General features: G+C 44.3%; 1 protein-coding gene across 7 annotated transcripts; it reads left to right on the forward strand.

Annotated features, from left to right (window-relative positions):
* The first annotated feature begins 237 nt into the window (after window positions 1-237).
* On the forward strand, window positions 238-75,071 carry LOC129706469 (uridine phosphorylase 1-like). Of its 7 annotated transcripts, none has more exons than XM_055650841.1 (8): window positions 238-273; window positions 19,061-19,118; window positions 32,506-32,623; window positions 32,707-32,865; window positions 39,217-39,331; window positions 50,085-50,294; window positions 66,810-66,956; window positions 74,711-75,071. In XM_055650841.1, exons 2-8 carry the CDS (start codon window positions 19,069-19,071, stop codon window positions 74,848-74,850), a joined length of 939 nt encoding a protein of 312 aa, XP_055506816.1. In that variant the 5' UTR covers window positions 238-273; window positions 19,061-19,068; the 3' UTR covers window positions 74,851-75,071. The 7 variants fall into 7 exon arrangements, with proteins under 7 accessions (XP_055506816.1, XP_055506808.1, XP_055506778.1 ...); XM_055650833.1 differs by lacking the exon at window positions 238-273 and adding an exon at window positions 393-411; XM_055650795.1 differs by lacking the exon at window positions 238-273 and adding an exon at window positions 467-910.
* The last annotated feature ends 69,108 nt before the right edge of the window (window positions 75,072-144,179 follow it).

The following is a 144,179-nucleotide window of genomic DNA, read 5'->3' on the forward strand; positions in this document are numbered from 1 at the left end:
TAAAACGCATTTGTACTCCCTGGCTTTTGACCATGCCTGAGGCTTTGCTTCTGTTTGTGGTGTTTTTGATGTTTCTTTATTTTACATGTCTTTTCCTACTATTTCTTTTGATTGTTATTTTTTGGTGTGTTTTAACTTTTTTTGTCAATGATTAGTGATGTACAGCACTTTGTTGCAGCTATGTTTGTTTTTAAAGTGCTCTATAAATAAAATTATTATTATTATTATTATTACACAGAGGGGGCAGGGGAAGCGACCGTTCGGCCCGTCGAGGTGATCCTCGCCCTTTGATCGTCGCGCGGGGGGGTGGGGCGGCTTCACGAGGCGGGCGGGCGGCCGTTAGCGTTAGCGCGGGGACGGAGGGAGCGCGGGGCGGGCGGGCGGCCTAATGTGATGGTGGCGACGCCACGGGTAAGGCAGGGGCACATTGGGGAGGGAGGAGGCCCGGCCGCCCCCCCGCGGCATCACACCGCGATCCGGCACACTCCTTTACAAATGTACTATGATCTTTGCTCCTTTATTGCCGGCGCCGCCATATTAAGGGGGTTATGAGGAGAAGGGCTGAGGGGAGAATAGGTGGATCCGCCATGACTGAATGGCGGGCTAGACTCGACGGGCCGAACGGCATAGGCTGTTCCTGAAACATACACGTGTACCTCATGCCGGCCCGCCGGCCGGTCCTTGCATCCTCTGGGGATGGATGTTGCTGACCTGGGCAATGATATAATAATCCTCTATAATCTATGGACCTGGGTCCGTCCACCTGCCGCCGCCGGCAAAACAAAACAAGGCGAGGCGAGAAGATGGCGGATGGGCCGAGACTGCATTAGGACATCTCCCTGTCCCGGTGTCCCCGCTGTCCCGGCCCCGCTGTCCCGGTCCGCTTCAGCAACGTGGCCTCGAATTGGTGGTAAATTACATCTAAATCAGAAATGAATCCTATATTGTATCGGTAGTTAGAAACAAGGGGCGATAGTAAGAGCGGGCGGAGTAAGGGACGTCCAGTGAAGCCGCCGGTAAAAGGCGGGCGGCGAGCGGAGGCGGGCGGGCGGCGGCGACCCTGCATCGGGACACCCACCTCACACCCACACAATCCACTTCAGCAACGTGGCCTCCAAACTGTGGTAAATTAAATCTAAATCTGTAAAATAATAAATTAACCCCATTGCATTCATTGTTAGAAAAAGGGGAAGGAATAGAGCGGACATCCCAGACAAAGGAATATTGTACCTCCAATCTATGACAGTCTCGGAGCTTTCACAACTGCCACTAGTCATGTTTTTTTTTTAAACATGCGCTCATGATTTGTTTATTGTGGTTAATTTCGCTCTAAATTTGCATTCATTTTGGTGCACTCCCGTTCGCACTTAGACATTTGTCTAGGATGTCTCGCCCTATCCTTTTCCCTTTCGCTAACTGTTAATGCAACGCGTTTCAATCATTTATTCATTCCCGATTTAGATTTTATTTACATTAAATTTACTGTAATTTGTAATTTCCCGCGTATAATTGCCAGAAAATGCTAATTTTGAAATCCCTTGCAAGTTTATTTTCACAAATTGTCTAGCTCTTCTCTGTTGTATTTGGTGAATATTGTTCGTTGAACGTCCACGGGATTTCTGTTGATTTTCCATTTTTTATTTTTCTTCTCACTCTTTTAAGCTTTATGATGCCATTTAGTTCTTTAGCCGTGGGTAGATGTTTAGACACCGAGCGCTCTTGGCCTTGGCAATGTGAACTACTGCTCCACCAATTTAATAAAGACACTTCTTATGGGGAGAAAATACAATCCGTTGCAGGAACTCATTGCGTCAGGCAGCATCTTTGGAGGGAAATAGACAGGCGGTTTTAAAGTCCCTTATTCGGACTTCTTGTAGGATTTGTTTAAAAAAAAAAGCTTTGCAATCTGACTTGCACCTCACACACGGATGCATGCTAGCATTTTACCAGGACGTTCACTCCACACCCAAGGACCATGACGCTATGTGGAACATTCCCTACCATACAGTCATGCGATTACAACGGCTGCCTGTCTGTCGCAACGCTGGCCACCGCTGATTCAGTCCCAAGTTGACGTGCGAGAGAGAAGCCTCCTCTGAGCCTCATAATCTCAAGTGCTAAACGGCAAGTAGCAGACCCGCTTCAGACGTCAATGTTGGACAACCCCTGGGAAATTGTGCGGGCGGGGGGGGGTGAGAGGTGATGAGATGGATGTGATAAAGGGGGTGGTTGGGGTAAATGAGAGTGAGAGGATGGGTGGCTACTGTGGTGGTGAGAAAATGTGTGGGAATGGGCAGCTGGACGAAGGAAGGGCGTATGATGGGGTAAAGGGTGAGGGAAAAGATGGGCGGAGAGGAGTAGGAGGGAGAGGTCATGTGGTGAGATGGTGGGAGTGCAAGTCTGGATGGCAAAGTGTGGGGAGATAGAATGAGGCAGACAGTGGGTGAATGGAGGGGATGGGGGAGAGAGATGGGATGGAGGTGGTGAGAAGGAGAAGGGAGAAAGGGGTTGGTTGAAGGGCAAAGGGTAGGAGGCAGTAGGGGAAGTGCATTGGAGAGAGGAAGAGGTGGGTGGAAGGGGGAGAGGGGGAGGAGACAATAGAGTGAGGGAGAGAGATAGTGAAGAGCAACTATGATCGGGGAGCAGTGAGTAGTCTGGTGGCAGTGGGATGATGGCAGTGTGATGGAGGGATGTGATTGAAGAATTGGGTGCTTATCGAGATTATTGGGCAGGTGTAGGTGGAGATAGCAAAGTGATAGTTGAGGGCTGTGAATGGGAGTGAACTTGTAGGTAGAATTTAGGGGGGGGGGAGATAGTTGTGAGAAGAACTGGGAAGAGGAAACAAAATATTTTAATGCAACCCTACCTCCCAAATATAGTGTCTGGACTCATCTCCTTTGATTAAAAGTTAGGGTAGTGCTCCTAAACGTCTCTTTCTTATTCCCCTCCCTTTCTCCCAGTCTATCTCCATCTTCTATCTCCATCTCTGCATTTTCCCTCTACAACATAGACAACTTTTTTCTTCACACCTTTGAAAATATTGGTTCTGCATTATTGTTTTACAATGTATATATAACTTGCAATTTTCATTATGGCACCATTTCTAATAAACTTTCTCTGTCAATAGCCAAAATTAAAAAAATAATAATGTTTAAGATGTTGTTAATGCCATGTTGCAAAGCTGCATTGTCAATAATGAATGTATGAACCCAATCATTGCAGTTTTTAGTTAATAAATTACAAGTGCATGTTTTTTAAAATGTCATGCCATGTTTTGCATTTTATTGTATTGACATGCAATAGACAATAGGTGCAGGAGTAGGCCATTCGGCCCTTCGAGCCAGTACCGCCATTCAATGTGATCATGGCTGATCATCCCCAATCAGTAATCCGTTCCTGCCTTCTCCCCATATCCCCTGACTGCAATTTTTAAGACCGCTATCTAGCTCTCTCTTGAAAGCATCCAGAGAACCCGCATCCACCGCATTCTGAGGCAGAGAATTCCACAGACTCACCACTCTGTGAGAAAAAGTGTTTCCTCGTCTCTGTTCTAAATGGCTTGTTCCTTATTCTTAAACTGTGGCCCTTAGTCCTGGATTCACCCAACATCAGGAACATGTTTCCTGCCTCGAGCGTGTTCAAACCCTTAACAATCTTATATGTTTCAATGAGATATCCTCTCATCCTTCTAAACTCCAGATTATACAAGCCCAGCTGCTCCATTCTCTCAGCATATGACAGTCCCGCCATCCCAGGAATTATCCTTGTAAACCTATGCCGCACACGCTCAATTGCAAGAATGTCCTTCCTCAAATTAGGGGACCAAAACTACACAATACTCCAGGTGTGGTCTCACTACGACTCTGTACAACCGCAGAAGGACCTCTTTGCTCCTATATTCGATTCCTCTTGTTATAAAGGCCAACATGCCATTTGCTTTCTTCACTGCCTGCTGTACCTGCATGCTTACTTTCATAGACTGATGTACAAGGACCCCCCAGATCCTGTTGTACTTCCCCTTTTCCCAACTTGATGCCATTTAGATAGCAATCTGCCTTCCTGTTTTTGCTACCAAAGTGGATAACCTCACATTTATCCGCATTAAACTTCATCTGCCATGCATCTGCCCACTCCCCCAACCTGTCCAAGTCACCCAGCATTCTCATAGCATCCTCCTCAAAGTTCACACTGCCACCTAGCTTTGTGTCATCTGCAAATTTCCTAATGTTACTTTGAATCCCTTCATCCAAATCATTGATGTATATTGTAAATAGCTGCGGTCCCATCATCGAGCCTTGCGGTATCCCACTAGTCACTGCCTGCCATTCTGAAAGGGACCTTTCTCCCCTTGGAATCTTTCTTCCTCCTAGGAATGAACTGATCCTGCACCTTCTCTAGTATTCCTAGAAACACCTGCCATTTTTGTTCCACTGTCATTCCTGCTAGTGTATCTCTCCAGTCAACTTTGGCCAGCTCCTCCCTCATGGCCCCTTAGTCCCCTTTATTCAACTGCAACACTGACACCTCCGATCTACCTTTCTCCCTCTCCAATTTGCTAAACAGATCATAGCAATATTCTTAAAGGCATGAAGCTCTTTTACATTTTGGCTAAAAATCTGTTTAAAGGTTGCATGTACTTATTTTCCCCCAAAAAACAACTTACATTAATCTATGCTTTTAGAAATTTGCAGGTTTGCTCAGTTTACTTTTGGGCTTTTACTAACTCGGCTTCAGCTAAAATGAAAATGTTAGGAGCTACAGGTTGAAATTCTCTAGTCCAGCACCTTTGGAATTTGACTAGTGCTGGACCACAGAAATTGTCTCGCAAGCCTCATACCAGGGCCTGACCCCAAGGCTAGTCAGTTCATTCTGCATACTTATTGTTATATCATGACAAGTAAAATATAGTTTTATTTTCTGTTTTAACCTATCAGTAATGCTGCCCAAAATGTTTTCTTTACAGTATTTTTCATTAAAAGTTAATGCTGTTGAAACAAATGCATACAAAACAAAGCCTAATATAAAAAACATAAAGAACATAAGTTTACTTTTAATGCTGCTCTGCAGTCACTTCCAATGTGTCCTGATGGTTACGCGTAGGTCAGATTACATCAAGATGGCAGATACCTGTACATCACAGGCAGATATGGAGAAGGGAAGTGGATTATCTACACTAGATTTAAGGATCATGGGAAACCGAAATATCCTGAGCAAAAAACAAAGTACTAGAAGAACTCAACAGATCAGGCAGCATCTGTGGAGGGAAATGAAAGGCAACGTTTTGGGCCAGGACCCTTCTTCAAATTATTGGAGTAAGGGGAGGGGGGGAAGCTGGAAAAGGGAGGGATGTAGGGGAATGGTTGTCAAGTTAGATGGATACAGGTGGGGGAAGGGGGGGGGGGGGGTGGAAATTCTCATCCAAGGTTCCTTAACTGTCCTTATCCTTAACTGTAGGAACATGCATACCTTGAACTCTCACTATCACACTTTAAAAAGCATCCATTTTCCAATCGTCCCAATGCCCACAAACAAAGTACTCCAATCAACTTTTGCAAGTTCCTGTTTTGAAAGTTGGCCTTTCTCCAATTTAGAAGATTAGTTTGTGGACCAGCCCTGTTCTTATTCATATATACTTTAAAGTCAATAGAACTGTTGGCGCTGGTCCCTAAGTGCTCACCCACTGACACTGCAGTCACTTGCCAAAAACTAGGCCAAGCTTTGCTCTCCCTCGTAAGGCCCTCCATATATTGTCTGAGCAAATTTCCTCAACACATTTGATAAATTCCACCCCATCCAAGCCCTTGGTACCATGACAGCTTCATTCTATCTGGGGAATGTTAAAAACCCCTACTGTGACAACCCTATTAGTCTTGCAGATGTTTGCAATCTCCTGGCATATTTGTTCCTCTAATTCATGTTACAACAGGAGACACCAGATAGAAAAAGATTCACCCCATTAAAGGCTTTGGGCTCACATTTCTACCAGTTAATATGAGCTTGCAATTGGGTGTGCCAACCACTTTGCTGCATCCAAGAATTATGATCCATTTCTTGGAATCCTTACTTCTAAATGGAGCCTCCCCAATACCCTGGGCAAGATTATTTTGTGACATGAATGCCAATATGGGACAACACACACTCATCAGAGAAATAAAATACACTTAGGTAGACACGACATGCTGGAGTGAGGCAGCATCTCTGGAGAGAAGGAACGGTCGAGATCCTTCAGACTGATGTCAGGGGAGGGGGCGGGACAGAATGTAGTCAGAGACAGTAAGACTAGTGGGAGAACTGGGAAGGGGAAGCATCTGCAGTTCTTTCTTACAAATAAAATACACTGTTCTGGAGGTCATTTTTTTGATGCCAATAACTGCAAATCTGTCAACAAATAGAAACATAGAAACATAGAAATTAGGTGCAGGAGTAGGCCATTCGGCCCTTCGAGCCTGCACCGCCATTCAATATGATCATGGCTGATCATCCAACTCAGTATCCCGTACCTGCCTTCTCTCCATACCCCCTGATCCCCTTAGCCACAAGGCCACACATCTAACTCCCTCTTAAATATAGCCAATGAACTGGCCTCAACTACCCTCTGTGGCAGAGAGTTCCAGAGATTCACCACTCTCTGCGTGAAAAAAGTTCTTCTCATCTCGGTTTTAAAGGATTTCCCCTTTATCCTTAAGCTGTGACCCCTTGTCCTGGAGTTCCCTAACATCGGGAACAATCTTCCTGCATCTAGCCTGTCCAACCCCTTAAGAATTTTGTAAGTTTCTATAAGATCCCCTCTCAATCTTCTAAATTCTAGAGAGTATAAACCAAGTCTATCCAGTCTTTCTTCATAAGACAGTCCTGACATCCCAGGAATCGGTCTGGTGAACCGTCTCTGCACTCCCTCTATGGCAATAATGTCCTTCCTCAGATTTGGAGACCAAAACTGTACGCAATACTCCAGGTGTGGTCTCACCAAGACCCTGTACAACTGCAATACAACTACAAATGTTGCTGTAGTTTCAGTTCCACCATTGTTTTTCACCACACCCATGAAATACCATGCCTATTTTTTAAACTTGTGTAGCCTTTTAAGTGAATATTCAGTCATAATTAATGTTCATCTCTTGATTCATTATTTTTGCATGCTCCTTAAGCATCCCATCTAAAATGCTCACACTGCCATTTTGTATAAGTGTAAACAACATTATAAGCTTTGTGTTCTTTCTTGTTTTCAAATTTTTCCAACACTTCCAACTTTTCTGATTTTCATTTTTGGCAAAAAAGCCTTAAAATTATGTTTCTATAAGTCATGAACTGTTGATGAGCCAATACTATATAACTCGTACCTGACCAAAGTTCCTTTATTTAATTTCTTCCATAATTCCACCTTTTCAAAAATGCATAATAATTAATACATACTTATTAGCACTGGCACAATTTCCTACACCTCTTGGCCTCTTAGAAGACGTATTGTAGAACTACAATGTAGGGAAAATATAAGTAAACCAAGAATGTATAAACAAAACTCTCAGCCACAAAATGGCTTGATGATTAATACAGATGCTTTGCAAACTAATGGTTCTAGATTCAAAATATGCTAGGTCAGGGCTGTTTCTGAACCACAGAATGCCGTCCAGATAGTTTCAATATGCACTTTACTTAATTTTAAACACAGAAATGAATTCAGTCTTTTATAATGAGTATTTCTCCACAGTTTCAGACCATAACTGCAATCCCTTTTCTCTATTCATTTGTTTTAGTGATTCTTATTTTGTTATCATTTTTCACCTGATTTTGCTACTGCTTGGATTAATTATTGAAACACTGGAGGAGAATTTTATATGTTGCCACAAACATATTTATCCCCGACACAACAACTCCAACATCTTGAAGGGGGCGCTGTTCTGGCGGCAGCCATGGCAGCAGCGCGTCAGCCTTTCAGTTTTGTTTTTTATTTTTAGTATGTTTTAAAGTGTGTATTTAGTGGGGTGTTTTGTGTTTTGTGTGGGGGGTGGTGTGGGTAGTGTAAGGGGGAAACCGCTTCGGTCGCCTCCTCCATGGAGAGGCGACTTTTTCCAGGTCGCCTCCCCCGTGGCCTACCATCAAGGATCGGCGAGGTCTTTCCCGGAGACGTGCCCGGGGCTTCAGCGGCAGGCGCAGCGTGGACTCTCGGCGTGGAGCGGGTGAGCCCTCGCTGGGGCTCGCCGGAGGGGAGCGCTCCGTTTCACTGGCCCGGGGCAGCCGGCAGCCTGAAGTCGCAGCCTGAAGCCGCGGTCTGCAGAGTTCCAGCTGCTGCGGCGTCTACAGCCCGGGATCTCTCGTGGGGGACCCGGGGGAAGAAGAAGCCGCCATTGCCGGCCCGCGGATAACTTCTACCGCGGGCCCAGCATGGACTTACCATCACCCCTGAAGGGGAGCTTCGACCGCCGGCCCTGCAGTCTACGGTGCTTCTGGCTGCGGCGGGGACTTTAAATCTCAACCGCCGGCCTGCGGCCTACACAATCTTGAAGCCGCGGTCTCCGGTGAGGAAAGACCGATCCTGGACTGGACTCTGGACTCTGGTCTTGTCCACGGGGGGGGGGGGGGGGGGAGAAATGGAGGAGGACGGCCAAAATTTTTTGTGCCTTCCACCACAGTGATGAATGCTGTGGTGGATGTTTATGTTACATGTTGTGTCCTGTTTATGCATTTTATTATTTTGTTAACCCATCTTTATGCTTTGTATGGAACTGATTTTTAAATTTTGTAAAGCACTTTGGGGTCAATGAAAATTGACTATAAATGTGCTATATAAATAAATTTATTATTATTATTATATTATTATTATTATTATTTATCGAAAGTTTATTTCCTGAAGTAAGTGTTTATTTGCAAAAGGTGATATGTAAAAAAAGGATTTCTAATCTATAATTTTACTTCGGAGTCACGTGAGTGACTACGTGAAGAACCCCGCTTACGACGCATGCGTGTCATATCGCTACACGCATTGCAACGAGTCACACAGGGGGAACGACGTTCCCCAGCGGGAGAATTTGAAAGTCGGGAACAGCAGGTAAGAGACTCTGCGTTCCTTCCACTTACCTTTTAGGTGGAGACATGGACCGGATCCATGAAGGCTGCGGAAAGCTGGCAGGGGAGAACCGCGGAGTGCGGGCGGCCGGCAGGAGCAACAACGGCACGCCAATCTTCCGGAGAGGAAACACCTGTGCCCGACTTCGCTCCCGCACCGGCAAAATTCACTTCTCGGCCGGGCGGGAAGAGAAGCAAAGACGTCCCGTATGCCAGTCTCAAGCGAGTCTGGCTTGGAGCAGTCGCTAGCGGCCAGCACCAAGACTGGAGGACAGAGAGTAACCACGAGGGACCAGTGCTGTAAGTACCGGGGGTACACAGGAGGGCTGTAGAAGCTCAGCGGGTGCAGCGGCATCTATGGAGCGAAGGAAGTGGGCGACGTTTCGGGCCGAAACCCTTCTTCAGACTGTAAGTACCGGGGTTGGTCCGAGGGGTCCCCACGAGCAGCCGGGATCGGCCAGTGCTGAGGGCATTTGAGCCGGTCTGACCGGCTGCAAAACGACCGCAGAGGGACCAGTGCCGTGAGCACCGGGGTCAGTCCCAGCGGTTTAAGATTAACAGCCGGTTTGACCGAATGCGGAACTACCGCGAGGGACCAGTGCCGTGAACACTGGGGCCGGTCCGAGCGGTTCGAACTTGACGAACAGCTGGAGCGCCCAGAATTGGAGCGGGGTTGACCGGCTGCAAACGACCGTGTGGGACCAGTACCGTGAGTACCGGGGTCGGTCCCAGCAGTCTGAGATAAACAAGCAGCCAGGAGCGGCCAGTACTGAGAGCGTTGGAGCCGGTTTGACCAGCCACACAGCTAAAATCCCGACGACTCGGGTACAACCCCACGGACCCCATTGAATTGAATGGTGGTGCGGGCTCGAGGGGCTGAATGGCCTGCTCCTGCACCTAATTTCTATGTTTTCTATGTTGCTATGACCCTTACTATAGGTATGTGGGAAAATGGTGTAGACCTAAAAATGGGGGGTTTTCATAGAATCTGTTTGTTAATCCTTTGGTTAAAGTATTAGATGGGTCTGAGGCGCTGCAAGTGCGGAGAGGGCGCATCAACGGCACTTCCGCAATGTCCTAAAAATAGCGACGAGCTGTCAGTGCCGAAGAGCACTGAGTACGAGTTGGACCCGCTAGCCCACGCTGGAGGAAGCCGGTACGAGTGGCTGCAGCATGATCACCAGCCAGCACAGGTGCCTGTGAGTACTGGGACCGTGTGGAGTGGTGGACCTACATACAGGACCGGTGCGGTCAGCGGCGGGGTGAGGAAAACCCGCAAACCAGTGCCCATGTGTACGGGGGAAGGGAACAGCGGAGGAAAAAAAAAGGAGCTCCTTCACAGTGGCAGTCACATGAATGTGGAGACTAGCCACAGTGGGCAGGAGGTAAGCCCCACATGGGTACCCCGTGCTGGACCCCTAGAGATCTCTAACTCTTTAAAAAAGAATGGGCAGGACCCTGATGGGCTAGACCCTGACCACACAGGATTACATAATCCAGAAGCTGCTGGATGGTGGAGACTGGGATCCAAGGATGGCAGCCAGTATAAATTATATGACCTGCCATCAATTACAATTTTCACAGAGACCATCTCCGAAAAGGGTGGAAGAAAGAAAGAAATCAGCACCACCATCTCCGAAAGTGCAAATCACACCAAAACAGGTGGAAGTGGAGGAGCTCCTCCATGGTGGCAGTCCCATGAATGTGGAGGCTAGCCACAGTGGGCAAGAGGTAAGCCCCACAGCGGTACTCCGTGTGGGGCCGCAGAATATCTCTTACTCCTCGGAGGAGAGTGGGCAGGACCAATTTTGGTCAGACCCTGACCAAGGCACAGGTTTACATAACTCTGAAGGAGGGGAGACATCAGCTGTGCCGGATTTAAACCCCGCGCCGGGAAAATCAAATCCTAGACCGGCCGGGAAGGCAAAGCACAAAGTACATCACTGCGAAAATGATGTGGAGAAACAGCCTCCGGATAATACTTACTGATACCGGAGTAAAGATGAGCAGCTGCAGGATATAGCGCAGCCAGCAGCGGCCACTTTCGCGGAGCTGGGAATCCGGTACAAGAGGCTGCAGCATGTTCGGCCGTCAGCGACAGGTGAACCGGGACTGCGAGGAACGGCACAATTATATGGGGCGGCCGGGAGCGATCAGTGCCCGTAGGCATGGGGACCGGCTGCGGAAAAAACCGCATGCAACTAGTGCCCGAGAGCACGTAGGTCGGCAGGAGCGGTTGTTGGAGGAACTTCTGCAGAGTGGCAGGCTCCAGGATATGGACAATAGCCACAGTGGCATAGGTGTAAGTCCCTCAGCAGATTACCATAAAGGGCTGCTTGACATTTCATCCTCCTCGGAAGAGGGTATTGAAGGGCTGCCTGTGTTAGATTCTGAACCAGAGATGGAGCCACATTCCCATATGGAGGACGAGGAAACCAAGTTGCTGGACATGGTGGGGCAATACTTTCAGCAAAAACAGACTGGCAAAGATCTAGAGGCCAGGATGGCTGCCAGCATTAAGTACATGTCTACACATCACCTGCAAGCCAATACCTTTGCTGAGGTGTTGGCAAGACATTTACCTCCGGGAACATAACAGGACAAGGTATTGAACCGAAAGAAAGTTCTAAAGTCCTATCAGCGGAATATTATCGGCCGCACTATTGGAAATAGACATGACACTAGTTCACCAGGATGCACTGGCCTTGTATGCAAACCTGGAACCTCCCTAACCACTGATATAGAATGTGGAGGTATTCATTACTTGCTCCTTAGTTCAGCATGTACATCATTCAGACAAGGGAGCAACAAATTGAAGCATTATTAAACTACGTACACACATTATAGATGTTATGGAGACATCCAATAAGAATCACAGAAACTCGTGTACTAAATATCCTTATCATAATCAGAGGTGGTGGCCACTTCATTTGGTCGTACTTATATTCTTTCAGATGGGAACTTTGTGTCAGCTTCTGTATTGATCCTAGGGTACTATCTGGCGAGCATCGTACCAAGATGGCTGGCTAGATTACCAATTAGATGTACCCACATATGTGTTAACTACAGGTCATCTGCGGTTCACTGCTAACACAGTTCACATGGCACTGACTTTGCTGGTAAATATGGTACAGCCTTAATGGAAACTGGCAGGGAACAAACTATCCATCAGACTGCTAGTAGATTGGCATAGGGACTGTGTGCCAGCCATATAATATCAGACATTTTCCAATTACTGAACGCAGTCACGCATCATTCAAACTTACTGGTTCTTTCTAGCAACATGGACAGTTACCCATGTTACTATCTATATTAACCTATTCATTGTAGAATTGAAAGCACCTCTTCTACACCTAGGACTGACGGACCATAGGCGGAATTTTTTCAGCGGGTCACAGACAGTCCACTCATTCAACAGTACTTGGTATCCTCTAGAAATAGGAAGTACGTTCATAACTATGGAACCTGGAACATCAACTCGATGACCTCTGTCTGCTCAGGGAGAGCGAGGAGGTCATAGAAAGGAGTTACAGGGAGGTGGTCACTCCAAGACCATGGGAGACAGAAAACTGGGTCACAGTTAGGAAGCGCAACAGGCAGAGGCAGGGACTGGTGAGTACCCCGTGGCTGTACACCTTGAAAATAAGTACTCATGCTTGAGTAAGGGTGGGGGAGACAGCCTACCTGGGGGCAGCGACAGCGGCCGGGCCTCTGGCACAAAGACCGGTCCGGTTGCTCAGAAGGGTAAGGAAAAGAAGGGGAGGGCAATTGTAATAGGGGACTCTATAGTCAGGGGGTCGGATAGGCGATTCTGTGGACGCAGACAGGAGTCCCGGATGGTAGTTTGCCTCCCTGGTGCCAGGGTCAGGGATGTGTCTGAACGTGTCCAAGAAATCCTGAAATGGGAGGGAGAGGAGCCTGAGGTTGTGGTGCATATAGGTACCAATGACATAGGTAAAAAAAGAGAAAAGGTCCTGAAAGAAGAATTTAGGGAGTTAGGTAGAGAGTTAAGGAGAAGGACTGGAAAGATAACAAACTCAGGATTACTGCCTGTGCCACGCGACAGTGAGAGTAGGAATGGAGTGAGCTGGAGGATAAATGCGTAGATGAGGGACTGGTGCATTGGGTATGGATTCAAGTTTCGGGATCATTGGGACCTCTTTTGGGGAAGGTGCGACCTGTACAGAAAGGACGGGTTGCACTTGAACTTGAATATCCTGGCGGGGAGATTTGCAAAGGCTAATGGAGGACTTTAAACTAGTATGGTTGGGGGGATGGAATCAAATTGGGAAAGCTAGCAGTCAGTGTCAACTATCTGCAGAGCCAAAAGAGATGGGGGAGATATTGAACAGTTTCTTTTCTTCGGTATTCACCAAGGAGAAGGATATTGAATTATGTGAGGTAAGGGAAACAAGTAGAGTAGCTATGGAAACTATGAGGATCAAAGAAGAGGAAGTACTGACACTTTTGAGAAATATAAAAGTGGATAAGTCTCCAGGTCCGGACAGGATATTCCCTAGGACATTGAGGGAAGTTAGTGTAGAAATAGCAGGGGCTATGGCAGAAATGTTTCAAATGTCATTAGAAACGGGAATAGTGCCGGAGGATTGGCGTACTGCGCATGTTGTTCCATTGTTTACAAAGGGGTCTAAGAGTAAACCTAGCAATTATAGACCTGTTAGTTTGACGTCAGTGGTGGGCAAATTAATGGAAAGAATACTTAGAGATAATATATATAAGCATCTGGATAAACTGGGTCTGATTAGGAACAGTCAACATGGATTAATGCCTGGAAGGTCATGTTTAACTAATCTTCTTGAATTTTTTGAAGATGTTACTTGGGAAATTGATGAGGGAAAACAGTGGATGTTGTGTATATGGACTTCAGTAAGGCCTTTGACAAGGTTCCTCATGGAAGGTTGGTTAAGAAGGTTCAATGGTTGGGTATTAATGGTGGAGTAGCAAGATGGATTCAACAGTGGCTGAATGGGAGATGCCAGAGAGTAATGGTGGATGGTTGTTTGTCAGGTTGGAGGCCAGTGGCGAGTGGGGTGCCACAGGGATCTGTGTTGGGTCCACTGTTGTTTGTCATGTACATCAATGATCTGGATGATGGTGTGGTAAATTGGATTAGTAAGTTTGCAGATGATACTAAGATATGTGGGGTTGCGGGTAATGAAGTAGAGTTTCAAAGTCTACAGAGAGATTTATGCCAGTTGGAAGAGTGGGCTGAAAGATGGCAGATGGAGTTTATTGCTGATAAGTGTGAGGTGCTACATCTTGGCAGGACAAATCAAAATAGGACGTACATGGTAAATGGTAGGGAATTGAAGAATGTAGGTGAACAGAGGGGTCTGGGAATAACTGTGCACAGTTCCCTGAAAGTGGAATCTCGTGTAGATAGGGTGGTAAAGAAAGCTTTTGGTGTGCTGGCCTTTATAAATCAGAGCATTGAGTATGGAAGTTGGGATGTAATGTTACAATTGTACAAGGCATTGGTGAGGCCAATTCTGGAGTATGGTGTACAATTTTGGTCGCCTAATTATAGGAAGGATGTCAACAAAATAGAGAGAGTACAGAGGAGATTTACTAGAATGTTGCCTGGGTTTCAGCAACTAAGTTGCAGAGAAAGGTTGAACAAGTTAGGGCTTTATTCTTTGGAGTGCAGAAGGTTAAGGGGGGACTTGATAGAGGTTTTTAAAATGATGAGAGGGATAGACAGAGTTGACGTGGAAAAGCTTTTCCCTCTGAGAGTAGGGAAGATTCAAACAAGGAGACATGACTTGAAAATTAAGGGACTGAAGTTTAGGGGTAACATGAGGGGGAACTTCTTTACTCAGAGAGTGGCAGCTGTGTGGAATGAGCTTCCAGTGAAGGTGGTGGAGGCAGGTTCGTTTTTATCATTTAAAAATAAATTGGATAGTTACATGGATGGGAATGGAATGGAGGGTTATGGTCTGAGCGCAGGTATATGGGACTAGGGGAGATTATGTGTTCGGCACGGACTAGAAGAGTCGAGATGGCCTGTTTCCGTGCTGTAATTGTTATATGGTTATTATCATCACCCACAGATATATGAACAGCCATCTGTTCTGGAATGCCTGGCAAGCCTCCATTACGATGAGAGGCTTTGTCATAGTACCACAATTGCGCCAGGAGTGCTCTGTCTACATACCTGTCGAAGGTACAGAGCGGCATTCTGTGGGGACACACACACTGGTAACAAAACTCATTAGGGGCATGTTAAAATTAATCCCCAAGAACTAGGTACATTCATATATGGGATGTGAGTTTTGTACTGACCAAGTTAAGAAACTGGTCTCCAGCTACAGCTCTATCATTACAGAAACTGACTTTGTAAACAGTCATGCTGATGGCCTTGGTCACGGCACAAAGAGTCCAGTCATTACAGAAACTAAGGCTGGACAACATGATGATTTCATCAGGGAATCAAACCTGTCACATTTATCATAGGGTCAAACGGAACATACAGGGGTCAGCAGGCCTAAAAACAAAGTACAGAGCCTATACGACAGATGGTCGTTGCTGTATTATAACTCATTTACTATCATACATGAAGTATGCTAGATCATCAGAGGAGGAAATGTCACGTTTATCAGCTACTAATAGCCACTCAAAACAGTGACCGTCCAGATCATCTCTAAATGGTTAAGCAAGTTCTAACAAAGGCTGGAGTGGACACTAAGGGAAACATTTAAATCTTACTCCATTAGGACTGCAACTACATTGGCAGCTATGAAGTTGGACGTACCAATGTACAAAACCCACAAGACAGTAGAATGGTCAACAGAGGAAACTATCCAATGACTTTATAACAAACCAGTTATTAAACCTGGAAGAATTGCAGAAACAATTTTAAGTCTGCATATATAATTCACTGCACTATAGGGGCAATAATTGGATTTAATATTTTACAGTTGGGTTTCAATATCGTATTATGTTTAATGATGTTAACATAATTTCTCCCCACAACCAAGGCAGTTGTGAAGCATGGACTCGTTCCACAGCATGAGGTCACAGAGCTTTGAAATCTTCACGTAGTCACTCATGTGACTCCGAAGTAAAATAGTAAGATTAAACGAGAACTTACCAGTTTGAAGTTTGATCTGTATTTTATGAGGAGGAACGTTGAGGGAATACGTGCCCTCCGCTCCCACCCTCTTATGATCATATCAAAAACTGGTATCTCTTTCATAATCTTACTATGTTAGGTCAATATAGGATATCTGTGACCTCACACCGCTGCTTTGAAGGATGACACGCATGCGTCGTAAGCGGGGTTCTTCCCGTATTCCCTCAACGTTCCTCCTCATAAAATACAGATTAAACTTCAAACTGGTAAGTTCTCGTTTAATCTTACTAATTTACCTTAAAACATTGGGTATTTCAAAAAAGAACAAAATAATTAGAAGTAATAATAGACTTTGCCTCCTTGTTTCTGCGCTACCATTCAGCATGTTTGTAAGTGATCATTTTAGTTTATTTTGTTATTGTCATGTGTACTGAGGTACAATTAAATGTTTTTTTGTTGCACGTTATCCAGTCAGTGAAAAGATTATACATGATTACAATCAAGCCGTCCACAGTGTACAGATGCAGGATAAATGGTATAATGTTTAGTGCAAGCACCATGACACGAAAATGGGTATTGTAGATACTGAAACTGGTTGTCAAAAATTGCAGAGGGATCTCGATTGGTTTTGCAGGTGGGCTGATGGAATTTAACACAGAAAAATGTGACATGGGGCATTTTGAGTGTTTAACATGGGCAGGACATAGTGAATTGACTTGAATTCCACAGATTCACCACTCTCTGTGTGAAAAATGTTTTTCTCATCTCGGTCCTCGACTTCCCCCTTATCCTCAAACTGTGACCCCTTGTTCTGGACTTCCCCAACATTGGGAACAATCTTCCTACATCTAGCCTGTCCAACCCCTTAAGAATTTTGTAAGTTTCTATATGATCCCCCCTCAATCTTCTAAATTCTAGCGAGTACAAGCCGAGTCTATCCAGTCTTTCTTCATATTAAAGTCCTGCCATCCCAGGAATCAGTCTGGTGAACCATCTCTGTACTCCCTCTATGGCAAGAATGTATTTCCTCAGATTAGGAGACCAAAACTGTACACAATACTCCAGGTTTGGCCTCACCGAGGCCCTGTACAACTGCAGTAGAACCTCCCTGCTCCTATACTCAAATCCTTTTGCTATGAATGCTAACATACCATTCGCTTTCTTCACTGCCTGATGCACCTGCATGCCTACTTTCAATGACTGGTGTACCATGACACCCAGGTCACGTTGCATCTCCCCTTTTCCTAATCGGCCACCATTCAGATAATAGTCTACTTTCCCGTTCTTGACACCAAAGTGGATAACCTCACATTTGTCCACATTATACTGCATCTGCCATGCATTTGCTCACTCACCCAACCTATCTAAGTCACCTTGCAGCCTCCTAGCACCCTCCTCACAGCTAACAGTGCCCCCCAGCTTCGTGTCATCCGCAAACTTGGAGATGTTGCATTCAATTCCCTCATCCAGATCATTAATATATATTGTAAATAGCTGGGGTCCCAGCACTGAGCCTTGCGGTACCCCACTAGTCACTGCCTGCCATTCTGAAAAGGACCCGTTTACTCCTACTCTTTGCTTCCTGTCTGCCAGACAGTTTTCTATCCACATCAATACTGAACCCCCAATACCGTGTGCGTTAAGTTTGTATACTAATCTCTTATGTGGGACCTTGTCGAAAGCCTTCTGAAAGTCCAGATATAACACATCCACTGGTTCTCCCTTATCAACTCTACTAGTTACATCCTCGAAAAATTCTATAAGATTCGTCAGACATGATTTACCTTTCATAAATCCATGCTGACTTTGTCCAATCATTTCACCACTTTCCAAATGTGCTGCTATGCCATTTTTAATAACTGACTCTAGCATTTTCCCCACTACCGATGTTAGACTAACTGCTCCGTAATTCCCCGTTTTCTCTCACCCTCCCTTTTTAAAAAGTGGGGTTACATTAGCTACCCTCCAACCCTCAGGCACTACCCCAGAATCTAAAGAGTTTTGAAAAATTATCACTAATGCATCCACAATTTCTGGGGCTACTTCCTTAAGTACACTGGAATGCAGCCTATCTGGCCCTGGGGATTTATCGGCCTTTAATCCATTCAATTTCCCTAACACCACTTCCCGACTAAACTGGATTTCACTCAGTTCCTCCATCTCATTTGACCCCCGGTCCCCTGCTATTTTGGGCAGTTTAATTATGTCTTCCTTAGTGAAAACAGAACCAAAGTAGTTATTCAATTGGTCTGCCATGTCCTTGTTCCCCATGATCAATTCACCCGTTTCTGACTGCAAGGGACCTACATTTGTTTTAGCTAATCTTTTTCTCTTCACATATTTATAACAACTATCACAGGGCCGCAGTTCCAGGCAGCGGACAAACGGGGCCTTAAACCTGGCAATGTCCCCGTCAGCTGCAGCAGAGTTGGGGACAGTTTGGTCCCTCCGCCCACCCAGAGTCACTGACCGCACTGCACTGGCACCAGACCCCAACCACACACCGGGGTGATCCGGACCCCGACCCGCACACGACACACACACACACGATTCACCCCCCCCGACCCCCACCACCACATAGGGTGATTCAACCCCCCTGACCCCGAATTAGTCTAATCACTTTTCTCTGAATGGTTCATGATAGTGTTTGTGGTTCTAAAATTGACTATTGATGATGGAGGCAGTGATGATAAAAAAGTAATTAAAGTTCTTAATGGTTCCACAATTTGGACTAAAATTAAAGGACAGCTAAAATTGTTTTACATCTGAAAGTGTAAGTGAGAATGTTATGCCATTGAATAATTACAGATTATGAATTCAGCTTGAAAGATTAATCATAACTCAAAAATAATGCGTCATCAGTCCCTGTTATTCTTTCATTAAATGATTAACGTTTTTTTTCAGACCAAGAAATGGCATGTTGCAAACAGGATCCATGTAAAAAGCAGGAGACAACAATCAAGTAAGAAATGCCACAATTATTTTGTTGCTTTAATATTTTTCATAAACTGAAATTTGGTTTCACTAATACACACCAATGGTTAGTGGTTTGAATTAAGTTCATCTCACATCCTTAAAAAAATAACAATTTTTTACAGAAAAAAAAGATATCTGTTGTTATCAGCAAAATTGCTGACATTTTCCACATAACCTACCAGGATTTCTAAGCAAATGTGGATGTATAGAGGTTGCAACAAGTATTTACAATAGTTTGGCTGACTTGTTTCCTGAATTGGAATACAAAATTTCAGAGGTTCCCCAGATCATATGCTGGAAATAACTGAGAGAACTAACAGATAATAAAAATAGCTAACTAATATATATATATTTTGAAGTCTTTTAGTTTTAATAACAAATTATGGTTAGCACTTGTTCCATATTTAACTTTAAAATATTTTCGATAGGGCAGCGCAGTGGCACAGCCTGTTGCCTCACAGCTCCAGTGATGCAGGTTCCATCTGACGTCCAATACAGCCTGTGTGGAGTTTGCACATTCTTTCTGTGACCATGTTGGTTTCCTGTCACATCTCAAAATGTGTGGGGTTCTAGATTAACAAGCCACTGTAAGTTACCCCGAGCAGTAGTGTGTAATAGAATCTGTTATGTGTGGGAGTTGATGCTACCCCATCAACCCCCACTTATAACAGATTAGGTAGGATTAGTGTCTTCTTGCGTATGGCGTGCACAGCCTAAAGTTGTAGGACAACTTGGTCTATTTGATTGTGCATGCCAGGTTGATTGCATTCATCGAAACAGGGCGGACCACGTGAAGGTTGCAATCTCCCACCACGAGGATTAGTGTAAAATGAGTACATACAGTGCATTCAGAAAGTATTCAGACCCGTTCACTTTTCCCACATTTTGTTACGTTGCAGCCTTATTCTAAAATTGATTAAATTCATAGAAACATAGAAAATAGGTGCAGGAGGAGACCATTCGGTCCTTCGAGCCAGCACCGCCATTCATTGTGATCATGACTGATCGTCCCCAATCAATTACCCGTGCCTGCCTTCTCCCCATATCCCTTGATTTCACTAGCCCCTAGAGCTCTATCTAACTCTCTCTTAAATCCATCCAGTGATTTGGCCTCCACTGCCCTCTGTGGCAGGGAACTCCACAAATCCACAACTCTCTGGGTGAAAACGTTTTTTCTCACCTCAGTCTTAAATGGCCTCCACTTTATTTTAAGACGGTGGCCCCTGGTTCTGGACTCACTTGTCCAATCCTTTTATAATTTTATATGTTTCTATAAGATCCCCCTCATCCTTCTAAATTCACTCATAATGAAAAAAGTGAAAACCAGTGTTTAGAAATTTTTGCAAAGTAATTAAAATAAATAACTGAAATATCACATTTACATAAGTATTCAGACCCTTTGCTATGACATTCAAAATTGAGCTTCGGTGCCTCCTATTTCCATTGATTATCCTTGAGATGTTTCTACAACTTGATTGGAGTCCACAAGTGGTAAATTAAATTTATTGTACATGATTTGGAAAGGCGCACACCTGTCTATATAAGGTTCCACAGTAGACAGTGCATGTCAGAGCATAAACCAAAATGAAGATGAAGGAATTATCCGTAGACCTCCGAGACAGGATTGTGTCGAGACACAGATCTGGGGAAGCGTATAAAACAATTTCTGCAGCAGTACAGGTCCCAAAGAGCACAGTGTCCTCCGTCATTCTTAAATGGAAGAATGTTGAAACCACCAGGACTGGCCGCCTGGCCAAACTGAGCAATGGGGGAGAAGGTCAGGGAGGTGACCAAGAACCCGATGGTCACTCTGACAGAACTCTAGAGTTCCTCTGTGGGGATGGGAGAAACTTCCAGAAGGATAACTATATCTGCAACACTCCACCAATCTGGCCTTTATGGTAGAGTGGCCAGATGGAAGCCACTCCTCAGTAGAAGGCACATGACAGCCCGCTTGGAGTTTGCCAAAAGGCACCTAAACAGGATTCTCTGATCTGATGAAACCAAGATTGAATTCTTTGGCCTGAATGCCAAGTATCATGTCTGGAGGATACCAGGCACCACTCATCACCTGGCCAATACCATACCTACGGTGAAGCATGGTGGTGGCAGCATCATGCTGTGGGGATGCTTTTCAACGGCAGGAACTGGGAGACTAATCAGGATCGAGGGAAAGATGAGCAGAGCAAAGTACAGAGAGATCCTTCATGAAAACCTGTTCCAGAGCATTCTTCGTCTTCTTCTTTTGTGTGGCGTGCACAATCTAAAGTTGTTGGACAACCTGTTCTATTTGATCTTCCGTTTGTGCACGTCGAGTTGATTGCATTAGTCGAAACAGGGTGGATCACGTGAAGGTTGCAATCTTGCACCCCCTCCAGAGCATTCAGGACCGCAGACTGGGGCAGAGGTTCACCTTCAAACAGGACAACGACCCTAAGCACACAGCCAAGACAACGCAGGAGTGGCTTTGTGACAAGTCTGTGAATGTCCTTGAATGGCCCAGTCAGAGCCCGGACTTGAACCTGATCGAATATCTCTGGAGAGACCTGAAAATAGCTGTGGATCGACGCTCCCCATCCAACCTGACAGAGCTTGAGAGGATCTGCAAAGAAGAATGGGAGAAATTACCCAAATACAGGTGTGCCAAGCTTGTAGTGTCATACCCAAGAAGACTTGAGGCTGTAACCGCTGCCAAAGGTGCTTCAACGAAGTGCTGAGTAAAGGCTCTGAATACTTATGTAAATGTGATATTTCAGTTATTTAATTTTAATTACGTTGCAAACATTTTTACACACCTGTTTTCGCTTTTTTATTATGAGGTGTTGTGTATAGATTGATGATTAAAAAAATGAATTTAATCCGTTTTAGAATAAGGTTGTAACGTATCAAAATGTGGAAAAGTGAAGGGGTCTGAATACTTTTTGAATGCACTGTAATGGTCAGCGTGGTTTTGTCATAGGCTGAAGGGCCTGTTTTTATGCTGTGTTTCTTTATGATCTATGTTTATGAAATATGTTTTCAGTAGTTGTATCAGTGGCCTGGCTATTTTATAAATGGGGCTTGTTCTTGTCACCCTATGTAATGGCTATATGTTGTAGAAACTCCTGCCATCATGCATTGATTTATAATTAAAGACTAGACCAAGTGCAGACCCGTTGGGTCTGTTCCCCCATCGTGCGGTTGTGGGGGGGGGGGAGGAGGTGGCATGCAGCATCACACACTAACTACCCCCCCCCCCTCCCGCACTCATGCTAATAGAGGGGAGGGGAGAGAGAAAGAGGGGGGGAGGAGAGGGGGGAGAGAGAGAGGGGGGTGGAGAGGAAGGGAGGGGGGAGAGAGGGGGGAGTGCTGAGAGGGGGGGTGAGATGAGGGCGGGGGGAGAGGTGGGGAACAGGGAGGGGGTAGGGGTGTGGGGAGGGGGGTTTAGGGGAGGGATGGTGCGGGAGGAGAGGGGGGGGGAGGAGGAGAGAGGGGGAGGAGGACAGGGGGGAGAGGAGAGGGGGGGGGGGAGAGGAGGGGGGGAAGAGGAGATGGAGGGGGGAAGAGGAGAGGAGGGGGAAAGAGGAGAGGGAGGGGGAAGAACGAGGAGGGGGAGGGAAGAGGAGAGGGAGGGGGGAAGAGGAGAGGGGGGGAAGGAGGAGAGGGAGGGGGGAGAAGAGGAGAGGGAGGAAGAGGAGAGGGAGAGGGGAAGAGGAGAGGGAGGGGGGAAGAGGAGAGGGAGGGGGGAAGAGGAGAGGGGGGGGGAAGAGGAGAGGGAGGGGGGAAGAGGAGAGGGAGGGGGGAAGAGGAGAGGGAGGGGGAAAGAGGAGAGGGAGGGGGAAGAGGAGAGGGAGGGGGGGGGGGAGGGAGGGGGGAGGAGAGGGGAGGGGGGGGGAGGGAGAGGAGAGAGAGAGAGAGAGAGAGAGAGATAGTGCATTTTTACTTCAACCCAAACCCAAACAACCATTTGCAGGCAGTGCTTTTTTACCTCTAACCATATTTTCATTTTCAAACCAAATTAAGGGTACTCACAGTGCTGTAGACATTTGTCAGTGTCATTCAAAGCTCTGATTGAGGCACACCACTTGCAGAGACTGATTGAGGCACACCACTTGCAGAAACTGATTGAGGCACACTACTTCCTGGTTTTATATTCCCTCCCTCTCCCTCCAGCGGGGGCAGCAGAGAGAATGGGGAATGTTGTAAAAACATTAATATCTCTGTCAATTTTCATCGACAGGAAAAATCCTCGGCACACATGTGGTGGAGGGGGGGGGGCTCTGAGCGAGGTGGCCAAACATGACGGCCGTAGGTGGCGGCGTACTCTCGGAAACCGCAGCACAGAAAGCCAAAACGGTCAAGAACAGAGTTTTAGTAATATAGATAGATAGATGGGGCAGCATTGAAAACGAGTGGATGTTGAACACAACTAAATAAATGTTAACCAAGTTTGCTTAGTTTAGTTTAGAGATACAGCGTGGAAACAGGCACTTCTGCCCACCGGGTCCACACCGACCAGCGATCCCTGCATATTAACACTATCCTACACACACTAAGGACAATTTTTACATTTACCAAGCCAATTAACCTCCATACCTGTACGTCTTTGGAGTGTGGGAGGACACCGAAGATCTCTGAGAAAACCCACGTAGGTCAAGGGGAGAACGTACAAACTCAGTACAGCAGCACCCGTAGTCGGGATTGAACCCGGGTCTCTGGCACTGTAAGAGCAAATCTACCGCTGTCCCATGCCACCCTAGAGCAGAATGTTCTGAGTAGAAAATTCCTCCCATTATTTGTGTGGCCTGTTGCTGATGATATTGCGGTAATGTTGATCTAATATTAATTCATTAATTCAGAACTAAGCTGTGGCTTTTTTAGGGAAATGGCAGAGGAGTTAATCTCAAAATGTTGAGATCACTGTGCTGGTTTAGTTTACTACTGAGTGCTACACAATTAATAGAACACAAAGATGATTCTGCTGCTTGACCATATAATTTGCATCCCTGCAATGGCATTGTCAGCAGATTTATTGCTTCCAACCCACCATAGCTACTAATAGATTCCTCATTATGAATGCCCATTTCAATCTTTACAGCCAAGCTTCTGTCAGATCGGTCAGTTTAAAACAGCTAAGTTAGGCAGTAATTTTGGATTGCTTTGTTGTAAATTGACTTGGTTAATTTTGTTGTGTATAGGACTAAACAATGTCAATACAGTGGTAGCAAATCTCAGAAAAATAACATTCCATTGCTAAGAACAACTAATACTATTTGTACATGACTGGGATGTAGGAAGCATATACAAGTCAAACCCAGTATTCCTGTATTGGCTAATGCAATTGTTATGTTACTGGGCCAGTAATTCAGAACTCCAGTAATTCAATACTCCAAACAAAATTAGTTAAAATTCTACATGTGGCAGTTTGAGAATTTGAATTAATTCATTAGTTTTAAAAGTCGGTTATGAAACTAAGTGAGGATGAAGTTCTTGGCTCTTGGTTTCTTGGTCCTCCAAAATATTCCAAATGGAATTTATAATGGAGGTGGTGAAGGGAGGGCTAAGTTCCTGACTTGGTATTGAAAATTCAATAAATTATTTGTACCTTTTAGAAAAGGAAACACCACATATTAATTTAATAACTCGTACCTTTGATAGCATTATATTCGTATCATAACAAATTATGGTTTGCACTTGCTCTATCATTTAAAGAAAGAATCAAAATGTATTTGCAATTATTAAATCCAACTTAATATAGTATTGAAATAAAACTTTTTTTAACGTGGAAACATTACTAGTGCTAATCAAAATATAGTGATTTAGGAACAATATCTGATGAATAGTTTGCCTGGTCGATTGTTCCGGATAACGATAAATAATAATTTACAGATGAATAATTTACAGGAGACTAAAATGCGTACAGGGTTTAAGTTGTCTCTTGAATTGCCATTTGATAACCCAAACAGTTTGAATGGTAACATTTCCCATGATTTTGGCCATTTTTAATATAAGAATCATTTTGTTGCAAATAACAATGAAAATAAAAAGGAGATAATTTTAATTAACAAAAGTAGGTGGAGGATTGAAAATAAAAATCAGAGATTTTCCTCCAACCTTTCCACTGGCAATTAAAATGGAGGTTAGTCAGGGTGGATTTCATGGGGGGGCATGGTAACTAATCAGCTCTCAGGAGGAGGAATAAACTACAATATTTTAAAGATTCTGTTTGGCCCCAACATTTGTTCTTATCTTATGTTGTCTTGATTATTCACAGCGTCAATAAATTATCTGCACAGCCCTGTGATACATTTTCCTGCCATCAGTGCTGAAACAGTTTACCACACCAACAGACAGCTGACCTGTGAATTGGGCTTGCGGTCAGAATTAGTAAGATTATAGCACAGAAGGAGGCCATTTTCCCTTCAAGTCTGCTGGCTCCAAGCAAGAGTATTCCAAATAATTCCAATTACCCCCATATCAATCAATTCTCTTCTTATAGCCCTTAAATATTTTTCCCTTTCAAGTCCTTATCCAACGTGTGTAAAGAAAAAATATATTTTCCTTGTGCATTTACCAATCACCTTCACTGTATGTCCTTTGGTTCTCAGTGATTCCAGCAATGGAACAGCTTCTTACTGCTTAGGCCCTTCATAATTTTAAATACCTTCATCAGATGCTCTCCTAATTTCCAATAACTCCAGCTTCTCCAAGTGAACTAAGTAATTGAAGTCTATAATGCTAAGAATTGTTCTCAAGAACCTTTATTTGACTCCCACTCTAAGCCATCTCATCATTTCTAAAGTGTCATGCCCAAAATTGGACATAATGTTTTGACTTAACTAATATTTTAGAAGGATGTTTCATATTCTTTATCTTTCACATGAGAATACAGGGGAAAGAAACAAGACCGGTGTAAGATACCATTTAGATCAGTGACCATACATGTTTTCTCTATGAATCAAACTTCTTGTTGATCACCGATCAGCCCTGTGTTTCATTTAGTTTCCTGGTGCCTCTATTACTTTTTACTTCACCACTGAACCTTCCATAATCAACATGTTTTTCACATGTTATTGATCTGATTCATGTGGGGTTTTTTTTAGCTTTAATGTATCTTATCTCTTTGGTCATCCAGGATATCTTGGCTTTAATTATCCTATCTTCCTCTCTGTGGGACTGAGGTAGCTGAGAGAATTTGAATCAAGTCTCCTGGTTTTTAATTTATATCCTGCCAATGTGCCTTTGTCTTGCTTGGATATCAGAAGCATTAGCAAGATCTTTGTAAATCTATATTACTAAAACTCTGACCTTGACCGCTTTTGGTCCACTGTGCTGCGATTTCCGACAGAACGCCGCCACCTACAGCCGTCATTTTTGGCCACCTCCCTCCGCCTTCCGGGACCAGAGCATTTTTCCCATCGATGAAAAATCAGAGAGATATTAATGTTTCTAAAAAATTCCCCATTCTCTCTGCTGCCCCCGCTGGCGTCAGGGGGAGGGACTATAAAACCTGGAAGTGTAGTGCCTCACTCAGTCTCTGCCAGACCCAGGAAGTGAAAGGGTCACGGCTTTCTGAGCTGCGAATAACACTGAACGCACGTTTACTCCTGGATGAGTCCCCTCAATGCGGTTCTAAAGTGGCTGCAGCCCAATTGATTGCCTCACCTTTTTTTAAATGGTTGTGTTCACAAAATGAATTTTGGTTGTCAGGTGGCTGCAGCCCAATTGTTTGCCTCGCCTTTTTAAAAAGTTTGTGTTCACAAAATGAATTTTGGTTGTCGGGTGTCTGCAGCCTAATTGTTTGTCTCGCCTTTTTAAACAAGTTTGTGTTCACAAAATGAATTTTGGTTGTCGGGTTGCTGCAGCCCAATTGTTTGCCTCGCCTTTTGTAACAAGTTTGTGTTCACAAAATGAATTTTGGTTGTCGGGTGGCTGCAGCCCAATTGCTTGCCTCGACTTTTTAACACGTTTGTGTTCACAAAAATAATTTTGGTTGTCAGTTTGCTGCAGCCCAATTGTTTGCCTCCTTTTTAACACGTTTGTGTTCACAAAATGACAAGTTTGCCTTGGCTTTTAAAATCATTGCAACAGTTGGATGCCAGCCCAATAATCCATTCGTCCCACTGTCTATACTAGCCCTCTGGAAACCAGTACCTTCGGCCCGCAACACCCATATTAGCGCAACAGAAATCCCCCCCCCCACAGGCGAGCAATATTGGAATTGGTGGAGGGGTGGAATATTGCGTTGGTGACCAGCCCTCCCGTGTGATGCTGGGACCCAACGGGTCCCACTTTGTCTAGTCTCTTATTAAAAAAACAACTCCCATAGCTTTTAAAATACAGAGTGCTGTCTCAATGTCTCTCTTTTCTTGCATATTTTTTTCTTGATGACACTACCTTGACTGTTGTAATTAGATTTTCTTTTTGTACAATGAATAGTTTGGTCTTTCTAATTATATTTTACCAAATGGTTCTTAATCCAACTTCAGCAGATTACTAATATGCTGAAAATCTGTGGGTTCAACCAATGTTAATTCTAGACAAATGCTAGAATTTTCATAGTTTTACTTTTAACCACTACTGCAATAAAATATTTGTTATCAGAAATAATTCTCATTAAAAGTTTGCTGAATATCCCATTCAATACAGCTGTAAGCTCCAAATCACTGGCAGCTTGCATGCTGAGAGCTAACTAGGAATATAAATGAGTGCTGACCATGCATGGTTGTCAGGGCTGGCGGTGTGCCATTTGAAGAAGTGCAATGGCTGCAACTGCAGTATTTCAGCTATCCTTGTGTTCAATTCAAAAGCCCTTAACATGTTCAGGTAAACCCTTCCCCCACTGCAGTGAATGTATATTAAACCTGCTTTCCATAGATAAGCTCAATATTTATAGACATTATCTGTCATTTATATTAAGTTATTTTCTAGGACCCCACAGCAATTCAGCTTAGCTATTTGTAACTATCACTGCATAAAAAATTTGTCTGAGTGCACATTTCTAATGATGCTTCAATATTAAATATTAGTGCCTCCAGTAGTCAAATTGAATTGTGATGGAAAATATACTTGAGGCATCCTTGTTTTTAATTATTGGTTTTAATGATATGTAAGAATCCATGTGATAAGCATTAACTCTGGCATAAACTAACTGCACGAGAAACCTGTTTTATATAACAACCTTCAACCTATAAGATCTGCCCAGAGCATATGGGAAAAATAAAGGATGTGAAACCAAAGATGCAGAGCTTCAGGAGGATCAAAAGCTAGATCAAAGAGATCAATTTTAAACACCTCTTTAACAAAAAGACTATTAACAGGATTAGAGAGCATACTCCAGACTGTAGAGAAGTTAAGGATGCAGTTATCAACAGAGAAACCGATGAAAGATGTGCATGAGGCCAGTTAGCGTGACCATATAGTATGTTTTAAAGAGGTTATAAAGGAGGGAAAGGTCAAGAAGCATTTTAAAAGGAAGGTTAAAAATATTAGATCTGATGCACTCGGGGACTGGGAACCAGTGTCAATCTGAGAACAAGCCTAGATGTGGGATTAGATGGTGATATTTTGGGTGAATTGTGATTTATTAAAAGTGAAAGACCAGAAAGTGGCTCGCTAAGTATTGGTCAAGCACAATGCACTCTACACACGCTTTGATAGGAAGACCACCAATGGGTCTTCGTGAGCCCCTGTAACCCACCGATGGTATTGCAACCTCAGTCACCAAGGCCGACGTCAGAAGATCCTTCAGGAGGGCGAACCCTCGGAAAGCATCTCGACCTGATCGCATTCTCAAAAACTGCATGGACCAACAGGCTGGAGTTTTTTGTGGACATCTTCAACCTCTCATTACTGAGGTCTGCGGTTCCCACCTGCTTTAAAGGGGCACCAATAATACCAGTGCCCAAGAAGCATAAGGTGACATGCCTCAATGCCCACCAAACCGATGGAAGATGCTGGCACTGACATCCATGGCTTTGCATATCAATCACCTCAGCAAGAACCTGGACCCACTACAATTTGCCTATTGCCACAATAGAGCACCGTGGGATGCAATCTCGCTGGCTCTCCACTCTTCACTGGACTAGACAACAGCTCGGTGTTCAACACCATCATCCCCTCCAAATCTGTTACCAAGCTTAGGTAACTGGTTCTCTGAACAGCCACTTGAAACTGGATCCTCAACAGAACACAATTGGTACGAATTGACACACTTCTTCCTCGATAACAATCAGTACAGGGGTACCTCAAGGTTGTGTGCTCAGTCCTCTGCTCTACTCACTCTCTACCCATGACTGTAATTGGACGCAGTTCCAACTTCATTTTTAAATTCGCTGATGGTGCCACTGTTCGACAGATTACGGATAATGATGAGTCAGAGTATAGGAGGGAGCTTGATCATCTGATTAAATGATGCCAAGATAACAAACTTGCTCTCAACGTCGGTAAAACCAAGGAACTGATCTGTCTTCATCAACAGGTCAATGGTTGAGTCAACAATTTCAGGTTCCTGGGCATATCTCTGAAGATCTGTCCTGCACATTGTTGCAATCATAAATAAAACCTGTTGTTGCCTCTAGTTCCTTAGAAGATATGTTGACGAATACTCTCCTGAATTTCTTTGGTGTACAGTAGAGAGCATATTGACTGGTTACATCACGGCCTGGTTCGGCAACTCGAAGGACCAGGAACAAATGAGTTTATGAAAAGTGGTGAATACATCCAGGTCCATCATGGGTACTAACCTCCCCACCAAGAAGAAACCACCTACTTGAGATTACGTCTTCTGTGGACAAATACTTCATCGTACAAGTTCATAACCATACCTTGGAGTTCATCTTGATAGCAAGCTTTCGTGAGGGCAACACGTGTACAACACGGTCACTAAAGCCAACCAGACACTAGGTTTCCTTAGACGAAACCTCTGGTTCTGCCCAAAGGAAGTGAAAACCACAGCATATACAACATTGGTTAGACCCTTACTGGAATACGCTTCATGCGCCTCGGACCCATACAAAACTGGTCATATCAACAAACTAGAAGGGATACAGAGGAAAGCAGAACGCTTTTGCATCGGGAACTACAATAGAGGTAGCAGTGTCACCCAGATGCTGTCCGACCTGGAGTGGGAAACGCTGGAAACAAGAAGAGCAAGGAACAGACTAGCCATGTTGCACAAGATTCAAAAGGGGATCGTGGGCATAACTGCAGATAGATACATAATATACTCAACAGAAAGGAGAACAGGAAAGAGAAATGATATGCAAATAGAAATCTAATTCGCCAGGACAGATATTTATAAGAACTCATTCTTTGTAAGAACCTTAAGGGAATGGAATAAACTAGACAACAATATAGTCAAATCACCTTCACTAGACAGTTTTAAGGGGGCACTACCAGCATGTTAGTATGCACAACATATCCAAGTTGGCGATATGCAGAGTACTGTCATGCCGACTACAAATTCAGAAAGTTCATTGAAGGGATCCATAAGAGGTGCCATCTCAAATAGGCAGTCAGCATCATCAAGGAACCACAGCACCCTGGCAATGTTCTCATTTCACTCCTGCAATCAGGAAGAAGGTATTGGAGTATGAATACTGTAATCAATCAATCAATCAACCTTTATTGTCATCTTGCAAGCAACAGTTGTACAGTGCAAAATGAAAAGACGTTTCCCAGGGAATAGCGGAGCTTCGCACATGAAATTTAAAACGTTTCACACATAATAACACTAAAAACAATCCAGTCCCTGATGGAACAGTATAAATAAATAGTTAAAGCAGGTAAAACACAATGTTAAAATACAATAAACCAATCACAAAAATGTCCGGGGCAGCTGATTTGGGTGGCCAGTGCCAGTTATTAAAGTGGCCAGTGCCAGTTATTAAAGTGTCCGTGCCAGCCGCAGAATCAAGTGACTGTGAGTACAGAGTGACTGTTTAGCAGCCTCACAGCCTGTGGTAGGAAGCTGTTTAGCAGTCTTGTAGTCCGGGCTTTGATGCTTCGATATCTCTTGCCTGATGGCAGGAGGTCCAGGTGTATGTGGAGGGGGTGCGGTTTGTCCTTAGCAATTCTCCGAGCTTTTTTCAGACAGCGGCTCTGGAACAGTTCTTGTACCGAGGGTAGGGAGACGCCAATGATCCTCTCTGCTCCCCTCACTACCCTCTGCAGAGCCTTCCTGTCCGAGCAGTTGCAGGTGGAGTACCACGTATTTATGCAGTAACATCCAGGATCAGGAATAGCTTCTTTCTAACAACCATCTGGCTATTGAACACTACGAACTCCAACTAAACTCCAAACTATGAGCTGCTTGAACTTTGTTTTTTTAACTATATTGGATTCTTCATTTCATTTTTTTCGTGTGTTTGTTGCATTATGTTTTGAGTATTGTGTTTACAAACTTGTTATGCTGCTGCTGCAAGTAAGAATTTAATTGATCTATGACAATAAAACACTATTGACTCTTGAAGCCACTCAAACTTTCTGTTAACCAAACAAGCATGTACTTAGCACCAATGTGATTTCTTGATCTTGATTTTCCTGAGTAACATCTGGTAGGGTGAAGCTTGACTGATCCTTTCTGTCAGGAATTTACAAGATGTCTCGATAATATAACACTATGACATAAAAGAGAGTTGTAATTGGGGTGGGATGGGCGGTTGTGCAGGTGGAGGAGGGTAGAATGCAGCTGGACAAGCCCAACTACAAAATGCGGGTAAACCTGACAATCGTATCATAGAAACATAGAAATTAGGTGCAGGAGTAGGACATTCGGCCCTTCGAGCCTGCACCGCCATTCAATATGATCATGGCTGATCATCCAACTCAGTATCCCATACCTGCCTTCTCTCCATACCCCCTGATCCCTTTAGCCACAAGGGCCACATCTAACTCCCTCTTAAATATAGCCAATGAACTGGCCTCAACTACCCTCTGCGGCAGAGAGTTCCAGAGATTCACCACTCTCTGTGTGAAAAAAGTTCTTCTCATCTCGGTTTTAAAGGATTTCCCCCTTATCCTTAAGCTGTGACCCCTTGTCCTGGACTTCCCCAACATCGGGAACAATCTTCCTGCATCTAGCCTGTCCAACCCCTAAGAATTTTGTAAGTTTCTATAAGATCCCCTCTCAATCTCCTAAATTCTAGAGAGTATAAACCAAGTCTATCAACTTGACAGGTGATAAAGTTTCAACAGTAGTTTGCTGATTAGATTTACTTTTAAATTTCTTATTTTTTATTTTAAGTATAATTAAATGCAGTTACAAAACATGCAAATAAGATGACAAGGGCATTTAATGACTGCTTATTTATTACATTGGAGCAGTAATTTACGTAATTGCACCATTTAGTCTGAAAATATATTGCTGTCAATAACATATCTTTTGCTTGCAGGGAAACATGTCGTTATGTATCAAATCCATATCTAGCAACAATGAAAGAAGATGTTTTATACCATTTTGATCTTGGCAGTAAAACTCATGATCTTCCTGCCATGTTTGGAGATATTAAGGTAGGCTATTGGTTTGATTATCAATATACGTGTAGTGTTTGTCGAATGATAAAAAAGTTTAAATGGCTCTTCCTTTCTGCCAGTTTGTATGTACAGGTGGAAGCTCATGGCGAATGAAATCTTTCGCTCAATACATGAATGCGCTATTGGAATTGGGAAGTGCCACAGCTGATATTCCCGATATCTGTGCCCACACTGACCGTTTTAGCATGTATAAAGTGGGGCCTGTCCTAGCAGTCAGTGTAAGTAAATAGAAACCAGAAGGAACAGAACTAATGGTTACATATTAATAGTTGGGTGTGGTGGTTATGTTACCAAAATGGTTACACAGAGGGTTGGACTAATAATCTACAGACCTGAGTCATGAACCCAATGCAGAAATTTGAAAATAAAACAGCAACAAGGTACTGCATTTTCAAAGAGTAATGCAGGAGGTCTGCTATCGTCAACCAGACTGGCATATATGTGACTCCAGATCTAGAGCAATGCGGTTGATTCTTAACTTGCTAAGTTATAAAACTGCTTTGTTAAACGAGACCAGACAATGCTTGAGGCAACAAATTTGGACATAACAAAATTGCCACGTCTATTTATTTATTTATTTATTTATTTAATTCTTTATTTCGAACAGAATAAGAATAAAAAGCAAGTGTGAAACAGCATACAAAAAACAAATCAAGAATATTTATAAAGTGTCATAAACAATATCTATAAATAAATGAAATCGTATGTGTCCGAAAAGGAGCAGAAAGAAGCCAAAGCTTATTAATTCTCACAAGCTTATTCAACTGCTTATAATTATCTTATACAAATATGGCAGCTATATGTACATCATATGTGCACCAACAGCTGTATGTACACCAAATGATTTACATTTATACACTAATCAAATATTTACAAAGCCATACAAAAAAGAGAAAAAAAGAAAAGCAAAAGAAAAGAAAAAACCCTCATACACTATACAGTATCTTAGTCATATATACAACCCATCACCCTATAATCACCCTTCCTAATACAATCAGTATAACAAATATCTTACTCACAATCACCTATCCTCATCCCAATATCCTTTAAAAAAAGTGTTTTTGTACATCTTTTCAAACTGAATTATGCTTGTGCTAAGTTTTATCTCCTGAGCCAGACCATTCCACAAATCCACACCACAGATTGCTATGCACATACTTTTAAGAGTTGTTCTGACATTGAGTTTTTTAAAATTATGTTCCCCTCTCAAATTATACCCACCCTGTCTTTCCATAAACAGTTTTTGTATATTAGTTCACTCAGCTTTGCAAAGTTCTCCTCCTAAACTTCCAACTTGGAAGTGGCTGTCTCCCAGACTAATCAAGAAACAACTGACCTTGTGTTTGCAGAACAAAATATTATAGACACTGTACAAGGACACTGTACAGACTGACCAAAGAGGTAGGTCAGTAATATACAGATGTGAGGGGAAAGCACTGGAAGCCCACATGGCTGACGCCAGACCCACAAAATCTCATGGCATCAAATATGAGCAATGAAATTTTCTCCTTGATTCCCTTTATCATATCAGATGATAAATCATTACTCTTACACAACGACTGAAAATTAGAATAATCATTGAAAGCAGCAAGGATATATTTTTGATGGTGTACCTCAGTGTGTATTACCAAGGTAGCACCACCACTGTCCAAGTCAAGAAGGACATGGCTGGCAGATTGGGTCTGCTACAGCTGAGTAAACCAACAAGAGTGGTAAACCTTCTTGATCTTTTCATCTGTGGCTGATGCATCTGTTGTGTTGGAATCGATAGAAGTGACCACTGCATAATCACAGCTTAAGGATAAGGGGGAAATCCTTTAAAACCGAGATGAGAAGAACTTTTTTCACACAGAGAGTGGTGAATCTCTGGAACTCTCTACCGCAGAGGGTAGTCGAGGCCAGTTCATTGGCTATATTTAAGAGGGAGTTAGATGTGGCCCTTGTGGCTAAGGGGATCAGAGGGTATGGAGAGAAGGCAGGTACAGGATACTGAGTAGGATGATCAGCCATGATAATATTGAATGGCGGTGCAGGCTCGAAGGGCCGAATGGCCTACTCCTGCACCTAATTTCTATGTTTCTATGTTTCTAATCCTTTGGAGGCAAAGTTCTGACTTCAAATGAGGGCACACTTTAATTATAAATAGGATAGACTAAATCAAGCCTGATCTGCTGGCAGCTCACTCACGGCTGGTGGGCTGGCAGTTGACTCATGACTATTTAAATTCCATTTAAAGCAGGGTGCAAGGCCACCAAATTCAAATCCATGTTCCTACCATTTCAAGCAGGGTGCAAGGCCACCAAATTCAAGTGCAGTTTCTTACCACTATGAGCATAGTGCAAGGCCACTGAATTCAAGTGCAGTTTCCTACCACTTCAAGCAGGGTGCAAGGCCACCGAATTCAAGTGCAGTTTCCAACCACTTCTAGCAGGGTGTAAGGCCACTGAATTCAAGTGCAGTTTCATACCACTTTCAGCAGGGTGCAAGGCCATCAAATTCAGTGCATTCATACCACTTCAAGCAGGATGCAAGGTTGCCAAATTCAAGTGCAGTTTCATTCCACTTCAAGCAGGGTATAAGGCCACCAAATTCAAATGCAGCTTCATACCATTTCATGCAGGGTGAAACCACCATAAAACCACACAAAACACCAAACTCACAGTTCAGTAGACATTTAGTGTGTTCAGTTGATTCACAGCTCAGACAGTCATGACCTCTCCCTCCCCCATCATGCAGAGACTGAGCCACACCCACACTTCCGGATTTTATAACCCCTCCCCCTCCCACCGGAAAAGGTGTGGCTTTCATGGCGTGATTGACAGGAGAGAGATTCTCAACATTTAATAAACACTAATAACACTTATTTTTCATTGATGGGAAGAATTCTCTGCACCTGCTCAGCGGAGGGGGGACTGAGTAAGGTGGCCAAAAATCACAGCCGTAAGTGGTAGCGTTTTATCTAAAACCAATATACAGTGCATACAGGAAGTAAGTGCATTTGCAGTAGTGCCTTTTAACTTCAAGCTAAAGCACCCAAGCCGCCATTTGCAATAAGTAGTGCCTTTCAACTTCAAGCCAAAGCACCCAAGCCACCATTTGCAGTAAGTAGTGCCTTTCAACTTCAAGCCAAAGCACCCAAGCCACCATTTGCAGTTAGTAGTGCCTTTAAACTTCATACCACCATTTGCAGTAAGTAGTGCCTTTCAACTTCAAGCCAAAGCACCCAAGCCACCATTTGCAGTAAGTAGTGCCTTTCAACTTCATGCCACCATTTGCAGTAAGTAGTGCCTTTCAACTTCAAACCAAAGCACCCAAGCCACCATTTGCCGTAAGTAGTGCCTTTCAACTTCAAGCCCAAGCACCCAAGCCACCGTTTGCAGTAATTAGTGCCTTTCAACTTCAAGCCAAATCTCCCAAGCCACCATTTGCAGTATGTAGTGCCTTTCAACTTTAAACCAAAGCACCCAAACAACCATTTGCAGGCAGTGCCTTTTTACTTCAAACAAACCATATTTTCATTTTCAAACCACATTAAGGGGACTCACAGTTGTGTAGACATTTGTTCAGTGTTCTCCAGTATTCATGTTTTCCAGAGATGCTGCCTGACCCATTGAGTACTTTATGCTTTTTGCTGATGGAAGGTATTGTTGACAATAATGTCAGGTGCCATTCACTTAACAATAACCTACTCATGGATAGCCAGTTTGGGCCTCACTAGAATCACTCTGTTACAGACCTGATTACAGCCTTGTTCCAAAAATTGACTAAACAGGGTCTGATTATGAACAGTCAACATGGATTTGTGCCTGGAAGGTCATGTTTGACTAATCTTCTTGAATTATTTGAAGAGGTTACTCGGGAAATTGATGAGGGTAAAGCAGTGGATGTTGTATATATGGACTTCAGTAATGCCTTTGACAAGGTTCCTCACGGAAGGTTGGTTAAGAAGAGTTCAATTGTTGGGTATTAATGGTGGAGTAGCAAGATGGATTCAACAGTGGCTGAATGGGAGATGCTAGAGAGTAATGGTGGATGGTTGTTTTTCAGGTTGGAGGCCAGTGACTAGTGGGGTGCCCCAGGGATCTGTGTTGGGTCCACTGTTGTTTGTCATGTACATCAATGATCTGGATGATGGTGTGGTAAATTGGATTAGTAAGTATGCAGATGATACTAAGATAGGTGGGGTTGTGGATAATGAAGTAGATTTTCAAAGTCTACAGAGAGATTTATGCAAGTTGGAAGAGTGGGCTGAAAGATGGCAGATGGAGTGTAATGCTGATAAGTGTGAGGTGCTACATCTTGGCAGGACAAATCAAAATAGGACGTACATGGTAAATGGTAGGGAATTGAAGAATGCAGGTGAACAGAGGGATCTGGGAATAACTGCACAGTTCCCTGAAAGTGGAATCTCATGTAGATAGGGTGGTAAAGAAAGCTTTTGGTGTGCTGGCCTTTATAAATCAGAGCATTGAGTATAGAAGTTGGGATGTAATGTTAAAATTGTACAAGGCATTGGTGAGGCCAATTCTGGAGTATGGTGTACAATTTTGGTCGCCTAATTATAGGAAGGATGTCAACAAAATAGAGAGAGTACAGAGGAGATTTACTAGAATGTTGCCTGGGTTTCAGCAACTAAGTTACAGAGAAAGGTTGAATAAGTTAGGGCTTTATTCTTTGGAGCGCAGAAGGTTAAGGGGGGACTTGATAGAGGTATTTAAAATGATGAGAGGGATAGACAGAGTTGACGTGGATAAGCTTTTCCCACTGAGAGTAGGGAAGGTTCAAACAAGGGGACATGACTTGAGAATTAAGGGACAGAAGTTTAGGGGTAACATGAGGGGGAACTTCTTTACTCAGAGAGTGGTAGCTGTGTGGAATGAGCTTCCAGTGAAGGTGGTGGAGGCAGGTTCGTTTTTATCATTTAAAAATAAATTGGATAGTTATATGGACGGGAAAGGAATGGAGGGTTATGGTCTGAGCGCATGTATATGGGACTAGGGGAGAATACGTGTTCGGCACGGACTAGAAGGGTCGAGATGGCCTGTTTCCATGCTGTAATTGTTATATGGTTATATGGTTAAAGAGCTGAACTCCACAGGCAAAGTAGGAGTGGGTCTCCTTGGTAGTAAATGATTGTGTGTGGTATTAAGGAGTGCAGATAAAACTACAACCAACAGTCATCAAGGGAAAAACATTCCAATTGCTGGAGACAATCTAGCACAAAGAAAGATAGTTTTATTTGTTGGAAGTAAATAGGGTAGGACATATACAGCACCAGGACATCAAGGCAGAGTTCCTAAGACAGTGGCCCAGGCTAACCATCTGTACTTACTTCATCAATGATCCCCCGTCCATCATGAGGTCTGGTGGAGATGTTCACCGATGACTGCACAATATTCCATTCCTTTGACAGCCATGTAGCAAATGAAACAACGTACGTAGCTTGTAAGAAACATAGAAAATAGGTGCAGGAGTAGGCCATTCGGCCCTTCGAGCCTGCACCGCCATTCAATATGATCATGGATGATCATCCAACTCAGTATTCTATACCTGCCTTCTCTCCATACCCCCTGATCCCTTTAGCCACAAGGGCCACATCTAACTCCCTCTTAAATAGAGCCAATGAACTGGCCTCAACTACCCTCTGTGGCAGAGAATTCCACAGATTCACCACTCCCTGTGTGAAAAATGTTTTTCTCATCTTGGTCCTAAAAGATTGCCCCCTTATCCTTAAAAAGTGACCCCTTGTTCTGGACTTCCCCAACATCGGGAACAATCTTCCTGCATCTAGCCTGTCCAACCCCTTAAGAATTTTGTAAGTTTCTATAAGATCCCCCCTCAATCTTCTAAATTCTAGCGAGTACAAGCCGAGTCAATATTCACGCATTGACTGAAAGTTGATAAATAACATATGTGCCACATTAGCCACAAATTTGCTGGGTATTTTCTAGCGTATGTAACCATCTACCCTCATTATTCAATGACATTTCCAGCACCAAAACCCACATAATCAACAACCTTGGGGTCAGCATGAACCAGAAACTTAATTGAATTAGTCACCAAGTCACATAAATACTGCAGCTAGAAGAACAGGTTAGACACTGGGTGTCCTGTGTAAAGTGACTCATGCTAGACTTCAAAATGTTTAACCTTGTATAGCAATATAATAGTAATATCCCTTTGCATGGTCTATTAAACGTACATATTGGCAAACTATGCCAAAGCTCTCAGTGTAAGAAAATACAAATTATACTTGCAGGTAGAGAATTTGTTGATATAAACTGTATTGATTTCTCAGTAACTTAGTTTCCAATCTCTTTCTGATGTGCTTTTACATATATGCCAGGCAACCATGAGACCAACAAAATGTCATCTGTTCAATCATATTTTCCGCCATATCCCCATTTCTTCTACCGCTGCCCAATGTCCATTTTGTTTTGGGACATTTGGTATATTAAAACTGCTATATAAATATATACCTGTTAGTTCTGGTACTGGACAAGGCTCTATATTCATTGCGCCTTTCACAAGCCTGAAAAATAAATAACTGAATATCTGTTTTCTTGCAGCATGGCATGGGGATTCCCTCAATCTCAATCATGTTAAATGAACTCCTCAAATTGCTTTGTCACGCCAAGTGCACTGATGTCACTGCTTTTCGTATGGGGACCTCAGGTGGATTAGGTGCGGTATTCTGACCAATGGGTGCTCGTAAAATCAGATAAGTTAAATATCCAAATCAATGAGTTTTTGTGGATTTAAGCAAGAATGTAAAACGCTCAGAAAAGACGATAGCTCAGGAAATTGTTGCTAAAAGTTCTAAGTAATTATTCAAATATCAAGCTTGTGTTCAGAAGTTTAGCAATCTCAGATCTCTAGCATTTACCACGTGGCAAAGAACAATATTTTTTTAACATGATTAACTCGCATAATTAGCCAAGGAAAGCAGAATAACAGTTTGTAGTACAGCAAGGTCTGGTAATGGTAACTGTCTGCCTCGACAATTCAAGTTTGCAATATTTGGACTTCGGAATTGCAGATGCTGCTTTATAAAAACAGACACTAAGTACTGGAGTAACTTAGTAGGTCAGGCCGCATCTCTTGAGAACATGGACGGAAATGACCAGGCTATTACTCTACTCAGTGAGCAAATCAGTTGGCTCAGAAATCTCATAATGAATGGAAGGCATAGGCTGGACATTTGCAGACCTGGAATTTATACTGGTAGGGTCCAGGCGGGTGTTGATCAGTGTCACTCATGGTATGAGTCATACTTTGTAGCCACGCCCACTATTTTAACAGAAAGCTTCCTTGCTTTGCTCTCTCACTTTTAAAGTAACGTGCTAATATGAAGTTACCTATGCTGTAACGTTAATAAAGTCTGGATCTTAATCAAGGTGTGAGACTTTGTTTATTCCAACAGCAGAAGCTCAACATGGTGTCAGAGTAACGGACTCCTTGTTTAATTATATTGCTTTTATTTTAGTTTGTTGTTTTATCCAGTGATATTGCAATGGCTTTGCTCTCAGAAAACTAGAGATCCTGGTATTTGATGAGGATCTTGCAGAACGGTGGCGTGTATTTGAAGAGGATTTCTCAATTTACATTGAAGCGGATCACCCTACTGCTGCTCCCGGTGTTCGAGCGTCAATTCTTCTTAATCTGGCAGGCACAGAAGCTGCTCGACGTGCCCGAAGATTTCACTATGAACCAGCCAGATTTGACCCGGCTGGTGTCCAGATTGCTCCTGCTGAATCTATCCGAGACCCTGACTACCTACTAAGCAAATTCCGACAGTTATGTGAATTACGTACTAACTTGGTCATGGAGTGGCATTTGTTCTTTCCTGAAGCCAGAGACGGGGAGAACCTGTGGCGATGTATGTCAGTGCGCTGAAGCACATTGCCAATCGATGCAATTTCAGGGACATATGTGATGGCCTTGTCCGTGCCGTCTGGTTTATGGCGTCCGCAATGATAAATTACGCAACAAGTTACTGCGGGATGCTGACCTTACTCTAGAGACTGCTGAAAACCGTTGTCACATTGCTGAAATGGCTGACGCGCATACAAAAGTCTTAGGACACTCTGCTGGTCGTGAAATTAATGTTGCCGGTATGTCTTATCAAATCTCTTGCCGTACTCCTTAAGTGCCCGATACCTCTATCGTGAGATTGATAGACAATTGCTTTAACTGAGGAGGTTCACGTGCTGTTGTTCGTGACTGTTGCCCTGGGTATGGAAAATTATGTCGATTTTGCAACAAAAGAAATCATTTATTCAAATGCTGTCGTTCACATAGCAACAGAGTTCAAACAAGACAATCTGCTTGATTTGCAGGCTGCTGGCGAAAAGTTTGACTTCAATGTACATTCCTTGTCTGATTTAATGCATAAACAACTGGACCCCAAGGTCGCTTTGATCGTTAACCATATAACCATATAACAATTACAGCACGGAAACAGGCCATCTCGGCGCTACAAGTCCATGCCGAACAAATTTTGTTCCCCTTAGTCCCACCTGCCTGCACTCGTACCATAACCCTCCATTCCCTTCTCATCCATATGCCTATCCAATTTATTTTTAAATGATAACAATGAACCTGCCTCCACCACTTCCACTGGGAGCTCATTCCACACCGCCACCACTCTCTGCGTAAAGAAGTTCCCCCTCATATTACCCCTAAACTTCTGTCCCTTAATTCTGAAGTCATGTCCTCTTGTTTGAATCTTCCCTATTCTCAAAGGGAAAAGCTTGTCCACATCAACTCTGTCTATCCCTCTCATCATTTTAAAGACCTCTATCAGGTCCCCCCTTAACCTTCTGCGCTCCAGAGAATAAAGACCTAACTTATTCAACCTATCTCTGTAACTTAGTTGTTGAGAGATAGGTTGAATAAGTTAGGTCTTTATTCTCTGGATAAAGTTTGACTTCAATGTACATTCCTTGTCTGATTTAATGCATAAACAACTGGACCCCAAGGTCGCTTTGATCGTTAATGGCAAGTCCTTTTATCTGAAAGTTGACTCTGGCGCCAGGTGCAATGTTATGTGCCTAACTGTTTAAAAAGTTACGAAAAACAGAGACTGTCACTCCAACGTCTGCCTCCCTTATCCCATTTGCAGGAGGTCCAGTGCACCCTATCGATGAAGTTGAGTTACGTTGCTGTCTTAACTCACGTGTCCACAACCTGAGTTTCTATGTGGTTCATGAAAATGTGCCGTCTACTGGATGTCAACGCAGGTCAAGACATGGGTCTTAGCTCTTTCAGCCAATCGGTTTGTCATCTGACTATTGCCTGTGACTTTAGCCTACAAATCCTGACACAATACAAGATTTTTGACGATAAGCTGGGCAGGTTGCCTGTCAAGTATACGATCACCATTGACCCTGAGATAATTCCAGTTGTTCGTCCAGCTCATAAAATTCCCCACGCTATGTGGGCCCGTGTTCAAAGTGAACTCAACACGATGGTGTCTCTAGGTGTGATTGCTCCCATCGCTGACCCCTCGGATTGGGTCTCCACCATGGTCGTGGCAACAAAGAAGATTAAGGACGAGATACGGATTTGTATCAATCCCAAGGACTTAAACACAACGATTAAACTACCTCACTATCCCATGCGCACTGTGGAGGAGATCACAGCTGAGGAAACTATTCACAGTACTAGATGCCAAGAGTTAATTCAGGCAGATTTCGCTGGAACACCACTCCAAGTTAACCACTTTCAGCACTCCGTTTGGGCGTCACAGATTTATTTGCATGCCTTTTGGAATAAGCTCTACTAGTGAAGTATTTCAACAAGCTATGGAGCAGTTGTTTGTAGGATGTATCAGCAGAGCCATCTCCATCATCAAAGACCCTTACCACCCATCGCATGACATTTTCTCCATCCTGCCATCTGGGAAGAGGGAAGAGGAAGGGCATTAGCTGCAAAACCAGCAGGATGCTCCTCAGCTTCTTCCCACAGGCTATAAGACTGCTAAATGGACTTTGCCCCCTGCCAAGTATCGCGCACAAACCCCCACACTGCAGCAGAGCCACTGTTGTGCCGCTGCCGGTCGGAACGCCTGTTGAATGTTTAGTAGAGTGTTAAATTTGTTCATGATGCATGTATTTTTTTATTTCTATTTATTTTTCATGCACACTGAATGGACACTGGTTGAGCAACGTTTTTTTGTTTCCTCTGGGTATGCGAATACTCAGGAAATGACAATAAAGATATACAATACAATACAATACAGGTTACCCATGCTCCATTGTAGTGGACGACATCCTCGTAGCGGGATGAACTGTCGAAGAACATGATGCTAATCTGACAAAGGTCCTGGATCATGCCAAGGCCATCAACTTCAAGTTGAACCCTCAAAAATGCAAATTCAGGGTCAGTGAGGTGAAATACATAGGCCATGTGTTTACTAAAGACGGCCCAAAAACTGATCTGGCGAAAACCAGTGCTATTAACGAGCTCCCAGCGCCTACAGACGTGCTAAATTTGCAGAGATTCCTTGGCAGGATTTACTTGAGCAAATTCATTCCGGATTTTAGTGAAATATCAGCCCCATTGCGCCAGCTTACACACAAAGACACTGCTTGGACCTGGCACGAGCACAGCAGAGGGTGTTCGACACTCTTACATAGAAACATAGAAAATAGGTGCAGGAGCTGATCATCCAACTCAGTATCCTGTACCTGCCTTCTCTCCATACCCCCTGATCCCTTTAGCCACAAGGGCCACATCTAACTCCATCTTAAATATAGCCAATAAACTGGCCTCAACTACCTTCTGTGGCAGATCTTAAGCAGCAATGTCTTGTGCCACTGCTCTCGCTTACTTTGATCCTAAACGACCGGTTATACTGACTTTTGACATTTCACAACACGGACTAGGAGCAGCATGTCTTCAAAATGACGGTAGCGGCAATAAGCCGGTTGCCTATGCCTCGCTCACTATTACTGACACAGAACAACGATATGCTCAAATTGAGAAAGAGCTGTTGGGGGTTGTTTTCGCCTGCAAGAAATTTCACGACTTTATCTTTGGACATATGGTCACTATTGAAACTGCCCACCAACCATTGATCAGCATCTTTAACAAACCGATTCATGCCTCTCCAGCGCGCTTACATCGAATGTTGCTGCAACTTCAAAATTATGACATTGTTCTGATCTACAAACGTGGTAAGGTTATGCACCTGACTGACACTCTCGCGTGCACCCCGGAAGCCCTGTGAAGGGTCTGCCCTCGCCAGATGACGACTTTATCGTAATGACTGTCTTTTATTCCCTCGTCCTGTATGGAGAACTTGCTTGCCCACACTGCTGCTGATGGTACTCTACAATCGCTTGCCTCCATCATCCAGACAAACATTACAACGTTCCGCTGCCAGTCCGGCCTTTCTTTGCCGTCCGAGATGAGCTAGTGCTGCAAGATGACATAATTTTAAAAGGACACAAGGCTGTGGTCCCTGCTTCGTTGCACAGCAAGTATTTTAACGCTGTCCACACAGTGTATCCAGGTGCTGAAGCTACTGTCCTACGGGCAAGAAACATGTTCTACAGGCCTGGCATGGCCGAATACATCACCGAGAATGTGGCGTCCTGTGCAGTGTGCAACAGCTTGGCACCCCACCAACAAAAGTAACCACTTCTTTCACATCCGTTCCTGCACTCCCATGGTCTACAGTGGCAACTGACATAACAAGAGGAATCGAATTTAGGAGCAAAGAGGTCCTACTGCAGTTGTACAAAGCCTGTGTGAGACCACACCTGGAGTACTGTGTGCAGTTTTGGTCCCCTAATTTGAGGATGGACATTCTTGCTATTGAGGGAGTGCGGCGAAGGTTTACAAGGTTAATTCCCGGGATCGTGGGACTCATATGCTGAGAGAATGGAGCAGCTGGGCCAACTGGCCTGCTCCTGCATCTATTGTCTATTGACATATTTGAGTGACATGGCAAGCAGTACCCGGTACTAGTTGATTCGTATTCAGGATGGTTTGACATTGATTTTCTTAGCAGCCCCACGTCTCGTGGGGTGGTTTCAAAGCTTGCTCGCCATTTTGCAGTCCACGGAGCTCCGGGCATACTGTTATATAATAACAAATTTTATTTATGGGCGCCTTTCAAAAGTCTCAAGGACATAGAAACATAGAAACATAGAAAGTAGGTGCGAGAGCAGACCACCAGGTCCATCGAGCCCGCACCGCCATTCGCTCATGGCTGAACACTAAACAGACACACTTACCCACAAACAGTAGACACAAGACACAGAACACAAGACACTACCCTCCCCTTTATACCGCTATCACCCCTCTCCACCCCAAGAACCTCGTGATCTCCTGGGGGAGGCAAAAAACCGGATAAAAACCCAGGTCCAATTCGGGAAAAAAATCCGGGAAATTCCTCTCCGACCCCAATCTAGGCGATCGACACTTGTCCAGGAGATCACTCAGGTCTTACTATACTAACCATACCTAGGTCCATATCCCTGCCCTCTCCCCGTAGCCCCTTATCCCTTTGGCAGCTAAAAAACCATCTATTTTAGTCTTAAATATATTTAAAGTTTCTGCTTCCACTGCTCCCTGGGGCAGTGAATTCCATAAATTAACCACCCTCTGGGTGAAGAAGTTCTTCCTCATCTCAGTTTTAAAAGAGCCCCCCCTTATTCTGCAACTATGTCCCCTAGTTCTAGTTTCCCCGATCATTGGGAACATCCTCGGGGCATCCACCCGATCAAAGCCCCTCACGATCTTATATGTTTCAATGAGATCGCCTCTCATTCTTCTAAACTCCAAAGAGTAGAGTTCCAGCCTACTTAACCTTTCCTCATATGTCAATCCCCTCATTGCAGGAATTAATCTTGTAAACCTTCGCTGCACTGCCTCCAGGGCTAGTACATCCTTTCTTAAGTATGGACCCCAGAACTGTACACAGTATTCCAAATGTGGTCTCACTAATACTGTGTACAGCTGCAGCAAGACCTCCGTGTTTTTATACTCAATCCCCCTAGCAATAAAGGCCAAAACTCCATTGGCCTTCCTGATTGCTTGCTGCACCTGTAAGGACACCTTACAGAATTTAACAAGAGTAAAAAACATTTAATCGGAGTAAAATAAATAATAATGACATCACCAATACACAAATTAAAGACAGAATTCGATCCAAAGACAAAAAAAAATCAAAAACACAATGTGAAGAGAGAGCAGCGGCAGCTAAACCGCGCCAGCGTCCACTCTCCCTTCCGACAGCCATCTTGGACACAAACTAAAATAATCACTTACACACAAAAATCATCCCCCCACAATGGTTACCACTGTAGGGGAAGGTACAATGTCCAATCCCCATCCCCAGTTCTCCCAAAGTCAGGCCTATTGAGGCCTCCGCTATTCCCCCTACGGAGGCCCGATGTTCCTGGCCGTTATCGCTGGGTGCTGTTGCCCCGGCGTCGGGAGAGTCCTCTCAGCGGCTGGGCCACCTGGAACGGCCGCTTCCTTACCGGAGACCGCGGCTTCCCCGCCGGTTTGGAGCTCCCAGGCTCCCGATATTGAAGTCGGCGCCGCCCGTTTCGCTCCGCAGACCCACAGCCCGGAGGTGTTGAACTCGGCGATCACAACTTACCGGAGCTCCAGCGCGTCTATGCAGCGCGGCGACCCAGGCAAGGCATCGCCTGCTCCGCTCCGCGATAGCGCTCCAGCACTGTGCCGCCACCGAAGCCGAGGTGCTGGGCGGTCCCCGCCAGGAAATGGCGCTCCACGCCCGCTGATAGGCCGCGAGGACGGGTCGACGGGGCAGCCCGGAGAAAATACTGCCTCACCGACCAGACGGCTGCTGGTTAGCAGCCGTTCCCCAAGATGGCTCCTCCTCCTTGATAACGGCAGTTTTATCATTGATAAACTGCTGATTACCAGCTAACACCTCAAGGAATTTGCTGCACGCTGGAATTTTTGCCACATTACCAGCAGCCCTGAATATCCACAGTCGAATGGATTACCTGAACAGGCTGTCAAGAGTGCCAAACAGCTCATGGAACGTTCGTACAGAGCTAATTCCGACGTGTTCCTGGATTACTCAATTTACGCAACATCTCCGGTGACCCCATTTTGGGTTCACCTGCACAACGTTTATTGTCGAGGCAGATCCGAGCCACGGTGCCTGTGGCAGATCAGGCATTGATCCTACAGGTGGTTGCACCATCGGAAGTCCAGTCCAGGTTACAACAAAAACGTGACATTCAAAAACAATGGTATGACAAGACAAGTAGGCCACTGCCACCATTAACCAGGGGGCACGTGGTTCGTTTGCAGACTGACAAAGGCCATGACCGCATCGGTGTAATATCAGAAACTGCTTCTGAGCCACACTCATATCTGGTCAGTGCCGATGGCGGCACCTACAGGCGTTACAGACAACATCTCCTGCCTGTGAACGAGCCAGTTCCACCTCTGTACTATCCAGACCGTCCATGTCCAGTGGCATTCCTCCGCTTACACCAGCACAACAACCCACTTCTGCGATGGCTGCTTGGCCACAGTCCCCTGTTTCATCACCGGGAATGTCGGTTCAGTCTCCCTCACCTGTGAAGCCACCGGCTCTGTCCCCGGTGGGGAAAACGGAAATGGTCTTTATCGCACACGTGCTGGTCGTGTTTGCAAGCCGGTCGTGAAGTACCCGGGCTATGTTTGACTTTTCTCCAGTTTATTATCAATTGCTATGCATGCCTTATTTAGTCAATGGTTTTGTACTGATGTTTAATTCTTTAAGAGGGAGGATGTAGATCAGTGTCACTCATGGTATGAGTCATACTTTATAGCCAAGCCCACTAGTTTAACAGAAAGCTTCCTTGCCTTGCTCTCTCACTTTTAGAGTAACCTGCTAATATGAAGTTACCTATGCTGTTACGTTAATAAAGTCTTTGGATCTTAATCACAGTGTGAGACTTTGATTATTCGAACAGCAGAAGCTCAACAGTGGGTAGGTTGAAAATTTTCAAAAAGAGGCTTTCAAGAAAGTTTAACAGATATGGTTTACTATGCAATTGCAAATTAGGGATTGAAAACCTGTGTGAGATGGCAAGGTTACAATAGTAGAAGTTGTTTACAACGAAATACTAAATAATGATAGGAGGGAAATGATTTAATCCTATGATTTATAAATAGCTTCTCGATGGTAAAGATCTCCTTTATAAATGAACGGACTGAGGCAAGGGGGATGGACATAATTTTGGGTTGAAGCCCTGTATCAGGATTGAGAATGTAGAGGAAAAATAACCAGAATATACTATTCTCAGAACTGGAAGAGGTAGAGATGGAGCTCGGAATGGCAGGGAATAGGAAAACTGAACTAAGGGAGAAGGAACACAGGTAGATAGATAAGTATATGGGTAATGGACATATGGAACAAGGTGGCAAGGGTAATGAATCTAGGTAATGGGTGGATGAGCAGGGATGGAAAAGATGAACAAATGGAAAGAAGGTGGGAGTGGGAAGGAACACGGGAAGTGACTTACTCTACTGCAAATTCTCTTCAAGTTACGTCCACTTTGAAGGAGTTCTCGGCTTTTTGATGGGAGATCTGCGTGAAGCTCTTTCCCTATTCTCCCACTATTAGGAAATCATGCCAATGGTTGGAATCATACCTCACCCAAAAGCAGATGATTATGATTGTTGCAGATGTATGATCATAGCATCAGAACATGGCAGGTGTCCTTCAGCACAATGTCCTAGCCAACCATCTTCAGTTGTTTCATCAGTTCCATTATCCAAAGATCGGAAGTGGAGATATTCCTGTAGTAACGATTTAGACAAGGGAATTAAATGTAACATCTCCAAGTTTGAGGATGACACGAAGCTGGATGGCTGTGTGAGCTGCAATGAGGATGCTATGAGGCTGCAGGGTGACTTGGATAGTTTGGGTTAGTGGGCAGATGCACAGCAGATGCAGTATAATGTGGATAAATGCAAGGTTGGAAAGAACAGGAAGATAGATTATTATCAGAATGGTTTCACATTAGAAAAAGGGGAGGTGCAACAAGACCTGAGTGTGCTTGTACATCAGTCACTGAAAGTAACCATGCAGGTACAGCGGGCAGTGAGAGGATTTGAGGTTAGGAGCATGGAGATCCTACTGCAGTTGTACAGGGCCCTGGTGAGACCGCACCTGTAGTATTGTGTGTAATTTTGGTCTCCAAATTTGAGGAAGGACATTATTATTATTGAGGGTCTGCAGCATAGATTCACCACGTTAATCCCCGGGATGGCGGGAATGACATATAATGAAAGAATGTGTCGACTGGGCTTGTATTCACTGGAATTTTCGGATGAGAGGGGATCTTATAGAAACATGTAAAATTCTTAAAGGATTGGACAGGATAGATGCAGGAAAAATGGTCCTAATGTTGGGGGAGTCCAGAACCATGGGTCACAGTTTTAAGAATAAGGGGTAGGCCATTTAGGACTGAGATGAGGAAAAATTTCTTCGCCCAGAGAGTTGTGAATCTGTGGAAATCTCTGCCAGTGGAGGCCAATTCACTGGATGTATTCAAGAGAGTTACATTTAGCTCTTGGGGCTAAAGGAATTAAGGGATATGGGGAAAAAAGCAGGAACAGGGTACTGATTTTAGAGACACAATCATATTGAATGGCGGTGCTGGCTCGAATGGCCGAATGACTTTGCACCTATTTTTCTCTGTTCTAGTTGTGATCTTAGAATGATCACTGTTCTTAATAATCTGTTCTTAAATCTTGATCATAAATTAGCTATCAATATAACATCAATTAATCATACACTATTATGAAACGGTGTTCAGGTGTTATGAATTCATCAAATAAGGAAAATAATCATGTTCATAAGTTCTATTGGCATAATTAGGTAATTCGGCCCATCAAGTCTATTCTGCCATTCAATCATGGCTGATCTATTTTTCCTTCTCAACCCCATTCTTGTGCCTTCTCCACATAACCCCTGACACCCTTACTAATCAAGAATCTTTGTCAATCTGCGCCTTAAAAATATCCATTGGCCTGGCCTTCACAGCTGTCTGTGGCAATGAATTCCACAGATTCATCACCCTCTGGCTTAAGAAATTCCTTATCGCCTTCCGAAAGTAAGTCATTTAATTCTGAGGCTATGGCCTCTGGAATTTAACAATTATTTAATAACATACATTGGTAAAACTGTTAGATGTTAAGTATTGTCCTGAAAGAATTGGCAGAGCCCCTCTGCCCCTTTCATTACACATCATATGGCATGTGAATAATTAAGTGTGGGTCTAATGTACTGGACAGCCACATGCAGGAAGTGATGTTACGTGACAGGTCCAATCTCTGACAGGATCACAAGCAGCAGTTGACCTCACTATATCTACAAGCATGAATATTACATAGAATTATATAGAACTATATTGGCCGTTGATTTTGAGCAGTTCTTTTAATTTTTCAGGAGTGCAACCAGGTACAGTTGTAGTTACCAGAGTCGCAATGGATGCTTGCTTTTGTCCTCATTTCGAACAAAATGTAATGGGGACGATTATGTCTTATTCAACAATGCTAAATGAATGTCTGGCTCAAGAAATGGTTGAATGCAGCAAGGAAATTAATAAATTCAACACTATCCTCGGCAATACCCTATGCACGTCTGATTTCTATGAAGGTAGGAAATATGTTTAAAAAACATACTTGACTGTACTTTACAGTATTTTGGATTGGGTCACATGAACTCAACAAAAAGTTCAATTTAAATGGGAGAAATATAGATATATCATAATAACTAGAACATAGAGCATAGAACAGCACAAGAACTGGGCCTTCGGCACGGAATGTCTGAACATGATGCCAAGACCAACTCTTATTTGCCTGCACATAATCCATATCCCTCCATCCCCTGCAGTTCCGTATGCCTATCCAAAAGTCTCTTTAACTGCCCCAATCGTTTGCCTCAACCACCAACCCAAGCAGCCCCGTCTTCCAGGCACTCACCACCCATTGTAAATAAAGTAGCTCTGAACATTTCCTTTAAACTTTGCCCCTCTCACCTTAAAGCTATGCCATCAGGTATTTGATTTTTCCACCTTAGGAAAAAAGTTCTGTGTTTACATTATGCCTCTCCTAATTTTATATACTTCTATTAGGTCTCTCCGTAATTACCAGTGTGCTAGAGAATCGGTTAAATCTCAGCTAAAATGTTGTGGGTAATCCTGGGCCCCAAATTTCTGGGAAAGGCCTTACAAATAATTTAAATAAGATTTGCCAGGATGTTTCTAAAAATGGGAATTCAGTTCTAAAGTTGTAATTGGCAAAAACATCTGTTTTGTTGTTGTTAGAACATTTCTTATTATATGTAGTTAAAAAAATTATTAGAGGTTTTAATTGAATAGAAAATGAAAAATAATTCCCTGTGTGATTGGGTCAATAAACAGAGATTGTAAATTCAAAACCTGGGCCATTGAGTTGCATGCTATTGAACCAGCAATACACAGTCAAAGCATCAATTGATTTTTGCCTGCTTCCTTACTATTGCAAATTACATGGGTCACAGAGTCATCAATTTGTGATGGGATCTGTGCTGGGACCTCTGCTGTTTGTGATATATATAAATGACTTGGATATAAACATAGACAGGTTGGTTAGTAAGTTTGCAGATGACACCAAGATTGCTGGAGTCACGAACTGTAAGGCAGGCTATAAAGGTACACAATGGGATATAGATCTGCTACAGAATTGGGTGGAGAAATGGCTGGTAGAATTTAATACATGCAAATATGAAATGTTGTACTTTGGGAGTTTAAATGTAATGGGAACATATATAATTAATAGCATGACCCTTAACAGCATTGATGTACAGAGAATTCTTGGGATCCAAGTCCATAACTCCCTGAAAGTGGCAACACAAGTAGATAGAGTAGTAAAGAAAGCATATGCTATCTTTGTGATGGGATCTGTGCTGGGACCTCCGTTGTTTGTGATATCTATATATAAATGACTTGGATGTAAACCGATTTGATCATTTCTTTTTCTATCTGTAACTTGTATTCATGGAAACTGAAAACTTCCTGTCGCTTCATAGATTTTACCTTTTATTGTTTAGTAAATAATTTATTTATTTCCTGATTGTAAAATAAATCCCCACGGTACCACACTGAGCTTAATTTTCCAATTTTGCCTACTCACTTAATTTGTCAAGATTAGTGTGAATGAAACAAAACAAAATATGGTGATAGGCCAAGTGTTTACCATTGTGAGAAGCAACAACAAACCATGGAACTTATGCACAGGTTTGTTTGTTAAGACTAGGTGAACAATTTGAGGAATCTTTTATGACATAAACATATCCAGTTGATTTTGAAAAAGAGTGCATGAAATTCTTGGTGTGGATACAAGACATTGAGGAAGAAGACACAAAGTGCTGGAATAACTCAGCGGGTCAGGCAGCATCTCTGGAGAACATGGATAGGTGGTGTTTTGGGTCGGGACCCTTCTTCACACTGATTGTAGGAGTCAGGAGGGAAAAGCTGGAAGAGAAGAGGGGCAGGACAAAGTCAGACAGGTTTTAGGCTCATACACATGATGGGGGAGGGAGGGGTGTTGATAGGCAGATGGTTAGACAAAGCCCAGAGATCAAAATACAGAAATGTGAGGCAAAAGGATTGAAGATTTGTGAATTGTGAAGCTAGAGGTTTTGATCAGTGATTCTAAATCATTCCATCTTGCATTCATAAGTTATAGGTTTGGCCATTTTAAAACTAGTTTTAGATTCTGCAGTATTAATAACATTCTAACAGGGAGGTGGTAGAAAAGGTTATATTGATGATCATGGATTATGAACTGGAAACTGAGCAAAATTCTGTTGGAAATTTGAGAGCTGTTAAATGAATCATTTATTGTTTTAATCTGAAGGCAGGAAGATTTTCTACTTCCACATTTCTATAGAGAAATAATATTTATTAAAATGATTTAATAAAATGATAACCAGCAGTTTTATAGCTTAAACAAAGTAAGCTTTCACATTCGGACTGTTTTAGTACAAGTTCAACAGCATAAAAATACTAATTCCCAGTCTACCTTTCCTCATCAGCCTGCCTTTTTATCTTTTTTATTTCCCTACTTTGTCTTTGCATTGTTCCTTTGTTGTTTCAATTTTCAGCATCTCATTAAGTTTTGAAGTGTAACTGTTTGGTTTGTTTTCAAATTTTGATTCTGATTACTGCATTAATTGTGACAGTTTATATTTTGGTAAGCTCCTACATCGATCAAATATTTTTACCTCAATTTTAAACTTAGATTAAATTCACTTCTTGGGATCATGTGATTTCCAAGCTCTCTTGAGCAGCCTTAATGTCTTAATGTTCACATAAGATTGTATGTATAATTATTTTTGCCTTATCATTGTAAAAGAGATGTATACCATGAAAGGACCTATACCAATAACGATAATAAAAAAATCATGGCCTTGGTATTTAATCAAATAATCCTGTTTCTTTCAGTGTTAACATAATCAAAAACTGACTTTGTTTGAAGTGAAGCACAATCTATATTACTAAATCTCTGATCTTGACTGCTTTTGGCCGACTGTGGTGCGATTTCCGAGAGAACGCCGCAACCTACGGCCGTCACTTTTGGCCACCTCGCTCAGAGCCCCCCTCCGCCATATGAGTGCGGAGGATTTTTTCCATCGATGAAAAATGAGAGAAATATTAATGTTTTTACAAAATTCCCCATTCTCTAATAATAATAATAATACATTTTATTTTCGGGCGCCTTTCAAATCTCAAGGTCACCTTACAAAGATTAAACAGAAGAGAAAAAAAACATATAGCCGGAGAAAAATAAATAATAAGGACATCATCAATACACAAATTAAAGATAAAAGTCGCTCCAAAGACACAAAATAATTTTTTTTTTTAAAACACAATGTGAAGAGAGAGCAGCGGCAGCTAAAGCGCGCCAGCGTCCACTCTCTCTTCCGACAGCCATCTTGGACACAGACTAACAAAGTACCTTACACACAGAAAAATCATCCCCCCACAGTGGTTACCACTGTGGGTGAAGGCACAAAAGTCCAGTTCCCAACCCCAGTTTTCCCAAAAGTCAGGCCTATTAAGGCCACCGCTGTTGCCTCAACGGAGGCCCGATGTTCCTGGCCGTTCTAGCCGGGTGGTCGTGCCCCGGCGTCGGGAGAGTCCTCACAGCGGCTGGGCCACCTGGAACGGCCGCTTCCTAGCAGGGGATTGTCGGCTTCCGAAGCCGACAAGGACGCACCGAGTTGGAGCTCCCGATGTTAATGTTGGTGCCGCCCGCTCCGCTCCGCAGACCAGCAGCCCGGAGGTGTTGCTCTCGGCGGTCCTGCTTACCGGAGCTCCAGCGCGTCGATCCAGCGCGGCGACCCAGGCAAGGTATTGCCCGCTCCGCCGCTCCGCGATGGCGCTCCAGCGCTGTGCCGCCACCGAAGCCGAGGTGCTGGGCGGTCCCCACCAGGAAACGACGCTCCAAGCCCGCTGGTAGGCCACGAGGACGGGTCGACGGGCAGCCCAGAGAAAAACCTGCCTCACCGACCAGGTAGGGACCTAGAAGTAAGGTTACCTCCTTCCCCCTACAATAAGAAGTCAATTTCTCCGAAAAAACGACGAACAAAACTAACTAAAAACTGAAAATAAAATGAATTAAACGGATGGCTGCTAGTTAGCAGCCGTTCCCCAAATGGCTCCTCCTCCTCTCTGCTGCCCCCGCTGGCGGCAGGGGGAGGGACTATAAAACCAGGAAGTGTCGTGCCTCACTCAGTCTCTGCCAGACCAGGAAGCGAGAGGGTCACGGCTCACTGAGCTGCGAATAACACAACGCACGTCTACTCCACGGTGAGTCCCCTCGATGTGGCTGTAAAGTGGCTGCAGCCCCTTTTAAAAAGTTTGTGTTCACAAAATGAATTTTGGTTGTCGGGTGCCTGCAGCCCAATTGTTTGCCTCGTCTTTTTTAACAAGTTTGTGTTCACAAAATGAATTTTACTTCGGAGTCACGTGAGTGACTACGTGAAGAACCCCGCTAGGACGCATGCGTATCGCTACACGCATTGCAACGAGTCACAGCAGGGGGAACGATGTTCCCCTAGCGGCAAAATTTGAAAGACGGGAACAACAGGTAAGAGACTCTGCGTTCCGGAATTTGAAAGTCGGGAACAGCAGGTAAGAAGACTCTGCGTTCCTTCCACTTACCTTTTAGGTGGAGACATGGACTGGATCCACGAAGGCTGCGGGAAAGCTGGCGGGGGAGAACCGCAGAATTGCGGGCAGTCAGCAGCAGCAGCAAACGGCACGCTGATCTCCCGTAATGGGAACAGCTGTGCCCGACTTCCCTCCCGACTTCGCTCCCGCGCCGGCCCCGGCCGGTCGGGAGAGGTGAGCGGCTGGAGGAGATACTAAGCAGCCGCGAGCAACCAGTGCCCGTGTGCATGGGGGTCGGTTTGAGCGGCTGCAGGAGAAATTAAGCAGCCGCGAGCGACCAGTGCCCGTGAGCACCGGGGTCGGTTGGAGCGGCTGCAGCATGCAGGATAAAGAGCAGCTGGGAGCAGCCAGTGCCCGAGAGCATTGGAGCCGGTTGGACCGGCTGCAGGAGCAGTACCCCTTGTGGGGCTGCAGAGTGCAAATACTCCAAAGTGGCAAAGCCACAGTGGGCAACTAATAAGCCCACAGCAATACTCCTTGTGGAGTGGCACAGAGTTCTCACTCATCAGAGGGGAACACCGAGAGTCAATCCTGGGCTGGCTGCAGGAGCTGGAACAGGAGCAGCTTCAGGAGCAGCCGTGACGGCCAGTGTCCGGGAGCATTGGAGCCGGATGGAGTGGCTGCAGGAACTGGAGCAGGAGCAGCCTCAGGAGTAACGGCTTCAGGAGCACCCGCGATGGCCAGTGATCATGTGCATTGGAGCCGGTTGGGTGCCCGAGAGCATCGGGACCAGCTGGAGCGGCTGTTGGAGCAGGTAAGTGGCAGCTCCATGAGATGGAGACTAGTCACAGAGGGGCAGCTAGTAAGTCCTACAGCAGTACCTCTTGTAGGGCTGCACAGTGTTCTCCCTCATCAGAGGGGAGTATAGGGGGTCAATTTTGGGCTGCACTTGAACAGGGGAGCAGAACATACCCCTAGTACACTTAGGGTGCAGAAAACCTATGGGAAAACACTTACCATCAGGGAACTGCAAAACCTGAATGTTCCCAGTGTCAACCAAAACATGGTAGGGCAGTGAGTTGAAACAAAAGAAAGTTCTAAGTCCTAACAGCGGGACGGGATCGGTCGCACTATAAACAGAGACATGACACTAGATCACCAGGATGCACTGGCCTTATATGCTAACCTGGAACCTCCCAACCTCCAATATTAAAATTTGGAGGCATCTTATCTTAACATGGAAAGAACTTCACATAGAGGGAACTCTGGGCACATTAAGGAACGTCTTAAAAACTACTTCCTGGGAAATGTGCTACCCTCATCAGACATCGGCACCTCAACGACACGGCGGATGCCGAAATAGTAACAAACCTACTAATAGTAACCAGGGAGGTTGGTGGGAGATAACAGATCCATCTGTATGCATAGAATTATTCTACCAACACTTACAATTCAGTTATAAGGGTATACCTTAGAATTATTCATTCCATTATCCTCCAGTTCAGCATGTACCGAACTGAATGTTCATGCTTAACGGGTAAGAATCAACTCAAGCGCATACTGAACTACAGTGCCCATATATTATAGGAGTTATGGAGGACATCCAACACGTATCACAGGAATTTGTGTCCTAAATATCCTTATCATAATTTAGAGGTGGTTGCCACTTCATCTTAGATTGACTAATTTGAATACTTCGTACTTTATATTCATTACAGATGGGAACCTTTGGTGCAACTAAGGTATCGATCTTAGGGTACTACATGGCAAGCATGGTATTAAAATATGCTTGCTATATAGTACTCATTGGAGGTGCCCACAGATGTATTTAACATAACAGATCGTCTGCGGTCCACCGTTAACACACTTCACATGGCAGTGACTTTGCCGTAAGAAAGGGTACAGCCTTTATGGAGGCTTGCAGGGAACTAAACCATCCATGAGACTGGTAGTAGAATAATTGGCATTAGGGGCTGTGTGACAGCCACATGATATCGGACCTTTACATAATCATAGTACAGAGCGTAACACGCGTCACTCAAGAAATTATGTGGGGGTCATTCTGACAGACTAATGAAGCAACCAACAGAGGCCACTATGGTACAAAAATGGTGGAACATACTTTAGGCATTGTTCCTAACCAAACACAGTTACCCGTCTATGGAACCACATACTGATGGGCCTTGGATTGGGATGCTACTAATTCCATCTCGAGCTGTGGGGGAGATGGAATGCTCAGGAGGCATCAATACTAGTGGTGTGGCGGAGTGGCGGCGCGGCTCTGGCTGCTGCGGCTTACCGGCGGTCCCGTTGTCTTTGTGTTTTTATGTTGTTTATTTTGTTTGGTTAGTTTAGTTTTTTGGTTTTAGTTTGTGTTTTGGGGGGGGGGGGTTGAAACGGGGTTTGCAGTCTCTCCCTGCGGGGGAATACGACCTTTTTGTCGTATTCCCCTTCTCTGCCTCCGTCTGCGCTGAGGCCTAATGGAGCTGACGACCTCGAGGCTCCGGAGGCAGAGCACCGTCAGGACTCGCTCTGAGCTCGCTCCCGTGAGGGTGGTCCGGCTCAGGGCTGGAAGAGGTTGGGACGCTCCCGTGTGGGCGGCCAGCCCGAGGGTGGAACGAGGCTCCCATCGGAGCAGCCGAGCTCGGGAAGGTGCGGCGCTGGCAGCCCGAGGGAGGTTCGGCGCCCAAGTCGGGGCGGCCCGGTCCGGGGGGGAGAAGCGACGCCCAAGTCGGGGCGGCCCGGTCCGGGGGAGGTTCGGCGCCCAAGTCGGGGCGGCCCGGTCCGGGGGGAGAAGCGACGCCCAAGTCGGGGCAGCCCAGCGGGGCAGCCCAGCCCGGGGAAGAAGCGACGCCCAAGTCGGGGCGGCCCAGTCCGGGGGAGGTTCGGCGTCCAAGTCGGGGCGGCCCGGTCCGGGGGAGAAGCGACGCCATGTCGGGGCGGCCCGGTCCGGGGGAGAAGCGACGCCCAAGTCGGGGCGGCCCGGTCCGGGGGAGAAGCGACGCCCAAGTCGGGGCGGCCCGGTCCGGGGGAGAAGCGACGCCCAAGTCGGGGCGGCCCAGTCCGGGGGAGAAGCGACGCCCAAGTCGGGGCGGCCAAGTCGGGGCGGCCCAGTCCGGCGACGCCCAAGTCGGGGCGGCCCGGTCCGGGGGAGAGAAGCGACGCCCATGTCGGGGCGGCCCGGTCCAGGGGAGGTTCGGCACCCATGTCGGGGCGGCCCAGCCCGAGGCTGAAGACGGCACAGTACTCACGTGAGGGTGGCTGGGACGGTGTTCTGGCGGCGGTGGCCTGAGTCCGGGGTTCGGCCGCGGGCCAGCAGCTGCTTCTGCAGGACTGGTGGGCGGCAGCTTCAACCACCCCGGGCCGCGGTGTTTGAGCCGCGGGACAGTTCTTAACATCGCCCGGGGGGGGGGGGGAATCGCCCCAGCGCAGAGGGAGAAGAGGAGGGAAGAGACTGCGACCTAAGACTTTTGCCTCCATCTCAGTGAGGAGATGCTGGGTGGTCTCACTGTGGTGGATGTTAATGTGTGTTGTATTATATGTATGACTGCTGCAATTTCGTTCAGACTAAGTATCAATGACAATAAAAGGCTATCTATCTATCTATCTATCTATCTCTCTATCTATTTACTAACGTTGGGCATATATATCTGGGGAAGTGAGTGCTAGTCATGGCTTTAAGTCGTATTGTTTTGGGTTATATCACCAGTATGTTAGTCTACAAATTGACAACACCACCGGGGTAGCATATGTTAACCATATGGGTAGAAACATATCAACACCATGTGACTATCTGGCCAACGCTGTTTGTGAATTGAATTGAATTGAATCCTTTATTGTCAATCAGACCTTTCTGTCTGAACGAAATGTTGTTGCCTGCAGCCATACATGTAATAATAACAACACATAATAAACACAAACTAACATCCATCACAGTGAGTTCACCAAACACCTCCTCAATGTGATGGAGGCGATAGTCTTAGAGTTACTGTCTCTATTAATCTGGATTAATAGCATATCCAGATAGAGATTGGATATCAGCTTCCAACTACCAGGGAAACTGAATTTAGTGGCAGACAACAGGTCACGCTAAGTCTAAAAACTCTGTATGGATGTTGGATAAAATATGTATTGCTGGATCAGCCGGTATGGAACGGATAAAGACCTATTCACATCCATGCTCTTACCAGTTATCAAATTATGTTCTTGGGAGCCAGAACCTGGGGCAGTGGTTCAGATGTATCTTCGCTGATTGGGGGATCATTTATGCATCCCTCCCTTTGCCTCATCAGTCGGGTATTTAGGAAGAAACTATAGACTCCACGTCTCGAATTTTGATAATACCTGATTGCCCTACGCAACCATGGGTACTGGTGATATCAACATGGGTCAGAACCATACATCACCATCCATCATAGACCTAACTTACTGGGTCTTCCCGCAACAAGGGGAGTTACCCATGTCACTATTATATATTAACCTATTTATTTAGAGTTGAAAGCACCTCTTCTACACCTGGGACTGACGGACCGAATGCGGAATTATTTCAGCGGGTCACAGACAGTCCACCCAAACATCAGTACTTGGTATCATCTAGTAATGGGAAGTACTGTCACAACAATAATCATCACCCACAGATCTATGAACATCCCGTCTGTTCTGGAATTCCTGGCAAGCCTCCATTACGATGAGAGGCTCAGTCATAGTGCCATCAACTGCGCCAGAAGTGCTCTGTCAACATACCTGTCAAAGGTACAGAGCGGCATTCTGTTGGGACAAACCCTGGTAAACAAACTCATGAGGGGCATTTTTAAAATTAGTCCCCAAGAACCAGGTACTCCCAAATATGGGATGTGAGCATTGTACTGACCATGTTAAGAAACTGGTCTCCAGCTACAGCTCTGTTCCTACGGAAACTGACTATGAAAACAGTCATGCTGATGGTCCTGGTCACGCCACAAAGGGTCCAGTCACCACAGAAAATAAGGTTGGACAACATGATTAGTTCATCTGGAATTTAAGGTTTACATCAGTGTAATAGTCATACAGAACATGACTTCAGAATTAAGGGACAGAGGTTTAGGGGTAATATGAGGGGGAACTTCTTTACTCAGAGAGTGGTAGCGGTGTGGAATGAGCTTCCAGTGGAAGTGGTGGAGGCAGGTTCATTGGTATCATTTAAAAATAAATTGGATAGGCATATGGATGAAAAGGGAATGGAGGGTTATGGTATGAGTGCAGGCAGGTGGGACTAAGGGGAAAAAAAGTTGTTCGGCACGGACTTGTAGGGCCGAGATGGCCTGTTTCCGTGCTGTAATTGTTATAAGGTTATAACAGACAGGGGTCAACACGCCTAAAAAACAGAATTCGGAGCCTACCCTACAGATGTCTTCTCTGTATTATAACTCACATTATCATACATGAAGTATTCTAAGATCATCAGAGGGAAAAAATGTCACTTTAATCAGCTACTAACAGCCATTCAAAACAGTGACAGTCCAGACCATTTCTAGATGGCTAAAACAAGTCCTAAATAGGCTGGAGTGGACACTAGCATTTCAAATCTCACTCCACCACGGCTGCAGCTACATTGGCAGCTATGAAGTTGGACGTACCAATGGACCAAATCCTCAAGACATCAGGATGGCCAACGGAGGAACTTTCCAACGACTTTATAACAAACCAGTCATTGAACCTGGAACATTTGCAGAAACAAATTTAAGTTCTGTAATATAATATACCCATAAATAGGGCCAATAATTGGTGTTAATATTTTTACTGTTGGATTTCAATATCGTATTGATGTCTAATGATGTTAACTCTATTCTCCCCCAAAATCAAGGCAGATGTGATGCATGGACTCGTTCCACGGCATGAAATCACAGAGCTTTAAAATCTTCACGTAGTCACTCACGTGACTCCGAAGTAAAATAGTAAGATTAAACGAGAACTTACCAGTTTGAAGTTTGATCTTTATTTTATGAGGAGGAACGTTGAGGGAATACGTGCCCTCCGCTCCCACCCTTGATCATAGTCTGAACTGGTATCTGTTGTCTAATCTTACTATGTTTAGTCATTATAGTTATCTGTGATTCCACACCGCTGCTTTGAAGAATGACACGCATGCGTCCTGGCGGGGTTCTTCATGTATTCCCTCAACGTTCCTCCTCATAAAATAAAGATCAAACTTCAAACTGGTAAGTTCTCATTTAATCTTACTTTTGGTTGTCAGGTGTCTGCAGCCCAATTGTTTGCCTCGCCTTTTTTTAACAAGTCTGTGTTCACAAAACAAATTTTGGTTGGCGGGTGTCTGCAGCCCAATTGTTTGCCTCGCCTTTTGTAACAAGTTTGTGTCCACAAAATGAATTTTGGTTGTCGGGCGTCTGCAGCCCAATTGTTTGCCTCGCCTTTTTTGACAAGTTTGTGTCCACAAAATGAATTTTGGTTGTCGGGTGGCCGCAGCCCAATTGTTTGCTTTGGCTTGGCTTTTAAAATCGTTGCAACAGTTCGATGCCTGCCCAAGCATCCATAAGGCCCACAATGTCTATACTAGCCCTTTGGAAACCAGTACCTTCAGCCCGCAACACGCATACTAACGCAACAGACAGCGCCCCCCCCACTGGCGAGCAGTATTGGAATTGGTGGAGAGGTGGAATATTGCGTTGGTGACCAGCCCTCCCGTGTGATGCTGGGACCCAACGGGTCCCACTTAGTCTAGTAATGACTATTTCCATGTCATTTTATGTCATTCTGGAACTTCAGTCAGGCATTTACATTGCAAATCACATCAAATATTCACATCAGTTACATATAGAATGCCTCTTTCTCAATTCATCCTTCCTTTTGAAACTTCATGAGAAATGTGGCTGAGTGGCCCTGGGAACTCCTGTCATTAGATACTCCCAGGCCAACTGGATCTTCACCTTGCAGTACTGGACTGGGATCTATGTGTGGTACTCTACAACATCCTTTGAATCTCTAACGTCCTCCGTCACACAACACTGACCCCAATCTTAGTGATGAGTCTCTGAAGCCCAGCCCCTAACTCCCTCCACACTCTTGCTTGACCACATAATATCACATCTAACCCAACGAGGTACACAGGCCCTGGTCCCCTATCACATTCTCAAGCTCCTGAAGCCTTTGCCCATAAATAAGGACTCTTACCACAAAACTACAAAAATAAAGTGACAGGTGGCTAACCCTATAGCCCCAAACCTAGTCAACTGTCAAACCCTAGCAAAGATCTTGGAGTTTCTGAATTTTCCTGACACATAGAAATATTCAAAAACAATGGCACAATGTATGTTTTTGTTCAATAATGTAACTTAATAATGTCCTGGAAATTATCTATCTATCTGGCATTAGTAACAATAAGCTAAATGAAAATGAAAACAATTACAAGAAATTGTTTATGAATTTTGGAAGGAAGATTTTATTTTTAATGTTCAGCAATAGACATTAGGGTAAAAATTACAAATTTCCCCTTCCTGGTTTGCACACATTAAGATTTTGAACACAAAAGTAAATGCCCTTCAGTGTTTATACTTTTGTTCAAAGGGGACCACAGTCCTTCGGGCTTACTAATTTCTGAATATTAATTCCAACTGGAAACAAGAATTTAAAACATTCTGTTGATTTTTGAAACATGACATCAACCACAATTTTCTTTCTAAGATTATTTTTTTTAGTGGAAGCAGAGAAACAAACACTCTTGCAAAGCAACAAATTTGAGGTTATGTTGGTGTTTATCAAGGGAAGTTTTTTTCTGTTTTGGTTTATGATATGATCTAAGTGCATGCATAATAACAGTACTTTATTTCAAAAGTTATTTATTGATGCAGAATGGCCCATATCTCAAAAATATATAACATGCAATAGGAATAAAATTTGGTTCTTTCCATCCAACAAAAATGCTTCTTAAATATGATCCATTCATATTGTCAAACCTTGTCATTCATTAATCTGGTTTTATCCCGGGACCGCTGACACCATGTGGCAAAGTAATTTATTTTACACTTGGCATAAGTGCTTCTCATTTAGTTATGTTGATTTATACATTTAGCTCCACAGAGGTATATATTCTCACAATATTGCTTCTACAAGTGATATTTCAGTACTTCAAGCATCCTGTCTTGAAATCTTTCTTCATCCTTTTTGCTCAGTCCATAGACCTTTCTCAAGAATTCTTCAACATTATTTAGCCAATGTGAAGAATCATGAAATCCTAAACATCGAAGGCACTGAAAGAGACAAGTTGGGGCCATGCCAGGTGAAAGAGATTTTAGACTAATTCTACTTCTTAGGACTCAGTATACTTCCTGCAGGCTTTAGCATCACACCTGTCTGTCAAGATACTTCTTAAAAATGATAAGGATTTCTGACTATTTATTATCATATCTTTGTAAGATACTTATTAACCTATCTATGCATGTCTAACAAGAGAGTGTCAAACCATATACCCTTGATATTCTGTGTTATTACTGTCAACCTGAACCTCAAAATAAACATTCTTGTAGTTTAGTTTACCATTGACCAGAAACTCAATTGGGACAGCATGGCAAATATTAGAAAGAGGGTGGATATCCATGATGAGTGAAAGTTGGAAGTAGTGCAGGTGCAGATCAGGGAGGTACAAACAGAATTAATATGACCTTCCATTGGAATTGAAAAAGTAAGAAAACAGATGTGGCTGAATAGTTCCCACTTGTCTGGCTAGGTGCAGTTGCAGCAACATTCATAAACCTTGGGAGCACCCAGGACAAAGTATAATCACCACCCCATCCAAAACTGTAAATGAGCATCCCTGCCATCACCATCACACTGTAGCATGTACTGCGTACAAAACATACTGTAATTATTCAATTGTCAGCCCCAGCACTTCCCAAAACTGTGACTTAGTTTAGTTTAGTTTAGAGATACAGCACAGAAATAGGCCCTTTGCCCCACCGAATCTGTACTGTCCAACTTACGCTGCACATTAACACCATCCTATGCCCACACTAGGGACAATTTTACATTATAACAAGCCAATTAACCTACAAACCTATACGCCTTTGGAGTTTGGGTGGAAACCGAAGCACCTGGGGAAAACCCACGTGGTCATGGGGAGAACATACAAACTCCGTACAGACAGCACCTGTAGTTGGGATCGAACCTGGATCTCAGGTGCTGTAAGGCAACAACTCTACCACTGCACCACTGTGCAGCTCTATCAAGCACATTTACAACAAGAAAATCCATTTTTAAAGTCAGCAGGCAGGTTGAACAGTCGCCTTCTGCAGGTTCTCCTGTAGGTTTACTCTCTCTTGACCTGTATATTGATGTTCCTTCAGTTTTGCTAAATCTGCAACATTTCCTTCAACTCTATCCCCAACAATGTTGCAGGAGTACCTTTATAAAAGGTCGGCCAATGTTCACACCTCTCCTGAAGGGCAATTATGGATGGATAATAAATGTTAGTCTTGCAGGTAATGCCTAGATCTAGCAGTGGATAATGTAACTTTACTTCAACTATCTTATGAACATGAAATACGGATTGAAATAGATATGAGCCCAAGTCTGAAATTTGACCGGAATCTTTTGAAAGGAAGGACATTTAAAAAAAATATTTTAAATGTGTATGATCTTATCACAATTCACATATACTTTTTTTTTTGGAGTGAGGGATGGTTTAAGCAATAATAATAATAATTCAGTACAGCAAAGCATACAGCCCATGCAAAAAAAGGGTATCATTTCCGTGTTACTTCATTACAAGAATATTCCAGAAATCGTCAATTTGTGTCACTTCAATCATTTCTGCAGATTATGGAGAATATTGTAGAATGTTAACATATGTGGTCACAATAAACCACAGGCAGCAACATTTCTGCACGTGCCAGATCTAAAGGTTGCTGTGAGATGTTCTCTGTCACGGCAATGAGTGCTTATTTGTTCATCATTATTTCTCATCACAGCTTGGGAAGATGTGATGTTGTTTTCCATTAACTACTGCAGATCTTTCATTATTGGCACTAATTTACTGTTTTGCCTTATTACTTCACCATGATTTTATACTTGTTTTATCCATAGAATGAAATCTCTTTTGGACTATATAATACATATTCTATCACTTAATTGAAATGGCATTATCAGCAATATTGTGCTATCTGTTAAGAAGATTGAATAATTGGAAAAAGAGTAAAATCTGTGTGGTCAGAGATGGTAAACCATGTTTCTCACTCCACCTGGAAACGACTTTATATGAAAGACAACACAGAACCAAAGATGAGGCTGTCATTGAAGCTATGAATCTCCATGAAGACTTCAAATAAAGCTATAAATCTCCCGTGAATAGAATGTAAGGAATGGAACTTTCAGGAACTATTTGGAAGGGTAACAAATAGGCAGGACAAAGTGAATATTTACTGGAGACAATTGAACATTTAATGACCTTCATCCATTAGTTGTGGTTGCACCTAAAAGTATAAGGAAGACAATCAAATGGATTTTTTGCTATTGTTAATAGCGCTGTTGACAGCAGATTCTGCTTTCCTAAGACTAAGTCTATTGGCACACTCATTCCATTTATTAACCATATTGATGAATTGAGCCCTTTAATGCCTCACTTCTGTTGTCAGACTAGCTGCCATTATGCTGTGGATCTATATATTTTTGGAGTGAGTATTTCACCATAAATTATAGCTGTACGAGATAGAGATAAAGTATTATTGCAGAATAATATTCTGCAGGAGCTACAGCTCTACACAGTATGAGAAATAACTGCAAGCAACTGTATGAAGCCACATATTGAATGGCCAAGGCAGTCAAAGATTTATTAAAGATAAATACTGCAAGTTTTTTCAGATTAAAACACCAAAACGTGTTGCCTGTTAACTGGACATGTGTCTATAGCCACTGGTCATCTTTTATTATTCATCATTCACAGCCATAATTTTAGTGTGACCTTTTCAATCCTACAACCGATTCAATTCTTTGCTGCATACCCAATGTATACAAATAGCAGCCACCTACGGCACTGACAAAGTTACAAAGCATGCTAGCTCCTCTTTTTGTTCTCCGCCCACATGCCGGGTCCCCATTGTCCTGTGTTCTCCCCCCCCCCCCCCCCCCCCCCCCAATTGCCCATTGTTCTTCCCCCACCTCCCTCACGGCGGTCCCCCACGCTGGGTCCTCCATTGTTCTTCCCCTCCCCCATCACGGTGATCCTCCACGCTCTCATCGACCGTCGACCCGTGAAGCATCGCTGCCGCTGCGAGGCTTCACCACCGCCCGGGCCCCATCGTCGCGAGGCTTCACCGATGCATTGTGATGGCATCTGGTAACAATGCACCCAGCTCCTTGGTGACAAATGTGCCTGCACAACCAGCACACTGATTCAGAAAATATAGAATTTCATGTAAATTGCATGAGGTGTAGCAATTATATTGCACAACTAGTAATCAGGAGATTAAACTAACAATCCAGAGCACCACGGAGAAATTTAAATTAAGTACTTTAAATGGGAGGTTAATATCTGTAAAAGTTCATTAAATTCACTAATGTCTTTCATTGATGAAATAATGATTCTTTATCCACTTTGATCTCTATGAAACTCTGTACCCATATCAAAGCTATTGACTGTTAAATATATTCTAAAACAGCATAACAAACCAGTTATTGCAAGGGCAATAAATACCGACCATGACAGCAAAAATGTTCAGAGCCTGTGACTGAATCAAAAAGCATCATGCCATACATCTCTCATAACTACAAAATCTAATTTAAGTGCGTGCAACCATGTTGTATATTAGACTGCCATGGGTTGTTGAATTATTATTTTTGTATAGAGAAAAATATTGACAAATGTTGTTTCATTCTACATTTACAGTACATCATAAGTTGTTGTACTGCTGTTCTACTTACATGTAAATAGTTTTAATCTCGCCCTTACTACAATCCATGAGGATCTTCCATAACTTGAGTCTACTGAGGAAATTGATCATGTTAATAATTATTTTTACTTTCTGCAGGCCAGGCACGTTTAGATGGTGCTTTCTGCCACTATACTGCCGAGGACAAAATGAATTACCTGCATTGTGCCATTGAGTCAGGAATCCGGAACATTGAGATGGAGTCTGCTGTATTTGCAGCAATGTGCAACCGAAGTGGTTTACCAGGTAACCATATACATGTGCAAGACTTCTCGCAAAGGATTTTGAAAGATCTTTGCAAATTAAATGTTTTAAAATCTATATTATTGTAAATTATGTATGACCTTATAAATAATGAATGCTCCTTATGCAACAGGTATGCTGCTGTTTTAACTAAAAAATAATAGAGTTTGTAATTAATAGTTGTAACTTGCCTTTATCCTTTCTAATTTATGAGCAGACCTTTCTCATTATAACAAATTAATTACCTGTAATTCAACTTTATTAAAATTGATTTTTTTTTAGCTTGTTAAAGTGAAGAATTATTGTTTGGAAGCATTCCATACTTTAGGAATTCACTGCATTTAATTCAGACATAATTTTGCTTGCAAACCCAGGGTATTTTATAGTATATCTACCACCTTTCAGTAACTTGAGTTTAAAACACATACAACAATCATTCAACTATATTACAAGAACATTAAAGGAGTGAAGTGCAATGGGGTGAATTAAAGTATTGAGCACATCCAGTTGGTAATATACATCCATCCTTTAAATTCAAAAATACATTTAGCCACATCTGAAATTCCATTGGCTACATTTGGCTGCATGTTGAATAAAATGACATTAACATCGGTGTTGTGAGATGCAGAGGCCGGCCCTATTTCAACCCTAGAAAGATTTTCTCATAGTTATACAAGTATGACCTTGTTTTCCCCATTTCCTACCTACTGTCAGCTCTCTGGTTTTGTATTATGAAACAATGACCCAGAGATTCCCAAGCTTTCATCCCAATCTCTAGACTATAATTGAATGTAGACAAAGGGGAATATATTTGACTTAGAAATTCAATTGTCCATCCTACATGAACCCTTCCATATCAGGTGCCCCTGTAATATTAGTATGCAATTTTCATGCTTGCATTTCATGCAAGGATTTTATGCATTTAAGAGCCACTAGTCAACTAACTCGCTGACTGCCTGTCTATAGAAGGCATTACATAAACATCATCTCTGAAGGGATATTCTACCATGCTCACAAACTGCCCAGTTGAGGAGAGCTCTTTGTGTTTATAATCCAGGTCACTGTTGAGACATTTGAGATATAATATTCTAAGTAATTCTATATATCATTCCCCTTATCCTTTTAATCCATAACATCTGCTTCCATATGATGGACAGTTTGTTCAAAAGCATCTGCCATTTTGATTCCTTGTTTTATCATGACCAGAGCCTTAGTGATTTCAATAAGAAAACTCAACTGTACGGTGGGAGTGGGATGAAGAATAAAATAGACAAGTACTTGCAAACTTAGCTCCCCATAATCGAATGATTTTCTGAAATTTAGTGTAACATTCTTGGATATAATATGCATCATAACACATCAGATGTTAGGCACCTGGGAGATACAATTGATTATGTGATTGTACTTAAGTGTGTCAAGGGCAGGTTTCCTAACTTTTTTGAAGTATTTCTCATTTCAAATTCCTTCTCATTCTTGTAACTGCTCACGTTACTGTTCTCTCAAATTTTCCGTAAGATGGCGGGCTGCAGGAGTGAGGCGCCGTTGTGTATGGCTGTTCTGCCTGCAGTCCGTCCTTTCACCTTTTTTTAATTCTTATTTTTAGTCCTGTTAAAACAAAATGTTTGTTGGAGATCTTCTTTTATGTGGTGGGTGGGGGGAGGGGAAGGGGGAAACTTTATTTCTCAGTCCTACCTGTTCGGAGATGCGGTTTGCCTCCGAGTCGCATCTTTGTCCTCTCCGTGCGGCCTACCTTCGGGACTGGATCGGCCGGGACTACAGCTTCGGCGGCGGCACAGCGTTGGGACACCATCACGGAGCGGGCGATGCCCTACTGGGTCGCCGTGTGGTAAGCTCCGGAGTGCTGTGACCGCCGACTCCCAACATCGCGGAGCCGAGGCTGCGCTAGATTTAAAACACCGCGGAGCCTGGGATCCGAGATCGCCAGAGTCGGAGCTCCAACCAGCGCGGCCTGAGGACTTTGGGAGCCGCGGTCTCCGGGGAGGAAGCGGCCGCTCCAGACATTTCCAAGCCGCTGAGGAGTGTTCACCCGACATCGGAGTTCCATCTTCCCAGCAGGAAGGCCTATAACATCGGGTCACCATTGCGGCGACTGGCTGCGGAGACTACAAATAGGCCCCGGCCTCGGGTGCACTAGGAGGAGGAGGAGGAGTGGACTTTTTGGTGCCTTCCCTCACAGTGGAAAGTGTTGATTCTGCTGTTGGGGGAACGTTCATGTTGAATCCTATAGTGTATTGTGTTTTTTTTTCTTCTTTTTTTATTTTATATGGATGTATGGTAATCTATTGGCTTCAACATGATTAGATTTAAAAATGCTATATAAATAACTTACTTACTCCCAACCATATGATTTTAACTTCTGCTTTTGATCTGGGTTCTTTTGCCTATCTTTTTACCCTCCATGCTGCCGTATAATTGGAGAGTTGTTGGACATTTAGCAAAAATTCTTTTGAGTCTTACTAGTGATTGTCCATTAGTGCCTATGTAAATACACTCTTCTCAAGCTTACCCCTCAGTCTAGTTCAGTCAAAAACCACTGAGTCGAGCACTTGAACAACTAATCTTTATTTTTAGATTGAACAGCAAATTCTCCTATACGATACTTAAACCACTGTGGGTTCGATCCTTGTCTCTGCCTGGCCAAGCCCTTCAGCCTTGTGCAAGCAGAAACACTCCAAAACGTTACACGCAGTCCCAAGCGCACTTCCAGAAGATCGACCTCGATCAAAGATGGAGCCACCTTTTATAGATCCACGAACCTTGAGGGGCCGAACTACATGGGGGTGGTCTCTTTACAGTCCAATCAAACATATTAATTGCATGAATACATTATTGACAGTTCCCCAAACCAATTACAGAGTCTCCCATACATTGTTTCTAGGAGAAGCTTCTGGAAGGAAGATATCTTAACTGAATAATTCAACATTTACCCTGGAACTCAAACAAACCTGCCAGGGCTTCATACTTTAGCCAATCAACAAACAACAGGGCAAGATTATTTACACTATTTACAATTCCTTTGCAGCAAACCAATTACATCAATGCATTTAAGTTTGTTTGCAGAGTTTTTATACATTTGACTCCTGGACCTTTCACCCCTACATATCAATCAGACTGGTCGGCACCATCCACAGCCTGTAAATATCCACTGACAAAGGTTAAGCATTTCTGACGAATGCAGGGATCCACCATTTTATGATGTCTTTAGTTTGGTCAATATTAACACCTAAACAGAGCATTGTTATTACACTGTTTCTAAATGGAATGGTGGCCGAATGATCCATTCTGGTTGCGGGTATGCTGCAGAAATAAATCAGTAACATTCAAGACCCAAAGAGTTAGATGTAAGTGATGGTGTCTTGCAGTTTCTAATTTATGCACTGCATCATTATAGGATACATAAAGGGAACTAGCATGTGGTGTTGGGAAGGGAGAATGTTGGAAATCTGTTCATGAGCTGAAGAGGGAAGTTAGCGATCTATGCTTTGGGGTCAAGAAGGGTAGTTGATTTGGACCTGGTGCTTGTTGCCCGGGGATGTCGGATGGGTTGTAGGGGATGGGGAGAGAGTTCCTCAGCTAATTGACAGTAGGTGGTAGGATGTGAGCCAAGAGTTTCCATCCTGAGGAGTACAGGTCCAGTGGGCAAGTAAGGCTAGGAGTAGGTTTGAGTGATGATTGACTTTACTTTAGACTTTACTATACAGAAACAGCGCGGAAATAGGCCCTTCGGCCCACCGAGTCCGTGCCGACTAGCGATCACTCCGTATACTAACGCTATCCTATATGCTAGGAACAATTTACAATTTTACCAACGCCAATTAACCTACAAACCTATGCGTCTTTGGTGTGTGGGAGGAAATCAGAGCACCTGGAGAAAGACCACACAGGGAGAAGGTACAAACTCCTACAGACATCATCTGTAGTTTGGATCGAACCCGGTTTTCTGGTGCTGTAAAACAGCAGCTGTGATGCCATGCCACCGTGCCGCCTTGTGAAGAGCCAATAGGCAGGCTGGGAATTGCAGAGATTACCCCACCCCCTTGAAACCATACTACTCCAGAGCCAGAAGCATAATTGAAATCCGTTTTATCTGGGAACACCTAATGACAGGTGTTCCACCAAACCATGTCAGCTAACACCCAGTACTACAGGAATGTTGCATGGGAAATTATGTTATTCTTGGCAGTAAGGCAATTTCCATGTCAAGACATACAAAGTACCTGATCAGATTTCTGCAATCATGTTACACTCTGGAAATAATCAATTTTCATCTGCATGATGCAGAAGAAAATAATGCATGACTGAATTTGTAGCATATTATCTTTAGTGGGTACCTTTCTTTTTTATCAAAGGTCATGAGAATTTGGAACTTGCCACCAGTTGGAAAAGTTAAAGCAATCAGGAAGGGAACATTTCATGTGTGGGCGACACACAAATAATGGAAGCTAATTTAGATACCACCAGGGGCGCCGCATGATTGGCAGCTTCACCAACAGTCTGTCTGTTTTTTTTGTGTCTTTTTTTGTTATCTTAGTGTGCTTTGAAAGTGTTGTGTAAACATTCTCTGGTTTGTTTTACGAGGGGGAGGGGATCGGGGGAAACTTTTTTATTCAATCTCTTACCCTGCCGCAGATGCGACTGATCTCCGGTTCGCTCTGCGGCCTAACATCACAGAGCTGGAAGCCTCGCTTGGGACTGACTTTGAGCCCCACCGCGGGGCGCGGGGCCTGCGGACTTTAACATCAAGGTCTCGCAGTTTCGGGAGAGACTGAGTCGGGAGTTCCGGAAGACGCACAGCGTTCGACCAGCCCCGACCCGGGGTTTGATCACCGGCGTGGGGGAGCTGACATCCCCCCCATGCAGGAGCTGATCGCCCCGACGGGGAAGGCCCGACCGCCGGCTATGGGAGTCAAGATCGTCCCGCCAACGGAAGGCTCGAGGCCCCCGACTGCGGGAGAACAAAGAAGGGAAGAGATTGAACATCACAGTGAGGAATGTGGAGGAGTCACTGTGGTGGATGTTTATGTTAAAATGTATTTTGTGTATTCTGTTGCTTTTTATTTATTTATACTTTTATCTACTTTGTCATTTGTCATTTTGTCTACTCCACTGCGAAATCTCCTCAAGGTATGCCTACTTTGAAGAAGTTCTCCTCTCTCCGAAGACAGTTTAACAGCCTCCTCTCTCACTGCCCATCCCCTTCTTCCCGCTCACCCACCCCCACATCAGTCTGAAGAAGGGTCTCGACCCGCAACGTCACCTATTCCTTCGCTCCATAGATGCTGCCTCACCCGCTTAGTTTCTCCAGCATTGTTGTCTACCTACCTTTTTATTTGTATGACTGACTTGGCAAATGAAATTCCTAGTATGTTGCAAAATATACTTGGCTAATAAAGTATTATTGTAGAGTATTGTATTGTATTGAACTCGCTGTTGCAGGTGGGGCAGAATGGTAGGACACCTGGGTGGAGCACATCTCCACATTCACTGGTTGGCACTGTATTCTGCTTCTGTGTTAGCTGTTCTGGAGAATGCTACATTGTCAAGCCTGGAAAGAATTATTACAACTGCTCCTGGGCTACATGGAGATTCCATTCTTGCGTTCCTGCAGCAGCAGTCTTTAACCTTTTCTTCCCTGTTGACATGGATTAAGAGTATATAACTCAGTAAAACTCTGCACAAAGTGCTGGAGGAACACAGGAGATCAATCAACATCTGCGGAGGCAATTGACAGACAATGTTTCAGGTCAAGACCCTTCTCCCACGAAATATCGGTCCTTTCCCTCCACAAATGCTGCTTGGCCTGTTGATTTTCTCCAGCACTTTGTGTTATGCTCAAGATTCCAGCAACTGCATTTCCTGTGTCTTTGTAAAACCGAACCTCTGCTACTGCTTTTATTTCTTTAACTTCATTAAATGTGATTCTATCCTCATTCAGAAGTGGCGGTGCTGCCAAAGCAGCTGCGGCTCGCCTGCAATCCGTCTGTCTTTCCTTTTTTTGTTTTCTTTTTGTCTTGTTAGATGTATGTTTTAGTCTATTTTTAGTTGTGTATATGAGGGGGGTGGGGGAAACTTTTTTTAAATCTCTTCCTTCAACAGGGATGCAACCTTTTCCTTGTCCTTCTCTGTCTCCGTCTGCGCTGAGGCCTAATATTGTGGAGCTGGCAGCCTCCAAATGGAATCGACTTTGGGGGCTCCGGTAGCAGAGCCTGTGGACTCACCATCTGGCTGACTTCGGAGGATGTGGCGGCGCTGTGGCTGAGACCCGACTTTGGAGGCTTCAGCCGCGGGCCCTGGTTGGTGACCGATTTACGGGAACTCCGGCGGCGACAGCTTTCTCCGCCCCGAGTCGGGGAGTTTGAATCGGCCCGTTCTCGGAGCTTAAAATCGTCCGCGGGATTTACCATCGCCCAGCATCGACATCGAGAGCCTCGATCGCCTTGACGCAGCGGGAGAACAAGCAAGGAAGAGATAGACTTTTTGCCTTCCATCACAGTGAGGAGGTGCCAGGATGTTTGTGTTCATTGTGTTTTTTCTTGCTTTTTTCTGTCTTGACTGCATGGTACGAAATTTCATTCAAACTTGTTTTAAAGACAATAAAGGAAATTCAATTCAATTCATAGAAACATAGAAAATAGGTTGCAGCACTAGGCCATTCTGCCCTTCGTGTCTGCACCCCCATTCAATATGATCATGGCTGATCATCCAACTCAGTATCCCATCCCTGCCTTCTCTCCATACCCCCTGATCCCTTTAGCCACAAGGGCCACATCTAACTCCCTCTTAAATATAGCCAATGAACTGGCCTCAACTACCTTCTGTGGCAGAGAATTCCACAGATTCACCACTCTCTGTGTAAAAAATGATTTTCTCATCTCGGTCCTAAAAGGCTTCCCTCTTATCCTTAAACTGTGACCCCTAGTTCTGGACTTCCCCAACATCGGGAATAATCTTCCTGCATCTAGCCTGACCAACCCTTTAAGAATTTTGTAAGTTTCTATAAGATCCTCCCTCAATCTTCTGAATTCCAGCGTGTACAAGCCGAGTCTATCCAGTCTTTCTTCATATGAAAGTCCTGCCATCCCAGGAATCAGTCTGGTGAATCTTCTCTGTACTCCCTCTATGACAAGAATGTCTTTCCTCAGATTAGGAGACCAAAACTGTATGCAATACTCCTGGTGTGGTCTCACCAAGACCCTGTACAACTGCAGTAGAACCTCCCTGCTCCTATACTCAAATCCTTTTGCCTCAATTCAATTCAATTCAATTCTGAAATCGGCCTGCCCCCTTTTTCCAGCATTGAAACAGTTTCATATAATTTTGACTGTCTCACAATTTTTCTGAAGCCTTCCACTCAAAGAAGCACATGGTTATATTCAAACACTCACTGTTACCTTAACTCCTTTAAATTCTTGATTTCAGTTTAATGTCAAATTCACCATGTTAAACTTTATTAAATTGCTTTGGTGCTTTTAATGCTGATAATTTCCTAATGGTTCATTAAATGCAGCATTTAATTTGCAAGCCATTTGGGAATCTTTGGTGTACTCACCATGACCTAATTCATGGCTTTAAAATGCTGTGAATGAATGGCGCAGACTGTGGATCTGAGCTTTGCTTCCCACCGCTCACAACAAAGTCCGCAGTTGTGTATCATGAATAGTAATATCAAACTAAAATTTCAAGGTGGGAATAAGAAAAGTTTACTAAGCATCTGACTAGACTTTCTCTTTGTGCAGGTGCAGTAATCTGCGTGACGTTGCTGGATCGACTGCAAGGTGATCAAATCAGCAGCTCCCATGAAGTGCTTAAAGAATATCAGGAGAGACCACAGACATTAATTGGTTATTATATAAAGAAAAAGTTCTGCAAGAAATAGTGTTTATCTGTCCATATTGGCTACTTTAATTGTTATCACCCTGTTGGAAATTTTATTGGTTTTAACATATGAAAAGTGACTTTCTAATGTTTACAATTTTTCTGTATATTTTGAACATTCTAGAGAAAGTCTAATGGTGCATTAGCTGCAGAGCTAACTTCAGTAATATTTGGTAACCACTTATATTGCATTGTGGCTACCAGTTAAAAAAATAAAGAAATTAAAAAAAAATCCATGAGTGTGATGATTTGAACTGTATAAAAGGACATTGTGATGTTTTACCCTAAAATATTCATTACGGTTAGAAACCCTACTTGACTAGTTTTATTTTTAAGGTTGATTACTTGGAGTCTTAAATCAGTCACATTGCTATATCTAGAATTTCCATAAATGGCAAGTGGTTGTGAAAATTAGATTCAGTCTGACATTTTGGATTATAACCAGTCTTCACACCAGAAGACCTCCTCACTAACAAATATACCTTTCTTAAGTTTTTTTTTGTTAGTAGGGTAGTATAAATGTGTAAATTAATGGTAGAATTTGAACTACATTGTGTCTTTGTTAGTGCCAGATTTTATGAAGAGTAGTGTGATCTTTTTCCAGGTAAGATTGCATCAGTGATAAAGTTGCTGGCTAACCAGTCAGACATTCTTCATTTTAATCTGGCACTCAAAGCCACAGAAGTTATGGGGAAGTTTGATTCAAACTAAAAGTGTATCGAATTAGCTGCTTTTCTTGCGATTTTTATGGGCGATGTACTGACATCCAGAAAACCTGACTGGGCAGTTTCAGACTTCACTGCAAGCTGTTCATTCACTTTCCAAAGTCCACAGAGTGTGCTTACACAAATAAGAAGTGCTTTCTCCAGCATTTGACTGCTGAGATAACATTCAATAGGTGTGTTAGTAGTAGCTTTGTTGGCAGAAGTCGATTGCCAGGAATGCTGATAAGGCTGGCTGGCTACTTAGGCCTGATAGAGGACCTAAAATATGTCCATCAGTGAAAACCATTCAGAGACACTACATTTTACTGGAGATCACAGATGGACAATGTACTTTAAGGCACAGCTTTAAGGCTGTCATTACTGAGATATATGACATTCTGCAAGAAAATCTTTAGACGGGTTCTTGTGCCTCGACCACTCTTTATGGAAATCAAAGTCAGATAGATTTGCATTTAGCTCATGTCAGAATCACTCTTGGGGACTATGGCAGATCTCTGCCATGAATTTTAACCTGCTGGTATAATTCACTGCATAAGAGAGTGCCTGGGCAATACGTGTGAAGAAATTATTGTGTCTATTTGGATATCTGTGAGCTTAAGCAAGAAGCTGGTATATTGGGAGTTGCCAGGTTTGCTGGCTTTCCACAAAAAAACATCAGAGCATGAGATTTCGTTGGTCTGGGGATTTCTGACTACCTTCCAAGCTGAGACTTGCACAACCATGCAAGCCATACATTGCAGTGTCAGAGGCAGAGAAGCCAGTCTGAAGAAGGGTCTCGACCCAAAACGTCGCCTATTCCTGTCCTCCAGAGATGCTGCTTGCCCTGCTGATGTTACTCCAGCACTTGTCCTATTGTGTACAGTATTAACCAGCATCTGCATTTATTTGTTTCTACAGGAGACCTGAAGAGCAAAAGGAGCAGGAGGAAGAATATTACCAGGGTTGCCAGCTCAGCATCCTCAGCCACATCACTTGCTGGGCAGAGAGGGTAATATGGTATTGGTGCAAGGATCTCTAATAGATTGATTCGGGAGATTTTCATAAAGAACCTGAAGAATCATAGTTCTGAATGTAAGCATGGTGATAATCTCCACCAGTATAGTACACTGGCAATCAGACCACAGCCCAAATGATGTTTAACAATTTCTTGCATTCAACTATGAAGGCCGACCTGCATTGTTCATATGGAGAGAAGGCAGGTACAGGATACTGAGTTGGATGATCAGCCATGATCATATTGAATGGCGGTGCAGGCTTGAAGGGCCAAATGGCCTACTCCTGCACCTATTTTGTATGTTTCTATATCTGTACTGATCGGAGTTCAAAAGAGTGAAGGATGACTTATTTCAAACATATAAGATCTTAAGGAGGGTGATAAAGTAAACATTAAGTTAGAGTCATGGAGTTGTACAGCATGATAGTAGGAATAAAGGCGTAGACTATTTTTTAAATGGGAGGATTCAGACATCGGAGGGTGCAAAGGGACTTGGGAGTGTTGGCGCAGGATTCCCCAAAGGTTAACTTGCAAGTTTAATCAGTAGTAAGGAAGGAAAATGCAATGTTAGTATTTATTTGGAGAGCACTAGAGTATAAACACTAGATGTAATGCTGAGGCTTTATAAGGCACTGGTCAGGCTGCATTTAGAGAATTGTGAACAGTTTTGGGCCCCATATCTGAGGAGGGGTGTGCTGGCATTGGAGAAGGACTAGAGGAGGTTTACGAGAATGAAGTCGCCAATGTGCTCTGCTTTCAAAGTCTAATCACAGCTTCAATGCATGAAACACATCATGATCCCGCAATTAGGAATTGGGATAGATGATCAGAAAATGTGTTTCAGTGATTTGTGTGTTGAGACAGATATTAAAGAATTCCCATTACTTTTCAGTGGCATCGGGGATCTCCTTATCTCATTCAAGAGGGTAGATGGAATCTCAGTATAATTTTTCATCTGGAAGACAGCACACCTGCCAGTGTGGAACTCTGCAAAACCAGCCTGGAATTTGCACTCTTATCTCTAGAACAAGCACATTTCCAAGGCAGAGGCAGGGATGCCCTTCTTTGTATGCAGTTTAATATTTATTGGAATGGCAATCTGTAATATAAAGGTTTGTCAGGTTCTGTTTTGTGTAAACAGTGTATAGGATGGAGGCAGGATTTGACAGAATTCTATTTATGTATAGTATTATCTGATGTGATTGGATAGCATGCAAAACAAAGCTTTTCACTGTACCTATATTCATGAATAAATACAATCACATCAAATCATGCCTCAAATCCTATACACTGTTTATACAAAACTGACAATAATTAACCTAAAACAGAACCTAAAAGACAGTGCATACAGCTCCGAGCGACGTCAGCTCCTTCAGCTGTCCTCTGTTCCATATGTTTTTTCTGACTGGATGAACAACCGGCAGGACTCATTGGCACTGTGTTCAAATTGCATATCTGTATGCTTCCATCGAGAAGATTTACACCCATGGAGCACAAATTCAAAGCATGTGTGTCAGCTTGGCTCAGTATTGGTGTACATCAGAGGGCTATGAGTGCAAGGCTTGCTTCAGAATGGGAGTGAATGGCTGTCCTTCCTTGTATGATTTGTACAAAGCAGCTGGGGTTTTATGACAATTCAGTAGTCATACAACATTGAAGCAGGACCATCGGTCCAACGTACCCACGATTCCCCATCTACACTAGTCCCACCTGCCTGTGTTTCAATAGTCAATAGTACTTTTTTTAATTGTCACATATGTTAATTGTTAACACAGTGAAATAATTTTCCTTACAAACAGTCCAGTAGAGAATCACCATACCCCTGATCCCCAATTAACAGGTGTACAGGAATAATCTACTGAGTCGCTTGCAGGAGGCGGCAAGTTTTGGTACCATGTTCAAAGTCTACGCTTACGAGCGATGCTTGTACCAGGCAAGTCCCAGGCTGTTGCTGGTATCCAGCCTTCTCCTTCCTTGGACACCACGCCCTCCCCTCTCTTCGCCCGTCCTTTGTTCCCCGCAGCCGACCACGGGAACACGGTAGGCTAGACCCCTGATTCCCCCTCCTCTCCTATCGGCGTTTCTCCTTGCCCGGAGCCCACTGGTTTCATCCTCCTTGTCTGTGGAATCTGTGGAATTTTCTGCCGCAGAAGGCAGTGGAGGCCAATTCACTGGATATTTTCAAGTTAGATTTAGCTCTTAGGACTAACGGAATCAAGGGATATGGGGAGAAAGCAGGAACGGGGTACTGATTTTGTATGATCAGCCAAGATCATATTGAATGGCGGTGCTGGCTCAATGGGTTCCCCATTCCAGGCAGCTGTATCCGCTGGGTCTAACAGACAGGAGGGCCGGCACAGCTACTTCCCCTGCAGGCTGCCAACTACCACTCACCCACGTGGTACCGGCTCCCCTGGAACTACGAGGTCCCGCTACAGTTATAAAAACGGACCATCAGGTAAGTCTACTCTGAGGTTGGTTTAACTGGCAAAGGAGAGTTCTTTGCTTGTTCCAACAGCCAAGAAAAAAAGAACAGAACAAGACTCTCCAAGAAACCTGTCCCCAGCTCGGCTCCAGCAGACAGGCGTCTCATCAGTGGGGGACAGAGGGCGGTAGGACCGCCAACCCGGCGCTCCGCCATCCCCGACACCGAGCCAAGCCCAGTTCCACTAGCGCCTGAGCAGCGGACTGGATGTCAAGACATTCGGCCGGTGGTATCCGATTCGCCGGACGGGGACGTCTCACTGCCCGCTTAGGGCAGAGACAGCCGCCTGAGCCTCATGGAGACTTGCTTTATGGGGAGCAGTTTCGCAGAGGGAGTTCAGGCACTCCCTCCACAGTGCCTCATGCACTGGCCATTGCTTCCTCCTCATCCTCCTCACAGCTTTGGCGACCAGGGCTGGGCTGGTCAAGAAGAGGGGCACTGGCTGAACAACATCGGGAGTATGCTTTGAGGTACAGGAACAGGAAGAGCTGCTGGGTGTGGCCGCTACGTGGTTTCACCACGAGCGAGATGGCTTTCAGTCTTAACTGATGGCAAGCCTACTACCTGTCTTTTTCAAAAAACCTCTCGCGCAAGACAGGTAGTTAATTGGCTTGGTAAAAGTAAAACTTTTTTTTTTAAATTGGCCCTAGTGGGTGTAGAATATTGTTAATGTGCTGGGATCGCTGGTCGGCACGGACCTGGTGGGCTGAAGGGCCTGCTTCCACGCTGTATCTCTAATTAGAGATTTGGATCGCTCAGTAGCAGTTTAAAATGCTGTTTGATTTTCCTTCATAATCCAGGAAGTCTCCGGTTACATAAGGGCTCATTTCCTGAACTGAGAACGCTCGATAATCTAATTTCCCTCAGTGAGAAATGTCCGTTTTCTGTGGTAACCCATAAGGTATCACTCTCCAGGCACTTGCTATAATTCTTTCATTGCATTGGATAATCACCCCAGCACTACACATAATTAAACTAATGGAATAGATATATATTTATCTTGTCATTAATGACACATTTTATTATTATTGCTAGGTTGGAAAATACTTCAGAGATGTATGGCCCAATATGCACAAAGTTGGATTTCCTACAGTCAGGTCATTCATAACTCCTGGAATATTCAGTTTAGAACAAGGAGTACAGCACAGAAACAGGCCCTTAAAGCAAATATGGTGCATTATGGAATGAGTTGCCAGAGGCAGTGATTGAGGTGGGTACAATTTCAAAAATTAAAGCCATACAGATAGATACATAGATAGTGCAGGTTTGGAGGGATATGGATGAGATGCAGGCCAGTGGGACTAGTTTGGCTAGGCAACTTGATCGGCAAGGATTAGTTGGCTGTAGATGTAGTCACTCCATCACACAGACCAGACTTTCCACCATTGACTCCATCTACACTTCTTGTTTCCTTGGAAAATCAGCCAACATAATCAAAGACTTATCCCACTTAGGTCATTCCTTCATCTTCCTACTCCCATCCGGAAGAAGTTACAAAAGCTTGAAAGCGTGCACCACCAAACTCGGGTACAGCTTCTTCCCCTTTGTTATCAGGCTTCTGAACAGGCCTTCTAAAAGCTAGGGTACTGTCCGATTCACCAATACCTTATTGTGGACATTGGACTTTGTCTATGGAACTGATGTGCTACAATGCTGAGAATTTTATTCTGTCTGAAGAAGGTTCTCAACCCGAAATGTCACCTATTCCTAATCTCAAGAGATGTTGCCTGACCCGCTGAGTTACTCCAGCTTTTTGTGTCTATCTTCGGCTTAAACCAGTATTTGCAGTTCTTCCCTACACTATATTTTGCACTCTTGCATCTCCCCCTTTGCTCTATTTATTGTACTTGAATTTGATTTGATTTATTTATCAATTGTGTATCTGATCTGTTTGGCTGTCATGCAAAACAAAGCTTTGCACTGTAGCTCGGTACACGTGACAATAATAAACCTAACAACCTAATTTTATTTCAGATTTTATCACCTTTTCAATATAGTTTTTGTTGGGTAGGATAAATATATCCTTTAGCAAACATAGTTCAAAATACAGAGACCTGAAGAAGGGTCTCAATCCGAAATGTCACCCATTTCTTCGCTCCAGAGATGTTGCCTGTCCCGCTGAGTTGCTCCAGATTTTTATGTCTATCAGAGGTATTTAATGTCTGAAAGGTGATTATGGTCAAGTACCATCTGATATTGCTGCTCTCTGGATGCTCCAATTCAAAGCTCATAATTCAAAGATAAATAATTTCCATCATATAAAAGAGAAGCTGGAGGTGATAATTTGTATCAAGAAATCATTTATCTCAGAAATAACTCAACCACTGTATGAGCACATAGAGAATAGGACTGACAGTTGCATAAAATAGTTAGGGGCGGCACGGTGGCACAGCGGTAGAGTTGTTGCCTTACAGCACTTACATTGCCAGAGACCAGGGTTCGATCCCGACTATGGGTGCTGTCTGTACGGAGTTTATACGCTCTCCACGTGACCGCGTGGGTTTTCTCCGAGATCTTCGGTTTCCACCCACACTAAAAAAACATACAGGTTTGTAGGTTAATTGGCTTGGTATAAATGTAAATTGTCCCAAGATAGTGTTAATGTGCAGGGATCGCTGGTCGGTGCGGACTCGATGGGCCGAAGAGCCTGTTTGTTTCCATGTTGTATCTCTAATCTAAACTAAACTAATAGCACATTTAGAAAGTAAAGGAAAGGAAGGATTGTGCAGCTCTACGACATGGAAATAAAATGACACTAGGGGAAAGGGACTAATTAACAGAAGAGCTTCATATTTATTGAATGTACTGAAATGATCGGTCATGCTAACAGGAGTATTGTCAGACAATCCAATAATGGCAGGGAAGTGGAACACGAAGTATGTAAGAAAGTTAATGGAATGTGTAAATTATTTGGAATAATCAAGGAAGCTTTTAACTATCCACAAATAGATGAAATGTTTGGAAGTCAGTAACTGGGAAAAGGAAATTTAGTTTAGTTTATTATTGCCACGTATAGCGAGGTACAGTGAAAAGCTTTTTGTTTGCACGCTATTCAGTCAAAGGCAAACATATAGAAATATTAAAAAAATAGAAAATAGGTGCAGGAGTAGGCCATTCAGCCCTTCGAGCCTGCACGCCATTCAATATGATCATGGCCGATCATCCAACTCAGTATCCTGTACCTGCCTTCTCTCCATACCCCCTGATCCCTTTAGCCACAAGGGCCACATCTAACTCCCTCTTAAATATAGCCAATGAACTGGCCTCAACTACCTTCTGTGGCAGAGAATTCCAGAGATTCACCATTCTCTGTGTGAAAAATGTTTTTCTCATCTCGGTCCTAAAAGATTTCCCCCTTATCCTTAAACTGTGACCCCTTGTTCTGGACTTCCCCAACATCGGGAACAATCTTCCTGCATCTAGCCTGTCCAACCCCTTAAGAATTTTGTACATTTCTATAAGATCCCCCCTCAATCTTCTAAATTCTAGCGAGTACAAGCTGAGTCTATCCAGTCTTTCTTCATATGAAAGTCCTGACATCCCAGGAATCAGTCTGGTGAACCTTCTCTGTACTCCCTCTATGGCAAGAATGTCTTTCCTCAGATTAGGAGACCAAAACTGTACGCAATACTCCAGGTGTGGTCTTACCAAGACCCTGTACAACTGCAGTAGAACCTCCCTGCTCCTATACTCAAATCATTTTGCTATGAATGCTAACATACCATTCGCTTTCTTTTTTTTTTCCATGTAGATGAATCTGTTCAATGCACAGGTAAAGGATAAAAGGTACAACGTTTAGTGCAAAGATATAACAATGAAGTCCGATAAAGACCTATTAAAAATAGTTCAAAGGTCTGTGATGAGGCAGATGGCAGGTCAGGACCACACTCTAGATGGCGAGAGGATCATTCAGTTGCCTGTTAACAGCTGGGATGAAACAGTTCCTGAATCTAGAGGTATGTATTTTCAAACTTCTATACTTCTTAAAATTCTGAAGAATGACACAAAGTTCAGGAGTAATTCAGCGGACCAGATAGCATTCCCGGTGAACTTGAGATAGGCAACACTTCGGGTCGGGACCCTTCAATCAGACTGATTGAAAGAGGTTGGGTGGGTGAAGAAAGCACTGTGGTGCAACTTCTTTAAACTTTGCCGCTCTCACTTTATACCTTCTAGTATTTGATTTTCCCATTCTTATTGTCTATCCTATCTATGCTTCTCATGGTTTTATCCCTGTTGTCGCAATGGTGGATACCCATGATGTGCAATGATGTGGGCTAAATGGAGGACCATCAGGGAATGGTATGGAATGGTAATTTATTTGTCACATGTACCGAGGTACAGTGAAATTCATTTTTGTATACAGTTCAGTACAAGTATCAGTATATATAAGCACTCAGATATATCTTAGATAAGCATCTCAGATATAGTATGTGTATAGCAGTCCCTAGTGTGAGTATACTGTACATAGTCACCAGTTTGGCGCAAGTCTCAGTTGTTGTAAGTGCAGGGATCTTGATCTGACCATGAAGGTGTGTTGTCCTGGCGATGTTGCAGGGTCGGCCTGGTCCTCCACCGCTGTAGGCAGCGTCTGGTCCATGTGATCGGCCTCTGTGAGCCGTGTCCTGTCCAGCTGTGTCGCAGGTTGCTGCAAGGGCCACCCACGGCCCGCTCCCACGTCGAGGCCCTGAACTCACTCCCGCAGCCGGTCTGCTCACCGGCCCTCCAGGTGGATTCCCCTGGATCTTCGATCCGCAGCAGGCGAGCTGGGCTTTCCGGGCGGGTTCTGGTCCACGGCGCGGGTTCTCCCTCCGTGACGAGAGGGTTATCTGTCCACGATGGTTGAGTCGGGCCTACCGGGTGGTCGAGTCCCCAGTCTCGGCAGGCGAGCTGGCCCTCGATCTACCTCTCACCCCAATCAGCACCTCCTCCCCCTCCAGCAACAGAATCGACAGGTGAATGTTGGCCTCATCACCTCTCTCAGGTCTCTCAGAAATGGAGTGGGAGCAGGTGATCCCGAGGGACGGACTAAGACGACTGATTAGCTGTGTTATGCCTGGTAACTACAGAAACCTCTATATGTTGGAGCCTCCTGTCAGTGGTCTTCCACACAATGAATGCTCAGCGTACATAGGAAGGCTATGCTTTTTCGTGAGCCCATTTCTCAGTTGTTGGACAACTTTCGATCTGTGCCTTAACCCATTTATCTGCCTTTGTTCGATAACAAAATTATACTTTGTGTATTAGTAGTGGACCTCAGGCGGAGAGGAACACCCCTGTCCCCTTCCTCCATCAAGGGTGTGGATGTGCAGTTTACCAGTGAGTACAAATACCTTGGAGTTTACCTGGACAGTAAACTGGACTGGTCCAGGAACACTGAGGCCCTGTACAAGGGGCAGAGCCAGCTGTACTTTCTGAGGCTCCACCCCTTCAACATCTGCAATAAGATGCTGCAGATGTTCTATCAATCGATGGTATGGTCTTGGAGGGAATGGGGGATAGTCTTGGAGGGAAATGGGGCGGAGTTGGATTCATGGGGGATGGTCTTGGAGGGGAGGATGCTCCTGAAACTGCGGAGCATCCTGGACAATACAGCTCACCCCTCCATGACACACTGGTCAACCTGAGGAGCACCTTCAGCAACAGACTGGTTCCACCAAGATACAGCACAGAACAGCACAGGAGATCCTTTTTCCCCATGGCTATCAAACTGTACAACTCTTCCCCCTTATGTGGTGGGGTAGACTGACTCCCCTCCCCCTTACACCCCCCCCCCCCCCCCCCCCCCCCCGCAATCGTCCCCCACTCGTCACTTTAATTACATGTATCTTGTGTTTTATGACTGTTGGCAGATCAGTCTCCTTCCTGGGATAAATAAAGTTATATCGTATTGTAAGATGATGAAAGGTATAGAGAGAGTGTATAAGATCATGAGAGGATTAGATAGGGTAAATGCAGTCTTTTCCCCAGAGTAAAGAAATCAAGAACCAAAGGACATAGGTTGAAGGTGATGGGGGGAAAGATTTAATAGGAACCTTTTCGCATGGAGGTGGTAGATATGGAACAAGCTGCCAGAGGAGGTACCAGGTACTATCACAACGCTCTCACCAATGAAAACTTACTGCCTCATTGTGGTTTACTGGGGCCTGAACTGTAGCAATAGCAAATGGTCCTGCTCATTAGCAGTGAGGATAGGAGATTTGGACAATGGGGCTGTGCCTAACTATCTACTGCCATCTGTCAATGCTCTGTTCCTCCCACTGGGAAAACCTTGAGACTATGTTGGCAATCATAGGTGATGGTTTAAAGATGCAGTAAAAATGTTAAAATATACTCTTCTGTCTCCCGGTTGTGTCAAGATATGCAACATTGTTCAATGCCGGGGGAATTACGAATTACTTGCTCAAGAGAAGATATGTTTATGCAATGAGGTACTAGCAGTGGATATATTGAAGGCTTCAGGTTAAACCTTTAGCAGCACAGGGGGCTGAAAGGGCTGAGCTAATTGAACAGAATTATCCTAAATGCAGCATGACTGTTACTTATGTTGTCTGATTATAGTACTTAATTTATTACAAAGTAAATACTCAAATGCCATTCAAGCTGAATAAAATTTGACAATGGTAAATTAACTCGAATTATAGTGGCCTCACAGGGATAGTTTTGGATTATTTGATGTTGCTGTTGCTATTGTTATGTTAACTTTTTTCTAAGGATACTCATGAGCAAAGAGGGAAAAATATGGTGGAAATGGGCTTGAGCCACAGGGAGAATTTTGGCAGGTTGTGAATTTATTCCTTGGAGTGCAGGAGGCCAAGGAGTGATCTTATAGAAGTGTATGAAATTGTGGGGGGAATTGAGTCTTTTACCCAGGGTGGGGGAATAAAGAAGTAACGGGCATGCTTTTAAGGGGAGAGGAGCAACATTTAATCAGAACTAGAGGGGCTACTTTTTCACTCAGAAGTTGGTGGGTATATGGAACGAGCTGCCCAAGGAGGTAGTTGAGGCAGGTTCTAAATCTGGACAGGTGCACGGATTGGAAAGGGTTAGAGGGATATGGGTCAAATGCAGGCAAATAGAAACATCTATGATGGAGGACCTTGGTTGGGCAGAAGAGCCCGTTTCCATGCTGGTCTGAGGGCAACTATAATCCCAGTACGGCATCAGAATACGCCAGATCACCCCTTGGATTACCTATTTCTATTGTGTGCTTGTACTAAGATCTTGTTTTTACACATTTTTTCTTTTCATTGTCTTGTATAATAGTAAGATTAAACGAGAACTTACCAGTTTGAAGTTTGATCTGTATTTTATGAGGAGTTACGATGAGAGATTACGTGAAGAACCCGCTCAGCACGCATGCGCGGCATACTTCAAAGCAACGGTGTGGAATCACAGATAGACACAGTTATTGAAATAAACATAGTAAGACAAGGAGACATCAGTTTATCAGTTTGACCCATATTATTGAGGGTGGGAGCGGAGGGCACGTAATCCCTCATCTTATATATTTTTGAGTACCCGACTGATGAAGCCGTAGTACCTATTGAAGAGGTAGAAGGAAAGGAGAACATAGAGATTAGATTCCCCCCACCCCTCAATACGCGGGAATGTCTCCATTGCCGCTGCCTTGAAATTGGTTTCATGTGACATAAGTTAGTACATGGTGATTTAATTGGATATAAGGAATCGATATCTGGTGTCCATATCGCTTAGTAATTTCAGCAAATATTTTTGGTTTAAATGTATGTTTACAGTATTTAGCTGATAGGTGAGTTACTGATGGTCAAAACATGTTTGACGACATACGGTTACCAATTGTTAATAAATTGTCACCTAATATCGATGTTCTCCGCCCAAGTGGTTTGGTATATGCCACCACTGTGATGTTGTTAACTTATAAATGAACATGCAAATTTGGTGGATTACTGAGCAAATGCTTCACTAGAATTAAGTAAGTTAATATATAACACGTTTAAGTCAATTCACATTGGCACTAAGTATTACAAGCTCAGTAACACATCAGGACACATAAGATGTTACTCAAAACAGGTGGAAGTGTACAAGCATAATCCTTCCTGCCGATAAATTCCATGATAACACTCCAGATTAATCCGTTTGCCCCCATATTACAGGTATGGAGATAGTTTGAACACTAGAATCTCAGCTCATAGGAAAGGTACAATGTTCAGTAGCTGGTAATGCTGCTACTATCCCAATAACCTTACCACGTAGTTGATTGGTGGTTAATGTTACCATAACTGATAGTCTTAATGAATACCAGATGACAAAGTTGTGGATGGTCAACGTAAATATCTGGATATATGACAGTGCCCACTAAATAAGTTAGTAGCTAATGCAGCTAAAGCTGTATTCAAGGATAGTGTGTCGTTAATATATAGACATGCCATGACGGAATGTTTCTTAAGTGTCAGGGCTGGTTGATTCTGGATAGCTTTGACTTAAATGCTCATCATGGTTACTACATCCAGGTAATTGCGGTATATCCGAAACTTATACGAGAAGGTACTGAATAGTATGCATCTTCAAGGTCGATGTCTACCATAAAGTATCCTTGGTTCCATGGTAGTAGTTACAAATCCCATGAATGGGTATACCTGGTGAAATACTCAAGTGGTTTATCAATGATGGTGCGACATTCACCGTCGTGGGAGGGTAGACCCCTTGGGGTGCTTGCTGAATTGGTGGCACGATATTATTCTATTCCCCTTGTATTTATTTTTTGGTATATAACTACCAAGAGTGATAGCTTTCTAACCAGGTGTGATTCACCCACCCCTTGTTAGTACAACCCTTCACCTTTATGTGATTGTAGGAACCATACTTATCTGTCTTCATTGTTGTTTTCTTCAGTTTCTGGTTCCTTGTTCTTGTAGGGATGATGTTTGTTGGCGGGTGGCACATTTTCCATGGGGCCTGCTCTGGGCCGTGGCCTAAAATGCTACGGGTTTGGCATGCAGGCCCCGAGCTTTCACCAGTACCATGAGGTAGACGCCCCCTGGTGGACGCGGAGAGGTACTGTTGTCTGGTCTTCAGTGTGGTGCTCATTCCAGACTCTGCCCTCTTGTGCCGAATAGATTGAACACTTTGTCCAGTTTTTTAGGACTGGTTTGGTAAGTGCCAGGTAGCAGGATCTGTGCTTGTGAGGTCGGCGTTCTCATAGTCCTGTTAATTTCATAGATTGAGGGCAGGTTTGTGACTTCACTTGAGAAGTTATGGGGTATACCGTTGAACAGTAGGGTCAGGTGTTTTGCCATACTACCCTGCCCTTCTGGAATAAGCAGGTGGACATGATAGCCGATGTCAGGGTATCAAATGCATTTTTTAAATATTTAGGTTAAATGCGCTGCTCAATGTATCCCCCAATAATGGCGGGCACTTTGAGTAAATGCAATTTAGGGGAGGCGTGATAAAACCAACGCCTCATGGCGTTGGTTTTATCACCCGCTGAGTTTCTCCAGCTTTTCTGTGTAACCTAACTTACAAACCTGTACGTCTTTGGAGTGTGGGAGAAAACCGAAGATCTTGGAGAAAACCCACGCAGGTCACGGGGAACGTAAAACTCTGTACAGACAGCACCCGTAGTCAGCATCGAACTCGGGTCTCGGGCACTGCATTCGCTGTGAGGCAGCAACACTACCTTTCTGAAAATTTCCTTTCTGAAATTTCTTAAAATCTGCATGTAATTAATGAATGAAACACAATCTGCATTAATTTCCCCTTCATTCTCGCCGATGATAAGATTCAATATTCTCCCCACCCTTGTTTTCCCAGAGAGGATGCTGGTGGGCATTGAGTTGCTGCTGAAGGCGTGGTGAAGGCATTCACACACACATCGCCGCTTGGCTAGGAATGAATTTAGTGACGTTTTGGAGAATAACAGCAGACAGCCACGCACATACTGTGGTGCCTTCCATGGACAGTTGTAAATTCACGTTCATTTGCACCCTTTTCCCTAAATGCACATACTGTACATCAAGTTGAAGCAGGAACCATCTACACTTCACGCTGCCTCAGGAAAACAGCCGACATGATCAAACACTGGAGAGGACACAAAGTGCAGAATCTCTGGAGAACTTGGATAGGTGACTGGAGCTCAGGAAGTCACCTATCCATGTTCTCTACAGATGCTGCCTGACCTGCTGAGTTACTCCAGCACTTTGTATCCTTTTGTGTATTAACCAGCATTTGTTCCTTGTTTCTACATAATCTACTTGTTTCTACTTGTCCCATCCAGGTTATTCCTCCTTGTCCCTGCTCCCATCCAGCAGGAGATGGTGCAGAAGCTCAAAAGCTTGCACCACCAGACTCAGGAACAGCTACTTCCCCTCTGCTATCAGGCTTCTGAACAGTACCTCATAAACCAGGGCACTGTTTGATTCACCTCTGCCCCATTGGGGACATTGGACTTTGTCTATGGAACTGACGTGGTACAATGCTGAGAACTATATTCTGCTCTGTAGCTTCCCCTTTGCTCTAACCTGCTTGAGCTTGAACTAATTATATTTGTGTATGGTATAACTGATGTGTTTGGATAAAACCTCAACCCAGAATTGAGACTGAATGATAAATGGAGGGTAATTAGGATGTGAAATTGAACACAAGCATCTGTTCTTCTTATCGTTCCACGTGCAGGAAGCTGCAGTTGATGATACTGCTGAAGTAGGCTTGGCAAATTGCTGCAGTGTACACTATAACGCCACTATCTTACAGCCCCATGCCGTCAGGTGGCTTCTTCCAGCAGTGTGACAGGACCCTTTCTCAACTCAGAGTGGTCGTGACAGCTGGTTGCCGGACCTCATCTGTATCATTTGGCGATTCACGGAAACCAACTGAGAATATAATTCTCAGCATTGTAGTACATCAGTTCCATAGACCAAGTCCAATGAGGTGGCTACTATCTACCTTATTGGAGACCCTCGGACTATCTTTAATTGGACTTTACTGGACTTTATCTTGCACTAAATGTTATTCACGTTATTCCCTTTATCGTGTGTCTGTACACTGTGAATAGCTCGATTGTAATCATGTATTGTCTTCCCGCTGATTGGTTAGCACGCAACAAAAGCTTTTCACTGTACCTTTGTCCATGTGACAACAAACTAAACTAAACCTGCACTCAGTCCGCATGTTGTCTCTGTGTCTGCGTGGGTTTCATGAGGCCATATGGTCATAAGGAATAGGAGTAGAATTAGGCCATTCGGCCCATCAAGTCTACTCCGCCATTCAATCATGGATGATCTATCTCTCCAACTCCATTCTCCTGCCTTCTCCCCATAACCTCTGACACCCATTATAGTCAATAATCTATCTATCTCTGCCTTAAAAATATCTATTGACTTGGCCGCCACAGCCTTCTGTGGCAAAGAATTCCATAGATTCACCAAAAGAAATTCCCCCTCATCTCCTTCCAAAAGGAACGTCCATTAATTCTGAGGTTATGGCCTCTGGTCCTAGAGTCTCCCACAAGTGGAAACATGCTCTCTGTGTATTCACTCTATCCAAGCCTGAGGCCCAACACTCAATAAGGGACAGCATCTTATCTTCTGCCTGGGCACTTTGCAACCTTCTTGAATGAACGTTGAAGTTTCCAACTTCCAATGAACTGCTCTTGCTTTGTTTCCCATTATCATGCTGATGTCTCTTTCTCACCATGTTTAGAGTCATACAGCACGAAAACAGATTCTTTAGCCCACCTTGCCCATACTGACCAGGATGCCCCATCTACATTAGTCCTACCTGCCCACATTTGCCACATATCCATCTAAATCTTTCCTATCTCTGTATCTGTTCTTTATAATACCTCGCTAACAATCGGCACTGATGTTCCTTATCAGATTCAGATTCAATTTTAATTGTCATTGTCAGTGTACAGTACAGAGACAACGAAATGCATTGAAATGTATATATCAGTTGATATATCTTCACCAATCTCCATTTTTTGTATCACATTTCATTCTGCCCCTGGGTCTGCTTTGAAAAATGGCGTCCCTCCACTCTCCCCCTCAATTCTAATAGACACGATAGACATAAAAGAAGTATATAATATGATGACAGCCATTATAGATAGGGTAGACAGTCAGAGTCTTTTCCCCAGGGTGGAAATGTCAAAGACTAAAGGGCACAACTTGAAGATCAGAGTGGTAAAGTTTAAAGGAGATGTGCAGGGGTGGTGGTGGAAGCAGACACGACAGAGGCTTTTAGATACACCGTAGTATATGCAAGGACTGGAGGCATATGTATCACATGCAAGCAGAGGAGATTAGTGTGACTTGACTTTGTGCCATCATTCCGAGCTGTAAACCAGGGCTTCAAGATACAATTAGAGCTGTGTCTCCTTTGACAACTCAAGACCAATTATCCCCAGACAGCGGGAAGCCATCCCTAGGAGGATTTCCCACCGGCCTTGTCTCAGAGCTCGGTGGCCAGATTGTGAGAGTAACGCTGAATATATCATTTCTAGAGGAAGGGAAATGAAAAGCAGCAAAGTTATGAAAATGTCACTAGAAACTAAATTATATCAGACTGTACATATCCTGAGTTTTGGTCTCTGAAAGGTTGGAGAGCCATGGGAGAAAATGCATTAAAAGTTGTCAAGCATGTTTTTAGTAACTGAGAGGTTATAACTCTTCGGAATGACTGCAGGCTGGAATTATGACCTGTGCTGACAGAAATCTTTAGCATTATTAAAGGTTTCAGTGGAGTGGATGCGGAGGAGGTACAGTATCTTTTGCTGTGAGTGACCAAAGGTCACACATAGACGGTTATCATTAATATGCGCACCAATGCACTTAAAAGGAATTTCTGAAGAAGGGTCTCAACCCCAGACGTCACCCATTCCTCTCTAGAGATGCTACCTGTCCTGCTGAGTTACTCCAGCATTTTGTGTCTATCTTCAGTTTAAACCAACATCTGCAGTTCCTTCTTACACATAAGGTTTGGTTTAGTTTAGTTTAGAGATACAGTGTGGAAACAGGCCCTTCAGCCCGCCGAGTCCGCACCGACCAGCGACCCCTGCACATTAACACTATCCTTCACATGCTAGGGACAATTTACACTTCTACAAAGCCAAGTTACCTACAAACCTGTATGTCTTTGGAGTGTGGGAGGAAACCGAAGCTCTCGGAGAAAACCCACAAGGTCACAGGGAGGATGTACAAACTCCGTACAGACATCACCCGTAGTGGGGATCGAACCTGGGTCTCCGAAGCTGCAAGGGCTGTAAGGCAACAACTCTACCGCTGAGCTACTCTGCTGCCCCTAATGGTCGGGAGCAAGTTTATGAGAAGCACTAGCAGCAGCAAAATGTTCACAGCAAAGTGCATAACTTATGCTTTCCAGTTCTGTTTCTCCAGAAATTATATTTTTGCCTTTACTTCACAACCGCAACTCAGTCACCAGGATCTCCAGCAGTAACTTAGCCTGCTTTTACTGGGGAACATGGCTGCATTGAGTTAGTTGGGGAGAGAGGCTCTCCGTGCCTTGAGACCCTACCATGCTCGCCAATGGTGTTTAGATTGAAATGCAGCTAAAACCACTTTGGCAAGAACCACAGGTAAACAGTTTCATTGATGAAACTGTTTGTAAAATTAAAATGCGGAGTAATTAGCATATCACGCAGCGAGCCCATCTGTTTCCACTGAAACACAACAGATTTTGACTGCATAACAAATGATGCTATAACTGTGCTAACACTTCGGCTACAACAGTTGTCGATTGAAAGGTGAGAAAATGCGAAAATGTAACTTTTCCATCAGACTTCAGCAAACTGATTTGATTCATTCAAGCTCCATATCTCAGGGAATTGCAGAAGTGCAAGTCAGACATGCCGGCATAAAGAGCCTATACATCAGGTCAATGAAGTAATATCCGAGCACCACTTGGTGGAGATTGCTGGCCAAAGGATAGCTGAATCATTGCTGTCACTCACAGTGTGAAGACTATGTATCTGCCCGGTGAGAGATAGTCCAAGATGGATAAATACTGTGAAAGAGAGATAGCCAGAGACACAGAGTGATAAGAGAGGTCAGACAAAATGGCATATGATAGAACTGTATAAAGAGAGAGAAAAATGGTACTTTAACAAACGTCAAACAGATCGAGAGAGAGAACTGGAGAGGGAGACAGTGAACTAGATAGTTAGAAATATTACCGTGTGGATTAAGATGTGCATCGAGAAACATGGATACGATAGATGATCAAGAGAAATTAAGAATAAATAGATAAGTAAAGAAAGATAATAGGAGATTCAGGGTGAGAAATAGTAAAATAAAAACATAGAGGGGTACGGAGTCTCAGAAGATAGACACAAAATGCTGGAGTAACTCAGCGGGCCAGGCAGCATCTCTGGAGAGAAGGAATGGGTGACGTTCCGGGTCGAGACCCACCTTCAGTCACTCATTCCTTCTCTCCAGAGATGCCGCCTGTCCCGCTGAGTTACTCCAGCATTTTGTGTCTATCTTCGGTTTAAACCAGCATCTGCCGTTCCTTTCTACACAATAGAGTCACAGAATCCGACAGCATTTTAACAGCCCTTCCACCCAACTTGTCCACGCCAACCAAATTGCCCCATCTAAGCTAGACCACATATCCCTTTATCTCTCAAAACCTTTTCTATCCATTTATCAGTCCAAATATCTTTAAAATATTCTCGTTGTAATGACGGAAGAAATCTATTAGCTTAGGGAGGGATAAAAAAATAAACATGTAAATATGTCCAGGGAGGACTCATCTCCCTTGTACCCTATTTACATCTGGATCACCTTGACAATAAGGACACTAATGTCAGGATGCTCTTCATTGACCCACACCTCGGCCTTCAACATAATAATGAATAAGCTCAACCCTAAACTTCTGGACCTTGTTGTCTCCATCAACAAGTGGCTTCTGGACCTCCTGATGAGCAGGCCTCAGTTGGTCCGTTTTGGTCAAGTCAAGTCAAGTCAAGTCAAGTCAAGTTTATTCGTCACATACACATACGAGATGTGCAGTGAAATGAAAACTCAATGCTCGCGGACTTTGTGCAAAAAGACAAACAAACAAACAAACTATAAACACAATCATAAACACACACACATTATTTTACATATTAAATATTGGAAGGAAAAACGTTCAGTAAAGTTAGTCCCTGGTGAGATTTACAGTCCTAATGGCCTCTGGGAAGAAACTCCTTCTCAACCTCTCTGTTCTCACTGCATGGCAACGGAGGCGTTTGCCTGACCGTAGCAGCTGGAACAGTCCATTGCAGGGATGGAAGGGGTCTCCCATGATTTTGTTGGCTCTGGAGTTGCACCTCCTGATGTATAGTTCCTGCAGGGGGGGCGAGTGAAGTTCCCATAGTGCGTTCGGCCGAACGCACTACTCTCTGCAGAGCCTTCTTGTCCTGGGCAGAGCATGGTGGAGAGAGTCACTGGCTTTAAGTTCCTGGGAATAAACATCTCCCAGGACCTCAAATGGCAAATGAACACCGTCACTCTCGTGAAGAAGTTACATCAGCGGCTGTATTTCCTGAGGTCTCTGCGGAGAGCAAACGTCTCACAGCTGCTGCTGCTGTCCTTCTACCGATGCACTGTGGAAAATATCCTCTACTATGGAATCCTGGTGTGGTTTGCCAGATGCACTGTGGCTGAGAGGAGGGTGCTGCAGGGAATTATAAAAACTGCGCAGAGCATCACAAACGCTCAACTGCCCTCCCTGGATGACATATATAGGGCCCGATGCTTGCGCAGGGCCACAAACATCAAGGACACATTTCACCCTGCCAACCACCTTTTCAGTCTGCTACCCTCTGGGAGGTGATTCAGGTCTCTGAAGGCTCGCACCGGTAGAATAAAAAACAGTTTCTACCCATGTGCGATAAAAGAGCTTAATTCCAACAGAGAACACTGGGAAGCAAAATGTAATTCCAAGAAATGCCGCAATTTTAATTCTTTTTAAATACTTATTTATTATTTTACTAATAAGTGTACATATTGGTTGTCGTGTTTGTATTTTTTAAACCGGAGGAGATGTAATGGAATTTTGTTGCACAGTATTGTGCAATGACAATAAACGTATTCATTCATTCATTCATCGTTGTCTGAGATCAGGCCCACCACCACAGTGTCATCAGCAAACTTAATTATTGAGTTGGAGCTGAACCTAGCCACACCGTCATGTGTGTACAGGGAGTACAATAGGGGGCTGAGGACGCAACCCTGGGGCGATCCTGTGCTCAGGGTGTGGGACTTCGATGTATTCCCTCCCATCTTGACTACCTGGGGCCTAGCGGTGAGAAAGTCCAGGACCCAGGCACACAGGGAGGTGTTGAGCCCCAATTCCAGTAGCTTCCCGGCCAGTCTGGTGGGGACTATCGTGTTGAAGGCTGAACTGTAGTCTATGAACAGCATCCTCACGTAGCCCCCCTTCTGGCTGTCCAGATGGGAGAGAGCGGTGTGCAAGACCTGGGAGACCGCATCGTCCGTGGACCTGTTCGGACGATATGCGAACTGCAACAGGTCCATGTTCCGAGGGAGGAAGGCGCAGATGTGATTCTTCACCAGCCTCTCAAAGCATTTCATGACTACCGAGGTAAGGGTCACCGGACGGTAGTCATTCAGACAGGCCGGGGAGGCATTTTTTGGTACCGGTACAATGATGGATTTTTTGAAGCAGGCAGGGACCACGGACTTGTCCAGGGAGAGGTTGAATAATGTAGTGAGCACTGGAGCTAGCTGCGTAGCACAGGACTTGAGTACTCGCCCCGAGATGCCATCGGGGCCTGCAGCTTTTCTCGTGTTCACCCGTGTCAGAGCCCTCCTCACGTCGTGCTCGGACAGCGAGAATGTGTGCACATTCCTCCCTTCAGCTTCGGTAGCCAGCCCGCTGGCGGTATTGTCGATAGTCGGCAGACCTGGGGTGGTGTTGCCCCTCTCGAAACGAGCGTAAAAGGAGTTCAGGTCATCAGCTAGGGAGGTGCCGGCACTTGCGGATGAGGGAGGGGTGCTCCGGTAGTTGGTTACAATCCATAACCCCTGCCACAGGCTTCTGGTGTCCTGCTGCTCCATCTGTAACTCCATCTTGTCTCTGTACCTTCTCTTTGCATCCTTCACCGCCCTTCGCAGTCGGTAGGACTCTGCCTTGTAGACGTCCATGTTTCCTGATACCAAGCCCGAGTTGTAGGCAGCAGTGCGAGCATTCAAGGCCACACGAACGGACCTGCCTACCCAGGGTTTTTGGTTCGGAAAGGTGCTTACCCTTACCGTGGGGACGATGTTGTTGGTTATAACATTTCAATAGACAATAGGTGCAGGAGTAGGCCATTCGGCCCTTCTAGCCAACGCCGCCATTCAATGTGATCATGGCTGATCATCCACAATCAGTACCCCGTTTCTGCCTTCTCCCCATATCCCCTGACTCCGCTATCTTTAAGAGCCCTATCTAGCTCTCTCTTGAAAGCATCCAGAAAACCTGCCTCCACCGCCCTCTGAGGCAGAGATTCCACACACATGGGAATTTCCTCCACCCTCACTATTGAGGTAATGTGCTCCACTCCCATGAACACTCATGGCTGTCTATCATAACAAAGTAGAATGCCAACTCGATCTGTTGTTTTGCCAATGGTGTGACTGTTGCCAGCTGCATCAATGACAATGAGACAAAGTACTGGAAATAGATCAAGAAGCTTGCATCATGCAGTCAGAACCCAACAAACCCACCCTTAGCAAGAGCAAGACAAAAGAGTTGGCTGTTGACCAAAGGAAACAAGAGTTAAACACAACCCTGTCCTTATCAATGTAGATGCTGCAGAGATGGTTGACAGCTTCAAGTTCCCAGGCATCCATATCGACCGCAACCTAACCTGGTATTGGTCAGTTTAGTTCACTTTCAGTTCTTTGATTGGGCTATACTGGCTTTATCTTGTACTAAATGACATTCCCTTATCATATATTCCGCACAGTGTGAATGGCTCGATTGTAATCAGATATTGTCTTTTGTCTGGCTGGTTAGAATGCCACAAAAGATTTTCCCTGTACCTCGGTACACGTGACAATAAACTAAACTAAACTGAACACACCAATCTTGCACCATTCTGCTGCTTTGCACTTCCTGTTGTGTTCACTGTAGCATTTATTTCTGCCATATGTACATTGTTTATTCTGTGAGCTGTGATTTAAACCAGCACCTGCAGTTCTTTCCAATACGTACTGATTTTATTACAGACAGATTTCCCAGCATTTTGTAAATGCATATCGCCCGGAACTGCAGATGCTGGTTTAAAACAAAGGTAGACTCATAATGCTGGAGTAACTCAGCGGGACAGGCACTTTCTCTGGAGAGAAGGAATGGGTGATGTGGAGACCCTTCTTCAGATTGATGCCAGGAGAGTGGACGGGCCAGAGATAGAATGTAGTCGGAGACAATAAGACTGGTGGGAGAACTGGGAACCCAATTCCTCCATCTCCGCCGCATCTGCACCCAGGATGAGGTTTTCCATACCAGGTCATCGGAGATGTCCTCATTCTTTAGGAAATGGGGGTTCCCCTCTTCCATTATAGATGAGGCTCTCACTAGGGTGTCTTCGATATCCCGCAGCTCCGCACTTACTCCTCCTACCCCCATTCGTAACAAGGACAGAGTCCTCCTTGTCCTCACCTTCCACCCCATCAGCTGTCACATACAGCATATAATCCTCCGACATTTTCGCCACCTCCAAAGGGATCCCACTACTGGCCACATCTTCCCATCTCCACCCTTTTCCGCTTTCTGCAGAGACCGTTCCCTCTGCAACTCCGTGGTCAACTCGTCTCTTCCCACCCAAACTACCCTCTCACCAGGTACTTTCCCCTGCAACCACAGGAGATGCAACACCTGTCCCTTTACCACCACCCTCAACTCTATCCAAGGACTCAAACAGTATTTCCAGGTGAGGCAGAGGTTCACTTGCACCTCCTCCAACCTCATCTACTGTATCCACTGTTCCAGGTGTCAACTCCTGTACATCGGCGAGACCAAGCGCAGGCTCGGCGATCGTTTCACTGAACACCTCCGCTCAGTCCACCTTAACCTACCTGATCTCCCTGTTGCTCAGCGCTTCAACTCCCCCTCCCCCTCCCATTCCCGATCTGACCTTTCTGTCCTGGGTCTCCTCCATTGTCAGAGTGAGGCCCAGTGCAAATTGGAGGAACAGCACTTCATATTTCGCTTGGCTAGTCTACACCCCATCGGTATGAACATAGACTTCTCTAACTTCAAGCAGCTCTTGCTTTCCCTCTCTCTCCATCCCCTCCCCCTTCCCAGTTCTCCCACCAGTCGTACTGTCTCCGACTACATTCTATCTCTGTACCGCCCACTCCCCTGACATCAATCTGAAGGATCACGACCCAAAACGTTACCCATTCCTTCTCTCCAGAGATGCTGCCTGTCCCACTGAGTTACTTCAACCTGTCTCGCTGAGTTACTCCAGCATTTTGTGTCTGCCCAGGATATTAACTGTGAGACAAATGGGCCGTGGAGCAGGCAAGACTCGGGCGCGTGCGTCTGTGTGGATGAGCAGGGAGCTCTGTGTCGCAGTGTGCACCCATCTGCTGCATCAGCTTTGTTGGCTGCTCCTTCCTCTCAGGAGGCTGCATCTCACGCACCACCAGGCTTTGCAAATAAATGCTTCCGTGTGCGAAGCGTTTTGCAAATGGCCCCTGGGCGATTTTGGTTTATCAGTCAGAAGTGATTTCACGCGAACGTCACCAGCGGGTGTGTACACGAAGCTCCTCTCTGCAATTAGCTCCTCTGCAAGCAGTGACCCCAGAAGCTGTAGCCAATGTAACTAATTAAAAACACAAAGCACATGATTTCTTAGCAACAAGCATTTTTGGATTGTTGGCAGTGATGAGACCACGGAGAGGGACAATTTATGATAGAGCATTGTCATGCACATATAAAAGTCATGACTTTTGACTCTTAGAACACGACATAATTTCTCTCAAAATTTGACACTTACTTATTGTCAAAGTCAATTTTATTCATCACTTGGTTAATTCATTGGTTAATTAAATTTCAAAAAACATTAGGATTGTTTCATTATTGATTAATAGAAGCGTCAGGGGTTACGTGGAGAGGGCAGGAGAACGGGGTAAGGAGGGAGAGATAGATCAGTCATGATTGAATGGCGGGGTAGACTTGACGAGCCCTGTGGCCTAATTCTGCTCCTATTGTTAATGTACATTCTGTCATTGTTAATGTACCCTGAATGCAGCCATTATTGCCCATCTTAATTAAAAACCCTCCTGGCTGATTGTTATCAATGCAATTAGACATAGAAAATTATCAATGTGGAAGAAAGTGAAATATGGATCATACAGCATCGTAACAGGCCCTTTGGCCCAACTTGTCGTAATCATATATATGATTTTTGTTTTGCAATAGTAAATAACATTATGCATGTACTATAACCCCCATGGCCCTTGCACTCGGGGCCCTTAGATTTTCCCACAAAATGTAAGCTGTTAAAACCCCCCAAAAATGAAGTGACCAAAATGTTCAACATTCCTTCATAGAACCTCGTCCTTATAAATCAGCAGAGACGTTTTAGGTTGAAACTAAAAACAGAAAACTGCTGGAAACACTCCGCAGGTCAGACGGCCTGTCAGTCATAGAGTCATCCTGTATGGAATGAACAGCAGAGTCAGAGCTGAAGAAGGGTTTACGACCTGAATGTTAACCTTGTTTGTCTCTCCATGGATTCTACCTGACCTGGTGACTTTTTCCAGCATTTTCTCTTCTTTAATTCAGATTTTCAATACCCTTCCTTACTTTTGATTTTCAAGCCTTTTAGGTCCTTTGATAGTGACAAAAGCACTCACTAAACTACCTGAATCAAGAGTCAAGAGTCAAGAGTCAATTTAATTGTCATTTGGACCCCTTGAGGTCCAAACGAAATGCCGAATCAGAAGGCAGCACCATGTCTGTTTAACCCTTTAACTACAAGCGGCACAGTGACGCACCTGTTGAGTTGCTGCGTTACAGTGCCTGCAGCTCCATAGACAAGGGGTACCATCCCGACTACTGGTGCAGTCTGTACCCAGTTTGTTCACTCTCCCCGTGACCATGTGGGATCTTCGATTTCCTCCCACTCTCCAAAGACGTACAGGTTTGTAGGTGAATTGGCTTGGTATATGTGTAAATTGTCCCTAGTGTGTGTTGGATAGTGGTAATGTGCGGAGACTCAGTGGGCCCAAGGGCATGTTTCCATGCTGTATCTCAAAAAAACCTAAAAAACTAAAACTAAAACTGCAGGTTGAACAACGATATCCCAGCACCCTCGGTTCCAGAGCCTTTTTGTATTATCCGTTTTTGTGGATGGTGGCGTGATTATGAAATGACAATACACCCCAGGCCTGCTAATGACACCCCTCCCGTGGGTACAAAGCACCACACAGTGCCAGAAACATAATAACACAAATATCAAATGTAAACTGAATGTGAATGGAATGGCCAACCGACACATCCGCGGCTGTTCCGAGTCCCGGTTCCGAACCCACTCCGACACGTAACGTGCATCAGTTACTCCTTCTTCGTCTACCCAAAGGACACAATGGGCTGGAGTAATTCAGCAGGTTGGGATCTCTGGAGAACATGGATTTGTTACATCGGGATCTATCCTTCCTCAGACTGAGTCGGTCTGCTGAATTACTCCAGCAGTTTGTGTTTTGGTGTGCCCTCTCAGTCACCATGAGGCTCCCTCCCCTCTCACCTACTGTTGCTTCCAAGGTGGAGTATGTCGATGACTCCGGGAGGAGAAGGAGGAGGCAGCTGAGGGGGGCAGGGGAGAGAGGAGGTGACGGGGGTAGCAGGGGGTGTGGGGGTGGGCAGTGCAGGGGAGAGAGGAGAGAACGGGGGTGAGGAGGGGGCTGGGGGGGGGGGGCTTAGGGAGCTGCAGTGAGGGGAGGAGGGGACAGGGGGAAGGAGGGGGGTGGGACAGGGGCGGTGGTGGGGGGTGGGAGCCCCGGCTTCTAATCTTCGGGTCACTCCCCCATCGCCTCCACCCCCCACCTTGGAATTGACAGCAGATGAGAGGGGAGGGAGCCCCACGGGGCCCAAGCACATTGTGTAGTGTCTGTAGACACATGCTGGCCTCTCCAGAGCCGCCCACATTGTGTGGCTGCTGGGAAAGGTTGCTGCCCTTGACAATGTTAAGAAAGGACTTTGTGGCCTCTGACTGATTCTGTAATAGTGATCTCCCAGGCATACATGCAGCATACTAAATGCATCATCCGGCAAGAATCAATTGCAGCGAGAGTCACATATACTTTATTTAGTTTATTTAGTTTGTTTATCCATACATTTATAATAAGAAAGCCATGGAAGTTTACCATTGATCTAAAAGACACCTATGACAAATGTTTATTGTGGCCCAAATGCAGATGAAATCTTGCAAGTTGCTTCAGAGTAATACTGGCAAACAAAATAAGGAACTGGGACATTTAAATGATATTACGAGAGATACCTGTAAACTTGGACAATGAGGTGGGTCTAGAGTCATAGAGTGATACAGTGTGCAATCTGGCCCTTCAGCCCAACTTGCCCACACCAACCAACATGTCCCATCCACACTAGTCCTACCTGCCTGCATTTGGTCCATATCCTTCTAAACCTGCCCTATCCATGTACCTGTCTAAATCAATATTACTAAATCTCTGACCTTGACCGCTTTTGGCCCACTGTGCTGCGATTTCCGACAAAACGCCGCCACCTACGGCCGTCATTTTTGGCCACCTCGCACAGAGCCCCCCTCCGCCTTACGGGTGCAGAGGATTTTTCCCATCGATGACAAATCAGAGAGATATTAATGTTTTTTAAGAAATTCACCATTCTCACTGCTGCCCCTGCTGCAGGGAGAGGGAGGTTCTATAAAACCAGGAAATGGTGTGCCTCACTCACTCTCTGCAAAATGGATGAAGCCAAGGGTCACGTCTCTCTGAGCTCTGAATAACACTGAACAAATGTCTACACAACTGTGAGTACTCTTAATGTAGTTTGAAAACGAAAATATGGTTTGTTTGAAGTAAAAAGCACTGCCTGCAAATGGTTGTTTGGGTGCTTTGGCTTGAAATTGAAAGACACTACTTACTGCAAATGGTGGCTTGGGTGCTTTGGCTTGACGTTAAAAGGCACTACTGCAAATGCACTTACTTCCTGTTTGCACTGTATATTGATTTTAGATAAAAACGCTACCATTTACAACTCTGATTTTTGGCCATCTTACTCAGTCCCCCCTCTGCTGAGCAGGTGCAGAGAATTCTTCCCATCAATGAAAAATAAAAATGTTATTAGTGTTTAAAAAATGTTGAGAATCTCTCTCCTGTCAATCACGCCATGAAAGCCACACCTTTTCCGGTGGGAGGGGGAGGGGTTATCAAACCCAGAAGTGTGGGTGTAGCTTGGTCTCTGCATGATGGGGGGAGGGAGAGGTCATGACTGTCTGAGCTGTGAATCAACTGAACACACTAAATGTCTTCTGAACTGTGAGTTTGGTGCTTTATGGTGGTTTCACCCTGCATGAAATGGTATGAAGCTGCATTTGAATTTGTTGGCCTTGGACCCTGCTTGAAGTGGAATGAAACTGCACTTGAATTCGGTGGCCTTGCATCCTGCTGAAAGTGGTATGAAACTGCACTTGAATTTGGTGGCCATGGATTCAGCTTGAAGTGTTTGGAAACTGCACTTGAATTCGGTGGCCATGCACCCTGCTTGAAGTGTTTGGAAACTGCACTTGAATTCGGTGGCCTTGCACCCTGCTTGAAATAGTAGGAACATGGATTTGAATTTGGTGGCCTTGCACCCTGCTTGAAATGGAATTTCAAGGAATAGTCATGAGTGAGCTGCCAGCAGATCAGGCTTGTGGGACTGAGCTGCCACCCCAAGAACCCATACCAGCACTCCAGAAAGCCCCCCCCCCCCACTGGCCACCAATATTGGAATTGGTGGAGAGGTGGAATTTTGCGTCGGGGGACCAGCCCTCCTGTGTGAACATGGGACCCAACGGGTCCCACTTAGTCTAGTATATCTTAAACGTTGCCATAGTACTAGCCTCAACTACCTCCTCTGGTAGCTTATTCCATCCACCCAAAACCCTTTGTGTGAAAAAGTTACCCCTCATGTTTATATTAAATCTATCCCCCTCACTTTAAACCACTCTCGCCCGGTTCTCGATTCTAATTGGTTTCAGTTTAGTTTATTGTCACGTGTACTGAGGTACGGTGAAAAGCTGACCAGTCTAATTGATGTTTTAAAGGGTAGATCCGTTGAGAGGTTCCTGGAGACAAGTGTAATGGCAGGGAGTAAGCAGTTGAAAGCTCATTCACCCTTAGTGGAATGAAGGTAACTGGAGATACACACAAGGCCATAGTAGAAATATATGAAAGAGCAGCAGGAATAGGCCCTTGGTATTTCAAGCCTATTCTGCCCCTTTATAACATCCTGGCTGACCTAAACTCCATAATCCCGACTAACTACATTAATCCCCCCCCCGCCCCCCCGCCCCTCAACCTCCATCACCCCAATACCTATCTCTTTTTTTTTTTAAATACTGAATTACTTTTCTTCCTCTGTCCTTTGAGGAAGGAAATTGGTTATTGAGCAGACCTCTCATAAACTAAGGGTGCACTCTCGATCTCCCAACCTACCACATTGTGACCTTGCCAGTTCTTTTATCTGCACTTTCTCTATAGCTGCAACATGGTAATGCTGGAACATTGTATTCTATAATCTCTTTATTTTTTTCTTTGCAATATCTGTTGCACTTGTGCACGATGCGGTTGTAGTCTTATATAGTGCGGTTAGACTGAATAACATGCAAATACAGCATAGCATGCAAAACATTGTACATGTGATAATAAACCAAACCAAATCGAACCAACCCTTAGAAAAAAAGAGATATTGCCTTGCCTTTGTGTTAAATGAGCAACCAAGTACTGTCACACAAACAACTACAGATTACTGGTTTAAACCGAAGATAGACACAAAATGCTGAATTAACTCAGAGGGACAGGAAGTGTCTCTGAAGAGAAGGAGTGGGTGATGTTCCAGGTCGAGACCCTTCTTCAAACTGAGAGTCAGGGGAAAGAGATACAAGAGATATACATGGTGATGTAGAGAGATATAGACCAAATGAATTAAGGATATGCAAAAAAGTAACATGATAAAGGAAACGGGCCATTGTTAGCTGTTTGCTAGGTGAGAATGAGAAGTTGGTGCGACTTAGTTGGGGGAAGGATGGAGAGCGAGGGAATGCAGGGGTTACATTCCCTCCCCCACCCACGTTGCACCAGCTTCTTGTTCTCACCTAGCAAACAGCTAACAATGGTTTGTTTCCTTTAACATCATTACTTTTTGCATGCAGTATCTTTCATTCATTTGTTCTATATCTCTCCACTGTCACACATTGATTGGGGAAACAGAGAGCTCCTGGAAGACTGGAAGATTGGAGGAGGGTGTAGAGATAGAAAGGTGTAAGGCCTTGGATAGATTTGAAAATTAGGATACTGTCTATGTACCCACTACACCGCAGCTGTTTACAATGTACATCAATGATTTGGATGAAGGGATTGTAACATTAGCAAATTCGCAGATGACACAAAGCTGGGTGGCAGTGTAAACTGTGAGGAGGATACTATGAGAATGCAGGGTGACTTGGACAGGTTGGGAGAGTGGGCAGATACATGGCAGATCAAGTTTAACGTGGATAAATGTGAGGTTATCCACTTTGGTAGCAAAAACAGGAAAGCAGATTACTATCTAAATGGCGTCAAGTTGGGAAAAGGGGAAGTACAACGGGATCTGGGGGTCCTTGTACATCAGTCTATGAAAGTAAGCATGCAGGTACAGCAGGCAGTGATGAAAGCGAATGGTATGTTGGCCTTTATAACAAGAGGAATTGAATATAGGAGCAAAGAGGTCCTTCTGCAGTTGCACAGAGCCCTAGTGAGACCACACTTGGAGTATTGTGTACAGTTTTGGTTCCCTAATTTGAGGAAAGATATTCTTCCTATTGAGGGAGTGCAGCGTAGGTTTATAAGGTTAATTCCCGGGATGGCGGGACTGTCATATGCTGAGAGAATGGAGCGGCTGGGCTTGTATACTCTGGAGTTTAGAAGGATGAAAGGGACTCTCATTGAAACATATACGATTGTTAAGGGTTTGGACATGCTAGAGGCAGGAAACACGTTCCCGATGTTGGGTGAGTCCAGAACCAGGGACCACAGTTTAAGAATAAGGAGACGAGGAAACACTTTTTCTCACAGAGAGTGGTGAGTCTGTGGAATTCTCTGCCTCTGAGAGGGCAGTGGAGGCCAGTTCTCTGGATGCCTTCAAGAGAGAGCTAGATAGGGCTCTTAAAAATAGCGGAGTCAGGAGATATGGGGAGAAAGCAGGAACGGGGTACTGATTGGGGATGATCAGCCATGATCACATTGAATGGCGGTGCTGGCTCGAAGGGCCGAATGGCCTACTACTACACCTATTGTCTATTGTCTATTGAATGAATTAAGAAGGAATCTTAAAGATTGGGATGTGGGGGGCAACCGGACCACCTCGTGTGGCCACAGGGAAAATTCAGGCAGCACCTCAGGTCAGTATCGAACCTGAGTCCCTGGCACTGTGAGGAAGCAACTCTACGAGCTGCAACACTGTGCCACACTATATCACAGAGCAGTGATTATCCTACAAAGTAAAACATTTCACTGGGGCTACACAAGTTTGCAATCACATTTTTATGAAGTGTAGATAGGATTGTCTAAATAAAATAACTCGTGAGTGCTACCTCCTTAGGCAAACTATGCGGCACAGCATTCAGTACAAATATTCAACCCGACATGTCATATGTTGCTGCTGATTCAATTTACTATTGTAAATCGCAGTGAGAGGCAGCATTATTTCCCTCAAGCTTTAATGATTTTTTTTAACTTCTCAGTGTGAATTAATTTCAAACATACATGGTGCATTAAATCGCTTTCAGATTCTGGCATATAGGATACCAGACTGGTTCGAAGGCATTCTGGAAGGTGAATAGAATATTTAACACACATTGTGTAGGAAGGAGCTGCAGATGCTGGTTTAAACCGAAGATTGGCACAAAAATCTGGAATAACTCAGGCAGCATCTTTGGAGAGAAGGAATGGGTGAAGTTTTGGATTCACGATCCTTCTTCTCCCTGCTCCCGTCCAGCAGAAGGTACAAAATCTTAATAGCGCACACTATCGGACTCAAAAACAGCTTCTTTCACTCTGTTATGGTCTTTCCATAAGTTAGGATACCATCTGATTCACCTCAAAGGTAGGCACAATATGCTGTAGTATCTCAGCGGGATAGGTTGCATCCCTGGAGAGAAGGAATGGGTGATGTTTCGGGTCGAGATCCTTCCTCACATCTTACACATCCTACACATCTGATTCGCCTCTACTTCTTGTGGATATTGGACTTAGTCTATGGAACTGATGCTCTACAATGCGGAGAACTATATTCTGCACCGTGTACCTACCCCTTTGCTCTATCTGTTGCACTTGAGTTTGTCTTGATTGTATTTGTGAATGGTATATCTGATGTGTTTGCATAGCATGTAAACCAAGCTTTCCACTGTACCACGGTAAGTGACAATAAGAAATGTAAACCTACATATTGGCTATCTTTATGTTATCTCATCCTGTTCTTTTTTAACTAACTCCCTGAAAGAAAGATGGTGGCATTGTTTTAACCTCACAATGTGCTATAGGGAGCAGGACTCGGTCGGAAATGCGTTGCATTGATGCTAAGATTGTAGTCCGTGGCAACAGGTATGTGGCTGGAGAAACACAACCTCTGACTCAGAGGCCAGAGTGTCAGCTATTCCATGAATCCAAAAATAAATTATTTATCACCTGCACGAGTTGTATGTGACAAATGTGTTACACATGATGGAACTTGTGCATGTGCCAGGTACAGATCATTGCTCAGAACCAAACTATAAACACACACTTGATGCCAATCACAGTGACATATTTGCTGCAGAACTACAACTTTTAGTTCACTGATTTCTTTCCAGGTTTAGTTTAGAGATACAGCACAGAAACAGGCCCTTCGGCCCACTGGGTCTGCACTGACCTGCGATGCCCACATATTAACACTATCCTACACGCACTTGGGACAATGTTTACATTTACCAAGCCAATGTACCTACAAACCTGTACATCTTTGGAGTTTGTGAGGAAACTGAAGGTCTTTGAGGAAAACAATGCAGATCACGGGGAGAACGTACAAACTCCGTACAGACACTCACCCGTAGCCAGGATCAAACCTCTGTCTCTCGTGCTGTAAGACAACTCTACCGGTGCACCACTGTGCCGCCCCATTCCTACAAGCAGATGCCAATATGATATAGCGAAGGCCATGAGCTTGCAGATCCCCTGCTAAATTCGATAAGGGGTGTTAAAATGTCGGGCAATTGTGCTCTCTGCTGTGATCATTTTTAAGATCACATTTTGTAAAAGCTCATCTTGAAGGAGATAAACGGCAGGCCTTTGTGTTTCGTGACATTGACTTCTATTTGCATTCCCTTTCTGGAGACACTGTCATTCACTGCATGTCAAGGGGAATTTGTATTCCTAGTCTGCTGAAGGGCTGTTGGATGGGTTGTCACAAGCAGAAACATGAATGACACAGATGGAAGGGTCAGCTGCACCCAGTTAATAGAAATGTCAAGATGATGAATACATTGCCTTTTCAACACAGGTCTCTTTTCCCTTTGTCTGTAGTTTTTTAAAAAGCTTTTTCACCTTTACAATTTGAGTTTTTATTTGAAGATGTATAATATTCACAAATCCTCCTTGGTAAGGTGGCTGTTTAGTAGGGGTGGGAACATACAATGATTGCACTGAACCTGACTTCCTCATGCCACAGTGTTAACTATTTCAGTACTCATTACATGAAGAGACACCTCACATTGTACATTGCAGCCACTAACCACACTAAGCAGCCCAGTATTGCTGGATCTTGCATACTTGTTTCTCTCTGTCTGGTTTTCTGATGTAACGTTTCACATCCTCGAGAGCTTTCTATTGCTTCTGTATTTGCACCATTATTAACATCTTCATTGCACCATCAGTGTAGCTGCTCCTTGCTGTTTTGTATGCGTTTGTTTGTTTGTGTCGTCTGTGAAAACAAAGATTTAATCGATAATGTTTTATTATTAATGTTTAATATTTTATGTGTCTTTCCCCTCTGTCTCTGTATGTTGTGTTGTCACATGCGGGCGGAGCACCAAGGCAAATTCCTTGTATGTGAATACTTGGCCAATAAACTTATTCATTCATTTCCTATCATTTAAATTATGATAATAATCAGGAGGTCAGCCGCAGCTGTGACAGAAAACTGAACATTGTAAGTCACTGATCTTTCCTCATAGATGCTGCCTGTCCTGCTGAGTTACTCCAGCATTTTGTGTTTTGCTTAAGATTCCCCATTCTGCAGTTCCTGGTGTCACCATAAATGCTGCTGACTTGTTGACTTTGGCCCACCGCACACTACCCTACACACACTAGGAACAACTTACATTTACACCTAACCTGTACGTCTTTGGAGCTTTGGAGGAAACCAAAGATCTCTGAGAAACTCGGTTCCCTGGCGTTGCAAGGCAACACCGCTACTACTGCATCTTGTAACAGAATCTTAATACATTATGGTACACAGACAGAGTTAATTACAACCACACTCTCCATCCTTGCCCACATTACTCCTCAGTCAGATTTTTTGGCATTTTTCATGATCTTATGCTCTCCAGGAGCACTTTACAACTAACAAACCACAATTAAATTGTTGTTACAGTGTAAGGAATTCCATGTCTGGAAGTTACTCTGTGTCAGGAAACAGACAGAGGTTGAGCTGTAGGCAACACTTTTATTGAAGGCTGCAATTCTCTACTGAACTGCAGTGTCTTGGTACCATAATGTATGAAGATTCTGGCAGTACATTACATATCGGTCTATACAGTATAAATACACCATATCTGAGGAAGGATGTGCTGGCTCTGGAGAGAGTCCAGAGGGGGTTTACAAGAATGATCCCAGGAATGAGTAGGTTAACCTATGATGAGCGTTTGTCGGCACTGGGCCTGTACTCGCTGGAGTTTAGAAGAATGAGGGGGACCTCATTGAAACATACAGAATAGTAACAGACTTGGATAGAGTGGATGTGGAGAGGATGTTTCCACTAGTGGGAAAGTCTAGGACAAGAGGTCATTGCCTCAGAGTTAAAGGACATTCTTTAAGGAAGGAGATGAGGAGAAATGTCATTAGTCAGATGGTGGTGAATCTGTGAAATTATTTTCCACGGAAGGCTGTGGAGGCCAGGTCAGTGGATATTTTTTAGGCAGAGATAGATAGATTCTTAGTGTTCAAGAAGGAACTGCAGATGCTGGAAATTCGAAGGTACACAAAATAGCTGGAGAAACTCAGCGGGTGCAGCAGCATCTATGGAGCGAAGGGAATAGGCAAAGTTTTGGGCCGAAACCCTTCTTCAAACTGAAACCCATCTGAAGAAGGGTTTCGGCCCGAAACGTTGCCTATTTCCTTTGCTCCATAGATGCTGCTGCACCCGCTGAGTTTCGCCAGCACGTTTGTCTACCTTCGATTTTCCAGCATCTACAGTTCCTTCTTGAATAGATAGATTCTTGATTCCCGCATCATATAGGTTATGGGGAGATGGCAGGAGGAGGGAGAGATAGATCAATGATTGAATGATGGAGTAGACTTGATGGGCCGGATGGGCTAATTCTACTCTTATCACTTATGACCTTAAAGAGGTCCAACACTCCAATGTGCATTCTGTAAAGTCCCCCAGGTAAGGATGCACCAAAGACAAGATGACGAAGAAGACACAGAAAACTGCAAATGCTGGAATCATGAGCAAAACACAAAGTGCTGGAGGAACTCAGTGGGTTAAGCAGCATCTGTGGAGGGAATGAACAGGTCTCTGAAGAAGGGTCCCAATCTGAAACATTGTCCACACATTCCTTTTGGAGATGGTGCTGAGTTCCTGTAGAGTGCCCCTTGTACTTTGTGTGTTGCTCAGGACAAGTTAAACTATTCTGTGATCTTGTTAAAAGAGAAGTTCTTTGTTGTTCATCAAATAAACTTGCTGGGTCCCTGATGTCTGGCTTCACGGATGGAAGTTTGATCGATTACTTTACTTGCTCCACTTAAAATAATTACGGTTCACACCTCACCATTTTCAGAAATAATGTTATTTTAGTGACTATCACCTTTAGTCTCTTTCAGGCCTCCATTTGGTCTCTACTTTCCATAGGTTTTCTGGGTCATGAAAGGACTTGCTTCAGGAGAAGTCCTTTTTTTTAACAACGTTTCTGCTCTATCCAAACCAAAGGCTTGGAAATAGTGGATATGGAGAGGATGTTTCCATTGGTGGCAATGTCTAGGACTCAGGATTAAAGGACATTCCTTTAGGAAGGAGATGACTTTCTCTCCCGGAAGAAATTACAGCGCATCATCAACAGAGCATCTAAAATTATTGGCTTACCCCTACCACCCCTTGAATCACTTTACCACAAACGGACATTACACAGAGCCCGCAAGATCATCTCTGATCCTACTCACCCTGCACACTATGCCTTTCAGCTACTGCCCTCTGGGAGGCGCTACAGGACAATTGCCTCAAAAACAAACCGCTTTAAAAACAGTTTCATTCCCACTGCAATTAACATTTTAAACTCTGTACGGTTAGGAATAAGAATAAGCATGGCCCTTGTGTATTATGTAATGCGTCTGTTTGTATGTATATCTATGCTATATGTTTAATGTTTGATGAAATGTTGGAACCTGTACTGATAACAAATTCCACCAGCTGTGGCTGTGTGGTCATTAAAATACAATACAATACAATGAGGAATTTCTTCAGTCAGAGGGTGGTGAATCTGTGGAATTCTTTGTCACAGACGGCTGTGGAGCCCAAGTCAGTGGATGAGATAGACAGATTGTTGATTAGTGTGGGTGTCAGGGGTTATGGGGGAGGCAGGAGAATGGGGTTAGGAGGGAGAGATAGATCAGCCATGATTGAATGGCGGAGTAGACCTGATGGGCCGAATGGCCTAATTCTGCTCCTATCACTTATGTCCTTATGTTCCTGATTACAGAAGGTGTGCAGTAACCACCTGTGCTCCATGACCTCCACAGGAACGATCTGCTGGATGTCAGATCTTTATGTGGCCTCAGACAGAAGCTTCATGTTTAACAGAGTCTGGCTACAGGTCTCTCAGGGCCTCAAGTCAAACTGAGGGAAAGGCTGGTTCGGCAATAAGGTCAAACTATTGACATGACGCATGTTAAGCAGGACTGTAGACACAAGGAACTGCAGGTGCTGGAATCTTCAGTAAACTACAAAGTATTGGAGTAACTCACTGGATCAGATGACATCTGTCATCATCCCTTATCATGTATCTATACACTGTAAATGGATTAATTGTAATCATGTATTCTCTTTCTGCTGACTGGTTAGCATGCAACAAAAGCTTTTCACTGTACCTCGGTACACGTGACAATAAACTAAACTAAACTGATCTGTGGAGGACACGGATAGGCGGTGTTTCGGCTCACGACCCCTCTTCAGACAGAAGAAGAGCCCCGACCCAAACCTGTCATCTAGCTATTTCCTCCACAGATGGACACAAAATGCTGGAGTAACTCAACGGGTCAGGCAGCATCTCTGGAGTAAAGGAATAGGTGACATTTAGGGTCGAGACTCTTCTTCAACATGAGTCAGGGGAAAGGGGAACAAGAGATATACACGGTGATAGAGAGGGATTTAGAACAAATGAATGCAAAAAAGTAACGGTGATAAAGGAAATGATCCATTATTTGCTGTGGCCGAGTGAGTAACAAGTTAAACAGACAATGAAACTCACCAAAACGACAGTGAAACTAGTACAATGACCTGGGTGGGGGAGGGTCGGAGAGAGAGGGGATGCAAGGGATACTTGAAGTTAGAGAAATCAATATTCATACCACTAGGTTGTAAGATGCCCAAGCGAAATATGAGATGCTGTTCCTCCAATTTACGTTTGGCCTCACTCCGATAATGGAGGAGACCAAGGACAGAAAGGTCGTTGCGGGAATGGGAAGGCGAGTTAAAGTGTTTGGCAACTGGGAGATCAAGTATATCCTCCACAGATGCTGCCTGACCAGCTAAGATAGTTCAGCACTTTTACCTAAGCAGGCTGTGTTCAGCTTGTGAATCTGTGCAACTGGAAAGGCTACAGGGATAAGGAGTATGTCCGTAAGGTAAATAGAAAAGGTGGACTATTCCAGCAATCCTCACTTTTCATGTCATGTACTGACTATGTTACTGGGCTAACGGCCATAGTTTGGGACCAATGATACAAAGAAATGGCGTTGAATCTTGCCAAAGCTTATCTCAGTAAATGATTGCTTCAAAAACATTATCCAGGTTGATCTACCTGTGACTGTACCGAGCCAAGTCAATGGACAGCACAATGGTGCAGTAATGGTGCACAATGCCAGAGATCTGAGTTCAATCCTGACTACGGCTGCTGTCTGTGTCGTGTTTGTACGTTCTCTCTGTGAACATGTGGGTTTTCTCCAGAGGCCCTGGTTTCCTCCCATACTCCAAAGCATGCTGGTTTGTAGGTTGATTAGCTTCTGTAAGTTGCCCCTAGTTTGTAGGAAGCGAAATTGGGATAACATCGAACTAGCGTCGAGATGATCGATGGTCAACATGAACTCGGTGGGCTAAGGGTCTTCATCACCAAACACTGTATTTTTAAACTCTAAATGATTTACAACTACTTCTGAGTTTGGGGCATCTTGGAATGAACTATAAATATCAGCATTGCCTGTGATGTTCCTCTCAATGAATGAGTATATGTGTGGGAAGGAACTGTAGATGCTGGTTTATAATTCAGATAGACACAAAATGCCGGAGTAACTCAGCGGGACAGGCAGCATCTCTGGAGAAAAGGAGTACGTGATGTTTCAGGTCGGAACCCTTCTTCAGACCCAGAATGAATTGAATTTGTGGAAACACTTTTATGTTTATCAGCAAAGATAACTGGAAGCACTATTGAAAAAGATCAGTAGTTTTGTGATATCTCATCTGAAATAGAACACTAGAGCCACCAGGAGTAATGCCGACAAACCTTTACGTCTTTAGTGTTTGGGACGAAACTGAAGATCTCAGAGAAAACCCATGCGGTCAATCCTGACTACGGGCGCTGTCCTTACGGAGTTTGTACGTTCTCCCTGTGAACGCGTGGGTTTTCTTTGGGTGCTCCGGTTTTGTCCGACACTCCAAAAACGTGCAGGTTTGTAGGTTAATTGGCTTCGGTAAAAATTGTAAATTGTCCCCAGTGCGTAGGATAGTGTTTGTGTGTGGGGATCACGGGTCGGTTCGGACTCGATGGGCCGAAGGACCTATTTCTGCACTGTATCTCTAAACTAAACATCACAGGGAGAAGGTACAAACTCCGTACCGACAGCACCCGTAGTCGGGATCGAACCCGGGTCTCTGGCGCTGCAAGAGCTGTAAAGCAGCAACTCTACTGCTGTGCCACCATGCTGCCCGGTTTACTTTTACATTCTTTGACGAAACTGTAGTTTCTCTTTGTATGCTAAATGCATTCTTCTTTCTTAACCTTTCTAGATTCACTTTTTGCCTTCCTCGCTTTTGTTATTTATGTGAACCAATTTCTGCAAAGTCATTGAAGCATTTCCTTATTCTTCAAAGCATCTTGGCTCTTGCTTACTCAGCAGGCAGTTGCTTTTGTTCAACTGAGAATCCAATGCATATTTCAGAGATTCTTTTTCACTCTAATGTTAAAATTAACCTTCAGAATGAAAGGTCGTTTGACTGATGTATTAACTCTGTTCCTTGCTCCACAGACACTTACTCAAGGCTGGAAATATGAAACAAGGCTAGCAAATGCTGTAAATGAAATGTCCTAGTGTGTAATGCAAATGTTTGGATATTATAAGTTGGAACAAATGATCACCTGATTCACTCATCATAGACAGTCATAGTGATACAGTGTGGAAACAGGCCCTTCGGCCCAACTCGCCCACACCGACCAACATGTCCCAGCTACACTAGTCCAGCCTGTCTGCATTGGGCCCATATCCCTCTAAACCTGTCCTATCCATGTACCTGTCTAACTGTTTCTTAAACATTGCAATAATACCTGCCTCAACTACCTCCTTGGCAGCTTGTTCCATACAACCCACCACCCTTTTGTGTGAAAAAGTTACCCCTCAGATTCCTATTAAATCTTTTCCCCTTCTCCTTGAACCTATGTCTTCTGGTCCTCAATTGCCCTACTCTGGGCAAGAGTGGACTCTGTGCATCTACCCGATCTATTCCTCTCATGATTTTATACACCTCTATAAGATCTCCCCTCATCATCCTGTGCTCCAAGGAAGTCCCAGCCTATTACAAAATCATGAGTGGAATAGATCAACACTCACAGACTTTCTTGTTCAAAGTTGGGAAATCGAGAACCAGGGGACATACGTTTAGAGTGAGGAGCGAAAGATTTAATAGGGACCTGAATGGTAACATTTTTACACAAAGGGTGGTGAGTGTCTGGAACAAGCTGCCAGGGAGTGGCCATAGTGGCACAGTGGTAGAGTAGCTGAAGACCTCGGTTTGATCCTGACTACAGGTGCGGGTGCTGCCTGTACGGAGTTTGCACGTTCTTCCCCTGACCATGTCGATTTTCTCCGAGATCTTCGGTTTCCTCCCACACTCCAAAGACGTACAGGTATGTAAGTTAACTGGCTTGGTGTTTGTGTAAACTGTCCCTAGTGTGTGTAGGATAGTGTTAATGTGCGGGGATCGCTGGTCGGCACGGACCCGGTGGGCCGAAGGGCCTGTTTCCGCGCTGTGTCTCTAAACTAAACTAAAAAGGGGGCAGTTGAGGCAGGTTCTATCACAACACTTAAGAAACATTTAGACAAGTACATGGATAGGACAGGTTTAGAGGGATATGGGTCAAACGCAGGCAGGTGGGACGTGTAGATGGGGCACGTTGGTCGGTGTGGACAAGTTGGGCTGATGGACCTGTTTCCAGGCCGTATGATTCTATGACTCCATGAAAATGGATGCCAATTTAATCTCATGTATGTTGCACAAGGTTCAATCCAGGGGAGTCAATCTTTCAGTAAAATACTTGGATGAAATAACATTTGAGGTTGGGAAATAAAGCATTGACACACAATTCAATCACTTTTTTAATGGGCCAGCATTCTCATTTTAACATCCATATCCATCACAAATTCTTCATCAACTTTTCTAAAAGAAACTGTTTCAGTAAACTTGCTTGACTGTAATTTTACTTCGGAGTCACGTGAGTGATTCCGTGAAGATCCCAGCCCAGTGCGCATGTGCGGCATAATCGCACAGCTGTGCAGAACGCGGCCAGCGGGAGTCGGCAGCTCCCGCATCCAAGGACGTGAGGTAAGTACTTACCTTAATCGGGCCTTGTGGTTTTTTTGCTCCAGGGGGAGCAAAGTAGAGAGGCAGCGGCCCCCGTTTCGACTCCAGCGAAGGAGCCGACAGTGGAGGGGGAAAGGCGCTAACGGGACCGCACACGCTGCGGACCGCTGCAAGGAGCTGCGCTGATGCCGGTCCGCTGAACAGCTGTTTGGTGAACAGCAGCGGACCGGCGGGAAGTTTAAAAACCCGACCGGCAGCCCTGCAGACTCCTGACAAGGAGAATCGCCGCCCGGGAACCGCTACAATGCCGCCTGAAAAACGGCAGGCAGCCTCTACATACAGGTAAGACAAAAATCTTCCCAATTTAACAGGTTCTACAGGAGCCAACTTCCTCCAAAACTGGAACAGGTTGGAGACAGCAAAAATAAGTATGTCTGTCTCCCCAAGCCAGAGGAGGTCATGGAGTTCACCTCCAGGAAAAAAGGGGCACTGGCTGAATGCCAAGGGAGCTGACTCCTACCCCAGTGCTATTGCACTAGCCATCTCCCTTGTCGAGGGATTGATGCAACAGCGGAGTTTGAGCTATGCCTCCTCCAATTTATAGCACACCCTTTTGCTCCCTCTTTTGAGGCTAGCTAAGGAGGCCAGGGCTGGGCTGGCTTAAACGCTGGGCAGGCGGACGAGAACAGCAGTATGCCAGGGGAGCAGGATCAGGAAGAGCTACTGGGTGTCGTGGGCCACTACATGGCTCCTCCACGCGACCATCTTCCCAACAAAGCCCTGCAGGAGCAGGCCTTTCTAGAGGCAAATCCGCAGGCAGCTGGGTCAGCAGACTCGCAGACAAGCAGCGAATTCTGAAGCTCCTAACAGAAGGGTCAAGATGTTACCGCCTTTGCTCGTTTTTTCCACGGATCATACTCACCTGGCAGGCGAGACGCCATGATCACCAAGGTGGTTCTCCCAGAATGAGACTATCCCGTTGCACTACCAGGGTGCTGACGCCTAAGATATTCCCAAATTTGGGATACTCGACTGAACAATGGTGCATATAGACCTGCCCGCAACCCCAAATATACGGGGCTATGCAAACCGCTGCTGCGGGAAGAGAGGCAGCTAAACCTGTGCGCCTCATGAGGGCAGGCCATGGAACGAGCAGGACATCGCATCCAACACCCAGCTGGCAGCACCCCTCGGCATCCACCAGCAATATCAAACAAGGACTGGTGAAAGCCTGGCGACCGCTTCACATTACCCCCAAAGTTCTTTTTAGACAGGGGCCCAGAGCGGAGCCGTGGGAAAATGCGCCGCCCCACCGACAGCACCAGCATACCAGCAAACTAGGCCTTCATGAAAAAACAATAAACATGGAGGTAGGCAGTCTGGTTCCTCCCAGTTTACACTAAATAAGGGTGTTCTACTAACTGCGGGGGGGGCATTTACACTTGTTGATAAAGCATGGGATGCTGTCACAAATAACTAAAATATACTCAACAGTATTAGAGGATAAAAACAAATTCAAATTGGGCATATTACCGCCAGTTCAGCAATGCGCCCAAAGGGCATTTTCTCCCTCTAAGAAAAGAGAAGTGAGAAGGTCAAGCTGAACTAGAAAGGCTCATTACTAAACGGATCATGGGAGTAAAATATGAACCATTGGAATTTGTATCGAATATATTCACCAAAACTACAAAAGATGGTGAACGTAGCATCATCATTGATCTAATATCACTAAATAAATCTGTTGAGTATATACACTTTAAGATGGAGACGGGGTTTTGTCACTGCCAGACATCTGATCTCCCAAGGATACCTATGGGGAGCATTGATATGGAAGATGCTAACTATATTATACCCATACACTAGGATCATTATAGATACCTAAAAAAATTTTTTACCTGGATAATGGATATCCCGGTTAGGGCAACCATGGGAGCATAGAGCATTCCCTATGGTCTAACCTCAGCCCTAAACTATTATAAATATTTTAAAAATGGCCATGAAAATATTAAGAAAACAAGCACAATCATGGCATATATTGGATGATATCCTCATATTAGGGGAAACAAAGGAATTAGCTGTGGCAGCAGTTCTAGCTACGAAACAGCTCCCTAAAGCTCTGAGGTTTATCCCACGCCCAGATAAACCAGAATTGAAGCGTTAACTACCAAGGATTATCTGGGCTTCAATAATAATTCCGTCCATATGACTGTTACTTTGCCAAGGTACTTGGGTCACTATAATCAAATCATGAATGTACCCACTGAAGCTATATCACAATTACGGTGGTGGGCAGACATATATTTGGCATAGTTTTCAGCCCTATTATCATCACCAATCCCAACTTGGTTATTAAAAACCGATGCCAGTACTTTAGGCTGGGGAGCAACTAAACTCCATATCCAGCACAGGTAACAGATGGACCAATTCACAAACATCGTTACTACACATACTGGGCATCAACTACTTGGGATTGGTGATCGCCTATTGGGCTAAAAAGCATATGCATTTCAAATGCAGCACGTACATATGTGGTTACGGATTGATAATACTATGGTGGTGGCTTATATCAACCATATGGGGAGCATAATAATCATTATTGTGCAACAAATTGGTCAAACAAATCTGGCAATGGTGTGTCAAAAGACATTTTAACTATCAGCTGCCTATGTCCTAGGAAGCTAGAACACAGTGGGAGACACCATGTCACGGGGTAAAATTTATGATTACATTGAATAGATGTCAAACCCAAAATATCTGCTAAAGGTATTAAGCAGTTTGAAAGCCAGATATCAATTGGTTGCACAAGACGGAATCACCAGTAACCTATGTATGTGACTTAGGAACCAGATTAGAGGCAGCAGCGATAAATGCCTACACGCTGGAAGGGGGAATTTCTGCTTTGCCTTCCTCCCTTCTGCCTCATCAGACGGGCACTTCGCAATACAGATGGGATCTGTCTCCGAGATATTGAACGTGCCCGACCGGCCTACACAGCCGTGGTTCCCAGTTCATCACGGCACGGTGGGCGAGTCACCTATGGATTTCCCTAGTGGACCATGGTTGCTGACTCAACCCAGTATCAGGCACAAGCCACCCATGCCAGGGAAACATCAAACTCCTGGGTGCAGGTTTTGAATAGACCTTACCAGGGACTGGGATTATCCAAAGGAACCATTACCACCATGTCGGCATCCCTGCGAACAGTCACTAAAAGCTAACATGGGTAAAATACTGCCACGACGCAGGGACAACGAACTATTCAACCACTGACGTATTGGAGTTCCTGGAACATCTACACCATGACTAAAAGGTGAGTTACAGTGCCGTAAATACAGCATGGAGCGCCTTATCTGCTTATCTAAAACAGCATGTCAGCAGAGCATGGGATCCCATATCTCAGAGAAAGGCACCAGCCAGATCCCTCAGCTTGCTCAATCTATGTTAAAAACGCTCATGCTTATGGCTCTAGTACACGCTCACAGAGTCCAGTCACTCCATAAGACTAGACTGGATAACATGGTGATTACCCCAGACGCATCACGTTCATATTCTAGGTCTGGTAAAATCTAACTCGCAGGTATATGGGACTAGGCGAGGTTATGAGTTCGGCACGGACTAGTAGGGTCGAGATCGCCTGTGTTTTCCGTGCTGTAATCGTTATATGGCTATATGGACCAGGAACGCCCAATTCACTGGTGGGATTCCGGGCCTACCCACCAGAGTCCAGGTTGAGTGTGGTGACCCATCTACTACTATATATAGACACAACCCACAATCTTAGAGGGACAGGAAAGCCTATGGGTCAACCACAGAAACCCCAAGACGGGGTACGAGCCAAACCACTCCAAGGTGGCTCAAACAGGTACTGAAAGCTGCCGGAATAGATAATAATACATTTTAATCCCATTCCACTAGGGCAGCATTGGTATCAGCGGCTGAACGAATGGACATCCCGGTTGACCACATTCTCAATACGGCAGAATGGTCAAGGGAACGACGTTCAGAACATTTTTTATTATAAACCGTTGATAAACCTGATTTAATTGCAGGAAGAATATTACAAACTGCAATATTAATTTAAGCTCAGGGGAGCTCTTTATGTTGTTATTGTTAACAAATACCTTTCTGTTTCTTGTGAAAGCAGATCCACTGGTTGATTACGATAACACTTCCTCCCTCAAAAACTTCGGCAGTGAGTGAAATAAAAACTGTTACACGGTTTGAAATCACAGACCTTTGAAGTCTTCACGGAATCACTCACGTGACTCCGAAGTAAAATAGTAAGATTAAACGAGTACTTACCAGTATGAAGTTTGATCTGTATTTTATGAGGAGTTACGGTGAGGTATTACGTGCCCGCCGCTCCCACCCTCATTATACAGATCAAACTAATAAACTGATGTCTCATGATCTTTACTATCTTACTTCAAATATTGTGTCTATCCTGTGATTTCACACTGCTGCTTCGAAGTATGCCGCACATGCGCACTGGGCTGGGATCTTCACGTAATACCTCACCGTAACTCCTCATAAAATACAGATCAAACTTCATACTGGTAAGTACTCGTTTAATCTTACTATTACAGTCTCTTGTTATTGGAGGCATTGGAACAGCTCTATGAGTAAGACATCCTTGAATACAGCATGCTTGCAAGATGGCCCTGGAGCAGCGACCACTCATTCCCTGCAAGTCCCGGAGGAGGATCTACTATCACCCGATGCAATCACTCGACCCCATTAAATCTCTTTCCTACCTGTAAATCTATAACGACATTTTGGACTCTGCATCTTCCCCTTTGCTCTGCTCATTGTATTTGAGTTTGATGTGATTGTATTTACGTATTGTCCTATCTGGTTTAATAGCATGCCATGCAAAATCCAGCTTCTTACTGCACCTTGGCACACGGGAAAATAATACAGCTACAGCTACAGCTAGTTTGCACAGGCAGCAGCTTCCGTCACGAACAGAGACAATGGAATATATCATGCATTAAGCTGGACACATGCAGAGTTAATGCAGACTGAATTTGAAGTCATATACATGGGCGGTGTGCTTAATTTGTTATACATGGACAGTGTGTTTAATTTGTCAATTCATCATTAAATTCTCAAACCAGTCATATCCAGTATATTAAGCATGTAATATCAATATTGGGTGGGAGTGGTGATAAATGAAAGGCTAGTGTGTGTTTCTCTCGGAATTAATGCAGGCAGACTGGCATTGCTGGGAAATGGGAGGTGGATTTTAAAAGTAAGATTGATGCCTTAGCGTTTAGTCGACGTCAGGAGTACAGATGAATGACATTCAAAATAATACAAGACATGGTTTTGTTATTTTAACACTCACAGGTGAAGGGTGTGCTGTTTGGTAGAATGGAACAAAAAAGCAGCTCGATTCAGTGCAAGTAACCCAGGAATGTAATCCCATGGGCATGAGCAGTGAAACGCATCTCAAAACCTACAGCGGTGAGGTGCACAGGGGGATTCACTTATTGTTGAAAGGATGACACATGGCCCCAGGAGCGGAGCGTGTTAGCTTGTAGATGGTGCTGCACTGTATCACATTGATTCCACACACTGTTCATCGATAGCCTCAACCAGAAATGCCTGATGGACATCTCAGACACATCCCTTGAGGGGTCTCGGACAGAAGGTACTGCCTGGATCTTGATTTATAGTCTAGTCCACAGCAGTGAGGCTGAGAGCAACAACACTTGATAAAAGAGTGTGGTTGTGAGATAAAACAAAATAAAGAATGAAATCTTATTCGTACACGCATACAAATGAGGAGCTGGTGTGTGCCACTCAACTGCTTCATTCTGTTCCACTGTTCAATAAAACCGTGGCTTCTCTGATTCTAACCTCAACCCTGCCTTCCTCTATGACTCATGGTTGCCTTTCACCTTTATTGCTTATAATAAATCCATCTGCATGTGCCTTAAAAAATATTCAAAGACTACTGCCTCGAGAACAAAACACTACAGAGTTTCACAGATCTTAGTCGATTCTTGCCGCTTATTTAAAATCTACCCAGGGCTCTTATTTAATTCTTGAGGAAGCATTGCTATACAGATTAGTTTTCTGAGCTGCACAAAGTACCTTAAGATAATGCCACAATATCAACGCCAAAGTGGTCCTACAAACACCATGGCATCTGTAAGTGGATTGTTTTAGTAAGAGGTGTAAAAAAATGGATAGGATTCCAAAACAAAGGGAACAAATATAATTTATTGAACCAAGTCAATGTGTCATTATTGGCTGCATGTACTAACAACGCATCATGAATCATTGTTGCTGCATTGCTTCAACAATGCAATGAATGTCTGGCAGCCTAAGTCCTTCAAGATGCAGCACAGTAGCTTAGCTGGTTCAGCCACCGCCATGCAACGACAATTGGACCCTGACCTCGGGTGGTGCCTGTGTGGAGTTTGCATGTTCTCTCTCGGCCACGTGGGTTTCTTCCGAGTGCTCCGGTTTCCTCCCACATAATAAGATCATAAGATCATAGGTGATAGTAGTACAATTAGGCCATTCAGCCCATCAAGTCTACTCTCTCATTCAATCATGGATGATCCACCTCTCCCTCCTAACCTCATTCTCCTGCCTTCTCCCCATAACCTCTGAAACCTGTACTAACCCAGAATCTATCTATCTCTGCCTTAAATATATCCAAAGACTTGGCCTCCAGTCTTTTGTGATTAAGAATTCTACAGATTCACCGCCGTCTGACTAAAGAAATTCCTCCTCATCTCCTTCCTAAAAGAACGTCCTTTAATTCTGAGGCTGTGACCTCTAGTCCTAGACTCTCCCACTAGTGGAAACATCCTCTCCACATACACTCTATCCAAGCCTTTCACTATTCTGTACGTTTCAATGAGGTCCCTCCTCATTCTTCGAAACTCCAGTGAGAGCAGGCTCATTGCCACCAAATGCTCATCATATGTTAACCTACTCATTTCTCATAAAGAATAGTAGGTTAACTGGCCTCTGTATATTGTCCCTGACCTATAGATAGTTGGATAGCATATTAGAGTGAAAATGTGACCGGTAGTTCTTGGACTTAGTGGGCCGAAGGGCCTTTCTCCATGCTTGCAATCAACGTGAACTGAATATTCACTAACATTCTTGTTGGATGTTCTTTTTAACAGATATTGCTCTCCTGAGGGGTGGCGAATAAAGCGAGTTTTCCTTTGTGTTTCTTTGTGGCCACAAGGACTAAATGACATTCATGCAAGGATCTCCAGTGTGTACCATGTGTGAACATCTGTGTATTTGTTGTTTGTGTGCCCAAAATCTTCTTGTACAGACTAAATGTTACCAAATGCTGCATGCTAGAGACTCTGACCATGGTGCAGGTTTATTGGTCAGACAGTAAATTGGGGAGGAGAAGGCATTCATGTCTGCATTTCCGTCGGTCAGTATTACAACTAGTTATCAAACCAAGGAAGTGCAGATGCTGGTTCATACACAAAAGAACATAAAGTGTTGGAGTAATTCAGAAGGTCAGACATCATCTCTAGAGAACATGGATAGGTGACGTTTCGGATCGAGACCCTTCTTCAATCTAACCTGAAACGTCACCTATCTATGTTCTCCAGAGACGCTGCCTGACCTGCTGAGTTACTCCAGTATGTTGTGTCCTTTATAGCGAATCTTTACTGTGAAGAAAAGTCTGTTTAAAGAACTGTGGAATACTTGCTGCTTTCTGACCCTGCCAGGCATAGCGAGTAAGCCTTTAAAAGGGGCTGAGTGAGGTGAGGCCTAATCTTGAGCAGCACGGTGGCACAGTGGTAGAGTTGCTGCCTTACAGCACCAGATACCCGGGTTCAATCCTGACTACGGGCACTGTCCTTACGGAGTTTGTACGTTCTCCCCGTGACCGCGTGGGTTTTCTCTGGGTGCTCCGGTTTCGTCCGACATTCCAAAGACGTGCAGGTTTGTAGGTTAATTGGCTTCGGTAAAAATTGCAAATTGTCCCCAATGCGTAGGATAGTGTTTGTGTGCGGAGATCGCGGATCGGTTCGGACTCGGTGGGCCCAAGGGCCTGTTTCTGCGCTGTATCTCTAAACTAAACTACAGTCCGATCCCAACAGGGAGAGCCAGCGGAACCCAGAATGACAAATTGGAGAGGTCAATGTGAGGATGGGGCTGTACCTGAGTTTGAAGTGCAGCAACATAGCACTGTTTCCATTCTGTGTTACTGTAGTACCTCCGCAAAAGATTCAACAGCAACTTCTCACGTTGAAACAACCTTGTTAGGAGTAGAAATGGCCCCACTAAGATTATTGTGAATGTTGAGAAATCTGTACACCAGACTCTTTTACTGATGCCCAGTCATTCAGGGCAGTAGATTGATTTTCAAATACCAATAGATTCAAGGGAGATGGAGGTAGGGTGGGAAGGTGGATTTAAGGCTAATAGAATGCCTAGGTGGGTTCATCAACTTGATCCTTGTATGAGAGAGTTGCCATCTGAGGAGAGATTTGCAGAGAGGAATGAGAGGCTCTTTGCTCGATGCACAATGATGAAAGTGCACTGTTGTGGACGATGCCTTCATCACAACAAATGTATTGCAGATAGAAAACTGCAAACAAAGAATAGGCTCATAGGGAACAGAATGGGAAGAATCAAGGTGGCAGCTGCTGGAGTCAGTGAGCTTATAAAAGATATTGGTTGACACTAACCCATACACTTAGCTATTATTAGATCAAGTTATAAGGATAGTAGAATATTTCACCACAGTACATTGAAAATGTCTACGCACATTTAATAACAGAAGCTTACGTCTAACAAGAGTGATCGAATCAATCATTCCAAGGAGCTACTTTGCAGAAGCTGCCAAAAATTGCTATTTCAGAGCAAAGAAAGTCTTAATTTGTTTCAATAAAATTCCGTGCAAGCTTACAGAGCAGCAACAATCTTTAGATAAGGCAGAACAGTCTCCTAGAAACTGTATAACGATAAATTCAAGAATTTGGGAGTTTTATTTAATGTTCACAAGTTCAATGACTCCACTTCAAAAGTACTCGATGGGTGGTTAAGAACTTTGGTGTGTCCTGAGATCGGGTAAAGGCCCTGTCCCATGTTGCAAGTTTACCCAAGAAATCTCCCGAGTTTAAAAAAAAAAAAAATCAAACTCGTGGTACTTCATCACCAGTATTTTTTTACTCTTGGAAATTTGTCACACTGTTGAAAAAACTTCACGAGTTTCTGCGTTTCCCAAGTACCTGCCGCTAGCATTATGAGCTGCTACGAGACATCCACGAGCTCCAACGTACCCGCTACATACAGTCTACATACTTACCATGAGTTCGATTTTTTTTTAAACTCGGGAGAGCTCTTGGGTAAACTCGCATCGTGGGACAGGGCCTTATGGCACGATATAAATGCCTTACGGAAAATGCTCATATTGCTGAGAACGTAGATATTGGGAAAGATATGTGATTTGTAATTGTTGCAATGTGTGAAGAAGGTTTCAGCATGAGTTTTGCTGCTGCTGGGGCCAATGCACAACAGATTGGATGCGCCCATTGTCAGATGCTGTGTGCATTTCTGCACAGTACATTAACTGGAGAACACATTCGTGCTCTGGGTGTGAGTTGTGCTGAACAAAGATATATCGTTGAAGATATGACATTATATGATAGAACTGTATTTATCCCAGGAGGGAGGTTGATCTGCCAACAGTCATAAAAACTCAAAATACATGAAACATGAAATTAAAGTGACTTCATCACCAGTGGGCAGATTAGGTCTCATCTCTAATTAACACACAAGATTTTACTTCGGAGTCACGTGAGTGACTACGTGAAGAGCCCGCTCAGCACGCATGCGCGGCATTACGTTAAGCAGTGCAACAGCGGCGCATCGGGAGTCAGGCGCTCCCACTACGGGGTGAAAGAACGGACCGTCAGGTAAGCTCTGAGGTCGGGTTTTCTTTCACAGGGAGCCTTCTGTTTTCAGGCAGAGAAGAAAGGCTCTTAAACAAACCTGTCCCCCGCTTGACTCCACGGAGGAGCGTTCCATCTGGAGGGGGGGAGGGGGGCAGCAACAGAAAAACCTGCCCCCCGCTCGACTCCACGGAGGGGCGTTCCATCTGGCGGGGGCAGCAACAAGGCGGTAGGACCGCTTACCCGGTTCTCCGCTATCTCGACACCGTGCCGAGCCCAGCCTCGCTAGCGCCTGAGCAGCGGGCTGGAAGTAAAACCAGGGAAGAGGCGTCCGGCCGGTGGCTCCGACTTATCGGACGGGAACGTCTCTCCACTCAGGCGGGGGAGAGACAGCCGCCTGAGTCACAGGGAGCGGCTCTTGGAGCAGGAGCTCCAGCGAGGTGCACCCCAGGAGGGGCGCTCTCGCAGAGGGAGGTCAGGCACTCCCTCCACAGTGCCTTCTGCACTGTCCATTGCTTCCTCCTTTCCAGAGGATAGCTTTGGTCACCAGGATTGGGCTGGTCAAGAACAGGGGCAATGGCTGAAGATCTCGGGAGTATGCAAGGGGTGCAGGAACAGGAAGAGCTGCTAGGTGTGGTGTGTGGTGGACAGCTACATGGAAACCCCACGTGCAGGAGGCGTTAAAAGCCTACGACAGCCATCACGTCGTTTTTCCTCGTTCCATGGACACATACGGAGGTGACCACAACCTTCGTAAACAAGTCATAACACCCCAGCCACTGAGCCAGACCCACTGCTCTCTGGCAAAAACCTCACAAAGCATATGAAGGACATGGAAGAGGTTTTAAACAACTTTCGGCTCATGAGGGCAGGGCCGGGACGAGTAACCAAAAACAGTAATTCCTACGCAGCAGCACCCCATCGCGTCCATCAGTCAACGTCTACCATGTCGGACTGATGAAAGCTCAGGGTCCGCATCTATCACCGAAAGTCTTCTTTAGACGAGGGCTCAGAGCGGACCCCATGGAAAATGTGCCACCCCCCAACGTCACCGCCACGTCAGACGACATGCAACACTAGTTGGACCGGCAGGAAACAGAAGAATACCCATAACCATGGAGGTAGGTGGGTCTGGTTCCTACCAGTATATAGAGTAATACTAACACACGGGAGTCTATCACGAGTGATCAATATATTCTCAATGGCGTTAGTGAATACAAATACAATTCATACTAGAAAAATTGCCGCCAGGCCAACACTCACCCCAGAGGGTATTTTTCCTCTCTCCGTTAAAGAAACAAGAGGGACAAGCTGAACTGGTGAGACTAATTACAAAGGGTATCATGGGGAAACCTGAACCCTTGCAAATCGTATCAAATATATTCACTAAACCCAAAAAAGATGGTGGATGTCGCATCATCATTGACTTAACTTCACTGAATATGTTTGTTAAGTATATACATTTCAAAATGGAACCGGTTGTTACTGCCAAACAACTAAATTCTAAAGGATACTTCATGGCAAGCATTCATCTTAAAGATGTTTACTATTTAGTACCATTCACAAGGATCATCTCAGATACCTGAAATTTACCTGGATGGGGCAGCTATAGCAGTTTAAAGCGTTACCCAATGGGTTCACATCAGCCCAAGAGTGTCACCAAGACACTAAAACCAGCTCTGGCAATATTCAGAAGACAAAAACATATTGTCATGGCATATCTTGATGATATCTTAAATGGTAGGCAAGACCATGGAATTGACCATGTTAGCTGTATCAGCTACCAAACAGTTATTCGGAACCCTGGGGTTGTCTTACATCCAGATAAATCTAAGTTGAAGCCATCCTCTATCATGGACTACTTGGGCTTCACAATTAATTCAGTCTACGTGACTGTAACATTGCCAAGAGACAACATAGTTGAATTGTCACAATCGTCAACAAACTACCAACTACTCGACAAGTAACAGAGTAATTGGGATAATGGTAGCAGCATTTCCAGCTACATAATTCAGACCTTTGTATCAAAAACAACATACAGGTCATTATGGTCGTTTCATGAAGTTACCCACTGAAGTAATATCAGAACTACAGTGGTGGGCAAAAAACATTTGACATAGTTTCAGCCTATTATCATCACTAACCCTACGTCAGTTATCTAAACAGATGCCAGTGCTCAAGACTGGGGAGCAACTAACTCTATATCCAGCACAAGTAGTAGATGGACTAACCCAGAATCATCTTTACCACTTACACTGGGCATTAATTATCTAGAGATGTTTGGGTGACTTTTTATGGTTTAAAAGCATATGCATAAATATGCATCACTTGCATGTACGGTTATAAATAGATAATACTACGGTGGTGGCCTACATTAACGATATGGGCGGCAATACAATTTGGCAATGGTGTGTCCAAATACATATTTGGCTATCAGTAACTTACCTGCCAGGTAAGCTAAATACAGTGGCAGACACCAGGTCACGTAAATTTAATGACAACATCGAATGGATGTTAAAACCCCCAAAAATATTTTTTTTTCACAAAAGTTATCAAGCAATATGGCACGCCAGATATCGATTTATTTGCATCTAGACTAAATCACCAGGTACCTATGTATGTCGCTTGGGAACCAGACCCCGAGGCAGCAGCGGTAGATGCGTTTGCGCTGCATTGGGGAAATGTTCTTCTATTCATTTCCTCCCTTCTGCTTCATCAGTCGGGGACTACGCACAATACAAATGGACTCTGCTTCAGGTATTTTGATAGTACCCGACTGGCCTACCCAGCCATGGTTCCCAATACTCCATGACATGGTTGTTGGAACTCCGATGGTATTCCCCAGTGACCCAGAGCTCTTATCACCCAGTGTTGGGCACAAGCCACCCGTGCCGTGAGAAAATCAAACTCCTGGGTTGCAGATGCTGCACAAACCACTTCTGGGACTGGGATTATCATAAGAAACCGTCGATACCATGTCAGCATCCCTCCGAACATCCACTAAAAAACAGCACTTGTCCAGCATCAAAAAATGGGAGAAGTACTGCTTGGAACAGGGACCACCTACTCAACCACTACAGTTACCAACGTACTGGAATTCCTGGCGAACCTTCACCACGATGAAGGACTCAGCTACAGGAACGTGCAAGAGCTGGCTGATATTGAAAAGGAGACGCAGTCGTCTTTCTTACAGTTTGGCTTTCTTCCCAACCAATTGTTCAAGCGCTTTTGATTGCAACATGCGCCTTAATTTAGTTCAACAAAGAAACTGACAAGTTACTAAAGAACTAGCCATCAACACAGCTAGAATTGCCCTGCCTGTCTATTTAAAACCAGCTCCAGGACAACAAGCCATGGGGTCCCACCAGCTGGTGGTCAAACTATTGAAGGGTATTTACAACTCTAACCCCTAGACAAAGGTACACCCATATATGGGATGTCAGTGTGGTCCTGACATACCTCAGTGGATGGCCACCAGCCAGATCCCTCAACCTGAAACCATCTATGCTCAAAACACTCATGTTGATGGCACTTGCAGCTGCACAGAGGGTCCAGTCACTACACCTATTGCGACTGGACACCATGCTCACAGCTCCAGACCAGATCTCTGTCGTTATCCAGGGACTGATCAAACAGAGCAGACCAGGAACACCTAATCCAGTCGTGGAATTCCGGGCTTACCCGCCAGAACCACGGTTATGTGCCATGACCCTATTATCCTACATAGACACAACCAAAATATTCGAGGGAGATGAAAAGCCTTGTGGGTCAGTCATAAAAAAACCTTATGGTCGGGTGACGAGCCATTTCGAGATGGCTCAAGCAGGTGCTAAAAGCTGCTGGGATAAACACTAACATGTACAAAGTTCATTCCACCAGGGCAGCATCCACGTCGACGGCTAAAAGAATGGACGTGCCTATAAACCACATCCTGGCTACAGCAGGATGGTGGGGGGTAAGACCGTCCAGAAATTTTATAATAAGCCGTTGGCAAAACCTGTTTTATTTGCAGGAAAGATTTTACAGACTGCAAATATTTAATTTAAGCCCAGGGGAACAATTTAATTTCTTTGTTGTTATTGTTAAAAAATACCATTGTGTTTTTCTACAAACAGATTCATTGGTTGACTACGATAACACACTTCCTCCCTCAAAGACATCGGCAGTGAGTGAAGTAATAACTGTTACACGGTTTGAAATCACAGAGCTTTGAAATCTTCACGGAATCACTCACGTGACTCCGAAGTAAAATAGTAAGATTAAACGAGAACTTACCAATTTGAAGTTTGATCTGTATTTTATGAGGAGTTACGATGAGGGATTACGTGCCCTCCGCTCCCACCCTCAATAATATGGTCAAATTCATAAACTGATGTCTCCTTATCTTTACTATGTTTACTTCAATAACTGTGTCTATCTGTGATTCCACACCGCTGCTTTGAAGTATGCCGCGCATGCGTACTGGACGGGTTCTTCACGTAATCCCTCATCGTAACTCCTCATAAAATACAGATCAAACTTCAAACTGGTAAGTTCTCGTTTAATCTTACTATTTTTGAGGACTATTGAAATTAGAAAATAAAAAAATAAACAATTGCAGGCATTGGAAATCTGAAACGAAAACCAACAATGCAGGAATCACTCATCTGGTCAGGCAACATACATGGAGAGAGAAACAGAACTAATGTCTCAGGTTGAAAACTTACCATTGAAACTCATGAAAGGTTCTGCCAAAGCGTATTTGACTTGAAATGGTAACTCTGCTTCTCTTACCACAAATACTGGGGTCAAGGAATGAGCGTTCACGTCGATCGCGGCCCTGTTTCCGCCAATCTTTCCACCACCACACACAAGAAGCACAAGAAGCGCTAGAGGCCATTGTATGCAGATGTCGTGAAGTGCGTTCAGTTCTGGCTGAACAATTTCTCATCTTGTGATGTGGACTCGATAAAGAGACCACATATACTGCCTGACTTGCTGATAGCTCTTAGCGCTAACAGAATCACGTAATATGGGGAGAAAGCAGGAACAGGGTACATCTACTGATTCTGGATGATCAGCCATGATCATATTGAATGGCGGTGCTGGCTCGAAGGGCCGAAGGGCCTACTCCTGCACCTATTGTCTATGTTTCTATGTTTTCCAACATTTTCTGTTTCTGTTGCTGAAAGGAAATCCCCCTTTAAATGAGTAAAAGATTATCAAGTGTGTTGTATTTACACTTCCTTCAGAAATTAAACTCTTGGTAGTAATTTGATTACATTCTGCGCCAGTCGACAGCAAGCTCAATTACATTTTGATGAACACATCGAGTTTCATTTCAACACAAGAGCGGATTATTAAACAATGCACATATGAAGCCTCTGGTTTAATTTGCCCTCCCCCAAAACTTTAATTATTGCACTCTAATTACTCAGAATTAATAAGCTTCACGTCACCTGCGTCTCAGGCCTGATGTGAATATTTGTGTTTATAGATGAGTTGCATTTGGAATCAAGCATAGAATACAATGGTCATGCAAAAACCTTAGCAAACACTTCACAGGAGAACTATGCATTTAATTTCAAGAGCATATCAAACATATGTGTCAAATGAGCCCATTAACATTGTGTCGAAATGCTCGGATCTGCTTAGATGGGACATCTTGGTCAGCATGGACGAGTTGGGCCGAAGGGTTGTGCTGTGTGACTATGAATCAAAGTCATAAGGTAATAAGTGATTGGAGCAGAATGAGGCCATTCGGCCCATCAAATCTACTCCGCCATTCAATAACGACTGATCTATCTCTCCCTCCTAAAGCCCCTGTCCCACTTAGGAAACCTGAACGGAAACCTGAACGGAAACCTCTAGAGACTTTGCGCCCCACCGTGCGGTTCCCGGAGGTTGCAGGTGGTTGCCGGAGGTTGCAGGTAGTGGAAGCAGGGAGGGAGACTGACAAAAACCTCCGGGAACCGCACGGAAACCTTGGGTGGGGCGCAAAGTCTCCAGAGGTTTCCGTTCAGGTTTCCTAAGTGGGACAGGGGCATAACCCCAGTCTTCTCCCCGTAACCCCTGACACCCATACTAATCAAGTGATTCTCTACTTTCCCCTTTGCCTGTAAAGGAAAGTTTTATTCGAGGATTTTCTAATATCTCGTGACATTCCATGACAAATGGCCAACTTAAAGTCTAAGTCCACGTATGAACCATGACAACTTAAGTGGGATAGGGAGGGGATTACTGTAGTTTTGAGCAGTAATTAGTTGAAATTCAAATGATCTTTATGTCCCAGTGCTTGAATCTGTTGTAATGTGAAGACTTGCTTCAGTAGAGGTTTTAGTCCCTGGGCTCACCTGGCTTGGTTTGCCTAGAATAATCTAAGGAGTGATGGGAAATGTGTTGGCCTGCAGACAGCAGCAGCAAGGCAAAGCCTGAGGCATTTGATGCCCTTGGGACATCTCTACAGGACATCCTATTCATCTGGCTCCAAAAATGAAAGAAAATCTCACATCTTTTGGCCTCTTCTGGGAAAGATCTTCTGCTGTGGCCTGAGTTAAAACATTCATTCAGTGATAAGACTGCACAGTATTTCTTCCAGACACTTAAGATTCCATTTCATCTTCTCAAATCAAAGATGGCGGCTTCAAACTTTTTCTCTCTCAGAACCATTCTAAGAAAGACCCTGTGGGAAATGCATCTTCTGGAGTTTCTCCTCAAAATCCTTTGATATTTGTAAGGAATGGAGCCTTCAAAGTGGATTGAAGCACATGCAGCTTTAACAGGCTACTGGCTGTGGAATATCTTTGGACTTGACCATGTGGGGAAGGAGATCAGTGCTTTTTTTCCTGATGTGCTGCAGTGCAAAATGATCTTCTGGTCTGCATTGTCTGCAGTAGAAATAATTACATTTGCAACCGGGACAAGGGTTCATCCATATCTGGGAGCTTTATGTATAAACAACACTATCAACGCCCAAGGCAGTTGAACACAAAAGGCGTAGGAGTAAGTCAACGGGCCAGGCAGCATCTCTGGAGGATATGAGTAGCGACATTTTGGGTCAAGACTGATTGTAGTCGGGAGACAAAAGGTGGAATAGGTGTGGAAGTGGGACACAGCTTGATTTCTTGTGGCCACAAGGCAGATTATCTGATCATTTTCACACTGAGGTTTTTGGGATTTTGCCGTGAGCCAATTGATTGCTGAATTTCTTGCCTGACAACAGTAATGTCACAAAGTACATCATAGTCACGGAGTGTGGGGATAGACCCTTCAGCTCACCCGAGTCTGCACTAACCATGTTCTCTTCTCAACCCCATTCTCCTGCCTTCTCCCCCATAACCCCTGACCCCCGTACTAATCTGTCGATCTCCGCCTTAATGATATCCATTGACGTGGCCTCCACAGCCACCTGTGGCAATGAATTCCATAGATTCACCACCCTCTTACTAAAAGAAAATCCTCCTCATTCCCTTGGTGGCTGTTAGCATGACAGCACCAGTAGTTTAGTTTAGTTTAGAGATACAGCACGGAAACAGGCCCTTCGGCCCACCGGGTCCACGCTGACCAGCGATGTCCACACATTAACACTACCCTACACACAATAGGGACAATTTGTACTTTACCAAGCCAATTAACCTACAAACCTGTACGTCTTTGGAGTGTGGAAGGAAACCGAAGATCTTGGAGAAAACCCACGCAGGTCACGGGGAGAACGTGCAAACTCCGTACAGACAGCACCCGTAGTTGGGATTGAACGGCGTTGCATTCGCTGTAAGGCAGCAACTCTACCGCTGCACCACCGTGACCGCCCTTGGCTGCACAGGATGGGAGGTAGAAGAGTGAGTGAGCAATAGTGGCAGGGGATTCAACAGTTTACAGGTGACAGAGAGATGAGTTTGTGTTTGTGTACATGTATCTAGATTTTTTAGAGAGTCAGTGCGGAAACAGGTCCTTTGGCCCACTGAGTCCCACCGCACCAACCGGTGATCCCTGCACATTAACACTATCCTACACACACTAGGGACAACTTAAAAAATGACCAAGCCAATTAAACTACAAACATTTACGTCTTTGGAACGTGACAGGAAACCGGAGGTCCCAGAGAAACCCCACGTAGGTCATGGGGAGAACATACAAACTCCTTATAGACAAGCATCCATAGTCAGAGTCGAACCCAGGTCTCTGGTGATGTACAGCAGCAACTCCACTGCTGTGTCACCGTTCTGCCCAGTCGCCCATGGTGCCCAGGGTTGAACATTGTTTTCATGCTGGCAGGTTCAAGAATCTCACCCAACATTTTTGCAGATTCAGGCTGAAGGAGGAGAATTTGTGGTCACCATGGATACCAACAACTTCGATTGAATGAGGAATTGGGTTCAGCAGGTATGACTGTGCAAGGTGGGAAGGGGGTTAGAAACATAACTTCAAGCAATGGTGAAAATTGAAAAATGACACTAAATGTTGGAGTAACTCAACGGGTCAGGCAGCATCTCTGGAGAAAATGGATAGGTGACTCTTTTGGGTCGGGTCTCTGCTCCCGACACTGAAATTCAAAATTTCTGAAGTTGGATATCAGAACCAAAAACACTCAATTATCTGATGAAGGTTCCTGGACTGTGTTAGTTGCTTCTTTTCCAAAGATGCTGCTTGAGTACTTCCTGCAGTTTCACTTTGTACTATAGATGTAGTGCTATAGAAACATAAAAACATAGAAACATAGAAAAATATGTGCATGAGTAGGTCATTCGCCATTCAATATGATCATGGCTGATCATCTAAAATAGTAAGATTAAACGAGAACTTACCAGTTCGAAGTTTGATCTGTATTTTGTGAGGAGTTACGATGAGGGATTACGTGAAGAACCCGTTCAGCACACATGCGCGACATACTTCAAAGCAGCGTTGTCGAATCACAGAAAGACACAATAATTGAAATAAACATAGTAAAGAAAAGGAGAACTTAAATACCAGTTAATACGTAATCCCTCATTGTAACTCCTCATAAAATACAGATCAAACTTCGAACTGGTAAGATCTCGTTTAATCTTACTATTTTACTTCGGAGTCACGTGAGTGACTACGTGAAGATTTTAAAGCTCTGTGATTTCAAACTGTGTAACAGTTCATACTTCACTCACTGCCGAAGTCATTCGAGGGAGGAAGTGTGTTATCGTAATCAACCATGAATCTGTTTGTAAAACAATAATGGTGTTTATTAAACAATAACAAAAAACAAATTGCTCCCACGGGCTTAAATTATATATTTGCAGATTCTAATATTTTTTCTGCAAATGATGCAGGTTCTGCCAACGGCTTATAATAAAAAGTTTGAAACCTTTTTTCCCCAGACCACCCCGCTGTAGCCAGGATGTGGTCCATAGGCACGTCCATCCTCTTAGCCGCAAACGTGGATGCTGCCCTGGTGGAGTGAGATTTATACACGTTAGTATTTACACCAGTGGCTTTCAGTACCTGCTTGAGCCATCTTGAAATAGTTTGGCTCGTCACCCGACCACGAGGTTTCTTGTGGCTGACCCATAAGGCTTTTTCTCTCCATCGGGAAATTCTTGTTGTGTCAATATAGTCCAATAAGTGGGTCATACATAACCGTGGTTCAGGTGGGTAAGCCCGGAATTCCATGACTGGGCTTGATGTTCCTGGCCTGCTCTGTTTGACCAGCCCCTGGATTGTAAATGAGACACGGTCTGGTGTTACAACAATGTTGTCTAATCGTAATAGATGAAGGGACTGGACTCTTTGTGCTGAGACAAGTGCCATCAGCATGACCGTCTTCAGGGTTAGTTGTTCCAGGGTGCGGGACCTGGCTGGTGACCATCCCCTAAGGTATGTCAGGACCACATTGACATCCCAGATTTGGGTGTACCTAGGTCTGGGGGGATTAGAGTTAAATATGCCTCTCATGAGCTTGATCACCAGTGGGTGGGACCCCATGGCCTGTTGTCCTGGTGCCTGAATTAAATAGGCTGACAGAGCACTTCTGGCTGTATTAATGGCGCTGTAGCTGAGTCCTTCATTGTGGTGAAGGCCTGCCAGGAACTCCAGTACATTGGTTACAGTTGTAGTTGAATATGTGGTTCCTGTGTTCGAACAGTATCTTTCCCACTTCTTGATGTTTGACAAGTATTGTTACCTTGTGGACATGCGGTGGGATGCTGTCATTGGGTGATGGTGTTTTCTGACAATCCCAGGCCCAGCAGAGGCCTTTTCAAAATCTGCAACCCAGGAGTTTAATTTTATCGTGGCATGGATGGCTTATAATAATAATAATAATGCATTTTATTTGCTGGCGCCTTTCTGGACACCCAAGGACACCTTACAGGACATAAAATTACAATACATTTATCAATATTAATTAATTTATATTAATTAATTGTTTTGATTAAAAACAAAAAACAAAAAAACCCAAAAAATACACAAAACATTTTAAGTCATTAAAATCAGGGTGAACATGGTGGAAGTTATGTCGGGTATGCTAATCTAAACAGTTGTGTTTTGAGTTGTGATTTGAATTGATCAATAGTGTCCAGGAGACGGATGGGAGGTGGGAGAGTGTTCCAGAGATGTGGGGCAGAGCAGCTGAAGGCGACTGGGTAAGTTAACAAGTCTGGGCTACTGGGAAAAGTCATTGGGGTCTCGACGACCATGTCAAGGACCACTGGGAACCATGGCTGTGTAGGCCAGTCGGGTACTATATAAATACCTGAAGCAGAGTCCATCTGCATTTTGCGTAGTACCCGACTGATTAGGCAGAAGGGAGGAAAAGCATAAAAGAAGAATTTTCCCCAGTCCAGCGCAAACACATCTGTCGCTGTTGCCTCAGGGTCTGGTTCCCAAGCGACATACATTGGAACCTGGTGATTTAGTCTGGATGCAAATAGATCGATATCTGGCGTGCCATATTGCTTAGTAATTTTAGCAAATGCTTTGGGATTTAACATCCATTTGGTGTTATCATTGAATTTGCGTGACCTGGTGTCTGCCACTGTATTTAGCTTACCTGGTAGATAAATTGCTGCTAGCCAAATATGTCTGTCGACACACCATTGCCAGATTGTGTTGACCAACTTGTCACATGATATCGATTTAATCCGCCCATATGGTTAATATAGGCCACCACCGTGGTATTATCTATTTGTAAACAAACATGCAAGTGATGCATATTTGTTGAATATGCTTTTAAGCCTTAAAATGCACCCAACATTTCCAGATAATTTATGCCCAGTGTTTGTAGTAAAGTTGACTCTAGATTAGTCCATCTACCACCTGTGCTGGATATAGTATTAGTTTCTCCCCAGCCTTGAGCACTGGCATCTGTTTGAATAATTAACGTTGGGTTATTGATGATGATAGGGCTGGAACTATGCCAAGTGTTCCCTACCCACCATTGTAATTCTGATATTGCTTCAGTGGGTAATTTCATGACTCGGTCAAAGTGACCTGCATGTCGTTTTAACGCCTGCACTTTTGCTCTTTGTAAGTTTTGGTAGTGCAGAGGTCCAAATTGTGTAGCTGGAAATGCTGCTATAATTTTACCAATTACTCTTGCCACTTGTCGATGGTTGACCATTAAATTGTTACATGTTTGTGCCAATTCTGCTGCTTTCTCTTTTGGCAACGTTACAGACATGTGGACTAAGTTAATTGTGAATCCCAGATAGTCCATGGTTGTGGATGGCGTCAACTTAGATTTATCTGGATGTAAGACAAATCCCAAGGTTTCAATCAATTGTTTGGTAGCTGACACAGCTGATATAGCCAATTCCATGGTTTTGCCTACTATTAAGATATCATAAAGATATGCCATGACAATATGTTTCTGTTTTCTTAATATTGCCAAGGCTGGTTTTAATATCTTGGTGAATAATCTTGGGGCTGATGTTAACCCATTAGGCAATGCTTTAAACTGCTATTGTTGCCCCATCCAGGTAAATTTCAGATATCTGCGATGATCCTTTTGAATGGGTACTGAATAGTAAGTATCTTTAAGTATGCTTGATGAAGTATCCTTTGGAAATCAGTTGTTTGGCAGTTACAAATGTTTCCATTATGAAATGTATATACTTAACAAACATATTTAGTGAAGTTAAGTCAATGATGATGCGGCGTCCACCATCTTTTTTGGTTTTAGTGAATATATTTGAGACAAATTCCAAGGGTTCATGTTTGGTTTTTTCAATGATACCCTTTGTAATTAGCCTCACCAGTTCTGCTTGGCCCTCTAGTTGTTCTTTAACTGAGAGGGTAAAGACCCTTTGGGGTGTATGCTGAACTGGTGGCATGTTTTCTTGAACAAATTCTATTTTGTATCCACGAATGCTGTTGATTATATATTTATCATTCGTGATAGACCTCCATGCTTCCACAAACAGGTGTAATCTCCCCCCTGTTAGTACAGATCCCCCACTTTTTATATGCTGGTAGGAACCAGACCCACCTACCTCCATGGTTACGGGTGTTTCTTCTGTTTCTTCGTTGGACGATGTGTTGTCTGATGTGCTGCTGGTTGGGGGTGGCGCATTTTCCATGGGGTCCGCTCTGGGCCCTGGCCTAAAAAAGGCTTTCGGGGATAATGTGCGGACCCCGAGCTTTCACCAGTCCCATGAGGCTGACGTCGACTGGTGGACGTGGTGGGGTACTGCCGTCTGGGTCTTGTGGGTCTGCTCGTCCCGGGGCCTGCCCTCATGAGGCCATATGTTTTGGACTCTTCTTCCAGGTCCTTCACTTTTTTAGAGAGGTCCTTACCGAAGAGCAGGATTTGTGGCTCTGAGGCCGGTGTTTTGCACAATCCTGCGAATTTCGGTTTGAGGGCAGGTCTTATTATCTCCTTACGGAGGTTGTTGATCTCGAATTGGGTGTTGCACAGCAGTGCTAATGTATCTTGCTGGTTTGTGGTCATTTCCACCCCATCCACGGAACGAGCATAGGAAGTGATGGCTGACGTCAGGAGCCTGAGGATCCGCTGTAATTTTAGTTCTTGGTTGCGGATGTTCTGCCCAACGTACCGCCAGATTTGGCTGTTGATGGCCGGTACGTTGAGCGAGGTGCAATTTTCTGGGGCCGAATACAGCTCTAGTGCCTCATTGACTACCTGCTCTTGTAGGGGTTTGAAGGACAGGTAGTCTATATTGGCCGCTAGTTTTGTCTCTAATGGCCGTCCTGCTCGTGGAGCTACCACGGAGCGGTCTACCACACCCAGCAGCTCTTCCTGGTCCTGTACCCCAAGCGTACTCCCGACATCTTCGGCCAGTGACCCCTCTTCTTGACCAGCCCAGCCCTGGTTGCCAACGCTGCCCTCGGATGAGGGGGGAGCGATGGGCAGTGCCTTGTGAGGCACTGTGGCGGGAGTGCCTGAACTCCCTTGGCGAGACTGCTCCAGCTCCCAAAGCAAGTTTCGCTGGAGCATTTGCTCCATGAGCCGCTCCATGCGGTTCAGGCGGCTGTGTCTGCCGCTCTCGGGCGGCGAGACGTCCTCGTCGGAGATGTGGGACATTACCAGCCGGTTTGTCTTCCGTGTAGATTTACATCCAGCCCGCTGCTCAGGCTGCGCTAGCGGCACTGGGCTCAGCTCGGTGTCAGGAATAGCGGACCGCAGGGTGTGCGGTCCTGCCGCCTCTCGCCCCCCACTGATGGAACGCTCCTCTGTTGGAGTCGAACGGGGGGCGGTCTTTTTTGCTTGCCTTGTTTTGCTCATGTTCCAGTTGTCTCGACCTGGTGAGACAAAACAAAGCAAGTTTTTCGAAAATACGACCTCAGAATAGACTTACCTGACGGTCCGTCTTTTTTAAGCTGTAGCGGGAGCGCCCTGTACTCCCGTTCGTCGCTGTTGCACTGCGTGAACGCTCATGTCGCGCATGCGTGCTGGACGGGTTCTTCACGTAGTCACTCACGTGACTCCGAAATAATATCAGTACCCAGTTCCTGCTGTCTCCCCATATCCCTTGATTCCTTTAGCTCCAAGAGCTAAATCTAACTCTCTTTCTTACTGGCAGTGCTAAAGGCTATGAAGTCTTTCACCACCTGGTGGCGCCCATAATGGCCGCATCGCCAAAAGCCTGTCCTGTCCATTGCTTGAGGTTGCAGGGTGACCTGGACAGGTTGAGTGAGTGGGCAGATGCGTGGCAGATGCAGTATAATATAGATAAATGTGAGGTTATCCACATTGGCGGCAAAAACAAGGGGGCAGATTATTATCTCAATGGGGTTAGGTTAGGTAAGGGGGAGGTACAGCGAGACCTGGGTGTCCTTGTACACCGGTCACTGAAAGTTGGCGTGCAGGTACAGCAGGCAGTGAAGAAAGCTAATGGAATGTTGGCCTTCATAACAAGAGGATTTCAGTATAGGAGTAGAGAGGTTCTTCTGCAGTTGTATAGGGCTCTGGTGAGACCACATCTGGAGTATTGTGTACAGTTTTGGTCTCAAAATTTGAGGAAGGACATCCTTGTGATTGAGGCAGTGCAGCGTAGGTTCAGGAGATTAATCCCTGGGATGGTGGGACTGTCATATGAGGAAAGATTGAAAAGACTAGGCTTGTATTCACTGGAGTTTACAAGGATGAGGGGGATTCTTAAAGAAACATATAAAATTATAAAAGGACTGGACAGGCTAGATGCCGGAAAAATGTTCCCAATGTTGGCGAGTCCAGAACCAGGGGCCACAGTCTTAGAATAAAGGGGGGGTCATTTAAGACTGAGGTAAGAAAAAACGTTTTCACCCAGAGAGTTGTGAATTTATGGAATTCCCTGCCAGAGAGGGCAGTGGAGGCCAAGTCACTGGATGGATTTAAGAGAGTTAGTTAGAGCTCTAGGGGCTAGTGGAGTCAAAGGATATGGGGAGAAGGCAGGCACGGGCTATTGATTGGGGACGATCAGCCATGATCACAATGAATGGTGGTGCTGGCTCGAAGGGCCGAATGGCCTCCTCCTGCAGCTGTTTTCTATGTTTCTATGTTTAGTGTGTCTTAGGGATATGTTTTAATGTTTCTTGGTATGATTTATGTGGCGGGTGAGGGGATGAGGGGGGGGAAACATTTTTCAGCCACAACATGACGGAGATGCAATTTTTTCCGTGTTCCATCTCCGTCCCCCCACGGACTAAGAATGTGGAACGGTGCGGCCTTTCCTGAGGACCGTCCCGGAGGTTCAAGCCACGGCGCGGATTTACCATCGCGGTGCAGGTGATCCTTTGCTGAGGATCGACAGCGAAAGTGCTCTGACCGCGTGGGCCTGTAGGCTTTAACACCGTGAAGCCGCGGTCTCCGGTAAGAAGAGGCCGACTCGGGAGCTTCATGCCGTGGAATGCTCCAATAATTCCCGATGCCGGTGTTTCAATCATCCCGACGCAAGGGCTTCGGACATCGGACCGTCGGCAGTGACGACTGCTGAACGATCTAAAGGCTCTGACCACCACGTGTAAACAAAGGAGGAAGATGACTGATCTTTATTGCCTTCCATCACAGTGAGGAATGTGGGTTCCGCTGTGGTGGATGTTTATGTTAAATTGTATTAAATGGTATCGTTGCTTTTCATTTAGTATTGCTGTATGGTAACTCAAATTTCACTGTACCTTAGTTGGTTAAATGACAATAAACACAAACTTGAACTTTAAGTACAGATAAAGGATTGGCAGAGGGGATTATGGCTGAAGACAAAGTTTAGGAGGAAAGGTTTTAGACTGCAGAGAGATTGGGACCATCATTTTGGAGAGGTTGGACACATCCCATCAGAAGCAGGATCAAATCCTTGTGGTGTGGTTTACTAGTTGTATAGGGATGGTTTCATCTAGTTTGGCACGTGAGGTGGAGTGAATTCAGAGACTTAAATCAGAATCAGAAAGGCAAGGCCAGCAGCATAATCAAGGACGAGTCGCACCCTGGCCACTCCATCTTCTCCCCTCCCCATCGGGCTATAGGTATGGAAGTGTGAAAATGCACAGCTCCAGATTGAGGGACAGTTTCTACCCAGCTATTATCAGGCAACAGAACCATCCTACCAACAACTAGTCCTGAGCTACCATGTACCTCATTGGTGACCCTCAAACTATCTTTGATCTGACTTTACTAGCTTTATCTTGCATCAAACATTATTCAGTTATTCCCTTTATCTGTGTCTGTACACTGTGGGTGGTTCGATTGTAATCATGAATTGTCCTTCTGCTGACTGATTAGCACGCAACAAAAGCTTTTCACTGTACCTCGCTACACGTCACAATAAATTTAACACTGACAAAATGTTGGAATAACTCAGCAGAACTGGCAGCATCTCTAGAGTACATAGATAGGTGACATTTCTGGTCTGGAGCCTATGGTTTCAGGTAAGGGTTTATGTAAGAAGACAGAGAAATAAGAAGAAGGCATTAATATAAGGACAAATGTAGGATTACAATAACCAGAGTATACCAGAAAGATGCAGAGCACAGAGGCACAGAAAGTTGAGACATAGTCAAAGGAAAAATGACAAGATAAAATGAAAGGTTTGTTATCTGAATGCACACGGATTTCAGAGCAAGATACTGTAGATGAGTTGACAGCATAGATATGTGACAGCCATTACAGATATGTGGTTATAAGGTGACCACTGCTGGGAAATAAATATTCATGGCTATTTGATATTACGGAAAGATAGGTAAAACAGGAAAGGATTGTCTGTAAATGAAGGAGTGGATCACTGCAGTGGCTCAGAAGATAAAGATATAGAATAAGTCCAGGCAGAGATAGGAAATAAATTTAAGAAGTCATTAGCATGAACCCCTAGGACACTTAAGTGTAGATACACTGTCAGTCAGAGTTAACATCAAGATGCCATGTTGTCCTGTCAGAAAAGTATTAGTATTAGTATTAGTAAATTAGTAAAGTATTAAATTGTCTTTGATGATTTTAATTATCATATAGATTGGACAAATTAAATTGGCAGAGGTAGCCTCAGGGGGTATGTTCAATGCAGTATTATGTAACTTATATCTGAACACATAATTGAATGTATATCATTGATCATTTTCTCCTGCAAGCCAGCAGCAATATAGTGCTTCTGGGATCTTATCTTGTTATCAGTTAATCTGTTCTTTGGTAGACATGATTTAGCTTAATGTTGTGTTTGCATACATGAGCACTCGAAAGACTGGAAGAAAATTTAAAAAACTTCCTAAGGATTAAAGGTAGACAAAAATACTGGAGAAACTCAGCGAGTGAGGCAGCATCTATGGGGCGAAGGAATAGGTGACGTTTCGGGTCGAGACCCTTCTCCAGACTAAAGATTTCCTAAAGATTAAAACTGAGCCTCTATCGTTTTCACCCAGAGAGTTGTGAATTTGTGGAATTCCCTGCAACAGAGGGCAGTGGAGGCCAAATCACTGGATGGATTTAAGAGAGAGTTAGATAGAGCTCTAGGGGCTAGTGGAGTCAAGGGATATGGGGATAAGGCAGGCACGGGTCAAGTCAAGTCAAGTCAAGTTTATTCGTCACATACACATACAAGATGTGCAGTGAAATGAAAAGTGGCAATGCTCGCGGACTTTGTGGAAAAAGACAAACAAACAAACAAACTACAAACAGAATGGAACAGAATCACATATTCTTTTTCATATTAAATATTGTGGGCGGAAGGAAAAAGGGGAAAAAAACAGCAATTTTAAGAAAAAGCAGTAGTGGTACAGTAGAGTTAGTCCCTGGAGAGATAGGAGTTTACAGTCCGAATTGCCTCTGGGAAGAAACTCCTTCTCAACCTCTCCGTTCTCACCGCATGGCAACGGAGGCGTTTGCCTGACAGTAGCAGCTGGAACAGTCCGTTGCAGGGGTGGAAGAGGTCTCTCATGATTTTGTTTGCTCTGGAGTTGCACCTCCTGTTGTATAGTTCCTGCAGGGGGGCGAGTGAAGTTCCCATAGTGCGTTCGGCCGAACGCACTACTCTCTGCAGAGCCTTCTTGTCCTTGGCAGAGCAATTCCCGAACCAGATGGTAATGTTCCCGGACAAGATGCTTTCCACCGCCGCTGCGTAGAAGCACTGGAGGATCCTCGGAGACACTCTGAATTTCCTCAATTGCCTGAGGTGGTAAAGGTGCTGCCTTGCCTTACTCACGAGTGCTGCGGCGTGTGATGCCCATGTCATATCCTCAGAGATGTGGACTCCCAGATATTTAAAACAGTTCACCCTATCCACAGGATCCCCATTTATCCTCAATGGAGTGTACGTCCTCGGATGATGTGCCCTCCTAAAGTCCGTGATCAGCTCCTTCGTTTTTTTGATGTTCAAGAGGAGGCTGTTATCCTGGCACCAGAGTGCTAGATCAGCCACCTCCTCCCGGTAGGCCTTCTCATCGTTGTCTGAGATCAGGCCCACCACCACAGTGTCATCAGCAAACTTAATTATTGAGTTGGAGCTGAACCTAGCCACACAGTCATGTGTGTACAGGGAGTACAATAGGGGGCTTAGGACGCAACCCTGGGGCGATCCTGTGCTCAGGGTGAGGGACTTCGATGTATTCCCTCCCATCTTGACTACCTGGGGCCTGGCGGTGAGAAAGTCCAGGTCCCAGGCACACAGGGAGGTGTTGAGCCCCAATTCCAGTAGCTTCATGGCCAGTCTGGTGGGGACTATCATGTTGAAGGCTGAACTGTAGTCTATGAACAGCATCCTCACGTAGCCCCCCTTCTGGCTGTCAAGATGGCAGAGGGCGGTGTGCAAGACCTGGGAGACCGCATCGTCCGTGGATCTGTTCGGACAGTATGCAAATTGTACCGTATGCAAATTAGTGATTGGGGAC

Source organism: Leucoraja erinacea, chromosome 2 (assembly GCF_028641065.1).
Source record: "Leucoraja erinacea ecotype New England chromosome 2, Leri_hhj_1, whole genome shotgun sequence".
Taxonomy (NCBI): domain Eukaryota; kingdom Metazoa; phylum Chordata; class Chondrichthyes; order Rajiformes; family Rajidae; genus Leucoraja; species Leucoraja erinaceus.

Bases quoted from the DNA above. Each gene is read 5' to 3' on its own strand.
- LOC129706469 (XM_055650795.1), top strand. From the start codon at position 697: ATGGATGTTGCTGACCTGGGCAATGATATAATAATCCTCTATAATCTA. The intron at 911-19,060 runs GTAAATTACATC...GTTTTTTTTCAG, and splicing joins AACGTGGCCTCGAATTGGTG to ACCAAGAAATGGCATGTTGC. The intron at 39,332-50,084 runs GTGCGGTATTCT...TTAATTTTTCAG, and splicing joins GGGGACCTCAGGTGGATTAG to GAGTGCAACCAGGTACAGTT.